Source organism: Gambusia affinis, linkage group LG21, assembly GCF_019740435.1.
Source record: "Gambusia affinis linkage group LG21, SWU_Gaff_1.0, whole genome shotgun sequence".
In the NCBI taxonomy this organism is placed as follows: Eukaryota; Metazoa; Chordata; class Actinopteri; order Cyprinodontiformes; family Poeciliidae; genus Gambusia; species Gambusia affinis.
The window spans coordinates 23,135,348-23,257,243 of record NC_057888.1 but is presented as its reverse complement, the minus strand read 5'-3'; the positions used below and the strand labels follow the sequence as shown (position 1 = coordinate 23,257,243).

General features: G+C 39.9%; 4 protein-coding genes across 12 annotated transcripts; 2 read left to right on the top strand and 2 right to left on the bottom strand.

The window, feature by feature from the left end:
* Positions 1–304: 304 nt before the first annotated feature.
* On the bottom strand, positions 305–8,250 carry c1ql3a (complement component 1, q subcomponent-like 3a). The gene is made up of 2 exons (XM_044105252.1): positions 6,931–8,250; positions 305–484 (listed from the first exon to the last, which is right to left on the bottom strand). The coding sequence occupies exons 1-2, from the start codon at positions 7,522–7,524 to the stop codon at positions 305–307; spliced, it is 774 nt and encodes a 257-aa protein (XP_043961187.1). The 5' UTR covers positions 7,525–8,250.
* A 2,396-nt stretch (positions 8,251–10,646) lies between these two features.
* rsu1 (Ras suppressor protein 1) lies at positions 10,647–36,461 on the bottom strand. Of its 2 annotated transcripts, XR_006369528.1 has the most exons (10): positions 36,324–36,461; positions 36,105–36,217; positions 34,083–34,133; positions 29,472–29,592; positions 27,843–27,967; positions 25,270–25,352; positions 23,680–23,794; positions 20,643–20,775; positions 11,891–12,056; positions 10,647–10,946 (listed from the first exon to the last, which is right to left on the bottom strand). XR_006369528.1 is itself a non-coding variant. In XM_044105251.1 (9 exons), the coding sequence occupies exons 2-9, from the start codon at positions 36,211–36,213 to the stop codon at positions 11,954–11,956; spliced, it is 840 nt and encodes a 279-aa protein (XP_043961186.1). In that variant the 5' UTR covers positions 36,214–36,217; positions 36,324–36,461; the 3' UTR covers positions 11,032–11,953. The 2 variants fall into 2 exon arrangements, 1 of the variants encoding a protein (XP_043961186.1); XM_044105251.1 differs by lacking the exon at positions 10,647–10,946 and having other exon boundaries at positions 11,032–12,056.
* A 1,802-nt stretch (positions 36,462–38,263) lies between these two features.
* trdmt1 (tRNA aspartic acid methyltransferase 1) lies at positions 38,264–66,344 on the top strand. 7 transcript variants are annotated; one of them, XR_006369526.1, is made up of 13 exons: positions 38,264–38,388; positions 42,372–42,481; positions 44,389–44,465; positions 47,046–47,117; positions 48,143–48,208; positions 50,526–50,595; positions 53,768–53,851; positions 56,312–56,389; positions 57,251–57,573; positions 58,912–58,985; positions 59,525–59,582; positions 60,482–60,611; positions 65,291–65,508. XR_006369526.1 is itself a non-coding variant. In XM_044105248.1 (13 exons), the coding sequence occupies exons 1-12, from the start codon at positions 38,325–38,327 to the stop codon at positions 63,448–63,450; spliced, it is 1,182 nt and encodes a 393-aa protein (XP_043961183.1). In that variant the 5' UTR covers positions 38,264–38,324; the 3' UTR covers positions 63,451–63,475; positions 65,291–65,419. The 7 variants fall into 7 exon arrangements, 5 of the variants coding, with proteins under 5 accessions (XP_043961183.1, XP_043961181.1, XP_043961182.1 ...); XR_006369527.1 differs by lacking the exon at positions 65,291–65,508 and adding an exon at positions 63,401–63,475; XM_044105248.1 differs by lacking the exon at positions 58,912–58,985 and adding an exon at positions 63,401–63,475 and having other exon boundaries at positions 65,291–65,419.
* Positions 66,345–70,310: 3,966 nt separating this feature from the next.
* On the top strand, positions 70,311–85,957 carry LOC122823999 (holocytochrome c-type synthase). 2 transcript variants are annotated; one of them, XM_044104140.1, is made up of 8 exons: positions 70,311–70,433; positions 75,336–75,451; positions 75,533–75,580; positions 75,716–75,834; positions 79,731–79,879; positions 84,460–84,579; positions 84,966–85,052; positions 85,267–85,957. In XM_044104140.1, exons 2-8 carry the CDS (start codon positions 75,346–75,348, stop codon positions 85,463–85,465), a joined length of 828 nt encoding a protein of 275 aa, XP_043960075.1. In that variant the 5' UTR covers positions 70,311–70,433; positions 75,336–75,345; the 3' UTR covers positions 85,466–85,957. The 2 variants fall into 2 exon arrangements, with proteins under 2 accessions (XP_043960075.1, XP_043960074.1); XM_044104139.1 differs by having other exon boundaries at positions 70,316–70,433; positions 75,340–75,451.
* The last annotated feature ends 35,939 nt before the right edge of the window (positions 85,958–121,896 follow it).

Below are 121,896 nucleotides of genomic sequence, written 5' to 3'. Positions count from 1 at the left end.
TGAATTACTGTTACCAACTGATTTCTTTTACATATTTGTTAAAAAAGCATGTCAGATCATGCGGCTGACAGTAATGTCATCTCAGTGTTTTCCAGTCCTGGACTTGAGTGTCCTCTGTCCTGCATGTTTCAGACTTTTTCTACCTCAACACAACTATCTTTTAAAGCATAAAAGCAACTAAAATTGAGAGTTTTAACAATTTATCTTCACAAATTCAGAAGATTTAGTTTACAGAGAGAGAATTATATTTTCAGTTTCACCAGCAAAAGAAAGTTATGACAACTGTTGTGTGTAAAGCCAGCATCTAATCAACATACATGATAAACCCAGAGAAGGTGCTGTACTTGTTGTTGTTGCCTCCATGAGCTTTGCCTCCATCTAGTTTGATGTAGATCTCGTCTCCTGGCTCCAGATGCAACACGGCGCTGTTACTGGCATAGTCATAATTTTGGTCAGCGTCCTGGGCTATGGCACTGGCACGTACCTGCAGGAATATGAAAATAAACAAACACAACAGAGTTTTGTATTCATCATCATAGCTGACCTGTCCTGAACATATGCATAACAATAGAATTAAATGGAATATAATAATTCTTCATTCCAAACGAGCTCCTCTCTTTCAGGACTTATCTACCAGCGTTTAATGACTGTATTTATTAGGATTTCCATCTGTTGTTTATTCTTTTGGCCACTGCATGAGCTATTTATACATTAATAGCTTCTTTTTTGGAACTACTTGTTTTTTATCTTCATCTACCGTGCACCAGGACACCAATGACTGCGCTGAAGGAGTTACAAGTGTCAGCAGCTGAGACTCTGCTAACAACAACTGTTGCCTGAGTTCTTCACCAGTCAGTTTTGTGAGAGAGTAGTAATGACAAAGCTCCTATTGGAAAAAGCTCATATCAAGGCTTGACTAGAGTTTTCCAAAAGGCCAGTGAGACTGTGTGGTTAAGAGGAAGAACGGTCTTTGGTCAGATAAGACCAAAATGGAGCTTCTCTGTCATCAGACAAGACAATATGTTTGACACCACAAACACACCATCCCTACTGTGAAACCTGGCGTTGGTGGGCAGCAGGCCCTGGACAAAATGAATGAAGCAAAACGTTGGGAAATCCTAAAGGACAAATTGGATAAATCTGCAAAAGAACTACGCCTTCAGAGAACCATCAAGAGAACAACCTGAAGAATCCAGCTAAACCTTAACAGAGAACGTTTGGAGACTACAAGGTGGATGTTCTAGAGTGGAGCAGTCAAAGCCCGGACTGCAGTCCCACAAGGAATTTGAAAAGGGCTGTTCACAGTTAGTCCTCATGCAAACAGACAGAGGTTGATTAGTTTATAGTTACAACATAACTGAGACATATTGGCCTAGACCCCAAACTACGACTGCAGCCAAAGGTGCATCTATTGACTTTAAAGGAGTTCATTCAGTTAGTCATTTTGTCAAATATTTTTTAATTGTTATTATTTTGTAGAAACTAGTTTTTACTCTGACAAGTGTTTTTTTTTCTTTTTGTAATTTCCTGTCACCCAACCACAGTTGAAAAAAACAACAACAAAAAAAAAACAGTCTGGACAAGTTTTTATTGGAGAAATATAGATCAATTTCCAATCTGTCATTCATCAGCAAAATTGTTGAAAATACTGTATTTCAAAAGTTAAATAGCTTCTTAATAATGACCAACTGCTTTGACATTTTTCAGTCCGGTTTCCGTTCTCACCGCAGTACTGCCCTAGTCAAAGTGTTCAGTGACATTCTTATAAGAACCACAGAGCTGCTTCTGTTGGACCTCAGTGCAGATTTTGACACTGTTGATCGTGACATATGACTGAGAGTTGGGTAGGACTCTGGTACAGGACTTGACTGGTCTGAATCTTACCCACAGAACAGGGACGTCTTTGTGTTAATGACGTTTCATCAGAGCTGACACAGATCACATGCAGGGTACCCCAAGGTTCCATCTTGGGGACGCTCTTGTTTAATATATACAAGCTTCCTCTAGCTCAGATTATGATAAGAAATAATGTTAATTAGCATTACTGTGCAGATGATATACAGCTTTACATTTCAATGTCATTAGGGCCTCATGTATAAAAAGTGTGCAGATTTAACACAAAAAATTGGCATAAGGACAAATATTGAAATGTGCAGCACACAAAAAAATTCTGATGTATGAAACCACTTTTCCTTTATACATCTCAATTTGCATGAAATAGAGCAGCTGCTGGTCCACCCTGTTACCACCCATAAATACATAGATCAGTATAAATACCCAGAAGGCTGCCACCATGTCCCAATAGTCATGGCAACAGACCTTGCTTGTAGTATAAATAGTTCTGTTGATAATAATTATAATGATGGTTTCAGGGCTGCACAGTGGCGCAGCTGGTAGAGCTGTTGCCTTGCAGCAAGAAGGTCCTGGGTTCGATTCCCGGCCTGGGGTCTTTCTGCATGGAGTTTGCATGTTCTCCCTGTGCATGGTGGGTTCTCTCCGGGTTCTCCGGCTTCCTCCCACAGTCCAAAAACATGACTGTCAGGTTAATTGGTTTCTCTAAATTCTCCCTAGATGTGAGTGTGAATGGTTGTGTGTCCTGTATGTCTTTGTGTTGCCCTGCAACAGACTGGTGACCTGTCCAGGGTGACCCCGCCTCTCGCCCGGAAGGTAGCTGGAGATTGGAACCAGCAACCCTCCTGACCCCATTAGGGACGAAGAGTGAACAGAAGATGGATGGATGATGGTTTCATTAATAACAGAGATTATTAAGAATAATGATGAGCCAATATTTTGGAGGCTACAGCTCAGGTTCTAACAGTCCAACACACTAAAATCCCAATTGTCAAATAAGCAGCATCGCAGCATGTAAACTCTGTAAGAGTCAATTCATCAACAGTGAGTGTAAAATTTATCATGTTGTGCATATGGTGCAAGAACGCTGTAAAAATTACAAGTAAAAAGTTACATAAGTACTTGTTACAATGAAACTTGCCAAGTGTTAGAAGAAATGCACTCTTTGGAGTTACAGTAATATAACAGCATAAGCTAGCGTTACTGAAAATTCTCTAAACCAGGGGTTTTCAAAGTATGAAAGGGTGAGCCCCCCTTCAAGGAGCTTAATGCCTGTTCCGCTCCCCCGTGGAGGGGGGCGGAGTTGTAAAAACTCCACCTTCAGTCCCGCTCTGGCCAAAACCAGTGATGGCATAGTTACTTTGAAAAAGTAACTTTAATCGGACTACTGATTACTCCTTGAAAAAGTAACTTAGTTATATTACTGACTACTTGACTTGGAAAGTAACTAAGTTACATTAAAAGTAACTTTTTAGTTACTTTCAGCAGCTGCTAACAACAACGCTCTGCGTCCTATGAAAATCACATTGATCTTTGCCAATTCTTAATTGTAAGCTATTTTATAATGGTAACATCAACAATGTGTCTCCACTGATAAGGTTGAACTGAAGAGGAGATTGTACAAAAAAAATAAATAAAAATCATGAGTAATTTCTGTGGTCCACTGTTGTCTGGAAAACTCTAAGAAGGATTTTAAAGCCCCCCTCCCCCCAGCCTCCAGATTCTGCGTTACGCCCCTGAGTTTGATGTCGCAGCACAGAGCTCCTCCTGCAGCTCCACAGCTCCGATGGCTGCGACACTTACCGTAATATTAATAATTATAACGGTGCTAACTTGCCATTATAACTATTGCCAACTACGGACACGTTCATTCGTGGCTGTTTTCACGTTTATTGCGCTGTTCATATTGGTCTCGATGTTTGCAGTTTTCTGGAGCGCAACGCGAAGCTCGATGTCATTGAGAGGTAATAAATTAAGTTGACATTAACAAAAAAACAGCGGGACGGATCATCCGAGAAATGATGAACAGGGAGAGACTGAGTAAAACTAGCTTAATGACGGACAAATTCTGGGATTTATTATGAGTCTCTGCTTATTTCCAAGCCCAAATGAGCAACTTCATGTTCAAAAACGAGCCCAAAAATGCGCAACCGGTCGCTCATTAAATCTGCAAGCGACTTTAAAAAAATGAAGCCCAAAGCCGCTTATAATAATCGGACTTGGCGACAGAAACTCAAAATCACATATGTCAGAGTCAAGGCCCGCGGGCCACATCCGGCCCGCGAGAAGATTTTCTACGGCCCCTGGGATGATCTTGATTTATTATTAGAACCGGCCCGCAGCAAGCCGGCACCCCGTCTGAAAAACGCCATCCTTTTTCTCGGCCCTGGGATGATCTTGATTTATTATTAGAACCGCCCGCAGCAAGCCGGCACCCCGTCTGAAAAAAACGCGATCCTCAGCACACTTCGCTCGATCCTCACAACGCCGCACTTCGATCCGCAGCAAATTCTCACAAGCGCTTGGGCGCACGACCAACATTTGACTTTGACACCCCTGCTCAAAATAGTTCCAGTTTTTCCACCAACAAAATGCTCATCTCCCTCCATTGTTTACATTTCTGTCGCATAGAGACGTCGGTCACTCGACAAGACACGTAGAGGAAATACGATTAAATAACAAAAGAAGATAGTAACGCACAGTGATTTTGATAAGTAACTGTAGTCTGACTACTGGATTTGAAATAGCAACGCGTTAGATTACTCGTTACTGAAAAAAGTGGTCCGACGTCAGTAACGTTACTGACATCACTGGCCAAAACATCCTCTAAGGTGGGAAACATTTCCACTGATCCCCGCTCCACACGCGCACCCCACAGTACCAACTTTTTCCTAAATCCACAGAGTTGATTGTGTGCGTAAAAGACGTTTCTCTCACATCAGTAGACAGCAAGCAGATAGCTTTTCTGGTTTACTTTTTCCCTCGCACCGCGCCTCCCCTAAAGTGCTCTGGCGCCCCCCCGGGGAGGCGCCAGAGCACTTTGAAAACCGCCGCTCTAAACCAAGTTTAAAAAGTATAATGCAATCATATACTATTTTACTATAAACCTATTGTACATTTATTGAAATCAACAATAACTTCAAAATATTTACTCAATATTTTTCAGATATACAGCTAAAACTGAACATAAAATAAATATTTGTAGGAAAAAAGACATATTCCATGTATGGAGTTTATAGATGACATGTTATTAAGGGTGGTGATGGTGGTGGTCGGTTTGATTCCCATCCTGTTTGTTTGTGTCACCCACCTTGCCTGCCTCATGAAGTCAGTTTTCAGTATATTTAGGCAATTTGTAGTTTGTTATTGTCCACAAAAAAGGCAGATTTTCAAAACAGACATGTTTGCATATATCTGCGTAAACTTTCACACCACGTTCATTTTTATACATGCCGTCTTTTGCATAGCGCACATTTTTAAAACAAAATGAAAACAGCAATTTTACAACAGCAATGATGGAATGTCAGTAATGGACAATATCAAAATCCAGAGTGTGTGTGTGAGAGAGAGTGTGTGTGTGTGGGAGTTGGGGGGATGAGAAAGAAAAATATTTCTTGAAACTAGCTAAGCTACTTTGGTCAGAACTATGTAATAACTACTTATGTAAGCTAAGCTAGCTAACATTAGTGTCTGTGTTCTATTATGCTATGTGTATCATGCATGTGAGTGTATGTGTGGCATTTATTTATCCATCCATCCATCTTCTTTCATTTATCTGGGGTCAGGTGGCATGGGTAACAGCCTAAGAAGGGAGGCCCAGACTTCTCTCTCTTTCAGCTCCTCCGGGGAATCCCAAGGTGTTCCCAGGCCAGCCGAGAAACAGGCGCAGAACACCTCACCAGATAGGCATCCTAACCAGATGCTCCTCTCGATGTGAAGGAGCAGTGGCTCTACTCTGAGTCCCTCTTGGATATCTGAGCTTCTCATCCTATCTCTAAGGGAGAGCCCAGACACCCTTCGGGGATCACTAATTTCGGCCGCTTGTATACGTGACCTCGTTCTTTCAGATGTAACCCAAAGCTCATCACCTGCATAAGGGTAGGAACATAGATCGACCAGTAAATCAAGAGCTTTGCTTTTTGGCTCAGCTCTCTCTTTACAGACAGGTGCAGCTCCCACTTCAGACGCTGCACCAATCTGTCTGTCGATCTCCTGCTCCATTTTTCCCTCATTGGTGAACAAGATCCTGAGATACTTTAATCCTCCACCTAGAGCAGGACATTCTCCCCAATCCGAAGAAGGCACTCTATTCTTTTCTTGCTCATTTACATTTATTCATTTTTATGTAGCTATGAATTTTTATTTTATTTATTATCCTTATTTAACCTTGAACACATTAATCAACAGGTTTGCATGTCATTCAACATATTCTCTTGGTTTTCTTATCCAGGGTGTCAGACACACACACACACCCACACACGCATGCACAAGCACACACACCCATTTGTGAGGTAAAAATAAAGATAATACTTATATGTAAGAGTTCTTGCTGTGTAAAATATTATTCGAGGGTAACACTCAGTGTGTATGGTTCACAGCATTCTGGTCATTTTTGACCCACTCACGGAAGAATGAGATAGTAATATAAAACATGTTATTTCTTAAAATGTAAAGGTGAATTAAAACTTTTAATTGCATGATATCAATAACATGTTTCTGGAGGAATACCTGGAATATGAAGTGATGAAAACTTTTCATTACAGAGATATTGCAAAAAGATGACCTCACAGGTCCAAAGGACCCACTTACACATCAGAGGGTCAAGACAGAAGTAATCATTTTGTCAGCGTTGGAGTTAGTGATTTGGATTTACCTCAGAATGTTCTGGACAGGCGGGCTATTGATGCTTAAACCGTGTGTATTATGTAAATATTGCTTATTGTATTGTGTGAACTGAAAACGTTGTGACCTGTAACTGTGGCTAACATCATTTCTTGTGGGCATGTCTTGCAGAAAAGAAAAGAACGGAAAAGAAAAGAGACTTTCAATGTCTTTTATTTTCCAAGTTCAAAGTTTTACCTGATTGTTTTTGCAAAGATCCGCCCACATACTGGTCCCATCTCCTCCACGCATCAGAACGTGATAAGTGAAGAAATAAATCCCAGGGATGGAACACGTGAACTTTCCAGAAGTTGGGTCGTAGTGATTTCCCAAATTGGTCACTACGTCGTCAAATTTGAGCACTTCGTATCCTTCGTGCTGCTTTTTCAGTCCTGCGTAAAAGGCGATCTTTGGCACAGTGCTGTAGGTGGCGGCGCTGATTGCGCCAGCAACTGCGCTGGGTCCCGGAGGTCCCGGTAAACCAGGTTTTCCCGGTTCACCTCTATTTCCTGGTGGCCCAGCTGGACCGGGGTGTCCTGGTTCACCTGCAGCTCCTCTTGGTCCCACCTTACCCGGACGACCCGGTTCTCCTCTGGGACCCTGGATAAAAGTGGGCAACGACTGCAGGAGGCTGTTGTCCGGGACCGCTTCTGGAGCACCGGTGCTGCTTGGAGTAGTTGTGCTGTATGGGTCGCACACCATCCTACAAGCGCCGAGCATCTCGTAGTGCGTTAATGTTCCAGCTGAGCTCACCAGAACTGGAATAAGGACAACCAAAACCAGAACCATCATGATCCCCAGGACCCCCGCTGCCACCAGTCCCTTCCTGCTAGCGAGCCGCGAAAGCGCAGGACGGTCCTGCTGTCTGCGTTTGGGGGGAATTTTGGCTGGCTGGAGAGGTAAACCTCAAAAGACAAAATGTGATGATGTGATGATGAGTGACTTTGTCAAAGAAGTCCTTCAGGCTTTGTTCTCCTGCTTTGCTGGAAAATCCTCGAAACGAGTTTACAATCTTAATTCCAGTAGTGGATCTGAAGAGAGATCTAAAAGTAGATCAGGGGCAAACACAGAAACAGAACAAATGGAGGCAGCAAGGTGTAAGAGTGAGGTGGGGAGAGAGAGAGAGAGAGAGACAGACAGACAGACAGAAAGAGAGAAAGAAAGAAAGAAAGAGCTACCTCATCGAAAAAAGTGAAATCAGATATAGTAATAGTAAATATGTGAGATTGAAATAAATAAAAGTAACATAATGTAATAAGAGTGCTGACATTTATACAATGGCATAAAAGAGCAGGAGATGAATCCATGATGCTTGGAGCCAAACCTACGACTTCTCACGATCAAATTTGTCCTCTTCAACTTCAAACATAAACTCCGTTTTTTACCAAAAGCCAAAACCAAATCTGTCCTCAGCTCCACAAAATCCTTGAATAACAATCCACAGCAGTCTTTCAAAGGGACACTACACATATACTGTAGTATCATTGCACTTCTAGCTCCCATAGTAACAGCCCTAAAATGACAGATAAAATATGTATAAAACACACAAAAAAATGTGAACCAAAAATGTAATTTGAGATATTTGTACAATATGTATTTCTTTGTATTGCTGGCAATTGATCCAGTATAACAACATTTTCATGGTTAAATAAACATTTGAGAAGGACTTTCTTCTCAAACCTGCATCACAGTGTTCATTAAAGGCTAAACTTTCAAGTCTTCCTTCCACAGTTGGGGCTGTTCTGACACTGTCCACCCATAAATCACCATGTGAAAATCAATGGCATTTATTTAGCCTGGGACTCATTGTGTCCTTGGAAAAGTGTGAGATGAATTCAGAAGAAAACGAGAACTCTATAAACGGAATGAAATGAGGAGAAACCAAAAGTATTAACCAATGATTATAGTTAGCTTAGACCTGAATAAGAAAGTTTGTGAAATTATTTTGCAAGTCATTTTTCAGCCTATCTTGAATCATCCTTTCATTAAGTTGAAAGCATGATTTTAATGATTCAGCTTTGGCTGAGTCCATTACCACAACTAGACATGGTGATCCTGTGGAGAGAGTATGGAGTGCAAGTATCTGGGTAGAGTGTTTGACAACCCAAACCATGAAGATTGTTAAAAAGTGTGGTAACAGCGACAATATAGCCTGCAAAAGTTGAACCATTTTAATGTCAGTAAGCAAATTCTGTCCACATTCTACAGCTCACTTATAAGCAACATTTTAACATTCTCCATCATTAACTGTTTTCATTCCATCTCTGTAAAATAAAAGTCTGCAGATTTTTTTTGTAAAAAACCCTGGTCTCCTAGCAACAATTTGTGAACAACAAATATTAAGAAAAGCTGTCCATATCTTTCTGGACCCTGATGACCATCTGGACCCTGGGTCAGTACTGTCTGAACTAGGAGGAGCTCCAGAGGAGCAACATCATGTGTTGAGAGATGGCTCTTCTCAACAGGGTCCAGCTGACCCTCCCAACACAACTCTGAACTTTGGCTACATAATCGCTACACACTGCAGTCACAAATCACATTACGCATTTTACTACTTGCTTACAGTATATTAGCAGCATCAATTTTAAGAATTCTATTGTTTGAATTATCACTTTTGAATCTATTTGTTCTACACTTGTGAACCTGCCCCCCAGTGACAAATAAAATTATTTGAATTGAATTGAAAGCCCTGTTCAAAGCATGTGCACAACTTTGCAGTATAATTTTCAATGTTAGCCCAGAAACCTTGCTGCGTGTTGCAATTATGACTGATTAGCTTTGCTTGGAGTGTTACAGGAAGAACCTGCAGCTTGACCTATTATGTGTGTTCTTCACATCGGACACCCTGATGTGAATGGTATATTTTTGTTTACTGTGTTTATGTTATGGCAACCATAGAATAATGTCATTGTTAAATGTCAAATAAATTGTGGATTGAGACAGAAAGCACTAACCCAGGTGTACCAAGGTTAGGCACCAACACAGCAATTTTTAAACTGTTGGCATCTGCAAGTCCACATGTAACTGAAAATCCTTTCTACAAAACAAATGTCAGTTTTTATCTTATGGAAGCATTCAGCTGGCACAACTAGGAATTCATTTCAAGAACACAATCTTTTTACATCTAATAATATAACAAACTAAATAAGCAGGAATAAGAAGAAACTGATCATTTGACTGTTTCTTCTGAAAGACACTCAAACATGCTGCAAGATGTTGCTGTTTTACTGTTACCTCCAAACGACAAACTGTTTTGGTTTTAATGAGAGATAAACCTCAGAAGAGGAAACATTCTCATTTTTTGATGCTCCTCTATTCATTTCCTTGCTCTGGTTGTCAAATGTTTCCACAGCATCTATTGGAAAACAGTGCAGAAAATATGTCTGACTGACCTGTGACAAATGAAGGTCTCAGGAGTTCTGAGCTAACCTTAGGCTTGCTGAAGCGATTCAACTAATTGGATTGTGATTTTTTTTTTCTAGGACTTCTTTAAATCTCCGTTTATGGAATGAGTGAGCAGGAGAGATCGCCCAGGGCTCACCATCTGAGGATCACTGCTGTAAGCCTTATTTGCTTTATCTGAAGTATCTCAAAGATATGAGGCAAAACTAATGATTTTACTGATCATAGATCTTATCACTTATGGTGACAAAAATAAACATAAAAATAAGATATTCAACCCCAACAGCAATGATCAGTCTCCTGCTTCTCTCTAGAGAAACAGCAGCACAACAAATCAGTCGGATAATGTGGAGGTAGCGTGCTCTAAATGGACTGGTTGTTAAGAAATGAAACAGTAAACCATAAACAAACTGAGCTCCTTGTAATGTTCTTTTATGACACAATAAATGAACTGACCTGTTCATAAAATTACAGAAAATAAGTTACAACTTAAAACAAAACAATGAACAATGGTCAGTTTCTCAAAATGTTTATTGACAAAAGCAAAATAAAGCAAAAAGCTTTTTTTCTTTCTTTTTTATTTGTGGCAAAAAGAAAAAATGTTCTAACAACTGATTAAGCATTAAATATAAAATGAAATATATCTGAAGGCACAGAGGTAAAAATGAGAAGAATCAAGTAGAGTGGAATGGATGCAGAGAGAGTTGATCAGGTTCATTAGTTTCCAGTCATGAAAGTCTGAAACTCTTCAGAAAATGGAGACGTCACTGGAGTCTCAGGTTCACGGCCCCACATCTCATTTAGGACAACATCTGAAAAAAAGCTTTATGGTATTATTATGAATTCATGTGTTTATATATGTATAGAAAAAACAAGTAGGTTAATATTTGTGTTTTCTTCTGTGGTTGCTCTACAAAACCTGCCACTACTGGTTGCCAAAGACACACAAATATGCAAACAAGGCCAGTGATTATTTTCTCAGAATATATTACCAGCAGGCAACATAATATTTGTAATAAAAGTAAAAAGTAAAAGAAATTTCAAATTTGAGAAGCAAATAAAATCTAAGACCAAAATAACAGGTAAATATTTTAAACACTACAACAGGTTAGATGTCTAGTAAAGACTTTGTAAAAGTAAAGACTTTCAGACTTTACTTTACGAGGACATGATCATGTACTTGGACATGATCATGTACTTGGACATGATCATGCAGCATATTGTGAAGCATGTGCTGAAGAAAACCAAGCAAAGCAGATGTTCTACCACACCTGATTAAACTGGACAAAGGGACCAGGAGAAGCATCATCTCTCATCTCTAATTTGGATTCTAAAGCTCACCACTCTGACTGCTAATAAGAAGTAACAGGATTGTAATGAACTGGAAAAACCAGCAAAGACAGAAGACACAGATTAAAATAACCAGTTAAATCAGTGAGGATTCACAGCTGTTAACTGGGATCTTTCAGAGTTTAATACTGTAGAGTCTTCATTTTCATTTATGGCAAAGTGCAGAAGTAATGATAGTGTGTAGAGTCTTTTAGTAGCTGCCTTCCACAAGTATTTTTAAGCAACGTGTCTTTTTCATTTGGCATAGAGCTCTTTAAAAGCAAGATATTTTTTTCCACAAAGTGTTAAAAATGTAAAATTCCCTTTATGTATATAAGCTTACATCATTAGCACATAAAGCAAAATGAAACCAAAATGCACAAAGACCATTGAAGATTGAAAACAGGACATGCAAAAATATCCTAACTTGTTAAGGAACAGGAAGATGACAAGCAGACAGTTTGGCTCGTCTCCATGCTCATTTTCCTCTTCATTTGTTCTTGGCAGCGAGTGGTTTGCGGCTGATCTTCCTGCTCTTATCACTGCTCTTCTTCGGAGGCTCTGGGTTGGCCTGCATGTGTCTGCCATAGAGACTGGAAACAAAGCAGGAAGAATTATGAGCAGACAGATTTAAAATCCTCATGCTTATGATCTGAGAAAAATGTTTTGATTCTGTAAAAGTGTTAAGAATTTGTTCATCAATTTGGCAAATAAAATGATAAGTCAAATCTTTTAGTCCACAGAATAATGCCCATAAATGTGCGTCATTAGAAAAAATACTTGAATATTGCCGATATTCCAGTAACTAGAATATTGGCACACAGAGGTGTGATCATCATCAGCTGGCAGTATCTGATAAAGAAAATAACATTAGTAAAAATGTTTATTAGAAGCAATAAAAATACTTAGGTGTGGAGTTTTTCTCAGTGATTGCAAATGTTTAATGTGATTCAATCATTAGTGCCAGTTCCATATTTACAGGCCAACGTCCTCCAATGCCACTGCTCTCTGTCACACTTTCTTCCCCCTGGGTGTCTAGCATACACAAGGCTGGAGGTTCAGTGAGGTGGAAAAGCCCAGACTCTCTTACTCCTCCCTACAGCCTTGTTAGTCCACTTCCTACTGTACATCAAGCTCAGGTGGGGTCTTTAGCAAACCTACTTCAGCTCTCTGTCTCTCTAGGGTTTGACTCAGTTAAAACCAAAACATTTCTTTTTAGTTCATATCAGTAAGTCAATCAAAGAGTTTGTTTGTTTTTAACAAAGCCCAACTAAACAGGAAACAGTGCAGTAAACAGGAGTAACTACAATTTGAGAACAAGAAAAATAAAGGACTGTAATGATCATCAAGAAACATTACAAGTCAACATAAGCACAGAATCTAACTTTCTGTTAAGAAAATTAAAATAATCAAAACGGATTTAAAAATCACACCGAAAATGCTATAAAATACTTTTATAAAATGTTTATTTTTATTTGAGGCTTTGCTTACACAAGACCTCTGTCTATAAACTGCTGACTCTGATATATTCAGGTGTTCATTGAGAAAAACGTCTATGTTTAGATGAGACTGTCATGAGACCTTTGATGTAGTTGTCATGCCAGGACACAAAGTCATTTTGACGTCTCTAATTGTGAAACAAGCAATAAACATTACATTATGTTAATGGCATCGTTGAAATCATCATGTTGCTCAGTGCCACAGTTATTTCTAATCAAAAGAAACAGTTGGGATTTTTAGCCTTGATTTAAAGGAAGTCAGTGTTTCAGCTGTTTTATAGTTTTCTGGAAGTTTGTTCCAGATTTGTGGTGCATAGATGCTGAATGCTGCTTCTCCTCATTTGGTTCTGGTTCTGGGGATGCAGAGCAGAACCAGAACCAGAACCTGAGAGGTTTGGAAGGTTGATACAACAGCAGCAGATCTTTAATGTATTGTGGTGCTAAACCATTCAGTGATTTATAAACTAGCAACAGTAATTTAAAGTCTATTCTCTGAGCTACAGGGAGCCAGTATAGTGACTCACCTCAACGCATGGTTCTGGTTCTGGAACCAGTCTCCTTGAGAGAGGCTGGACATACTTCCACTCTGGAGTTGCCCATGGCGATAGGCGCCAGGCAGGAGTGGGTATACTTGTTGCCCCCCATCTCGGTGCCTGTACGGTGGGGTTCACTCTGATGAATGAGAGGGGAGCGTGCCTCCAAATAAGAGTGGGGGGACGGGTTCTGACAGTTTGGATTACCCACCCTTTTTGGAGTCTTTGGAGGGGGTACTGGAGAAAGCCCCTCCTGTGGACTCCCTTGTTCTGTTGGGTGACTTCAGTGCTTATGTGGGCAATGACAGTGAGACCTGGGTTAGGGTACCTAGGCTACCCTATTTTTCCATGAGTCAATAATTACCAGGCGCATGTGGCAAGGCATCAGGACAATCACAGATTACAAAGCTGCTCCTTTGTCTTGTGAGGACAGAACAGACTTTCTGAATGCACTTAACTATTTTGGTCGTTTTGAAGTCCACAACAACACTCCTGTGAGAAAATCCACTCCTCATCCAGATGAACAGATACTTAGACTGTAGACAGCTGATGTTCAGATCACTTTGAGAAGACTCTACATGTATAAAGCAGTAGGTCCTGGTAACATACCAGGTCTGGTTCCCAAGAACTGGGCTGACCAGTTGGCTCACGTCCTCACTGTCATATTTAACACCTCGCTGAGCTATGCTGTTGTTCCATCCTGTTTTAAGATGGCCATCATCATTCCAGTGCCCAAAAACCCACAATTTCATCACTGAATGACTATTGCCCTGTTGCACTCAATCCCATAATAATGACGTGTTTCAAGAGGCTGATGAAGGATCCCTTCATCTCCAAAGCCCCCCTTGAGGTCAGCCAATCACAAAAGACCCTTTCTGCCCTCAGCATGATCTGTTCTCCCTGCTGCCCTCTGGGAAAAAGTTCAGCAGCTTCAAGAGCAGAACAACCAGATTCCATAAGGATGCTAAGCTCCCATTAGTTTAATATTTTAATTATATATATTTACATTGATACTTTTATTACTTCTTATTTATTTATTATTATTGGAGCTGTTACAAAGAACATAAGATAGCCATTGTTTGTGTTGTTGTTAATTTTATTGCCGAGTGCTTTTACATGGACATGCCGGTTAATTCAGCCTTAACCTTTCACCTTACCCTGTCAGTTTTCTTCCTCTTCATGTCCACTCACGTACCAATGCAAAGCAACTGTAGAGCCCTCTAGTGGAATGGGAGGAGTGAATCCAACAGGAACCTTGCAACAACATTTCTTTCAATTTGAACATTTTTGAACATTTTCCAATAATTGCTCCAATATTTGATCTTTTTCAGCTGCTTTTTTTTTTTTTTTAACCAAGCAGCTCCAACAGTGAGCTGCTTGGTAAAAGCCCTTTCCAGCCTTGTGGAGGTCTACAATTTTGTCTCTGCTGTCTTTGGATAGCTCTTTGGTCTTAGCCATATTAGTAATTGGAGTCTTGCTGGTTGTGTCGGGTGGACAGGAGTCTTTATGCAGCTAATGAAGAATAATAAGTGGAGTGGAGGTGAACCTTATAGAGGAGGCCTCACAGGTCTTTGAGGGCCAGAATCTTTGCTGATTGGCAGGTGTTCAAATACTTATTAGCAGCAGTATTACACAAATAAATTATTTTTAAAAATCATAGATTGTGATTTCTGGATTTTTTTTTAAATGATGTCTTTTACACCCCTCTATGATTTCTAAGTGGCAGAACTTGTAAAGTCACATGGTGTTCAAATACGATTTTCCTCACTGACATGGTTGTGTGAAAGAATGCTTGTCAATGTAGGCACCAAATTTCATTATAGTCCACATATTGTTGACATGGTTTTGTTTTTAATGAAAATTAAATTTGCGGTTGAAAATTATTACTAATAAAAATGGTACATTAACATTTGACTTTTTTGTATACATAGAAAGTGTCTCACAGTGGGGGGTTCCAGTTCTGCTGGAGGTTTCTTTCATTTCCACTGTCACTAAATGCATGTTCAGGATGAGGGATTGCTGAAAAGTCAACGGCACAATGTAAGTGACTGGCAACTGGCTCTACAGCAGTAATAAATGTTGCAAGACAGTGACTCAAATCATTCTGCTGGGTTTGCTTAGAAAGGAAACTTTTTATGTTATTTGAATAAACTCAACTTGATTATATTGTTTAATAAACAAGTTCAAATTTGGAATGCATGTAATTGACTTGGAATATGTCTGAATGAATTTACTTAGATATGTAAAGTGGCATGAGATGAATTGTGAAGTGGTGCTGTGTATAAAGAATTGGCAACTGAATTAACTTGTTGCAAAATGCCTGAAGGTCCTCTGAGTGACACATCTTTACCTCTGATGTAATATAAGCAGGAATAAATTCCCTTTATTATATTTAAAATATACTCTTAAAAATATATATTTTCTTTGTTTGTACTGTTTTGTTGTATAATCTCATTTTCTCGTTAAGGTTAAAAGTAGTATTACATATCTATTACATATCTATGTGTCACATAGCTAACCTTAGTGCTCACTCACTAATCCATGCACTGAAGAACCTGGAGAGATAGTGACCTGCACTGCAAATATTCAATTCTTTAAATATCAAAAAGCTGAGTTACATAGGATAATTTACCACTTTTGTATTTGCATTTGTGTGTGTGTGTGTGTGTGTGTGTGTGTGTGTGTGTGTGTCCATGCCTATTTTTCTACTCAAATGGTGACTTGCAAGAACCAATTAGCAGCAGAGGAAAAGAGGGGAATAGATTCCGATTCCTCTGGCTGATTTTATGGAGTTCTTCTATTCCATGTTGGCTTAATTAAGTCCAGTCAGTTCTTTTTGCACACAGCTGCGTTTGTGTCAGCAAGCAGAAGAAACATTTGGTTTTCTATTATTACTCTGGTGTGTGTCTTTTTAAGAAGTTAGAAACTAAACATGTGTGAATGTGTTTGTGAGTGAAGTGTATGAGGCCAAAGGTCAATGACTTGATGGCCTCTCTTTGAAGCCCACTTACTGTATCTTCAGCAATAGTGCCAAGAGATTTAACAGTATTCATCATAGACAGAAAGATTACAAAGGAAGAGTTGTAGAAATAAGGAAAGACCATCTTAAAAAAAGCCCACATGAATTTTTTGCAAGTAGAAAATTATTCTTGAAAATCTTTAGATCCTGATATACCACTACTATTCTCAAGAATGTGTACAATATAAAAACTACTCTACACTTTTTGCTGCCTTTTCACCTTATTACCATCAAGGTTTATAACAGTGTAGTGTGCACCCCAAAGTAGCATATGTCTGGATTTAAAAGCCTATATTGGCAGCGCCACACATTTTTGCAATTTTGCTCGACAAAACTCCTCCACCGCCCCATTCCAACACACACACACACACACACACACACACACGCACGCACGCACCCACGTCCACACACACACACACTAAGTGTCCTGCCATGAGTGCCTCACTCAGCATGAATGCACTGCAAAGCAGGCTGAACACAGAGGCCACCATGCTTGTGCTGGGGCAGCTTGTGAGTGAATGAGTTCTCTTCTGTCATCAGATACATGTCTGGGTGACGGGTGGCTAAACTCCAGGTAACAAACAACCTGAGTGTGTTTCCCTTCTAAACCTCTGAGGCAAAAGTTAAAACTGTCTAAACGCTGCAGTTAGCTGCAGTTACCCAGAATGTTTATAATGTAGATTACAGACAGGATAAGACAGATATTAGTACTTCAATCATTAAACATGTAATCAGATTAATCACACTCTAGCATTAATATTAATCATTGAGCTTAACTTTGTAAGCTTGGAGTAGAAATATGCAGGCCGTTGTGGTTCTTGCAGGAATATTACCTTGTGCAAGCCCCTCCTGCCAACAACCAATTAAAATGTGAGAAATTATCTGACTTTTTTGCAGCAGAAAGCAGGTAATGTAGTCTCCCAGTACTCAACAGCAACTGGAACCAGTCTCCATGAGACTAAACACTAAACTGGTTCCAGTTTAATGCATCTAAAAAAGTGCATATAACCTTTTTAGAGGACAACTGACAGATTGTTAAAAAATTGTTTAAAAAAATTAAGTGAATTAATGAGTTCTAAATGTTTTTATCACGATTGTCAATTTATTAAAATTCAAATATTATGGAACCGGCACGAGATGATTTCTCATGTCTTTGATGCTTTTGTTTTTTATTTGTTCATAGCAGTTTAATGTTGCTTCAGTTGAGCATCATGTAAAATGATGTTTGCTACGTTGTTTTGTGAACAGTAAAATCATTTCACAGAGATGAGAGAGAGGAGTTGTTTTCAGAGATTACATTTGTGAGAAGAGTTATTGGCCCCAAACACAAACAGCTGAAAAAGAGAAAGAAATTACATTCAAGCTGCACTTAAAATGCATCCTTGTTTTGAGTTATTTCTTCTTTTCTGGTGGTCATCATGTCCCTGGACTCCACAGGGCAGCCAGTTTTATAGGTTTACAATAATACACATATGATTCCTTCATCATTACCATCAGATGTTGGCAGGTATGATGGAGGTTTCTGACATTCTGTTTAAAATGTATCAAATTGGTCTCATCTAATTTAATTGGACAATAATTTACTAATGAAAGATAACAATACAGAAAAAGGTATTTATTATCTCGTGTGACTTTATGTGAATTAATAGTGAGATTTAGAAAGTTTAGAAAATTGAGCAGAAGGCGCAATCTAAAATCTACTGGTAGATCCAGTTGTCATGTAAGGTGTGTTTGTAAATTTCTTTCAAGTTATATTTGATATTCACAGCATTTTTATGCACTGTAAAAAATGAATTTAGGGGGTTATCAGATTAACAAAAGAATATCATGTACTTTTAACTAAATAATTTAATGTTTCAAACAAAAATGTGATACAATCATGTTGGATAAACTAGAAATTCAACAACTTCATGTTTATGAAATTTAATCATGTTGAGATAACATGATTCATTCTAGTCAGACTGATATAGTGCTGAAGACGAGTGAGATCACAGGATATCACACAAAACAGTTTTTGTCTCAACTTGAATAACATATTCATGTTGAGATAATGTGATTCAATTTAGTCAGATTCATTTCCCTCTGAAGAGGATCTATCGAGATCAGGGGATCACGAGAGATTATGGAAGATCACAAGACATAACTGTTTTACGCCTGGGAAAACTTCAAAGCAGTTTTAGTTACACATTAAACTATAGATATTTGTTTTTCTCTGCAGGGAACTATTGGTATTTAAGAACTGCACTGTTACATTTCTTAAATTTCTTTCAGCATTTAAGAACTGTAAAAAAAGTCTTTTTTTAAAAAAACACTTTTTTTAAGAAAAGTCTTTGAATTAACGTAATTAAATCATGGAAAGGATTTCCACACAATTAAATAGCTTTCTTTCAGCATGAAGCATGTTTGTTGAGCTAACTTAATGTTCATGAGTTGGATCAACTTAATAATTATTGTGAAGGTATCACTGTAACATAAGTTGTTTTCTCCAGTGTGCTGTGGTGGCGCAGGGGTTTAGCACACTGCACGTTTGGAGGCCTTAGTCCTTGACGCAGATGTTGCTGGTTCAACTCCTGGTCCTGGTGACCTTTGCCGCATGTCCTCACCCTGTCTGCCTACTGTCTCAAAAAAATATGAGCACAATAGCGCTGCAAAAACTTTTCGGAGGGAAAAAAGTTGGTTTCAACTAAATTGCCATTAATCTTAGTCAAGTAAATTATTTGGTCCAAAGTGTTGCAAATTATTTGGGCTGGCTCTTTTAAATTACATTGAGTCCAACTATAGTAAATGAGTTGAATCAACCTTAATAAATTATATTGAGCCAAAACATTTGCTTTAAATTGGAATAACAATAATATATTAAGTAGAGCCAACACGTTTGATTTAGAATCAACCATAGAATAACCATAATAACATAAGTTGATCCAACACAATTGCTCTGCATTGGAATAACCTTAATAAATTAAGTTGACCTAACACATTTACTTTAAATATGAGTAACAGAATTACATGGTGCTGAAATAAATCAAAGTAATCAGGTGGAAAACCTTTCCATGATTTTTTATGTTCATCCAAAAAGGTATTTTTTTCAGTGTGACTGAAGGTAACAGCTACATAGTAGTGATATAAAAATTACTTGAACACAATATTAAACTATCTTTTTATAAATGCTATATTCCCTCTCTCTCTCTTGTGTGAAGCCAGAATCACATAGTTAAATATGTCATGAATCATTAAACAGGAAAGGAGGCAGTTATGAATGGAGAAAATCAATCAGTCTAATCACTTTGTGCTGATCTTTCAAATATGCTGAGATCCAATGCTTGGATGTGCTCCATACATTTAAAGGTCCTGTGTTATATCAAATTCACTTTTTACATGTTTCTTAGATGTAGTTTTGAATTAATAAAGACATTGTGTTTTGTAAAGCACAATAGCCTTGACACAGGAAGGCAATCAGATTCATCCACTTCATTTAGGCTGCATAGATGTGTTAGAAACAAAATAAAATAACTCATGCCTCTGATAAAGAATATTACAATCCAAGTTATGATTGCTATGCTACTTTCATATGACCTACTTTCAATGAAACATAGGACTGCTGCATGCTCTTCATTATGTAAAGGGAGAAAGGTTCAGAAAAATATACAAGCATAAAGTGGCAACAAACAGCTGAAACAAGGTCTGGTCTTACACAGTCACACAATGAAGGGATCAGTTCCACACAATGCCTCAGGGCAACAAAGTGAAATCTTCTCAGTTCTGTAGCTTTTTGTGCTGCTTGGAACAAGGAATTAATAGCATCCTTCTGAGCTGCTCTGCCTTTCAACACATACATGTCTAGAATAAAATATTCACACCTGGAAACATTTTGCCTTCAGTATATTTTCAAAGAAATGTGTTAACAAGGGTCTACAACCTTGTTATCTGTTTTTTTTATACATCATTTAGATTTTTTGTTCATCTGTAGAATTTAATGAAAATGAGAAAATTCTGCAGAGGTATTTATGTTGTCTAACCTAAAGCCCAGACAGTGTGTCAAGACCAAGTTAGGACAATAAAAATCTAGATATAGTTCAGGTGAGAGCAAGAAACCAAAAAGCAGAAATACATGTGTATTTTTGTACTTACTACTTGTAGGTCTCTGAACGAACATATTCAAAAACATGGGAGACACCAAGTTGGAACTGGTCTGCGATGGGAGTGACCCATGGATTGTTCTCTGCTTTGAACACCTGCTTAGGCCCAGTTAAATCCAGGTTACCTGAAGACATAAAGACACAAACAGAACAATACAATAACACTTTGATTATAATATCCCTTATCTTGAGTGAAAGTTGTTTTTTTTTTACAACTGCATGTACCTCATAACATCAGAACCCAATCAACTTTTTTTCTTTTTCCCCCGCCAGGGGGTCTTATGTGGGCTCTAGTGTCCCTTATTCGAAAGTAGGCTGACAGGAAAGGGGGAAGGAGAGGGGGGAAGACATGCGGAAAACATAGGCCGGGTCCGGGAATCGAACCCGCGACCGCCGGTTCGAGGACTCAAGGCCTCCAAACGTGGGTCGCGCTATCCCCTACGCCACCACAGCACGCCCGGAACCCAATCAACTTTAAGCTGTAGCAGAAAATGTAAAACAGGTTGATGTAAAATAGTTCTGCAAACTCCAGGTTTTCACTGGAGAGCATGGTTTCACAGCTAGTTACCAAATCATCTGATCTCCTTTTGTTAGAAACAAATTCTGACATACATCTGATCTGCACCAATTGAACATCACCAATATCCCTCTAGTCAATACTCAAATTTATATTGAGTATTGACACATTGTGGCATTTTCAAACTGAATACATTGAACTTTTTATCTGCAATTTTTCCTATTTTATCAGAAATTATACAAAGCAATTAAGGTTGAAACCGTCTGCGTGTTTGTACCGAGTGCTCAAGTGTGTGCAATGTTAAAATGATGGATGGCTGTCAGATTTTTCCATCACCTTTTTAAAAAAACCAAAGACAGAAAATATCTGGCTGATGCAACTGATGGTCTGAAGATATTGAAAGGATTTTCTTATTAGCATTCCAGCTCACCTTTGCTTGTTTGTGGTACAAAATTTGGACTCAGGTGTGTAAATATTAAAATTTAAAAAGTAACTTGAAGCTGTGTTAGGTGCATCTTGAGTTCAGGAGTCTGACAGCTGAGGGGTAGAAACCGTTTCTCTTGCTCTGGATGCTCCTCAACCTTCTGCCTGAAGGAAAGGGCTGGAACAGACTGTGTGTGGGATGGGTGGAGTCCTTCATGATTTGGAGCGCCCTCCTCCTGCTGATGCGTAGAGGTCTGAGGTGGAGGAAAGGCTGCTCCCTACAATCCTTTGTAGAGTTTTAACCACCCACTGCAAAGCCGTCCTCTCAGCAGCAGTGCAGCTGCTGCGCCACGCGGTGATGCAGGTGCAGAGAACGCTCTCCACCACACAGTGATAGAAGCTCCTCAGGACTGAGTTCACAAGTTCATACAATACAAGGCTCAACCTCATGGACACTGATCTTCCATGGAAAATAGACTGTTGTTCTGACAGTCAAAAAGGAGTGAAATATGTTCAGAAATCTATGACTGTTTTCATAAATAAAATGTAATATTAATGCCATTTTTTAAGTTTGTGAGGACACATTTTTGGAAATATGACAATGTAAGATCATTTTGAACAACATAATACCCATCATCTGCCAACAAAATTGCATGTTTAACACCAGTGAAGAAACTTGTAAAGGCATGTTATGACGTAGAACAATATTGAATCCTTAACTTTGATTCAAAATAAAATTAACACAAATATGCATGTAGATCCAAATTTAGAAGATGGTTGAAACAACATTGACATAGTGTCAGATATAGTATGGTTGAAACCCTGATGTTGATTCAACATGTAAGTCACCGACCATTTTCAATGTCGTTTCAATGTCAGGTAGAAACACTGAATCCACATTGAAGCCTAACGTTATTTCAACGCTGATTCACTCATATTTTGCTATCTGGGCTGACAGATCTTTGCATCCTTCATCCAGTGGAGCACTCTTTCCCTATTGCCATTCACATTCTTTGTAATAGAGATTAAAAAAAGTTTGCTTTGGCTTTTCTTATGGTCTCTGTAAGCTTATATCATGTTTGAGTAAATCTTAATCAATAGATTTTAAGTATTTCTTGAACGAGTCTCGAGATTTTAACAAGTGTTAATTTTTATCTAACCATGGTAGTTTGTTCCTCTTTATAAGTCTATGCCTCCCCCTACAGGGAAAAGAGGACATCACCTCTAAGTTTATTGATAACTCACAATTGACATCTACATTTGTGAAGGTTAGCATTTTGTCCCAGTCTGCTATTTTCAGGACTTTACTATGGCTCTTAGATATAAAGTTTGGTTTGACATCATACAAAGTGGCGTCACTGTACAGTTTAGTGTAGCTCTGTTCTACTAGCTTTCTTGAGAACAGAATACTATTATGACTTGACAAATCAGTCAAAAAAAATTAAATGCCTTGGCAGTTATTTCAGTCTTACTTGAGAACAGAAGATCTATTGCATTCTGAGAAGTTTTGGTTAATCTAGTCAGTTTTTCAACAAGTTGTTCAAAGTTACAATAATTTGTAATTCTGTATGTTTGTGAATGTTTCTGTAGTGTAGAGTTCTTTAAATGCAACACTCTACTAGCATAGTTCTTTTCTGATAATAAATCTAGAATCTAGTGTACAGAGTGTAGTTAGCTTGAATTTGTCTGTGTAACAGAGGCAAAAAAAGAAAAAAAAAACAGGTTTATCTGTTCAAACCATGTAAGTATGAAGGTATGCGGTAAACAAAGAAATATCTTGACAGTGAGTGGTCAATGTATGCGGCCAGTACAACAAACACATTGCAATATTTACTAGAAACCAGTGTGTCTTTAAAAGATTTTGGCACTTAATATCAAAAATGCTAATAAAGTTGAATTACAGTAAATTATGCATAGAGGTGAAGTAAAGGCTTTCTGCAAAGTTTGCCATGTTATGATGAATAACTGAAAAATCAACAAAGAAAATCCCCAGTTGCTAAGATACTTTTTTATGTAGTCTTGCTAACATTAGGGTGAGGTATTGATGAAAGAAGAGAAGATGTGCATGTTGGCATGTTTTTGTGAGTACCAAGTTCAGGAGGCAGAACAGTCAGTCTGTTGCCCTGGATGTGAAGCTCTTTGAGTTGAGCCAAGTCACCAATCTCCCTAGGTAACGAGACCAGATCGTTATCTCGAAGACTCAGCTGGGCACACAAAGAAAAGATAAGGATAAAAATACGTTAGCATCACACAATTTCTCAAATGTTTTAGCACCCATAAATTTCAATCAGACATTCACAGACGGACATTCATATATTTCTCAACTTCTGTCTCAATGTAATGAGATTTATTTGTACAAATTACCTTTTTTAAAGTCAACCCTATAAAGTCAGTGTGTCCCCATTGTTAAATTTGGTAGGTGCCCCACCCTCCTAAATGACATTCATTGCACCTTGCCTCCTCACTAAATAAACTAAATTGAACTGAACTAGGGAGGAATTCCTAAAAATCAGACTGTCCCCATTAAGCATTTTTTCAACTTTCAATTAGTCAATTTTACTGACATCCCGGCTGGTGGTGCAGCTGTTCTTCATGGGACTCAGCAAAGTCACAGACAAGGTGAACAAGAAGGCGTGAATGTGAAGCTTCAAACATGGACTCAGCACACTTTTCCCCTCAGTTGTCCACTTTGTGACTGTTAGGTTCTCCTTTAATTTGTGCAGTTTGTCAACTTGATAAAGGATTGAAACATCTCCACAGTTTGTTTTAGCAACTACATTCCACTCAAAGGACCAAGCAGTTTTCTTTATCCATCGGTGTGTCAAAGTATTTCACTTACGGTATTTAAGTTTACATAAATTAATTTTACTCCAAAAGCAAAAACAATACAAAGCAAACCTCAAAAATAATACTAAGTAAACCACTGTGAATCAACCCACAAAGTGCTTAAAGCCAAAAGAACATAATAACTAACATTTAAAATGAATACTTACACTTCAAATGTTTGCTTGTTGATGTTTACCATGTTATGAAAGTTTATTTTAAAAAGCTAATCCAAGTTGAAGGCAACCTAGCAGTGCAATCTTGCAACAATACATTCTCAGGCTTCCTGTCTGTTGTTTATAAGTGTATCTGTTGTAAATTCACTGAATTCAATCAAGTTCCTGCTGTTGCGACGTGCTGCTTCAGGAGGAGCGACTGCTGCAAGCCAATGACTCAATTCAACCTGCTGGGTTTCCTTAGACAGAAACAGTTCAGACTAAATGTAATGAACTTGACTAACTAGGATCACCTGCAATTCTTTTCAATTCAACCTTACAGGTTGAATTGAAAAGATTTTTTGTAAAGTGCCTCGATCTAAATTTGTTATAAATTGGCACAATAAAAATAAACTGAATTGAATAAAAGGAATCCTTAAGATTATGAGAAGTTCCTCCAAGCAATGCAAGGTCTATCACTGTAATGAACATGTTCAGATAAAGATCTGCCACCAAATCAACCCATCCCTAGCATCTTGCTCTGTCACAGTGTTTCAGCCTCACAATCTTCACAAATATAAACACTTTCTGTGGTTAATGAATGATTATTCCACACATTTGTGTATTTACATTTGTTTTGTTCCTGATAGTAGAAAACCTTATCAGTCCAAATTGTGTTAGTACTACTGGGGTGAACTTACGATTTGCAGCTTTGTCAGCTTCCCAATGTCAGGAGGAAGTAATTCAAAGTCGTTGTCGCTCAAATACAGCGCTCTAAGAGTGGCTAGAAAACAGAAATAAGATGGTTGTGTCTTAGCATTAATTTTCCCACTTATTTCAAATGAACATGATGCACCACTCCAACATCTGGAATGCTCCATGTAATTTTAAATGAAATGTTGAACATTTTCTCCGCAGTTTAAAATAAACTTTCTGAATGAAAATCCCCCTTTAGCCAGTTTTTTTTAAAGAAAAGATGCATCAGCACAGCAACAAATTACATTGATTTTCATGTAAAGGAAAAGTATAAATGAATTATTATATATTATATGCTGCCATCTAGTGTATATAAAACAATACTACAACTAGACATGACAAAATACTGAATTATTGCCATATCACATTGTTCACTGGTGTCTGCTCTCCTAACTGACTCGTTTTTTGCAAGTGCAAAATGCATCTGACACAACTAAGAGAAGGAAGCATAGATACAATGACAGAAAACATGGCTGGTCAAATATTTGAATGATTAAAAATAGAAAAATGATGATAATGGTAAAATAATTGACAAATATCATCCAGCATGCCAATTTTGAGCAGATAGAAAAGCTAATAATAAGTGCATAATCATGGCATCACCGTTACAGCTGGATGCTCTGGGACTAACACCCAGAAAAAGTTCCCAGATTATTTTGTCTGCTGCATGTTCCACATATTGTGAGGACAAAAGATGTCTGAGTGGAACAGATTAGCGCAGCCTGATAGCTAAGAATATCCATGCAATAAAAACAGAAAGAAAAACACCATATTTCATAACATAGCATAGCTTGTGAACTAGTTTACTGGCAATGGCAATAAACATGATTCTGATTCTGATAAACATATAGCCTTTTTGTAACAACTGAAGGTAATAGTCACTTGATCATGTTATGAACTGACACTGTGGTGGCTGGAAAACATTAAATATTATTCTTATAAGTAACCCTGGTTTCTCAACATTTACAATTTGTACTGAACTGTGATGTATGCCTTCATACATTATTTTAAAACCAAGCCTCATCAGGCAGGTATATATAAACATTAACAGAGTCTGAGCTTTTATCTATTTATTATATTCCTGATAATCAGGTGGTACCCAGACTTGGTAATTCAGATCCAAAGTAGGGCTGGAAATAATTGATAAATGAATTAATCTAAAGTTGATTGATCTTATTGATCGACTAGCGATTAATTGATAACAGCTGGAGATAAGCACCAATACCTCACAGCCCCACTAGGGATAAGATAATGTATGGATGGATGAATCGGTGGAATCTCTTAAGTTGCTAAATCGGAAGATAAAAAATAAAGAGTCAAATTTGTGAAACATGTAATCCCCCAGAACAGGATGTTAATACAGAACTACAGTCTGTGAAGAGAACTGCAGACTCTATGTCTCTGCCGTCTACAATCTGTGATGATAGCAACACTTTGTGATTCCAATTCAGCTACCTTCCTGTTGTACTGCCCCTTTAAGGATGTGGCTATCGTTTCTGAAGAATGTTAAAACTTGGCTCCATGAAGAGTAAAAACTCACAATCAGCTGTGCTGAAGGGCAGAATGTTTTTCCCCATCATGCCCTGCACTTTTCTGTTATCACCTCACAGGAGTCATTTTTGGCTGAGAAGTTGATGCTGTTCAGTCGGCAGAATGATGCTGATTGGTTCTATTTCAAAACAGAATCACATTTTTACGCTCCCTTCCTGGTATAACTCCACCATAATTATTTCTCCTACAATCTAAATTGATAAAGAAGTGCAAGAATGAATGATCTATTTAGACCAATTATGTCATACTGGATCATACGCTTTATATCAGCGAGGTATCTATGTATACCCTGACTGAACCTCTAAGGTACAGACATCACTCACAGTCATGTGGAAGCAGGCAAAAGCTATGTCAATAAAGCAGCTCTTGATGCTTAATTCCGATTTTATTTGCTGAAATCTGATTGTTTTTTCATTTGTTTTGTAGTTGTTGTTCATACGTCAGACATCTATGCAAATGATTTATGACCCCAAAGCAACCTACTTGAAAAATGATGCTTTCAAATCTATCTGATACTTTTCTGATTTAGTATGACTTAAGCAACAAAGCACATTTTGGGGCTGAAAAGATCAGAATTTGCTCATTCAAACTTCCATAAGAAAGTGGGATATGGGTTGCATGTAGGCAAAAAGTAAGTCAATAAAAAATGGATTTGGGTTGCATTTGCCTCCTGTGTGAACATAGCCTAAGACCCAGTCCACACATAGATGACATTAGGTGCATCCAAAAAAGTTTTTTGGCTAGGCTGTGTGTCCACACAGGTCTGGCATTTTGGGAGACCAGAAACAATCAGTTTTGAAAACAAACCCCAGAGTGGAAAAATGTCAAAATGCCGGTTTCATGTTCATGTGTACATGTGAGCCATGTCTTTACTGAAATAATGGCATGTCCCTCTGTAACCTGTAACCTGCATGCACCTTACTCACAAATAAACATGGTGTGTTCAGTGTCGTTTGGAAATGCTCACTAAGATAGAAGAAGTTTCCAGGCAGAGAACCAGAGTTCTGGTTCAGGTTGTTGTAGGTTAAGTCCAAAACCTCGAGAGCAGGAAGAGATCCAAATCCTCTGGGCAAGCCACTTAGACGATTCATCCTGTGTACACAGAAACAGAGCCAGTTTACCACCTGTCTAGAATTTCAATTTAAAGCAAAACATTCACTCATTCATTTATTAACATGTCAGAAGACTAGCATATTGTGAAGTTCAAAATCATAAACTCTAAAGTCCTGTTTCAGAAAGTGGGATAGACAAATTCTGAGTAGAAGGCAGTTATTCTGAGTACACCTACCCAGCTCTGTGATACTCAGGGTTTTTGGTTTGAGAACAGGAAATGTCAACTAGGTATGGTATATATTCAGTATATTGAATTTTATGACTAACTGCATATTACTTAATATTCACATTTCTTTGCTGGAATTACTTGAAAGTGTTGTATTTTAATATCCCACTTGAAGGCCAGGCCTATATGCAAATACTTCATGTAATGGAAATACTCAGATAAGGGAAAACAGGTTTGTAAAATACAGAGTATTATTAAAGAGATTTAATTTTATTGTAAGTACAAACAGTATAACAAAATGAACAGTGAATATACAATATTCATCATAATAGTTACTCAGATGTCAGGCTTGTTTGCCTTTACTAGTGATGAAAACACATCACTCAGGAGGAGAGGGGAAGACCGGCTCAGTCCAGGATGACTGCTGCAATATTAAAGTCTGCAGGTAGATTTTTGCTTATCTGGTCTTCCGGTTTCCAGATCCTAATCTAACAGAGTACTGTAAATAAAAAGTTAGTCCATGCTGTGATGATCCGGCTGACTGTGGACTGATGGACACCACACCGGTCAGCAAGGTCAGGTGCTTGGATGCAAGGGAGAGATAGTTTAATAAAAGGAGATTTCATTAAATATTATTTACTGCTTTCCAGTGAAAATACAGTAGTTGTAGATATTTTGTTCAATCAAATAAAATCACACACCTTTCTTTCTTTGTGGGTGGGAAAAGTAAAAAACTGTAGTAGAGACAATAAAACTTTAATTCTCTATCAAATCACACTCACCCTAACCCCCCCTCTGCCACAATAACTCACAATTTTACAGCAGCAATAGTATTGCTCTGTTTGATAGTTGTATTTTACTATCCTCCTTATGATGTCATTAATATTTAGAATTCCATCAGTAAGAAATATTTTGTTATGTGGAATGAGACTTCATATTATATGACATAAGGACTGTTTTTAGAGAAAAAAAAAAAAAACATTGACAGATTGTCGACATATCATTGCTTTGGTGTTTGTTTAAATTTGTCAACTAAATAAGGAACTTTTTTTAAATGCTCACATTTTTACTAATCTACCACACCATATAAACCCAGGTTGCTGTTTTTTTATAAATCAGATGTTGTACATTTTATACATATTAGTACACATGAAATTGTCCTAGTTTTAAGCAAAATTGCATCATTTGGAATACCGGGATACCCTAAAGGAAATGCAGTCCGGATTCACCCCAGTGTTCAATGTACCTCAGTCTGTTTCATTGGTTTCTGTGAATGATGAAAGGCCTCAAACATGAGAAACTCAAAATGTCACATACCCAAGATTGAGGTGTTTCAGCTTCTGAAGACTACTGATCTGAGTCGGGAGCTCTTCAATCTGGTTGTTGAACAAGTTCAGAACTTCCAGATTCTTCAGTTCTGAGATGTTAGGAGGCACAGCTGGAAGAGAAATTTTATGGACCCCAGTTAAAGTACTTTCAGAACTTTATATCTCTGCAACAGGATACATGTGGATCAGTGAAATTAATATTTAAAAACATTTGTGTACAATAACACACATCTAGAGGTAGCCTTATGAGTGCTAACCTAAAGAATTTCAATAGAGGTTTTCCACCAAAGAGGCTCCAGGCAGGGCTGCTGCTGGACCCAGTTCAGGAAAAGAACCGGAATGTCATACCAAATGTTTTATCTAGTTATTATTTGACTCTGCTTTGGTTTCATGCATACATGTTTGAGAAACCTTTTTTGTAAATATTTACTTGTATTCATGTTCACAGTGCATGGTAAGCATCTACATTTTGTTACACTGTAAAGAAAAAAGGAAAACATACGCTGTGTTCACAATTATTACTCAATTTGTAGTTTTGATGATTAATGTTATTGTTGAACATCTACAGCGCTCTGTCAATCCAAAATATTAATAACCTCTCAAACCTGAATATTTAAGAAAATAAAAGTGAGATTTTGGCTTTTTTAAGACAATATCTATGTGTACAGGATTATTGGGCAACTGAATTCAAACTGAAACTTTTCCCATCTCACTTGTTTATTGTCATCTGTTAAAGTGAGAATAATAAATATACAATTCAAAATTGACAAACATTTCTGGCATTTGAAAAATAAATCAGTGACCAATGTAGCCACCCTTCTTTTCAATAACAGTTATGGAGTCTGTCAGTTTCTTGATCAGTTGACCATCACCTTTTTGTGCAGCAGCAGCCACAGCCTCCCAGACACTGATCAGAGATGTGAACTGTTTAAGAAGGGCCCACAAGTTCTCTATGGGGTTTAGTTCTGGTGAGGAAGGGGGCCACTTCATGGTTCTTTCATCTTTAAGACCTTTACTGGCCAGACACATAGTGGAGTAGTTTGATGCATGTTATGGAGCATTGTCCTGCATACAAATCCTGGTCTTCTTGAAAGATGCAGACATTTTCCTGCATCACTGCTTGAAGAAAGTGTCTTCTAAAAACTGGCAGCAGGTTTGGGAGTTGATTTTGAATCCATCTTCAACCTGAAAAGGTCCAACTCTTTCATCTTTAATGATACCAGCCCTTCCCAGTACCCCGCCTTCACCTTGCTGGCATCTGATGAAGAATGTTTATTGTACAAGTTAATGTTTTAATTTGCAATAAAAAGAGATAGCTTGGGGAAGAATATGGGAGATTTCAATTTCAAGAATTCTTGGTTGTGTTCTTTCACTGATTGTAACTGTGGTAAAACAATAAACATAGGTGGAAAAATAACACTTGGCTCAACTCAGAATCTTTTAAATAAAAACCTTATAACAAAACATTAGGTAGGTAACCCTCCTAAACAACAATGGTGGCTCCTGCAACTGCTTGGATTGAAATAGCCACTCGTAACATTTTGTGCATATTTCAAAGTTTCAAAATGTAGGACCTGAAAGTTGAGGGAAATGTATATATACAAATGATGGAGAAGTTAGTTAAGTAACTGTGAAGCCATCCTCACAATTTGGCAGTGAGGATCACAACCCTTTTCATCAGTGTCCTGGTAAATTACACACCGTAGTCATTTCAGCTAGTCTGAAGTTACTCATTTGGCTTCAGGAGAACTTCAGGAGCGGAGAACTGCTTGGCGGATCCCATGTATGGCAGCATTATCATGCCGAAAGTCGTGAGCCCAATTGATCAAATGTCTATTGCGATATATATTAATAATTTATAGATGTAGGGCAGGCGTGCTCAATACGAAGGTTTTGAGTAGATCTCGACATTTTTGATAAGACTGAACGCTGCCAGAATGCTGTGACCAGCACTTCCTCTTCTGACAGGCTTATCAAAATAATCACTAAGATCCTGAACGTTTGTATCTTCATTAAAGAATAGCATTTTTTCAAAAATCAACAAAGCATGTTAAAAATTAATAATCTCAGTTATTGCTTCAACAAGGTGCTGCATAATTCAGTGTGTTTCAGTTCCATAAACAAAAAAAAGGCGACTCAATGACCAACTGACCAGCAGAGCAGGAGTTTACATTAGCTACTCAACCATCACTGTGTTCATGAGAGGCTTATTAATAATCGAGAAATAAATATCAAGCCTGGAAACCTGATATCGTAACGGACTGAATGTTATTGCTTGCGGGGCGCAGGCAGTTGCCACGGCAACGGGTGTGCTTAAACAACAGAGAGAGTAAAAAGGTAGGAGTGGTTTTGAGTTGATCACCTGTTCGGGTTATTTTACCTTTGTTTATCTTTGCTGTGGCTCATTACAGCCGCTGTAGTTTCTAAACTGACTAATTACCTCATTCATCTCTGAGTTTATGTCATTCACAACTAACATCACATAGAACAAATAGATTTCAGAAAATTTTAACAAACAAATGGCTTCTACCGCGATAGCTTCTCACATTGAGGTCAAAGTTCAGATCTACCATAACTGACCGACACCAGCTGGCCTCGGGTTTGCAACCAGCTTGTAACCTAGAGTTTAATTTACAATTTTATGTCTTTGTGTCATGAGGTAGATCTCAGCCGGCTGGTGAGAGAAAAAGTAGATCTTGGTCTCAAAAGGTTTGGGCTCCTCTGATCTAGGGTATCCAGGCTGCACCATAATGTGATGATGTGATGAATTTATTGCTCAAAATTTATATTGCTGAAGGATATTTATAATCTCATCTACTATTATTATTATTATTAATTCCAAATATTTAACCAGCCATACCAGTCCAGTAATAACTTAATTGTTGTAATTAAGCTCTGAAAACCTAAAGTATGTTTTGAATGGGGGAATTTTACTGGACAGAATCATCAGGAAAGCTGGCTCTGTACTGGGACTAAGGCTGGAGTCCCTGGAAACTGTGGTGGAGAGGAGGACACTGAGGAAGGTTCTGTCTATCATGGACAATAAACAGAACCCTCTCCACCACATAGTGGACAGACAGCGGAGCACCTTCTCACATAAACTGCTGCAGCTCCGCTGTCGTAGGGACAGATACAGGAAATCCTTCCTGCAACATGAACTCTCACTGTACAATAAAAGCTAAATCATTGTTCTGCACTAATCAGCCCAATTTTGCACAACTGCACTGTGGCACACTTGCTGTACATATATTTACATATACATGTCTGCATTTTTTTGAATCTCCGTAAGGACTGCTCTTAAGTTGCATTTTATATTTTACAGCACTTTATAATTTTACAATTTGTAGCATTTTATATTTTATATTTTTATTTGATTTTATCTACAACTAGTTGTTACTGTGTCTTGTCTTTATGCTGCAACTGCAAAGTAATTTCCCTGCTGGGATGAATAAAGTACTTCTATTCTATAAGTCGAGATTTCACAAGTTGTGATATAAAGACATGAAGTCCTGTTGTCAGACTAAAGATGTGGGCTCTCGACTTATGGCAGTAAAATTCCACTTTAGTTTTGATCACGAATGTCAGGTTGTGCATGAGTATTTGTACCTTACTTAGTGAAAAGTTACTGCTTCACACAAAAACTATGTGTACCACCAGTCACCAGTATGTAATCCAAATATTGTGAATCGTCATCACCCAGAGTAGGGCAACAACAATTTAAACTTTTTTTCTGCTGATTCTGGGCAATACCAATATTTGGTTTGAATTGATGCCAAATGTAGCAACAAAATCAACTAGCTTGGCCTTAGTGGAGAGAATACAGTTAACACATATGAGCTGAAGGGCGAGTCAGTCAATCCGCTCTCAGGGCAAGCAAAAAGAAACATTGGCTGATTTTCAGAGTTGGATAAGATCGGTGGATAAGATTGTTTTTTTTATGCATTTATCGCCCAATTACCAATCTCCCAAAATGAAGAACATTTTGGTGAGTTTATCAGTGCAAACCCATACCTTCCTGAATGTTGACAGGCATAGCTGAATCTATGTAAACTTCTACATTTTAAGCAGTACCAAAGAAAACAAAAGAAATCTCTTTACATTTCCTTTCATTATGACATTTAGCAAGAAACAATATTTTTGGTGATCCAAACTGACCTAAAACAGGTAATGCCTAATGTGATATGATCACAAAATTCTAAAAATCTTTCTGTTTAGGGTATGTAAACAAAATACAGAGCTCTGTGGTGTCAAAGCTATTTTTAGCCATAGTGGGTGTTGAGCTGGCTGTGTTTCGCTGGTTGCTCTGACTGTTAGTGAATGTGTGAAAAAAAATGTATTTACTGGGTATTTTTTAGTGAAGTTGATAAATTTACTGTGCAATAACCCAGAATTGCAATAGTGTGTAATCTGGTCAAGTTAACTGATGTAAAAATGAGACCAAAAAATGTGCACAAAGTAAGCAGCATGTCTTTACTTTGTTACTGTTGTAATGACAGCAATTCTTTCAAGCTGTTTACATCTTTTCTTCATTCTGCCAACAACTGCTTTTTTAAATTCTGCTGTTTAATGTATCAATTGTAAAGTGAAGGGACCATCTTACCTGTGAGCTTGTTGTGACTGAGGACCAACTGAGTGATGTGAGATAGAGTGACTGAAATGACAGATATAAAAAAAAAGTCAAAAATGCACAAATAGTTTTATAGGATAGTTTTAGAATTCATCATAGCTCTGAATCAGCACTGCTCAAACTTACCAAGAGTATTCTCTTGGCCTCAAACAATGGACTTGTGTCTGTTCTGGTTTTACTAGACCTCAGTGCTGATTTTGACACAGCCGATCACAATATTTTCTAAGAACTGTTTGAACATGTAGGTATCAAGAGAACAGCACTAGGCTGGTTTACATCCTATCTGTCCAACAGATTCAAGTTTGCTTTCACACTCCAGGATTACATGTGGAGCATCACAGGATGCTCTTTATCCATCTGTCTGGAGGCCCAGACTTCTCTCCCCCCCAGCCATTTGTTCCAGCTCCTCCAGGGGAATCCCCTGGTGTTCCCAGGCCATTCTGGAAACATAGGAAGAGCCAGTGTTTCCTGGCTCTTCCTTTGGCTCTCCTCCTGGTGGGACGTGCCTGGAACACCTCATCAGAGAGGCGTCCAGGAGGCATCCTGACTAGATACCTGAGCCACCTCTAATGGTTCCTCTCGACATGAAGGAGCAGCACCTCTATATGAGAAGAGCCGCTGCTCTTCCTCAGAGTAATCCTCTTACTCTGAATGCTTGGTAAAAAGGATTGCGGTAAGTCAACGACACAACACAAGCAATTGTTGCCATGTCCTCATCCAGGAGGAGTGAATGCTGCCGGTCAGTGGCTAAATGCAATCTTGTTAGATAGAAACTGTTTAAACTATTTTCAGTATGCATGACTGAACTAAAATTTATTTTTTCTTGAGTGCCTTAAGACAACATTTGTTGTGAACTTACAACTTAATTGGAAAAGGAATTAAAAAATGCTAGTGGCATAACAGTTATTCCAACTTGCTGCTACCATGAGATTGAGATAGTTTAGCAATGCAAAACACAGAACACAAAGCCCGACTTCAAACATATCAAGAATTTCTTTTCTAAGAATGCAGCTTAGAAAAAAATGGTTTTAAGAGAGCAGAGCGAAATCATTAGTCAGTGAGATGAATCTTTCTGGAAATGTGCTAGCAGATAGTTCAGAGTCCTTAACTGCAATGTAAACTCCTTCAAAATATATTTGGTGTTAACCATTATCATGGGGCTGAACCTTCCACTTGAGGTAATTAGATGAGTTCCAGCATCTGACAGTTCATGTGCAACATGCATCATTTTCCCACATAGTATATGTAATAAAGAAAACAGAAAGTTTTTTTTTTTTTTTTCTTTTTCTGTCCAATTGCTCAGTGCTACATTTTCAGGTTCAAAACTCCCAAGGTTCAGTCTCAGATTTGTTGACTATTTGTGACCTTGGAAAGAAAGTGAGGGTCATAAAGTTGCCCTGCTCTGCATTCAACTGATACTGTTTTTATTTATTCATTTTTTATTTGGAGGGGGTGGGGGTGTTCACCTGTATCAGTGATAGTTTGAAAGCACACAGTTCTTGCCACAGCATGACAGAGTTCAATCTCATCTAGTCTTTTTTTTTTTTACTCAGATGGTATCCTAGACATACCGAAGAAGTTACCGAAGTTAATTTTCATAAATAAAGCAGTAACAATGATAACTACTGAAACTATCTTAATCATAAAGTCTGGAATCATTTGTTCTTTTAGTCCAATCTCAATTTTTTTCTAGAAGACTATCGAAGGCCTACTCTAGGAACTACTCTGGAAAACTCTGGAATGTTGTGATCAAATCTTACCTAAAAACAAAAGCTGAAAAAGAAGGTTCAACATTTTTACAGAGGACTTTACACACCACAGAGTTCAGCATTTATGACAGCATGACTTTTATGGGAAGAAATCTGTGGTCCTGCACCAGAGCAGAGAATGAAATAACCCCCATCCCACCCCACCCCCGCTGTTCTACAGACACGGATCTCCGCTTTTCAGCCTTCTTGCTCCAGTTTTACAAATGAAGAAGAGCTTTTAGCTTACACAGGCCTGGGATGTCCAGCATGTTCGAGATGCCTCTGTCGCACATTTCTACCTCAGGAAGGCTCCTGTCCCGACTTTCCTCCACGATCTTCTTCAAAGATTTTGACATAGTTCTGAAAAGATGGAGGCGAAACGCATGCAGAGATTATCGAACAGGATGAAAAAAAGGAGAAGAAGCCAGGGAAAGCAGTGGTAAATAACAGGATCAATGAGGCTCACCGTTTAAAAAATGTTTAGAAGTATTTCCAAAACAAGACTTTTCATCAAACTCTCCGCCTACCCGGAAGTGTATCAGAAAGCACACCCTTTCCTTATTAGGAAATGTCTCTTCCTCACTGCGCCCGACCAAACGGAGAGGGGTCCAAGTGCATACGTTACGTCAGAACTCCGGACGTGCACACACACCGAGGTGGTATCTGTCGTGTACGTCAATGAGGCCCGCCATATTGAAGAGGTAGATTTTTCTTCAGTTTATAACAGAACCTTCCATGCAACAATTTGGCATAACTGCCATCTATTGTATTTTACAAACATAGAAAAAAATAAATATTGAAATATCGTTCCTTTCATCATTATTCAACTGAGCAACCACATGTTCAAAATTCAGTTTCCTATTATTACCCATTCCCAAAATCAATATTTGTCTTGGACATTGGAGTCACATATTTCCTGCTTCTAATAAAAGCACATTCTATCATTTCTATAGTATTACATCAAATACATAAACTAGTGACATTCAAAAACCTATGACCAGTTCTTATTCTTCTTATTATGATCTCCTTTTTATCCTTTTATGTCTTGTAACCTCAACGGTATTTTGTAATGTCTCCTTTTAATATGATTATTCCTCCTCAATTTCTTACTTTCTTTCCAAACAGCAAGTTTGGTAAGAAACCTATTGCATATTTGATAGGCCTTTGATAGTCTTCTAGAAAAAAAATGAGATTGGAATATATTTTTAGCAGTTTCCTTAGCCAATCTATCTGCTCTTTCATTACCCAAAACATCTACATGAGCAGAAGTCCACATCTACTAGATTTTTTGTTTTGCTCACACAATCTATAAGGAACAAAAAGAGTCACATGATGTATGTTTTATGGAAGAGGATTAGGGCCACCAAAAAAAAAAAAAAAAGAATTCTGACTTTAATCTCAGAATTCTGACTTTAAAGTCAGAATTTTTTATTTTTATTTTTTTTCGGTGGATGGATAGATGGATGGATTTACTTTGCCAAGTTTTAGCCTTTGAGCCATGTAACACTCACTCATAATCTAGTTTTTAATGAATTAATGATCTAAACATTTTCAATAGACTCAAAGTTAGCATCCCACGTCAACCCTGCTAAACCCTTCATAGCTTGTTACTTTTGTCCATAATTTGCTTCATGTAATTTCCAAGGTAGTTTCTTATCAAATACTATTCCCCAAAACAAAAACAATCAACCCTTTTTGACCCTTTCCCATAAAAGGATAACTTTTTAACTTTAAGTTACTTCCCTTTGTAGGTTATATTTGCAGCCATCTATTCTTCTCTGTACTCCCTCCTCCCGTATTTTATTGATATCTTAAATAATAACTTCAACCTAGGTTTCATTTTGGGACCTTAAATTTAATTTAATTTCTCTGGACTGATTCTTTGTCTGGCGCATCTACCTTATCCATTACTGCCATATATGCTAGAACTCATATCAATTAAACGTTTATTTTTTGTTATTGCTGTATCTCTAGTGATTTATTTCATCTAAAAAGTGTTGTTGACTCATTAACTTTCCAATATGAATGTTGGTTAGGCAAGATATTGAAGCAAACTTCACTATGGAATGTTTTGATTTTGATTGCTATGTAAATATTTGCCCAATATTGGGAATATTTTTATTATTAATTAACATTCACATTCTTTCTTATTCAATGGAATTTGAAGTTCTATTTTTTAGATTGCACTGACTGTTTTTTTTATTTTTGTTTTAACAACTTTGTTTCTCTTCACTCCCACATCTAAACACATTCTATGTTGGTATGAAATTTGTACAAGTTATGTAAGGGTATGTATCAATGACAGCTTTCCTTGGTTCGTTTTTTAAAATAATCTTTAAAGAACATAGATATACGGAAATGAATCTAGTCGAAACTGGTGACCAGTAGATGGCGGTAATGCGCCTTTATTCTGGTTGCTAACTGCCACAATACATCAACAGAAGAAGACCCATCTCGAAAAGAAGCCATGGAAAGTCTGCGGGTGCTGGAGCTTTACAGTGGAATCGGTGGCATGCACTACGCGTTAAAGGGTAAGTGAAAATTATTTGAGATGTTCATCCAACATGGCTGAGCTGGGCTTCAAAATAGTCTGTTCAATCACCCGTAAAAAGACAGAAAATGGGATAAAAGGCAGAGCCTATTTTCATTTCCTTGTCTGCTTTCTCCCACATAACACGTGGGTAAAGACGGAGAAGGGACTCCTCTCTCTGGGAAGCTGTCATCCATTTCTGTACAGTGCACCTGATATGTGCGGGATCATTTTTCCCCATGTCTCCTCTTCGGAGTAGACTCTACTTCGGTGCTGATGTTAACATTTCTGTAAGTCTAGAAAATCTGTTAGTGTCCATTTGTACAAAACAGATATTCCCAGCATAGCACTGCATCAGTGATGACAGACAGCAAATCAGTAACAATGAATGGTGTGCGTGTGTGTATTTGCTAATGGCATTTTGCTACAAAGATGAATGCAGTACAGTGTTACATTAATCTTTACTGTAGCATTAATGTAGCAGTGTCTTACAGTAACAAGCTGGCAGACACTTTCCCAGTTTATAACATTTCACAAACAGCTGCTGAAACTCTTCTAGCTCCCTTGTGCTTAATGAAATTGTCAGAGTGTAAAATGTGAACAACAAAATTTTTCTGCACAAAACAGATAAAAAAGCCACAACATATGTATATGTTGGCCCATTGACCTTCCTCAGTCATTGTCTGAGTATTTGTTTGCTTGGGTCGAAGAAAACCCCTAACATGTTAAGCATCCTTCCACCACAAAGCTCTACCTTTAAGTTAGGGACAATCCACACACTCCCACCTCTCTTACTGGGTTGTTTTCAGAGTACCTTCTTTTGAGTTATTTGACATTGATATCTGCAGTGGAAATTAAAGAGGGATGTTCTCAGACATCAACCTATGTTCCTGAAAAACATACTGCTGTGAAAATACCTCTATCTTCTGCTTCCTATAACCAACCTCCCTTTACCCACAGCTTTTCTCACATCTCAGATGTTTTGTCTTCCACTTCAGTCATGAACTTTTCTGCTTCTACAAATTTGTAGATTGTGTGACACCAAAGTCACAAGAATGTTTGACTTTGGTGGAAGGCATCATGCCTTTTTCTGGTACCATTAGATGTTTTGTCTTCAGAGTTTTCTCACTCACTGTTTAGTGAGTGAGAAACTCTCTAATCGGTCATCAGTGTCTATAGACCTGTTGCCCTAACATCCCACGTCATGAAAGTCCTGGAGAAACTCAACTTGGCTCAACTGAATAAGCAGACAAGGACATATTAGGACCCCATGCAGTTTGGCCATTATCATACTATCAAATAAGGCAACACTTTCCCACTGTGAGGATCATGTGCTTTGATTTCTCCAGTGCATTTAGCAATTCAGCCTGATCTGCTCTGACAGAAACTCCACAAGACTCGACAATCACCCGGAACTATGACTACCTCACAAACAGTGGGACTGAAGGACTGTGTGTCTGACCAGGTGATCAGCAGCAGAGGAGGACCACAGGACGTTTCACTCTCCCCTTCAGACTTCCAGCACAAGTCTGACTTTTGTCATCTCCAGAAATACTCAGATGACTCTGCAGTTGTTGGGTGTATCAGAGATGGAGAAGAAGCTGAGTACAAGGAGCTGGTGAACCACTTTGGGTCATGGTGTGGAACAATCATATCATCTAGAATCTGAACAAAATAAAGGAGTTGACTGTAGATTTGTGAAAAAAAAAAAAGAAAAAAAAAACAACTTTGGGTTTAACTGAATGTAGCAGAAGTCTAAAACTGGATGAAGAAGTTCTGTTCCATTCCAGAATTCCATTCCATTGACGAAATGGAACTCTGCAAGACTGCAGTACGAATCAGGGGACATTTGCAGAAAGATCTAATGATTCTTTTACCCCAGTTTTTTTATTGCTTTATTTCAGTTTTTTAGTACCTGCTTGTTAAATGTTTGATATTGGATATTGTTGTTATAGTGTAAGCCTTGTTATTTAAAATCATGTTGACTAAGACCTGAAACACCATAAATGCTCTTGGGAACAGAGCCTCTTTTATGTATATTGTTTGGACAGTTCTCAAAGAAGACATCCCCAAAAAGAATTTAATATATCTCATAAAATGCAAGGTGTATTGACTGGTTCAGGTATCAAAATAAAAGTAATATTCCAGAGAATACTCTAGAGGTCTAAAAATCAACATTTGTATTACTGAGAAAGAACAAATACATATGGCACACAGTGAAAAAAAAAAAAAAATTAAAATAATAAATTCTAATAAAATACATTATGTAATGTATTTTCCTTTAAACCATGCAGTGGAAACCCAGAACGTCTAGCAATTCACAATACAGGTTCTGACCACTTACTGGACCACATTTTATTCCAAAGAATTAAGGATAAACATTTTAGAAAGGTAGGTATTGGTTGATAAAATTCTAGGCGAACATTCCAAATGTGTCATTTTTGGACATTTTGGCACCATGTGTGCAATTACAAATTTATTTATTTATTTATTTATTTATTTATTTATTTATCCCCCAACCTATATCTTGCTATAAATATGATTTGCAATCACTAACAGTATTTTTTTAAAACCAATATAAGAGTGAATTACTACTAAAAAGAACAGTCCTGGGCACTCTGGTTATAAAAGCGTTGAGTCAGAAAACCAGACCTACAGGGCAGATTTTCTGCAGCTCATTGGTTGATTTGGGTGATTGATACATCTAACATGGATTATGACCTCGAAACAACAAAAGTAGGACTGAATTTATGTTTTTAGCTTTGTGAAATTAGCTATGAAATTAGCTGGGGGTTTTTTGTCTTCGTTGGCTGCTGGTTCAGTGAGTTTTGCACATAGCATGGTGATTCTGATTCTGGTATTGTTGGAAATAGCAGAGTCTGGATTTTAATCTGATTGGTAGGTTGTTGACCTTATTGCACTGTCGTTGCTGTGTGTTTACCACATGTGAGTCTAGCATCTAATTAGCATCTAATTATGTTTTAAAACAATGCTTAGTGTTTGAGCTGGGTCTTGTTGATGTAGAAAATATTGCTGTTATCATTTAGATGAGCTTTTGCCCATTACATAGACATGCAATATGCCTATATTTCATTATTGTGCTTAAATTGATCTTGTTAGAAGTTCTGCAGGACCCAGTATTAGGTCTGTTTTGCAACATAGTGTTAAGAACATTCTTGGAAAATATTTGAAATAATAATTTTTTTTCACAAAAGAAAATGTCCTCGTCTAAGCAGTCAAAACCTTGTTCTAAATATTTTGTAATGTAATAATTGACTCCCACAACTGTAGTTAAGATGATGTTTATAAAAATTTTAAACCTGTCTTTTATTTCCACAAAATGTGGTTGTTCTTGGGTATTATTACGCCGTCAGCGTACAGACAGTTACGCTGTCTGTACAGTGTAACTGTTATATATATTTTATTATTTCATTATATATATTTCATCCATCCATCCATTTTCTTACACCCTTCTTCCCTAATGGGGTCAGGAGGGTTGCTGGTTCCAATCTCCAGGTGCGTTCCGGGCGAGAGGCGGAGTCACCCTGGACAGGTCACCAGTCTGTCGCAGGGCAACACAAAGACACACAGGACACACAACCATTCACACTCACACTCACACCTAGGGAGAATTTAGAGAGACCAATTAACCTGACAGTCATGTTTTTGGACTGTGGGAGGAAGCCGGAGAACCCGGAGAGAACCCACCATGCACAGGGAGAACATGCAAACTCCATGCAGAAAGATCCCCGGGCCGGGAATCGAACCCAGGACCTTCTTACTGCAAGGCAACAGCTCTACCAACTGCACCACTGTGCAGCCCATATATATTTCATGTTATATATATTTCATTCAACTGCTACTTTTATTAAAGTAGTTGGGGTTCAGTGGTATTTGAAACTAAATTATGTGGATACAGAATAGAACAATCTGGATGTTTACATGATCTGTGTTTTTCTGTTTGTTTGTTTTTTTCTTTACCAGAAAGTGGAATATCTGCTCAGGTGGTGGCTGCTGTTGACATCAACACCACAGCCAATAAAATCTACAGGCACAATTTTCCAGACACCCCCGTCTGGAACAAGACCATTGAGGTAGGTGGGAATTGAGAACTGAGCTTGTCCACTGTAATGTCTCTTCAGTGATTTTGTCATTTTTGATCTAATGGAGTGGTTCAGTATTTTTTTTGTTGGTGTTTTGTTTTCCCTTTCAGTGGATTCATCCTTGTTTCTCATTTGTATTAGAAAATTTAACGTTAGTCTTCAAAGCTAATAAATGCCACCATTAGCCGTTTTCAAGTTCTTTTAAAATTGGTGTAGTAATTGAAGAAATCTCACCAAAATTCAAGATTAAACCTAATTTTGAAAATGTTAGATAAGCACAACATCAACAAACTTTACTGCAACCTAAACATGCAGGGCGGGGGGCCTGATAAATTGAGAAACACTACTTTACTCTGTTCTTCCCCAGTCTTCCCTGGCCTGACTCTTTTCCATGTGCAGATCATGCCCAGTTCCCTTACATTTTTTTGGAACCACCTGAGGGTGATACAAATAGACAGCAGGCTGCATTCATTGATAGATCAATGAATTTATGTTATTGGATGAGCAAAGAAGGTACTTTCAAAAAAGAGCAAACAGCCGCAACCTTCATTTCACCATTGTACTGAGAGTAGAGTTGAAGTGGGTCGGGCTTCTGGTCAGGATGCCTCCTGATCGCCACCTGGTGAGGTGCTCCGGGCTCGTCCCACTGGGAGGAGGCCCTGACGAAGACCCAGGATACGTTGGAGGGACGATGTCTCTCAGCTGGCCTGGGAACGCCTTGGGATTCCTCTGGAGGAGCTGGAACAAGTGGCTGGGGAGAGGGAAGTCTGGACCTCCCTGCTTTGACAGCTAACCCCTGTGACCCGAACCCAGATAACCGTAAAAGATGGATGGAGGAGAGTTTGAGAATTCTGTTGTAGATGGTCGTGGTTGTGAATAGGAAAGAGCTCCTGTAGCAGTCTGTATTACAGAAAATTTGAAGAAACCTCTAACTGAAGACACTCTTTTTTTGTCCATAATTTTCTTGATTTTATGTAAAATCCATCTCTAGAGGTTCCACAGTCCCCAGAACAGATCCAGAACAGAACCAGCCTTCTTTATCAGGTTGTTGAACCCTTTTATGTCCCTGGCTCTGATACTGCTGCCCCAACACATGACAGCAGAAAAGATGAAGCCCTCAACAGCAGACTTATAGAAGATCTACATCACAGGTGTCAAACTCCAGTCCTCAAGGGTCACTGTCCTGCAGGTTTTAGATGAGCCGCAGGTACAAAACACTGGAATGAAATGGCTTAATGACCTCCTCCTTGTGTAGATCAGTTCTCCAGAACCTTAATGACCTGATTATTCTATTCAGGTGCTGCAGCAGAGGCACATCTAAAAGTTGCAGGACAACTTGATTACTGGAGTTAGAGACCCCTGATCTACATCATCTTACTTCAAACCCTGAAGGACCTTAGATTCCTCAAGAAGAACAGTCTGCTCTGTCATTTCCCTGTGGACTGCTTACCTTTTTGTTTTGGCACTAACTAATGTCAAGAACAAGATGATAAAATGTTTCTGTGGTCAAAATATTGTAACTTTTACCTGCAATGATCAAATTCTAAACCCGCTGTAGATGAGGTTCTCTTCCCCTGTAAGTGATTGTTTTATTTACCTACCTTATTTCTTTATTTTGCCTAACTTGTTTAATTTGACCATTTATATGTGTATGTTTGTTGTGGCTTTATGTCGAGACTTGCCTCTGTCAAGCACTTTATGAAACAGTTGGCTGGATGAAGAGTGATTCAAATTTGATTGATATATGGAGTATGCTTATTATATCAGTGCAGTGCAATTAGATTTTTAACCTGACCAAACATATTTATTTTGAGACGTGTCAATAGATCTTTGATTTAAATTGTGCATATTATGTTATAATTGAGCTCAATTGAAATAATTTGCTTGTTTGATTTAAGGGTATACCACTTGATGACTTCAATAAATTATCTTTTGATATGATAATGATGAGCCCTCCTTGCCAGCCGTTTACCAGGTATGATATTTTATTTAATATTTTTGCAAACAATTTCATAAAATCTCAAGAAGAAATAAGGGGCAGTAGATTTGAGGCACTTGTCCACCAGAGCACCTCTCAACGGTTGAGCCTCTGTCCACTCCAGCCAGATTCATGTCCATTAGCAGATCCAGCGCAGTGCCGCGTGACTCTTCTCTGTTTTCTGCACCTACTTCAGGGGTTGTACCAGCTGGACTGAGCCATGTAGTGCCCAGAAGCAATTTGGTTGACAGCTGAAATAAAAGAGGCAAAATTGAATTACAAGGAAAAGCTGGAGAAAGACCTTCCCTACAACAGACTGGGCCCAGTTTGGAATGGGCTGAAAACAATTGTTGGCTCAGAGATCAAGTACAACAGGAAGGTGGTTCTTCCTGGTTTTAATTCTGATAACCAACTGGCAAATGAGTTTAATATGTTTTATCTTAGGTTTGATTCTTCTGATTTTAGTAATGAGATTTTAAATGTGAAAAACAAACGTCTTTGCTGTGGTCATGTCCCTTTTGATGTTACTTCTGTAGCTGAATCTTTTAAACGCTGTAAGGTTAGAAAAAGTCCAGGACCAGATAATATCAGTGGTCGACTGCTCTGTGCGAAACAGTTGGCTCCTATTTTTTTATTTCATCTTCCAGATGTCACTTAACCAACAGAGGGTGCGAAGGTGCTGGAAGTAGTCCATAGTGATTCCTGTGGCTGAGACGAGCCACCCAAAAGTCCTGAAGGATTTTAGACCTGTTGCACTGACTTCCCTTGTCATGAAATCTTTGGAAAAATTGATTAAGGGATATCTTCTTATCAAGACTGAACGTTTATTGGGTCCTTTACAGTTTGCCAACAGGGCCGGTCGGAGAGGTGAGGATGGCACTGCCACTTTACTAAACTGTGTTTTAAACATCTTGAAGGTAACAAAAACCGTGTTAAATTGTTATTTGTAGACTTCTCATCGGCTTTTAACACCATCCAGCCTCATATTTTGATTGATAAACTTCTTAACTTTCATCTGGATTTGAATGTGGTGGGCTGGATTCCTGATTTTTTTAACATCCAGAAAGCAGAAAGTGAGACTGAATGGATGCATGTCCAGAGAGATGTCCCGGTCTACCTGGTCCCCTCGAGGTGGCGTCCTTTCCCCTCTTCTTTACATTTTGTACACAGACGACTGTCGCAGCCGGCATGATAATAGGTTAATAATAAAATTTCCAGTTGATAAGTCATTGATGATCCTATTTTATAGATCATATACTGAATCTGTGTTGACCTTTTCCCTCCTTTGTTGGTTTGGAAATCTTGGTATTAGATCAAAAAATGCTCTTAGAGTAATACGTACCATCAATAAGACCTTAGGGGTTGATCAACGTTCACTTACAGAACTGTGTAAAAAACAAATCATTAGGAAAATTAAAGCTATTATTGCTGATACTTCTCATCCTTTACATGTTGAGTTCCAGTTTCTGCCTTCTGGCATCAGACCTCCTGGTATAAAAAGTAACAGGTACAAGTTCAATATGTCTTCTTAATGAAGGACAAGGTAGCAGGACTTGAACCTGATCTAGTGTAGTAACTGTTGGTCAATAATGAAATATGCTGCTGTATTCTTCCCATTATATGTTGATTTGTATTTCATGTCCTTTTTGTTGTTTTTTTATTTATTTATATATATTTTTTTCATACTTTGTCTTTTAGTTTTTATACTTGCTGCAACATTAATTGCCCAATTTGGGATACAAATAAATCTGAAATCTGACCACATTTGTTGGTTGGCCTGTGATTTATGTCATTGAAAACTCCAAACACTTGTCATAGCACAGCTGTGGAGTGACAGACAGACAGTCTGTCTGCTATCAGAGAGCTGCTCAGTCTGGAGGAGTGTAATTATGGGTTTAATTAGGAGCAGCGGCAGGAACACATGCAGTAACTTTAGCAGAGGAATGACATTGAATTCGCAGAGCTGCTAGCAACTCATCTTTCTGAAGAATGGACAACAATAAAAAGAAGAGAAATGGAGAAGCTGTGGTCAGCTTTCTGACAGAGCCACACTTTTGCCCTACATAATATTAACGTGGTGTGATGTGCCTTTTATGTTTTTTTTTGGAATTTTTTAAACATATGTTTAGCGTGAAATTGGTTTACACGTTTTGACTTCATTTCCCAAAAGGTTACATATCTAAAAATTAAAGTGTAAGAATAGATTTATATGTACAGAGAAATAATCAGCTGATTTGAATAGTTATTTGTGTCAGCAATACATTTCTAGAAGACAAATTGAAATATCTGGCTTCGAGTCCATCAGAATCTGAACCTCGAGGTTCTCCATGGGCACAGAAAGAGTCTTTGGACCATAATGGTCTGAAAAACGTAATGGAGACGCTCCTCACCACTGGAGTAAAACTAACTCACACATCAAGTGGTTAGTGAGTCTTGCCAGTGGAGAAGTGCCTTTAATCTGATCCTTATTCTCTGTTACATTTACATTTGTGTCTCACACTTATTTTTTACTGATGAAGATAAGAAGGACATTTTGTCAACTTAACTGGTATGGTACTTTGTTTGCTTCCTTTCTAGGTTAGGACTTCAGGGTGATGTTGCAGACCCCAGATGTAAGAGCTTCCTCTTCATCCTTGATCTTCTTCCAAGGTATGAAGATGTCAAATACGCAGGATTTAGTCATAAGTCAGCCTGACTGAATTACAAAATAATTTTAAAAAGTTAGTAGAATGTTTTTACTTCAAGCTGCAGTATGTGAAAGTATAACATGAGACAAGATAATCTGTAGAAAACTTCAATTCCTCTGCCTCCTTTCTGTGGTCTGCGTTCCTCACCCTGCCGCTTGCTCTCTGCTGCGCCACAGATTTTTAACCACAGTAGAGCCTGCCATGAATGCCCAGGCTAGAAGGATTAGCCACCAACTACGACCTTTTTCCTGACTCTGATTGGTTGTTTCTGACTGGGAACAGTGCTTTTCTGCAGATGGCAATAATAGCATTGGGACGAGGTGGAGGAGCTTAATTCTTTCACAGATTATTTGTTTCATACCATACTATCACAACATAGTGACAGTTCTAACAAATATGTAAAAAAACATTTTTATTAAATCGGAGGTAGCTTAAAGCTAATATTTTTATATCTAAACATTATTAGTGCTACAAATATTTAAATGTTATTAAAAAGTTCAGTATTTCCTATCACTCATTTCAGAAAGTGAAACTTGTATGATGTTAATCAGATTCATTGCACTTGGAGGGATTTGAGGGACTTGATTTTCTTATCCATTCGTTACCTGCCCAAACTGTCAAAGGCACCAAAAGCCGGTCCAAAAACCATGGTGTTCCTGTGTTTGATTGGCAATCAAACTGACCTGACCTTTAACCCCATAGATAATATATGGAGTATTCTTAAGAGGAAGATGAGAGACACCAGACCCAGCAAAATTCCTCATTCATGCAAAAGAAGCTTCAACCAAGTATTGCGTGAACTGAAATTTCTTTTGGAATATAAAATTTTTATGAGACCAGACCCAATAAAATTTGTTTTGTCATTTGTTTCTAAACAATACCTATAAAAATTATAAGCATTGTTCCCACATGACTATCCAGGAAGTTGCAAGCAGGACTTGTCCATTTAGCGGAATTCTTTCAATTCTTTTGCCAATATGATTTCAGGCTTTGCAAGCTGCCAACATATATCCTGCTGGAAAATGTCAAAGGTTTTGAGAGCTCCTCAGCCAGGTAAGGATGAAGAATATCCGTCCATCCCATCCTCTCTCCTTCCATGTCTCACTTATTCTCTCTCTCGATTTGAACTGCACTTTTTACAGTGGTGATTCACTTGTTTCGCACTTTAACACATTCTTTTTTCGCTGGTGTTTCAATAGTGTCTTTTATGAAAGACCTTGATGGGCGGAAAAAGTTAGGGTGCTGCAGGCTTTAGGAGCTTTTCACGTCAACATGATCAAATCAAATCAAATTTTATTTGTATAGCACATTTGAGCATCAAGGCATTTCAAAGTGCTTTACATCAAATCAAACACAAAAACACAATGCAACATAGAATCAACAATCAAAACACAACATCAAGTCAGATTCTGTCAATAAATTTGCAATTGATTACATTTCAAAACCAACTCTAAACTAGTGGGTTTTTAGTTGTGATTTAAAGGAAGTCAGTGTTTCAGCTGTTTTACAGTTTTCTGGAAGTTTGTTCCAGATTTGTGGTGCATAGATGCTGAATGCTGCTTCTCCTCGTTTGGTTCTGCTCTGCATCCCCAGAACCAGACCTGAGAGTTCTGGAAGGTTGATACAACAGCAGCAGATCTTTAATGTATTGTGGTGTTAAACCATTCAGTGATTTATAAACTAACAACAGTATTGTGGCTCTGGAGGTTCAGGTCAGAGTTCATCACTACTCCCAGGTTTCGGGCTGATCGCTGGTTTTTAGTTGTAATAACTGAAGCTGTGCACTGTCTCTAGATCTATAACTCTAGATCTATAACTCTAGATCTATAACTAGATCGTTCTTCTTTAGGTCCAAAAATAATAACTTCAGTTTTGTTTTTGTTCAGCTGGATAAAGTTTTGGCACATCCACACATTTATCTGTTCTATGCATTTGTTCAGTGATTGGATGGGGTCAAAGGTCACCTGGTGACATCATAATGTAGAGCTGTGTGTCATCTACATAGTTATGGTAGCTGATATTATTTCCTGTTATAACCTGAGCCAGTGGGAGCATATAAATACTGAATAAGAGTCTAGGATTGAACCTTGGGGTACCCCACATGTGACCTTTGACCTCTTTGATGAGAAGTTTCCAATTGAAACAAAGAAATCCCTGTTCTTTATGTTAAGTACTTAAACTAGTTAAGTACTGGACTGGAGAGTGTGACCCAACTCTCCAGTCCATTCAGTAATATGTCCTGGTCAACAGTGTCAAAAGCTGCACTGAGCTATATCAAAATGCCAGTTAGTGTAGATTATTTGGTTGAGGAATGTGGTTTTGCTGTTAGGGAACTTGTTGGGTGTGAAAGTGTGAAGGCAGCGTTCAGGATGAATTATGCAGTGGTTATGCTTTTGGACTCGATTGACAAGGTGAACAGCATAGTTGAGAGGGGAATTGTTATGAGAAGTACACAAACTGCTGTTTTCCCCTAGATCATCCTGTCTACTTTGCCACCTTTCATCAACGGTGATATGTTGCTGAAGGAATTGTCAATTCATGGTCAATTTGAGTCAGCAATGAAAATGCTCCTGTCGGGTTGCAAATCAGCAAAGTTGAGACACGTTGTATCTTTTAGAAGACAAGTGTTTATCATTCTCAAAAATGATACTGAGGAACTGAGCATAGAGATGAAATTTAAGGTTGATGACTTTGATTACACTATTTTTGCGACAACGGAAACTATGAGGTGTTCTGGATGTTACCAGGAGGGCCATTCAGTTTGGGATTACCCAGAAATGGTTCAAAAAGAGACTGTTCAGGTCGACGAAAATCCAGAGACATCAGCAGATACTGTGAATGGAGCTACAGTGGGTGCAGCTGGGGAAGGAGGTCCGGCGGCTGCCAGTGGGCAAAAAGTGGAAATTGTTAAATGGCTGATGAATCAAAGGACTTCTGATGGGTTAAGGGATACTGAAGGACTTCGAAAACTTGTTCAAAAAATCAGAGCTCAAATTAAGTGAGCTACATGAAAGTTAAAAAAACAGCTGATAAGATGCTGTATTTTCTTTTTTCTATGGATCTTTTTTGTGAGATTATGAGCACGGTAGTTTTAAAATCTAATCTTTAAGCCTTGATGGTGGAAGGGATGTGAACTGCTAAGTGCTGGCTGAGTTTTGAACTCCAGCTAAGAAACCAGTTCAGAACTGGAGAATGTTTCAATGGAAAAACACTGAGACTTGACCTGTGCTAGGACTGAGCCACTACATGAGAGATGAGTTCTTTTAGTTTGACTTTTTATTTCTGTTGCAGTGAGCAATGAAACAAAAATCAATTCTTAAACACTGTGTGTGCATTGAATGTGTGTTAACTCTGTGCTTTTGTTCTTTAGGGACTATTTGACAAAAACCCTGAGTGGCTGTGGCTACACTTACCAGGAAATCATGATCTCCCCGACAAATGTAAGAACTACAGATGACTATTTTATGTAAAAATGACAATATAATAATCAAGTATTCTTAAGAGGACGATGAGAGACATCAGACCCAACAAAACTCCTCATTCATGCAAAAGAAGCTTCAACCAAGTATGATCTGAAATTAGTGCACCTTTTAGAATCCTCACATTTCTGTTGAAATATCCCTTTTAATTAATTTATTTTGGAGTATTCAAATTTTATGAGACCAGACCCAACAAAATGTAGTTTTTTCATTTGTTTCTAAAGCATAGCTATCAAAATTAACATATTTGAGCAAATATGTTAATGATTTAGACGTTTTAAAATCTTTCCAGATGTCTAACCAATACATCTGAATTTTAGGGCAGGACCAAACACAATGAATACGTTTATCCAGCGCTGACTTGCAATTAAAACAGTTAGGAGAAGTTTGAGGGTTCGTTTTATGTCTCCATCTAGGAGGAATTTGCAGTCTGTGAATGATTTTGAGCTGTAAAAGCCTGGCTTGATTACAAATAGATGTTTGTTTGCATGATTCCAAATGATATTCCACTTCTCCTCCATATTAGGAACATCCAGTTTAGTTTGCCATGTTTGTGCAACACCTGGAGGTGACAGTGTAACACAGGTGTGCACATCATAAAAGCAGCTGATCATCTTCATACCTGGACACTGAAACAGTAACTTCTCTTTTGGAGAAAAGGTGGCATCAGAAGCAAATGTAGTTTTTTAAGGATATAAATTCTTAACCTTAAAGGTATTTAAAACAGTGGCTACTGCGTAGGCCATATTTAATCTGGATTAACTAATTAAGATGAACATAAGGAGGATCCCACAAATAAATAGTTCATCGTGGCATGTCCAAATATTATAATTGTTCTGGCTACTCTTGCATCCTAATAAAGTCCAAAAATCAAAAATGCCAGAGTAGTTTTTTAGGAAGAGGTTTTTGACTCACTCAAAATAAAAATCACCCGCGGAGAGTTTTCTGCTAAAACTCTCCGCGGGAACTCTCACTTGCTAAACTGAGGTGGTTGGGGCACAGAAGCAATCCACCGTGTTTTTGTATTAAAAGATGTTAACACAGGAAAAGTAAAAATATTACTGGGTAATTATATGTTACAGCGCCAGTGAAACAATATTTAAAACCCCAGCTAGTCTTAAAAACAACAATTAAAAAAATAAAATTAAAATGAATATCAATTATTTGCACTTCTGTTTAATCCAAATTAAGTCAGCGGCTCCATCAGGCCCCCAGGGCTTCAGGGGCCATAAATGCTAATATTTTAACACAGATACATAAATGTAACATTTGTTTACTGCGATGATCAATGCTGCTGAATTTGATTTAATGGTTTCAGCATAACTTAAAATATTTAAATTGTTTAACATTTAAATGTAAGATTTTTAAGGAGCTGGTAAGTTTATTTAGTAAAAGTTCAAATAATATTTACAATTAGATTGCTTTGTTAAAATTAGCTACAATCTGATGCTGTGAGTTTAATCTTTGAGTTTGATCTCTGTTTGCCCACAAATACAAATTAGTAAACTGCAATTGTAACTGATTTCTTTTTATGTTGGCCAGTTAAACTACTCTCTCTACCAGATTAAGTCTAACACAGAAGCTGTTAGAGGTGCTGAGGTTTTCAGCAGCAAGAGGGGCCCGTAAGTCAGATTCTGCTCAAGGCCCCATACAGCCTTAGACCGGCCCTGCATGAGTTAAACCCGCTGCACTGCCCAGAGACGCGCAACAAACGGGAGATTTAATTTAATGCTGCTAATGTGACTTTAGTAGCTCTTCCATTTAGTGTCTGTTGAGTTTTTAACAAGGGGACACAGAAACTATTTTGGTTGGTCCAGTTTCTCAGATCTCTGTCACATTAACTCTGTCTGACTAAGTGGACAAAGTATTTCATATGGCTTGATGCATCATAACTGGAAAAATAATACTAAAATAATATCAAACCAGCGTGATGCCTGACAATGATCCGAGCGCGAAAACTCCTCACCAGGCTGAACCTACATGATGAGGTTAGCCCTGATTCGTGAACTACAGGGTCACAGGGGGTTGATGTAAATATCCATACAGGTCAGCCTGTCTCCAGTTTGAGTGAAAGGAGGCGCGTTGAGGTAAACTTTACACATCCAGCTGCTGCAGCATGAGCAGTGAGGGGCTTTCTAGCCTCTTCTAGCTGTAGCACCCTGCTTTCAGCTTCGTAAGCCCTCTTGAGCTCAGTTGTATGCGATGTGACTGTCTTTGCCAGGGGTTCCAGCTTCTCCTTGATTTTCGACATAACCCTGTCATTACCTCGAGTGCTTTAACAAGCTCTGGTTCCAGCTCAAGTTCAGACAGGCTACTACTGTTCTCATGGTTTTGTTCACTGTGTTGAGTGAAGCCTGTTACTGAAGCACTGACCTGTTGGTCCAGCTTGATGATTTTGCGTTTAGAGTTGGACGTTGTTTCATGTTGTCTAGTCCAGAAGTGTTCTAAAGTCATAATGTGATGTCAGCATTTGCTAAAATGAGAAAAATTCCTGAGCAAATGTTGCAAAATGGTGGTCAAGAAGTTCATAGTCCATGAACAGAGTGAAGTGAATAGTCTGGTAGTCTCACTTTTCCAGTTGGTCATGGCAGATGTGCTCTTGTACTGGGCCAGGTTTAGGTCCTATTGGAGGTTTCTTCCTGTTCAAGGGGAGTTTTTCCTCTCCACTGTCACTACACACTACATGTATGTTTGGTATGAGGGGTTGCTGTAAAGTCAATGGCACAATGCCATTGATTGTCACTTCATGCTCATGCAGGAGGAGCGGATGCTGGAAGTCGATGACTCGATTCAATCTGCTGGGGGTTTTTTTAGATAGAAACTTCTTAAGATACTTTGAATAATTATTTGAGCATATTGTGCTGCTTGATGAGTTGGATCAGTTTGAATTGATCCAAGTTATCAAGTTATGTTTGTATGATTGAATTAAAATTATTATTATTTTTTTATAAAGTGCCCTGAGATGACTCTTGTGAATCGATCCAATACAGTATAAATAAACTGAATTGAACAGAATGTGTTTAAATGTGTCTTGCGGTTGTGGATCTGATTACTACTAACTTTGTTGATGGAATGACTTACAACAAAGTCATTCCGACAAATCTTTATTATTGTTATTGTATTCCTTTTGTAGGTGGGGGTTCCAAATTCACGACTGCGTTATTTCCTGGTTGCTAAAATGTCTGCAGAAAATTCGAGCATCCAGACAAGTGCCAAGGTAATACTTGTTGATGTGTTCAAACAGATAAAGGCAACTTTAGTGTGAGTTGACTGGTCTCTAACCAAAGGTAGAGGCAACATGGTGATTTATATTCCTTAACATTGGCCAAAATCTTCAACTCAAAAGTACTTGCGGACCGAAAACATAAAAAATTTTAACCTAACATCACAAAAGATTTTGTTGAGATTTTTTCTTCCTGCTTAGCAATAGACTAAGTGTGAACTATTTATGAAATAGATTTGCATAGAGCAGTTTGGCCATGCCTGCTTTTGATTCCATTGAAATACAAACATTTCTCTTGGCGAACAATTTTCGATTAAAATGTTAAGCCCTCCAAAAAGCCGCTTAAAGTAACAGTATAACAAGAAAAAACATTGTATTTAATGTTAAATGGTAAATGGACTGAACTTATATAGCACTTTTCCAGTCATTTTGACCACTCACAGCGCTTTACACTAGAGTCACATTCACCCATTCATACACCGATACTCAGATCGGTAGGCAATTTGGGGTTAAGTGCCTTGCCCAGAGGCACATCAACATGTGGCAGGAGGAAGCTGGAATCGAACCTTCAACCTTCCCATTGCAAGACGACTACAGAGCCACAGTCGCCCACAGAGTCGCCCATGTTCTAGGCAGCATTGGCAGCTCGTAGCTCAGTGCCGTTCCAGCCTTGCACAGATCATGGAAGCTCCGGCACACTGCTGCTGCTGTTAGGCCTGTCACGATAACAAATTTTGTTGAACGATTAATTGTCTCAAAAATGATTGCGATAAACGATAATATTGTTTGAAGACCTTTTTACACTGATTTAATGGAAATGACATAATAATGCATGTGATTTCCTACCAAAGATAGATGCACTTGATTTTCAAAGGAACATTTAACACTGGAACTGATCATATAAACAAAACAACCAAAAACAAAAATAAAATGGATTCTAAGTCTTCATTAACAAAAATGTACTTAAATAAAAACACTAAAGTGTAAATAAATACTGCATTCAACCAAAAGAGTGCAGATTATGAAGTCTGTAAACCATATTGCCCTCAGTAATTATTAGATTTAAATAGAGAAGATGGAACATCGACTACCTGATGCAATAGTTCACACTTCACAATTTTTTTTTATCCCTATCCTTCCCCTTATGACAGTCGTAGAACGTTGGGTGTTCTAGGATTGTCTCTTGCAATCGATTTCGTAACCGATCATCGTGTAGTGTAGGGGTGGGCACTCCTGGTCCTGGAGGGCCGGTTCCCTGCAACTTTTAGACATGTCTGTACTTCAACACACCTGAGTCAAATAATGAGGTCATTAGCAGGACTCTGGAGAACATGACTGCACTTTGGAGGTGATTCAGCTGATGGATTCAGGTGTGTTGGATCAGGGAGACTTCTAAGAGTTGCAGGACACCGACCCTCCAGGACCAGGAGTGCCCACCCCTGCTGTAGTATGTGGTGTTTTATGGTAGATCGTTGTGGCGCTCTGATCTAAATCAGGGGTTTTCCCCACTGGGAGCTTAACGCAGCCTGTTGAATGTAACAGGCAGCCAATCAGAAAGCGCAGATTCTCCTCCTTGCTTTCTGTGGGGAAATTACAGAGGGGAATCCAAACAGGTGACACGGAGCAACCTGAAGTCCAGCAAACATCGGAGATGATATATAAAACATTTGGTGCAAAGAATATAGAAATGAGGAGGGGAGGAGTTGGAGTGAAATTGCTACACAGTTGATGAACCCGGTAACGTTTCAGCTGTTCTTTGTTAACATGACATAAATAGGTTCTAATGATTTTCATTCAGTCAGAACGTTACGCTGACACTAGAGCCACATGCACTGCAGGTAGATTGTAGTAAAGCATTGATTAATGCCTGGTTTTAAAATGAGTTATCTGGACTTGTAGCCATTATTTTGTGCCCATTGTTGGACACCACACTGCACGATGGAACCCGATGGAACCTGATAGAACCGTTATATCTAGGATTTCTGTCGGCTAATGTGTGATCTCTCGGGTATTGAAAATGGGCCGACAATCGGCCGACAGCTCTAAGATGGTGTAGTTTGTGCTGGGCATTGAGAGCACGGAGTTGAGCCTTTTTTCATTCAGTGTCATTAACTGAAAGAGAAAAAGGGCGGAAGAGACGATAATTAAATAATAATTAAAATGAGGTTGATTTTTTATTTTTTTTCAAATTTATTGTGCAATTAATTGATTTATTGTTTATTGCGACAGGCCTAGTTGTCATTGCTCTCATGCCATTCATGTACTTGTCCACTGGGCGGCACATTTACCAAATGGCCTTCAGTTCAGTTCAATATGAGTCAAAGGCATTATATTCACTTCCTGTTTGGTGGCGAATGATTGGCAAGGACTTCCTCTAGGCTTTTTAATATGTCATGTGTGATTATTAAGCGTTAGTGGATACAGTTCTAATCTTCTAATCTATATCATACACAGGGAGAAGCTGGAGGTGTCACTCAATGGTCCTCAGTTTCTTCTCCAAGTGAGATGATGTCATCAAACTACCATACCAATGTGTGTAACTAAGTTCCCTATTGATGCACAATAAATCAGGTGCAGATTGGATGATGTATCAGGGAGATATAGCTGTTGGAATAATCTAGAGAGCGCAGTGGAGTCAAATTCCAGCGTTGATCTCTAAATACTGGTCTATTTAGAGATCAACAAAAGTCACTTATATCGAGTACAATGTAAATTGGACGATGCATATGTGATTTAGAGCCAATTGTATGCAAACTGGGCTAAAGCCACTTAAACAGGGCTGTATGATGCAGCTGGAAGCGTGCATCTTCAAAAGTGAAGATCAAAATATAATATATAATAAATTCATTATTATATTAAATAAAATTATTACTCACAAATTTAGAGACCTGATTGCTATGTGTACACAAGAGTCTGTTGCTTTTAATCCTAGGAATCCTAAATCTGTAGCTAAATGTTCTATGTTTTTGTGGTATTACACCAAGTGGGAACAAAAGCAACTTGGTTAACAAGTCCTGCCACTCTGTCTGACAATCCAGTGAATGAGTCTTCCTTTGGGACTTGCAAGGAGAGCAGCACCTGCCTGACTGCACTGTATTGAGTGAATTTCGGTGAAAGGAGGGTTCAGCCTTTCACCCAATTGAAATAAACTTTTTAATATTTCACCATACCAACACATTTTTGGACAATTTCATTTTCCCAATTTTGGAAACATATTTCAGCTGTTACTTAGAATTTGGTTTGATGGTTATTTGTGTTGACTATAGTGATGTCATGTTTCACAGTAATTAAACTTTTTGTTTGATAAGGTATAATATTTTCTTCATAAAAGCCATGGGTTTTGTAATTTTATGGATTCATACATGGAATATTTGACAAAATTTCTCATTCTAGGGTTGTTCCTTTTCCCATGTGATGGACAGTGAGTTTCCTGAACGGTCCTCTGTCTTGAGATCTAAATGTCAGAATACTGACCGGCCATCGGAAGACAACCCCAATGTTCATGTCTTGTATAAACGCGAGACTCAAATGGATTCCCAAAAGAAGACTGATCAGAACAAAAACCTATCTGTTCAACAAATACAAGACTACTTGGAACCTCAGATGAATATAGACATGGGACTTTATCTCCTTAAACCTAAAACCTTGTTGCGGTATGGCTCAATTTTGGATATTGTTCAGCCCCACAGCCGGAGGTCTGTCTGCTTCACTAAAGGGTAAGTTTAATAACTGTTTAAACATAGTTTGATACATTTCCATATTTTAAAGTTTCAATCACTATTTATTATCTTTTTCCAATAAAAACCTGCTTACAAGATGCAAAAAAATTTATATATTTAGATAGTAAACATGTTAAAAATATAGTTTGTGTAGAAGAATATGTTTTTTTTAACATATATGCTAAAAATGTTACCATGTTATAATAGTATGCTATGAAACAGATAATCTGTGAATAGATCGAGCTCCATTTCCTCTCAGAGCTGCTACTGCCATCTGAACATATGGACCGGTTCCGTTCAAAAACAACCAATCAGAACCAGGGACAGGGTCTTAGCGCTGTCAATTAAGCTCATGTACTCACTGCTAAATGGTGGAGAAACAATTTTCCATCACAGGAAACCCTTTTATTTGCTGTTGTCGGTGGCCATAATAACTAGGCAGAGCATTCACAACAGGCTCTGCTATCTGCAGCATTGCACAGAGCAGGATGATGTGTGGTGCCACTCGAGATTGTAACTGACCCGAGTCCTGGCTCTGACTGGTTGTTTCTAGTTAGCACTGGGAGCACTGGGAGGTGCTCAAGTTTTTCACAGATGATCTGTCCCGTACTGTCATTTGTTGGACATGGTGACAATAAATCTGAAAAATAAAAAAATTGTAAAACTTACAAACTGCAGTTTTAATTTTAGTGACACTGCCATCTACAAAATGGTAATTGAATACAAATAGTTAACAAAATAAATGATTGCATTAGTACTACTGCTGTCAAATGGCTGAAAAAAAGTAATCAGACTGATCACACTCACTATACCTAACTTTGCAAGCTTAAAATATAAATATGCATACAGTTGTGTTCCTAGCAGATTATTTCATTGGGTAAGCCCCTCCTTCTGCCGTTCTCCTACCATTTAGCAGAAAGCAGGTAATGTAAGCTCCCAGTAGCAACTAAGGGAAACTTACTCCACTAAGCATGCATACAGGTAATAGCAATCTTGTTCAGGGGACAACTGACAGTTAAGATATATTTTATTTTCTAGTTCTCGGGTGGATCATTGCTTACTGATGCCACCCCTGGGCAAGTACTCGGGTATCCCATATCAAAAACCACCACTGCATACACATTTTCTAAAAAATTTTTATTTTCTTAGACCAAACGTGCCTGAAGATTCTCAGTTTTCATCCACCTTATTGTCTTCAAACCTTCCCTGTGTAGATTTAACTGGATGCTTTGGGAGAAAATAGATGTTCTCCGAAGCCGTAGTTCTCTTGGAGATGGGAACTGATTGTTTTGCAGAATCTCCCAATGTTTTATTATTTACCTGCTTTCTTCACAGTCCTTCCAGGGCCTGGTGCCAGAAAGCATCCCCACAACATGATGCTGCCACCACCATACTTCACAGTGGGGATGGTATGTTTGTGGTGATATGCAGTGTTTCATATCCATCAAACATAGCGTTTTGTCTGATGGTCAAAAAGCTCCATTTTGGTCTCTTTAGATCAAATACTTTTTTCCTGTATTTATGCAATCACTTATTTCACGTTAATATTTTTATTTAATTGTCATAGTTTTGTAGAAATCACCTCATGAAGGAAATTTCATGACTGAACTCAGCAGCGTGTACTCTGGAATTCACTGAGCTCCATTTTTTTCAAATGCTAGTAGCAGCATGGCAGTGACCGATGATTTGAAGAGGAGTCCCAATTTAGCATATATGCAAACTCAGACGTGCAATTAAAAAGAAATTAAAGACTGTGTCAAAGACATGAAAGCAAAACAAATAATTTGTTCCTCCTCTTTCATAAAGATGTGGTAAAACCATAGTTTTCATTTAGCTAAATTTCTGTATTTGATTTGACTTTATTTTTTTTGCTCATAAAAATGGCTATTAATAAGTATAGGTTTTTTTTAAATTAAGATTAATTATTTTGTCATACTTTTTTGCGTAGTTATGGAAGGTATGTGGAAGGAACTGGATCAGTTCTACAGTGCTGCATGGAAAATGAGGTATGTAGTTTTTTACTTTCAGCCACAGTGTAAACATTTTTGACATAGATAAATCTTAAAAGCTCACAGTGTTTGTTGAAGCAGCTTTACTAGAAGCTCTTTCCACTATTACCTCCTTAGACTTCTTTATTCTTGGGTTCGGTGATGAAGTAAGGGTTAATCACACGACCGACATACGGAGATGTCATTCATCGACACGGCCCGACGGACGCATGTTTTTTCTCTCACAACCTGCTTTGAGATAAAGTGCCAAATAAATGCCACTGTAGCCAACAAAACTTTAAAAAAAATTAACAAACTGTCTTAGTTGTCTTAATGACTTTACAATTAACTAGTCATTTGATGTAATAGCAAACTATAGAGATGAACTACAAGCTAAGGTGTTTCAAATGTATAAGTGTAAAACTTTTTCCACTGCTTAAGATCAGACCAAGATGCTGAGCAGACATCGAGCCAAAATGGCGGTGCTTTCTGCATCAGCCCACATTGTTGCAAAGCAGTTATTGTTAGGGAATAACTGCTTAGGCTGCGTTCACACTACAGCGTGAAGTGATCCAATTCTGATTTAGTTTTTAGGCAATACAACTTGTGTCTGCTCTTTTCATGACAGTCTGAACAACACCAGTCAAATTCTTTTTGAATGCGACCCAGGCCACCTGGGTATCTGATATGTGTCCTATTGAAATGTGACCTAATGTCCAGGTCGCATTCATCTGACCTGAACATCACTGGTATTCGACAAATGTCATTATTGTGCATCCTTGGCTTCTAACATTTGCCTTCTGGATTAGTTCCTGTTAATTGAGCTGATTTCTAATGTAATTGGAGCCATCACTTGGACAATCACACAACATATACGTATGTCATCAAAGTGAAATTTCTCTTTGTGTTCTTTGCAGATTAGTAGTGTGTTTACCAATCTGGACCAGTTGACTGAAGAGGAGAAGCTCCAGAAAATGTTAAAATTAAGTCTACGTTATTTTACTCCGAGAGAAGTAGCCAACCTGATGGGCTTCCCTCAGAGTTTCTGTAAGTCAAAAAAGTCAGGATTTTGTTCTTCACATGATCTGCCTGTGTTAAAATTTTGATATTTTTCATTTCACACAACTCTGCTTATCTCAGTTCATTCAGTTTTAAATTATTTCTAACCCATTATTTTCATATAGAAATGGTGTGGCAACTCTATGCCTCAGGCATCATCATGATAACCCTGAAAAGCCTCCTACATAAACAGTTGCTAAAGTTTCAATCTGAATTTGTATTTGCTGTGTATACACCTCAAAGGTTGAGTGTTGGATACATACATGCATCAATTGGCTCCTCTCAACGTGATAAAGCTTCTCACCCTATCTCTGAGGGAGAACCCAGATACGCTACAGAGAAAACACATTTTGGCTGCTTGATCGACTGGTTTATTGAGAACTTCACCTTTTCACTCAGTTCTCTCTTCACCTTGACAAACCAGTACGACGCCCGCTTCACTGCAGAGGCTGCACCAGTCTGCCTATCTGCCAATCTGCTCACTTTTTTCCCTCATTCATGAACAAGATCCCAAGAAAAAGGACTTCTTCCCCAATCCAGAGAAGACACTCCTTTTAATGCTCAGAATTGTGGCTTTGGATTTGGAGGCACCGATCCTTATCCTGGCTGCTTCACACTATTCTGCAAACTACCTCAAGAGTGTCACACTGTGGCTATGCCGTGACATCTGACTTTGCCCCACACAGCCACAATCAGGGGTGCAACTACATATTTTTGAGGCAGATGCGAACATCTCACCCCATCCCAGGACATAAACTTGTAGAAGTGAGCCAAAGAGCTGCTTCTGTTAGCCTGTCTAGAACCTCCTATGAGCTGCTGGTCTGAGGCTTTTTGTTAGCATGTTTTCTATCATTCTAGCTTCATAGGAAGCCTGATCCAAACTGGCAACCCACATTAATAAAATGGTGAAATAATATTGACCACAAAACACTATTTATAAAAGATATCAACATTTTTCCTACATAATCCTAACAAACGTTTTTAATGTTCTCTTCACAATATTTATTTATTTACTATTATTTATATGATTTATTCTTTAAATTGCCATATTATTAAAATATTATTTTTTGGTCTCAGGAAATGAGTGAGTGATGAAGAGTCTGATGTCTGGTTCTTTAGGTTCTTTAGGTTCTGCGGTTCCTGTCCTGATCCATTCTGTCTGATATCAAACCCACTGGGTGCCACTGAATGTCACCAACACATTTATTTTAATGCCCCTATTAAATTTCACTGTGAATGTGTCGAGGCATTACTACAAATAAAAAATTAAAAAAAAAGCGCGAGTCAGCGCGTCCTCGAAGGGCCGCTGCCCAAGTTACCTGTATGGGAGGAGAGGGGCGCCTAATCAGTGCTGTTCCTCTGTTATTGATCATTTCATGCACAAACAGCTGTTAAGTAGGCTACATAAAATGCTGACTAGAAAAAAAAATTCTCCACATCATTTTTGCGCCCCCTCTAGTGCAGCGCGCCTATGTGTTGCATACGCTGCAGAGCCACCTTTTGCACAACTGGCCACAATAATGCTTTAAAGCAAGTGAGATCACCTTGTTGCCTACCATATGACACAACATCATGCTGATTAGATTAAGAATGTCAGAGATGAAGCTTTCCAAATCAACAACAGTGACTTCCTGTGCTGAGGGTGCAGAGCTTTGTTGGTGACAGCATATGACCACATACTGTAGTATCATTGGGTATCCAACATTGAAGACTTATGCAAAGTTTGGTCCATTTCAGTCTCTGTATAAAAGTTATAGTGTTTTGTTTGCTTTGGTGAGTACATCAAGTTTGCTGCTTGGCCACTCTCAAAACTCATGATTTTGATAACTTTTAATTCCCTGCCCCCTAACTGCAAACTGAGTGAAGATGAAACGGATAGTTCAAAATCCCTAGGAGGAGTTTGTTAAAGTTTGAGATGTACGAATGTCAAAAATGCTGCTGCTCATCTGCTTTTGTTGGTTTCACATAAAATTCCAAACAAATATATTTGTTTGTGGTTGTAAGGTGACAAACTATGGAAAGTTTCAGGAGGAATGAATACTTTTGCAAACCACTGTAGATTACCGTATTTTTCGGACTATAAGCCGCTACTGTTTTCCCCCACGCTTTGAACCATGCAGCTTATGGCCCGGTGCAGCTTTTCTGTGGATTTTTTTTCGACCACCATGGGGCTCTTTAGCAGGAAGTGAATTATTGGAAGTCAAAATTGGAAATCAAAATCAAAAGCCCTAATTTTCATTTAGAACAAGCACATGCTAGCAGCAGGCACTACAGAGAAATTTCTTCAAACTCATACCCCCTCATCATGAAAACAACATGAAGAAGTTCATATGATGCAGCTTTTAAATTGAGGGCTAAAGTTCTGGTAGAGCAGGACAGAAATAGAGCTGCTACTTGTAAGCTCAGCATGAATGAATCTATGGTTCGGCATTGGAGACGCAAGGCTGCATCCTTAAGAGCAAATTTATTAAAGATGCAGTGTGGTGCGCTCTACAGTCTGGAAAAATTTGTAATATCACAGTTCGGTATGAATAAACCTTGACCAAGTGAAAGTTGCAGATTAATAGTTTTCATTCTAGTTTTTGTCTTCTTATGTAGTTCAGTCCTTTATGGCTGGGATGCAACAAGAGAGAATGATAAGTTCAACCCATTTGTTCATCAATGAAAAAGAGCAATGTGTGATTTCTGGCCAACAGAATAAATGAAGTTGAAGTCATTTCCCAGTCTATTGAGAATGCTGTATTATGTTTTCCACTGAGGCATCTGTCTCGTTCCAGATTTCTTATATTCAACTGAAATAAGGCAAAACCAACAGATGTGGATTTGACTTTTCCAAATGGATTCAGCAAAGGGTATTGTAATCTGAGACATGCTACTGTGAAACATTGTCTCTGTAGTCCAGATATTGAATTCTTAACGAGAGTTCACTAAGGTTTCTGTGCATTCCACCATCAGCTGCATATGATACTATTGACTCAGTTGTTAACATTTAGACACAACTTCCCAATGCACCTTTGGCAATATTTTGTTAACTTAAAAATACCTTTCTCTCTGCAAAACTTTGAATATTTGAAACGTTTGTCAGCTGTTGCCCCAGAAAAAAAACAAGAGAATTCAGAAGGGAACTCTGTACTCTCATAGGACTCAGCTCCGAATAGCCAGTATGCACACAGTGCTTCAATGCCTAGGAGTAGACCAGACAAACCCCGGCAGTCAGCTGTGGAGATCTTACTTCAGTAAAAAATAAGGGAGATGGTACTGAAGACGAAGAAAAAAGTTATGTATCAGGACAAACAGCTTTTCTTTTGTCATGTCTATGCTATAAATGTGAATTAGAAGAGGAAGGACTACACCTTAATTTAAAGAATTTAGGAAGAGAGAGGAATTTGCTTCTGTAACTCCCCTGAACAAAGTTAGAGTTTACTGACTTTGTTCAGGGGCAGAACAGCTGAGGAGAGAATTCAGGTAGGCTGTTTCAGCAGAAAGTGAGAATGAGCAGCAGCTGCAAAATGCATCAGAATTCCAGCGAACAAGCACAAGAATTTCTAAGACATGTAGCCAGCAGCTGAAGCAAGTAGAAATTGATGCTGACAGAAAAAAATCAGACCAAATGTTTAGAGATCTATCATGCCATTGTAGGCAAAATAAAGTGTGGTGCCTGAAAAGCTGGTTATTAAAAACCTGGGTTGGATCTCACCAGGACGTCTATTTGGAAAGTGACGTATCCCTCAAATCATAGAAATCCTCTGGCAAACATCTATATTCAGCTACTTAAAGATTTGCGTTTTCTTCTTTGAAGTTCTCAGCATTATTGTGGGTTGCTATGGTTGTGATAACCAAGCATAGAACAAAACTCTACATTAAATAGCTTCATATAAGTGTATATATCAAGGGAATGAATGTATAACGAACGAATAACCCAATTAAGAGAAATAAGGTGATACATAAAATGAGGGAGCTTAATGCCAATATATTTAGAGGAAACATGTCTGTCACCTCAAGAACATTAGCAATTTTGGAAATTTGGTTTTAGAAGCTTATTATACTACATGTAAAAGTAATAAAAGGGGAGGGCATAAAAAAGTGGGTAATTTTTAACAGTGATGTCAATGCAAGATCTAAACTAGAATTAGAGGTGATTACACAAAATAATCTGTATATAGCTACCTCCTAAACATGATCAGAAAAATGTGAAGGCCCTACACACTAACACCATGTCAGAATCTGAAGGGATTGTAGTGTTTGGAAGACTTTAATATGGAACTTGATTCCATGGTTGATAGACAAAGCAGAAGAATAACAAACACCATTGTGAAAGATCAGGGAATGGTAGCTGTATGGAGGCAAACAGTGCACACAACGCTCAATATGTCCAACACTCACCATGACAATGGATGATATGATGGGATCCATACAGAGTAGTTACATGAAAAATAGAAGTAGCACATATTTCCGATCGCTTTGCTATCAATTTAAAACAAAGTCTAAACACCAGTCAGAGGCTAAATGTGAGCTTGCGAAGTAAAAAATGATTTATATTTTAGTTGTGTAAAGTGAACTTTGCAACTGCTTAAAATTGCAATGGTTTCTTTATCAAGCTAACATGTTTATTTTCCGTTGTTTACATGTTATACTTTTTGACAAAATAATTTTTAATTTCCTTGCAGCTTTTCCAGAGGATATCTCAATCATCCAGCAGTACAGAGTTTTGGGAAACAGTCTCAATGTTGTGGTTGTGTCCAGACTTCTACAGCTGATGACATCTGAGCATTTTGGACATTCTGAAGGAGAAGAGCAGTTCTCTGTCTTGGAAAATGAGTATCTGTGCTCTTAATTCTGTCGCTGTGGATGAAGAGTTGTGGATATAAATGTTGATCAAACATCATGAAATAGAATTTATTTACAGAGCGCACGCAACCCTTTTATGGCATCAGCGAAGTACCATTGACAAAACCCCTACTTATTATATTCTTATGTACTGTAGTCACACAGCTTTCTCTCATTCTGTTTGCAATACATTTAGTTTTTTAACTGATGCAAGCAAAGAAAATCTCTCCGTCCAGATAAGCAGAAGACACTGAAATTGTCATCACATTGTTATACCATAAATATTAGCTGCATTGCAAGGCAGCGAAACTTAGCTAGCTTTTCTTTGCTACCCTTTCTATTTATAATGAATCATTAAGCTCTTCATTTCATGCTAATAAGTATAGGGTCAGGTTAATCTTGCCTGATATAAAATAAATGGGTAGATGCTGCTGCATTGTTGCAGTTTATTCAACTACACAAAGCAGTAGAGGATATGTGGCTGTTATGTCAGTGTGTCTTAAAATCTGCTTTCAAAGTTGGCTGTTATTTTACTTTTTTAAAATTTTTCTCTTATGTACAAATCCATATTTTGTCATTTTCAACCAAAAGTGTCAGTGTATTGTTTTCTGGGTTTTGTGACATATTTGCATAGCCATTTAACATCTGTGACAGCTGCATATGTATTCTTCACCTTTCATTCTGACTTCTTTAAGTAAAACCCAGTGAAACATATTTCAGTTTTTCTAATAAGAATTAGCCCTCTTGCTAATCAGAATCAGTTTCATTGGTTAAGTTTGTGTGCACAATGAATTTGATGTTTTCACATGCTCAGACATTAAGTATAGATATGCAAACATTTGTGTAGCTAAAATAAAGATAGAAGATGTACATATATAAAGATCAAAATAATGATATTGTGTAAAAATGCAATTTTCATTGCCAATCTTCGTGGAAAGCTAAACTCATTCAGTAACTCAGAAAATTAGAATATTGTGAAAAATTACATTAACTGAAACTCATGGTATCACACCGTAATGAGCCAATTAACTCAGAACACTTTGCAAAGGTTTCCTGAACCTTTGGATTTTCTCCTTCTGCCTCAGTCGCCTACACAAAGACTGCTGACTTTAAAGAAGACCGTCACCAACACACTTCACTTGTGATGGCAATGAAGCTTCATGAAGCAATGAACCTTTCAAATTACTACAAATTGGTCATTTGTATTAGTGATTAGTAATTATTATTACAAATAATAGTGGAAATTTCAGGAGGCTGAGTATTTGGCGGGGATTATTTTAATTTCTAATCAATGGCTTATGACTTTGTGAGTGCAATGCCAGCTCAACAGGACTAATCATTTGCTAAACATCAAGGTGGTGTTTTGGGTTTATCTAGATTATTCCATTTTAGATATTGATAAGTTTTGTTTTTTCTACTGTGTGTAGATGGTTTGCCCAAATCGCTAAGCAAGTCGGCCTCAGGGGTCTTTGGGTCAGATCAGTTCTGCAAGTTAAGCTGAGTATGCTTTGGTTGCTGAGTTAATACACTGAACAAAAATATAAACACAACACTTTTGTTTTTGCTCCTATTTCTGTTAGCTGAACTCAATGATCAAAACCATTTTCTATATACAAAAATAATTTCTCTCAAATGTGGTTCACAAATCTAAGTCTGATAGCACTTCTCCTTTGCATACATAATCCATCCACCTCACAGATGTGGCATGTCCAGATCCTCATTTCACTTCATGATTATTACACAGGTAGGCTGGTAAAGTAAAGTAACGTAAAAGCCACTGTTACGACTGGCTCAAGGTCATAACAAAAACGGGAGACCATGCAGTGGTTAAAGTGCTTAACAAAGAATATTTATTAACAAAAACAACAATGGATTGTGAATGTCGGTATCAGTGGTGTAATGCAAATGCTTGGATGTGGTGTATGAGTGCATATGGAAGTGTTGAAGTGCAAAAACAAAGACGAACTCAAATGTGCAGAAGGAGGGGAGCTGAGGCCTGGCACCAAAACACAACGAGTGTCAAGTGGCAGAGTGGACGCCGAAGACGACCCAGAAGGTGAAGACGACCAGGTTTAAATGATCTGTGCTCCAAATGAACTAATCAGCAGCACCTGTAAAGGGGAGGAGCACAAAGACCGACAACAAGGCACCTGCAACTCAGCCCATAAGGCCCAGGGCCGTAACAGCCACTATGATATGTGCTGTTTTATCACAGTCAGGTTTTGAGAGAGCGTGTGTTGACTGCAGAGATGTCGATCAGAGCTAGGGGAGAGAGTTGTCATTGGCTTGTTACTCCACGTCACTATTGACAAAATTACATTGTTTATTACTTAAAAAATAGAAACTTTAACTGTGCTGGAGTTTAGGTGGTTATTCTGTTGTAAGATGATTCCATCTACTATGGAAAATACCCATTCTCACAGAGCATGGATGAAGCAAGAAAAGCATCAACACGTGCTAATGCTTTATAGCATTTTGTGCTAAAACATTTAGTCACTTTCCCAATATTCCATTGGATGTATGCTGTCTCATCTATGTATCCTAAAATGACTTGGCTGAGCTCAGGCAGTCTTTCTTCAGAACTCAATAGGTTCTGAAGAAAGACAAAAAGCACACCTCAGCAAGGCTGTGCTTTTAAAACATTAGAAATTAGAACACAGGATCTACAGTGTTTTTTTTGTTGTTTTTTTTTAGATGTTTATATATATAGGGCTGCACAGTGGTGCAGTTGGTAGAGCTGTTGCCTTGCAGCAAGAAGGTCCTGTGTTCGATTCCCGGCCCGGGGTCTTTCTGCATGGAGTTTGCATGTTCTCCCTGTGCATGGTGGGTTCTCTCCAGGTTCTCCGGGCTTCCTCCCACAGTCCAAAAACATGACGGTCAGGTTAATTGGTCTTTCTAAATTCTCCCTAGGTGTGAGTGTGTGTGTGAATGGTTGTGTGTCTCTGTGTTGCCCTGTGACAGACTGGTGACCTGTCCAGGGTGACCCCGCCTCTCGCCCGGAACGCACCTGGAGAGGAACCAGCAACCCTCCTGACCCCATTAGGGACGAAGGGTGAACAGAAAATGGATGGATGGATATATATATATATATATATATATATATATATATATATATATATATATATATATATATATGTTTAGAAGCAATGGTTTATTACTGTGAGAAACCATTTGGAGAAATCAAAATGTTGCCAGACAAGGAAAAATTGGGTTCATGCAATGACTTGCACATGCAATAAAATCCTAAAACAAGAAAATGTGGCGGATGAAACATTTATTTTGATCTGCAGGCAAACTGGGACACTTCCTAAATCAGTTACGTGGTACGCCCCGCTTGCCAGGCTTCAAACGTCACAACCTGTTCCATCAACACAAGCCTCAATATGCCCTTCATAAAAATCCTCCGGGAGACTAGACACGTTCTCCAAAACCTCTGCAGAGAAGACACATCATTACCATAAACCTTCTCCTAAAGCGTTTCAAAGACTTTGACAGTCACCCAGCCTCACAATTGCAGGCCATGTGTATGCACAGGAGAAGTGCTATGTGTAACCAGCCCAGGACAGACAGCAGACAGTGTGTGTGGTTGGGGGTGGATCAAGCGCTTGCTGATGTCAACTTTGTGGATTGAGTGGCCCATGGATGAAGTGGCTCGTGGTGGCGGGGTCATGGTACGGGACGGTGTATGTCATGGACATCAAACACAAGTACAGCTCACCTGTGTAATTGATGGCATTTGAAGGTACAGAGATACCATGAAGAGTTCCTGAGGCCCGTTGTTGTGCCATTCATCCACGATTATCTCCTCATGTTGCCCCATCTTGTAAGAATCTGCACAAAATTTCTGGAAGCTGAGAATGTCCCAGTTCTTGCATGGCCAGCTTTCTCACTGGACATGTGAGCCATGAAAGAGGAGTGGACCTAGATTCCACAATCAACAACCTGATCAACTCTATCCGACGGATGTTGCACTGTGTCAGGCAAGTTGTCATCATACTGGCCACTCTGAAAGCACATTTCAGAGGCTTTTGTTGTAGCCGGCCGACCTGTGGAATAATTATGCTACCTAATTAGTATCTGTATATGCCAGACTTGTGAGGTGGGATGGACTATCTAAAGAAGTGCTCACTATCAGATTTAGACAGATTTGTAAACAATATTTGAGAGAAATTATTTGTTTATATAGAAAAATATTTTAGATTGTTGAGTTCAGCTAATAAAAATGGGAGCAAAAACAAAAGGGTTCCATTTATAATCTTGTTAGACCCTTCCAAATAAAGCAAACAGCACATTTCAGTGTCTTATTGTGGCCAGCCAGCCTACAGCTCACCTGTGTAATAACCATGCTGTCTAATCAGCATCTTGATATGCTACACCTGTGAGGTGGGATTAATTATTTATGCAAAGGATAAGTGCTAACTATCACAGATATTTGGGAGAAATAATTTTGAAATGTTATAGATCTAGAGCTCATTAAAAATGAGTAGAAAAAAATGTTTATATTTTGTTTGGTCTCATTTGTAATTAATTCAGATATCTGAAAAAATAATTTTGACTAGTTATAATTACGTTCGAGAGGGTTAGGGTTATGATGATGATTTTAAATCGTAATTGCAGTTATGTATTACGTCAAATGACAGATCAGGCAACGTCGTTAGATGTGGAAAGGAATTTAGGCTCGTCCAAATGCAATTGAATATATCTTGAATTATCATTCTTACTAGTCAGAATGTAAAAGCAGATATCTTAAATTTCCATTGTGGATAGGTATAATGTAGTTTTGCCAAGTCAAAAGGAATTTTAGATATTAGAATGTAATGTGGACAGTTAGATAAAACCGAATTTATATTAAAACTGCCTGCCATACCCTTCCACACTTCGTCAGCTTTTTGCGTGATGATGCAAAGAACTTACGTTCGTAGTTGCACAAGTCGACCACTGTCCCACGGTGACATTGGAGGGAAGAAGTAATCATTTGCACAGGTTAGTCTTTACTTTAACTGTTTGTTATTAATATCTCTCAACATTATCTGGTCAGAGTCAAACCGCAGGAAGGGATTTTACTGAAAACTTTCCCACTGCGATCTGTTTATTATTTTGTAAGTTTATTTTCACTTTACCTAACGTTAACATAGCTGCTAGCAGCTTAGCTAGCGTTAAATGGACGTGCTTGTAGTCATGCTTCAGTAACTCGTTAGACGGCGAAAACGAGTCTGGGGTCATGACGTTTATGCTGTTCGTTCTGACTAAAGGCTTTTAAAAAAGAATCAACAGAGATTTAGAGCTCGGAAGTAGTGCTATGCTATTTTACCCAGATGGATGTAGTAAAGTCGCTCAATTTGCCCTTCCTCTCTCAATATGTCTCAAACGAACTGGTGTTTAAACAAAGAAAGGGCATCTCTGTAACCGCGGCACGTTGAACAGTATGATTTCTTTAATAAAGCCACATTATCCTCCTTCAAATAAGGATGATCTCTATGTGCAGACCAGTTCTTAGGGACCGTCTACAATGTCCAACAACCTGCTACAAAACTTTTCTGCGTCTCAATTTTAAATGATTCTACAGTGGCTGTTGGCGTTTAGAACTTGTGCATATAAATGGTGGGCTACAATTTTGAAATTCTTTATGTACTATTAAGTAATATACTTAATTTTACTGTGTATTTGTGACCGTTATAATGTTATGACAACGCTCGCACAGGTGTCATAAAATAATTTCATTTTAACTGTCAAACTCAGTGGGACTTGTATGTGGCTGGTCCACAGACCCTGACGTCTGATTGGCTGCTCCACACAGCAAGTCATGACAAATCAACTACAGATGATGGATTGAGCACAGCCAGAATACACATTCCAGAACATTACAATTGTAGTTTGTCGTTATGTGGACTTGGAAGAGACTGCAAGGAAACAAACACCATTATACTTCATACTCTCTTTCTCTCTCTCTGTCTATATATATATATATATGTATATATGTATATGTATAGAGCAGTTATTTGTTTGAAATAACTAGAACTCATTATTTTATTTTTTTTTCTGGGCAATATTTGGTCCACCTTCCTGGGTGGTGGTAATGCATCATTAGTTGCTTGCCAATGTCCAATAAACAAGAAGAAGAAGAAGAATGAAGGGGTTTATGAGTCTTTGAAGGGACCCAAATCCTCAAAGGCTGCTGTACTCCAAATCTTCAGAATTCACTTTATGGAGCAGGGCAAGTGGAAGTACTTGAAGACAAATATTCAAATGTATTGACCGCAATGTAATTTACTACATCTGAACCAGATTGGTGGATGCTGTTTTTGCGTCTATATTTCACACTTTTAAAAAGTAGGTGTAAGCTGGCATGCAAAAAATGTGAAGTCATTGTGGCAACAGGAGGCATAGATACAATGACAAAAGTCATTGCTTGTCAGATATTTGAAACATTTAAAGTATACTAAATAAAAACTGGATTACAGGTTTCCTCTTCTAATGCCGATTTTGAGCTGCAGGATACAAATAATTCCAGTGTACATTCACTTTATTGTATCATACTGTCTTCATGCTCTGCATGAGCATGTCGATTTTGCCCAGAAATTTTGATGCAGAGTATATCAGTTGTATTTTCCACAAATTGTGCGGGAAAAGATGCCTGCTTCGAACAGATGAATGCCACCAAACTACCAGCAATATTTACACAATTAAATCAAAAAGAAAAACATCATGACTAAACATAAATATTGGGCCACATTACGTGAACAAAACAAGGGCTGTTCACAACATCCCTTAAAAAAAACTAAGCCTTTAAGTTAAAGGCATATTGAATCATCTCTTTTGCTATGAGCATTTCACTGGCGGAGCAAAATTATTCCTAAAAGATATGTTTATAGTTTATGCATTTAAAGCCAGGGGAGCGGGCCAATCACACAGCTGGTGGCTCTGCGCGTTGAAACCTGCGCTGCTGCTGCTTGATCTCAGCACAGATCGTGCGCCTCCTGTCATTCAAAGTGGACACAGGCTGACTTGTATGGATATTTGCATGAAGCCAAGAGAGGAATTATGTTTCTTTAGAAAACTCCACATCAAGGTAGGAGTTTAAATCCCACTGCTTTTGCTCTGGTTGCGCAGCTCTATGTGAACTGCAGGAATAACTTATAGTGGCGCTTTCAGAGGTGCGTTGAGCAAGTGGTGAGAATGATTTATGTCTGTGAACAAAGGATGATGTGCGGCTTTTCCATGTCAACACGCTGCCCAGAGCCCGGCTCTGTCTTCCCTGTAAAGTTTATGTCTGTGGTCCTGGTTGGCCGGAGCGTCTGTGGTTAGCTAACCAGCGCTGCATGACCAGGTTCACCGGGCTGAACCTGGTCATGCAGGTTCAGCCCGGTGAGGAGTAGTCACACATCACGCTGGTTTTGTATTATTTTATTATTATTTCTATCATTATTTTTTCCGGTTACATGTAGCATCAAATCATATCAAATGCTTTGTCTACTTAGTCAGCCAGAGTTAAGGCGCCTGGTGGCGCGGCGATCTGAAAAACTCGTCCCTTAAAGTTGAGCAACCAAAACAGTTTCTGTGACACTTATTAAAAACTCAACTGACACAAAATGGAAGAGCTACTGAAGCCACACTAGCAGCATTTTGTTGCACATCTCTGCGCAGTGCAGCGAATTTAAATCACCATGCAGGGCCGGTCTAAGGCTGTATGGGGCCTTGAGCAGAATCTGACTTACGGGCCCCTCTTGCTGCTGAAAACCTCAGCACCTCTAACAGCTTCTGTGTTAGACTTAATCTGGTAGAGAGAGTAGTTTAACTGGCCAACATAAAAAGAAATCAGTTACAATTGCAGTTTACTAATTTGTATTTGTGGGCAAACAGAGATCAAACTCAAAGATTAAACTCACAGCATCAGATTGTAGCTAATTTTAACAAAGTAATCTAATTGTAAATATTATTTGAACTTTTACTAAATAAACTTACCAGCTCCTTAAAAATCTTACATTTAAATGTTAAACAATTTAAAATCAGATTTTATGCATGCTGAAACCAGTGAATCAAATTCAGCAGCATTGATAATCCCAGTAAACCAATGATACATTTATGTATATGTGTTTAAATATTAGCATTTATGCAGCCCTGGAGCTGCTGACTTAATTTGGATAAAACAGAAGTGCAAATAATTGATATTCATTTTAATTGTATTTTTTGATTTGTTGTTTTTAAGACTAGTTGTGAGTTTGAATAGCTTTTCACTGGTGATATTTTCATGGAACATATAATTACCCTGTAATATTTTTACATTTTCTGTCAACTTAACATCTTTTAATACAAAAATATGGTGGACCACCAGTGCACCGCCTCAGTTCCCTGACCACTGGGCTTAGCAAGTTTTCTAGGGGAAAACCTCATTCTTACTAGAGGTGTGCTGATTGACTGGCCACCGATCATTATTGGCCAAATTCCACAAAAAAGTGTCTGATTGGTGATCGTCGATCACTCTCGTGTTGCCAATAATCAAAATCAAAGCCTGCCTGTGCAGCTCATCACACGGCAATAAATGCTAAGCAATGTGGTGAGGAACCTCAACGCTCAGAGTGAACGGGGAAGGTTGTGTGTAGTGACGGATAATTTCCTCGGGGGTGAAGCACGTCAAAATGCATCAACACAATGAATTTAATATGACATTTAAAAAAACAATATATGGCTATATCGAGGCTCCCTGCAGAAAAAAGAAATCCACTGCGGTCAGACAACAAGTAAAGCAGAGCATCATTTTCAACATCCATCCGAATGAGCATGACTGTCAGAAAGCTAAGCAAATAACCCAGAAAATAATTTGTCATCAAGCCAGTGGTGTGAGATCCTGGTTCTGCTCTGGCTGAACACTGTAATATTTTGTAATATTTTGCAGATGTAGCACCGTTTGAGATCCATTAATCAAACGACTCCTTAAGGCTGCATGTAATTTAAAAACCGGTTTTTACATATGTTTTAAAACTTTAGCTGTCCTAAGATGAGACATATAATCTGTGAAAAAAAAATCAACCTCTTCTGCCTCCTCTCTGTGTTCTGCAGAATTACTCAGCTCGGTCCAAACCAACCCATCAGAACTATCACAAAACAATTGCGCAGTTTTGATTTAGTAACTGTAACCTGCATTTGACTTGGAAGGAATGTTTCACTTTTTACTTGACATTATTTAGGCAGAGTTGCGAGACCAGACTATATATATATATATATATATATATATATATATATATATATATATATAAATGTCAAAACCTGTGGGAACTAGAATAGGCTGAACCATGATGTCGCTTGTTAAATGTATGCAGTACCAGTCAGCATACAGTGCTGGTAACGTATGTGGTACCAGTCTTCACATTGATATTCTGCAGAAGCTGCAAAATATCTCAGGAAAATGACACAAAGATGGTAGATTCAGGAGCTCAGACATTTGTTTGCTTTGACAAAATGTGAATTAAAGAGGTTTAGGTAATTTAAATACGCAGCATCAATTTTATTTGATTATCTTCCTTTGAAATGTTCTTCAGTAGTTCAGAATACCTGTGCTGTTCCTTTATTTGTGCATGTTGTCTTCATTGTTATTTGCAGCCTTTAAAATTACAACAAGCAGCACTCAGATGATTGTGAATGTACATTCTTATACACCATATCTGCTCTGTGTAAGCATGTTTCTATGTATTAAAATAAATGTTTACTTTTAGTTTTAGAAATTGGTTATTTATAAATTAGCTAAGCATGAGAAGCTCTTTATTTTATCTGAGCTACCTTTACATGAGAAAGTAGTTCAGATCAGATAAGATTGGAGACCCTTGTTTATGGTGGTTTTGTGGTGGTTTTGTGGTGGTTTTATGGTGGTTTTGTGTTTTTCATCATGAGATAGGTCAAGATGGGATCGGGTGTGTCTTCTGATGGTGCGCTGACTGTTCGAGCAGACGCCATAGAGGCAATTCCTCCTCAAGGCTGTCCTATGCACCAAGTCCAGTCTACCAAAGGTTCCACATATTTTAATATAGCTTGCCACATCTAATCAATGACATTTTGTTTATAATGTTAATTGAATTTTACTTTCTTAGCATCACCACCTTCAGGATGTCCCATGCATCAAGCTCAGCCTATCAAAGGTACCGTAACTAGTTTAATTGTAAGGTCTGAACACATTGCTTTAGTTATTTTGGTTACTGCATTTAGCTAAAATGTGTGTGCAATGGTCCTTATCTTTCAAACTTTCTCATCTTTGACAACATCTTCTCTTTCAGAGGTCCCGATAAAAGGTGCAGAGGCAGGTCCAGCCCATCAGGACCGAGCCTATGAGTTTGTGGAGTGTCCCATGAGAGCTGCAGAACCCAAGAATAGTGACATTGACCCAGCGAATATGGTACCTATATGAACAGTGTACAGGCAGCAGGATGTTTGAAAAGTATTTTGTGAAAAAATCTAAGTGAAGGTTTTGGCCTTTTGATTTAAATTTGCTCCTTTGCTAAACTGGAAATCAAGTGAACAAAAATGGGTTCTAGGATTCAAACTGGGATTCCTGTTGGCACATTTCACTATGTGGTAAACCCACTCTGACATGGCTACTGTGATGAACATCCTCTTCACTGAAGCAAAGCACAATAGATAGAAATTATTTGGAATGAATGAGTTGCTCTTAATCTCTCGTGTCCACATATATACATACATGAACAAAGTTGTTCATGTCAATGACCAAAGGTCCATGATGATCACTAAAATAATTTGAAACAGACAAAAGCTATGATAAATAGAAATTGGATGAAAATTAAGTAATAAAAATCATCTTCGTCAAAGATGGTACCTACACTGTATAGGACAAAGAATGAGTCGCTCTCAGGATCTCAGTGAATTCCAGTGTGGAACTGTGATAGGACGAACTGTGCAACAAATCCAGTTGTGGAATTTCCTCCCTTCTAAATATTCCAGTCAGCTGTATTATAAGAACATGGAAGTGTTTGGGAACGATAGCAACTCAGCCAAGAAGTGGTAGGAAACTGACGATCAGCTGATGCTGAAGCGCATAGTGCAAAGAGGTCACCAACTTTCTGCAGTCAATCACTACAGACCTTCAAACATCATGTGGCCTTCAAATTAGCTCAACATTGCACAGAGAGCTTCATGGAATGGTTTTCCATGATGGAGCAGCTGCATCCAAGCCATACATCACCAAGTGCATTGCAGTGCATCAGATGCATCAGAGGTGTAAACCTGCTGTTACTGGACTCTAGAGCAGAAGAGGCTCATTCTCTGGAGTGACGATTTACGCTTGTCCATCTGGCAATCTGATAATTGCCAGATGGACAAGTGGGATAATAGTGTGGGAACACCCTGTCTATCACATGATCTGCACTAAAATGAACATAATCTATTAACAGCTACTCAAGCAAAACTTGAAGGGAAAAACTGCACAAAAACAATCAGTGAGGCTGTGGAAGGTGAACCGCGTTACAGTGAGGTTTCACTGTACTTTGGAATATTGTTGGGCTGCACAGTTTTTTCTTTCGAAAATTTTTATTGTTACTTTGTACATTTTAAAAACATGGGATTATACAGTTATACAGAAATTTTACTTTTCGTTTACTAAATACAATTCATCGATTACTTTAAACTAAAAGAAGTTAAGAACAAGGATATAAAACACAAAAGTCTCTGGATGTTAAAAGTTGAGCAGGACCGGGTGACTCCTTACAAAGTCTGAAGCCATCCCGTTCTTCCAAACCTCCCCGAAGCTCCTTCCCTCCTGCCTCACCCGGAGAGCCGGGCCGCCGCTGCTTGGACCTCTGTTGGGGGAGCACCGGCTCCTGTGTCCACAGAGCCGCAGGCAATTCTTCTTGGTGGCTGTGTCCTGGGCGCGCCTCCTGAAGCCCTCGATGTTTCCCTTCTTGCTGCAGACATCTGGATCACAGCCACAGGGGGCATCTGCCTGCGCCTGCTCACCAGCAAGTTTCTGGAGGTCCATATGGCGTCTTTGATGGTGGGTAGGGTGAGCCACATCTCCGCAAAATCCTTTTTCGGAATTGCCCGGTGGCTCACCCCGTACAGCACTACCTGCGCGTCGACGACCTCCCTTGCTGGCAAGTGTGGCAATTCCAAGGAGCCGGCCTTCGCCCACAGATCCACAGCAGCGCTGCACCCCCACAGCAGGTGCCTCACCGACTCCAGAGTGCCACAACCGAGTCGGGGGCAGATGGACGTCGTCAACATGCCGTGGGAGTGCATTACGGCTCTGACCCAGAGGATCCCAAGAGCCACCATCCATGACCGGTCCAGGACTCTGTTTGGAAGGATTTTGTTGGGCTGCACAGAGGCCTTGCAGCAAGATACTGATATACATAGTTGTCAGTGAACCACTAGCTTGCAACCAAAAGACACATGAAAGGAAAGTCAAAGTGACCATAATGTGGTAACAGACAGAAACAGATGAATCAGAACATTAGAACTGTGTCTAAATCTAAGTATGTATATCTCTCCCTCTGCCCACACACAAACAAATACACACATGACAACAACAAGGACAAACAAAAAGAAGAAGTAATAAAAAGGCAAGGTGCCAGAGGATACATCCTGTGAATATATCAGATTTATCAAATTCAACAGAAAAGAAAAAGGATTAATAATAAACATAACAATCACCAGCGTTGTTTGTAACACATTTTCAGTTGGGAATATCAGGAAAGTTGATCTTTCTGAGAGTTGTTAACAAAGGGTTTTACCATCCTAAAGTAAAATAAACTTTTTCAAGTTAAATTAATTACAGTGTATCTTAATGCCAATGGAGGTTGGGGAGATTTCCATTTTTTCATAATAACTCTGTGCCAAAAAAGTCAAGAAATGTAAGGAAGACAGGGCTGCACAGTGGTGCAGTTGATAGAGCTGTTGCCTTGCAGCAAGAAGGTCCTGGGTTCGATTCCCGGCCCGGGGTCTTTCTGCATTGAGTTTGCATGTTCTCCCTGTGCATGGTGGGTTCTCTCCGGGTTCTCCGGCTTCCTCCCACAATCCAAAAACATGACTGTCAGGTTAATTGGTCTCTCTAAATTCTCCCTAGGTGTGAGTGTGTGTGTGAATGGTTGTGTGTCTTGTACGTCTTTGTGTTGCCCTGCGACAGACTGGTGACCTGTCCAGGGTGACCCCGCCTCTCACCCGGAACGTAGCTGGAGATTGGAACCAGCAACCCTCCTGACCCCATTAGGGACAAGGGAGTTAGAAAATGGATGGATGGAATATTGTTGAAAAAGCCATTTATTTTAGCAAACCAACTCAAACACATTTTATAGAGTAATTACATGACTGATGTTTTCAAACATTTATTTCTGTTTGCTTTTCCCCTTGCAGCAAATAAAAAGCGACAGCTGGGATTAGAATATTACATCAGGCCAATAAAATATTTTTAATAGAGAAGCATAAGTAAAACTGTTCAATACCCATTTAAAGGTTATTTTTAAAAGATACTTTTAATCTGACAAAGAAGCCTCAGCAGCCTATTTTAATTTTGTTGAATATGATAATAAATGTAACTTAAACCTACAATGAAGTCTGTAGGACCCGTAGTCCAGACCCCAGAGAAAGCTGGCCATTTTGAAACAAACATTGGATCTTCTTTTACTCGCTCGCTCATAAACTTGAAGCCGTATATGAGCATGATTATGTTGAATCCCACTGTGAACTGTCCAATTTTTGTTCAATCCTACATATGTGGTGAGTTTCAGAATCTCACCATTTGCAAATAGTGCCTCTAAAGCCCTTTTGAACATGAGTGATTTCAATATTGCACCAAAATTACATATATTTGTAACTAACTTCCACCAGGAAAGTCATTTCAGCCAAATTGTTGTGACTTTACACCAGAGCTGAATTGAACATGACTAATTAATTTTCAAGACTTGCCTTCTAGTGCCTACATGTGTGAAATGTGTGGCAGGCCCACTAACGGTCTGTGGTCTCCACACAGCAGTTCAGATCTCCAGCAGGTGCTTGATGCTGCTTGTAGCTTTGATTATTGTACATTTCTAAACTGTCTCTGATTCTGTTACTATTCAGATCCAGATTATGTTCATCATTCAACATAACATCAGAGATACTCTGCCAATCCCAAAAAATGTCAATGTCTACTTTTGTAGGGTTTTTTTTTTGTTTTTGTCTTTTTTACCTTCCATTGTTGGGTTATTCTGCAAGCATTCTGTTTTAATGTTTCTCAGTTGGCCACTGAGTTTTGACTGTAAATATGTTATGAAGTGGTTCAACGTGTTCATCTCTGTACAGATGCCTCCTCCAAACCAAACGCCAGCTCCAGATCAGCCTTTTAAACTGTCCGTCTCCAGAGAGGAGTCAAAGATTCCACGCCACGGCGCAGAAAAGAACTGGGTCTACCCATCAGAGCAGATGTTCTGGAACGCCATGCTGCGGAAGGGGTTAGTCCCAGCTGTACATGACGCTTTTCATTAAGATCTTGTTTTCTACATTGTTTTGGCAAAGTTGTTTTTTTCCAGAGACTCATCTATGGATGGAGTTAATTAGTTGACTATGATCAATAATATGAGTATATTATTTGTACTAGGATCTTACTCAGCTTTTTGCAGAGTGGATGGTGGAACCAGATGTGATTGTGTGTAAGTAGCTGCAGAGCCAGAAGTAAATGTGTGGTGTAGTGACATTTTCTCTCAAGATCAAACATTGATTTCATATACTGCCGGAGGCATACAAAGATAATTATTCCTTAGTAGGCATCATCAGTTTCTTTCCATTCAGGACACCTTCCAGTTATGAGCTACATGAATCTGGCCTCAATAGAAGAGTGCTAAGCAGAAAAGTGTTGCTGAAAATAAACTATTGTTCAAATAAAGGTAACAAAAACTTGTGGGAGACGCAGCAAATGTTGAAGATGGTGCTCTGGTCAGACGATTGTCTGGAAAACACTACAGGCCTGATCTATTAAAGGTTTGTGTAAAGAAACAAATCAATATACAAAAAGACAAAAAATATACAACTCATAGCAAAATGAAAATCACAGGCGCAATAACCTGTCTCCCTTCATGAATATGCAAAATGTATACTGATCATCAGAAAGTAACAAATCATGGGAGGAGAACATGCAAATGTAATGACTTACCTCCCCCAGTACAATGTCCTAAACCTGAACCAGACTGCTGGACCTGTTGTTGCTTTTATATTTAACACTTTTGAAAAGTAGGTGTAAACTGTAGCACAGTAGGAGGTATATTTACAATAAATGACATGTCACAGCTTGTAAAATGTTTTAGAAATGTCTTCCTGCATTGCTGATTTTGAGCTGCAGAACTACAGAATGATTACATCACTGTGTCCAGGACACTCACAGTTTGATGCTCTGCAGGAGCACAGAAAAGGTATATTAATACAATAATACAATTATTAAAAAACACCATGACTGAACCAAGTGTGCCAATAATAATAATACAATTCATTTAAATTAGTATTACTATGTTGTAATGCCAAACATGACCTTTTTTTTTCTTTCATTGATGATAGAAATTAATTTTACATCAAAGTACAAAATACATGGTGTAGTCTATTAAATTAATAAAAGTTACTTGTGTCCAAAGTTATTCAACAGGTTTGCATGACCAGAAAGCATGAAAATATGTATCAGGGATATTTTATAAACAATTTCTGCACAAGATGTAATATTAAATAGTCCAGTAATTTGTGAATTAGGTTCTATAATGAGTGGTGCCAGGTCATATTCACTTTGTATAAGAGATTTTATGAGAAGATATTCTACGAATTGAGTATCATCAAGTTTATATTGTTTAATTAATTATGAAAATGAAGGAGTTTATTGTAGCCAATTATGTGTTCAAAATGTGTAATGCCTTTAAAGACCCATAAGCTACAAAATAGGAGTTTTTATTTATTGTGAGGTTGTTCCAAAGTGGTGTGTATATTAGTAATTTTATTAAATTTCCACCAATCTGGTAGTTGTCCCATAAAATGATTGTTCAGTTTCATTTAAGCCATTTACTGCTGATTTTGGTTCCACATAATTATGTACTTCAGCTGATTGGCTGCATAATAATTTGATGCATTTAACCTTCCACATTGTTTAGATTTTTGTGAAGTTTATTCTTGGTGGCTTATTTTTCCAATAAAATTAGGTGATTCTAATATCTAAAGATGTAAACTACTAGGCCTGTCACAATGAACAATAAATCAATCAATCGTACGATAAATTAAAACTATCAACATCATTTTAATTATCAGCATTATCATCTCTTTTTCGCTTTCTGTTGATGACACTAAATGAAAAAAGGCTCAACTCCGCTGCTCTCCACTGACCCTCCCTTCCTCATTTCCTCAGTGTAATGTCCAGTTCACACTACACCATCTTAGAGCTGTCGGCCGATTGTCGGCTCATTTTCAAACCCTGAGAGATCACACATTAGCCGACAGAAATCCTAGATATAACGGTTCCATCGGGTTCCATCGTGCAGTGTGGTGTCCAACAATGGGCACAAAATAATGGTTACAAGTCCAGATAACTCATTTTAAAACCAGGCATTAATCAATGCTTTACTACAATCTACCTGCAGTGCATGTGGCTCTAGTGTCAGTGTAACGTCCTGACTGAATGAAAATCATTAGAACCTATTTATGTCACGTTAACAAAGAACAGCTGAAACGTTACCGGGTTCATCAACTGTGTAGCAATTTCACTCCAACTCCTCCCCTCGTCATTTCTGTATTCTTTGCACAAAATGTTTTATAAACATTAATGTTGTTTCCACATATCATCTCCAATGTTTGCTGGACTTCGGGTTGCTGTTTGGGATTCCCCTCTGTAATTTCCCCTCAGAAAGCACGGAGGAGAATCTGCGCTTTCTGATTGGCTGCCTGTTACATTCAACAGGCTGCGTTAAGCTCCCAGTGGGGAAAACCCCTGATTTAGATCGGGGCCACAACGATCTACCATAAAACACCACACACTACAGGATGATCGGTTACAAAATCACAAGCGACAATCCTAGAACATCAACGTTCTACGATTGTCATAAGGGTAAAATGTAGGTGTGAACTAAGTGTAGTGTGAACTATTGCATCAGGTAGTCGATGTTCCATCTTCTCTATTTACGTCTAATAATTACTGAAGGGCAATATGGGATACAGACTTCATAATCTGCACTCTTTTGGTTGAATCCAGTATTTATTTACACTTCAGTTCCAGTATTAAGTGTTCTTTTGAAAATAAAGTGTATCTATCTTTGGTAGGAAATCACATGCATTATTATGTCATTTCCATTAAATCAGTGTAAAAAGGTCTTCAAACAATATTATTGTTTATCGCAATAGTTTTTGAGACAATTAATCGCTCAACAAAATTTGCTATCGTGACAGGCCTATAAACCATTCTTTACTGGGTTGGATGGGTAACAGAAAATAATTAATTTGAGGAAGTATTTTCATTTTAATAGTTGCTATTCTGCCAGCAGGTCAAGTGGTCAGTTTAACCATTGTTTCAAATTGTGTTGTATTGATTGTTGAAGAGGTATGAAATTAAGATTAAACAGTTCTGACAACCTAGGAGGTTATTTAATCTCAGAATATGTAATATGACTTCAGCTCAGAGGGATGGGGATGGTTTGGATTGTCTCCCATTTTAAATGATTTAAAGGGAGAACTGCAAATTTATTCCAGTTTATTGAGGAATTAGATGCTTTTGAAAATTCTTCCGATTGTTTGTCATTGAAGAATATGGATCCTGTAGTACCAGGATATTGTCAGTATGTGAACAAGTGTTATGTTCTGTTGAATTAATTGGAATACATTTTATAAGAGAGTTTTGACGAGTTTCTGCTGAGTGGAGTGGAGATCTTTGTAAGATGAAGTCCTTTGAAGTTGCTCTTGAATAACTTAGAAGAACTCAGAATAACTTAATCTGGTTAATCAAAGAATCTCCAAATCCAAACCCTTTTAATATTGATCAGAAAAATGACCAGTTCACTTTGTCGAAGCTTTTTTTAGCATGTAAAGTTACAATGGCTGAATCTTGTTTATGTTTTAAATACATTAAGTTCAACAATCTCTGTATGTTGTGTGAGGAGTTTTTGTTTTGAATGAAACCAGGATAATGTCTTTCTGTTCATTTTTCTGGCCTCTCTCCTCTCCAACATTCTCTGTGTAGAGAGCCAGTGGCTCACGCTACTCCTCCTTTAAATAGGCCAGTCTGTACCACTGCTGTTCCTCTAATCAATTGCACATTCAATCTTTGTAGAATCGTTGTCAAAAGTGCACAAAATGTGCATATTTTGTGCACTTTTTTTCTTTCCACAATTTACCAGTCTTTATTTGGAATCTATGTAGATCAGGGCCTTGGTTGGTTACAAAAACCTTTCAGTGTGAAACATGGAGGTCTCAGAATTTGCGATGTTAGTTTCTTTTTTGCTCCTCTCTCCCTTTTTAACACAAGTCTCTACTTTGTTGTTGCTGTTTTGTCCAAGCTTGTCCATTCATTTCCTTTTACTTTGGATGTCTGCCTAACAAGAACATTTTTAAAAGTGAAATGTAATGTTCCACAAATGAAGTTGCTGGATGCCTGCTTAAAGCAAGAATAGAAAGCCAAAGTCCAGCTGTCTTCAAAGTGTTTCGACAAGGGAGGAGATTCCACATGGTGGGAGAAGTCATACATAAACATGTATGACTTCTCAGATTTAACACAACAGATTTTGTTGTGACTAAAACATTGACGCATTCCTTAAAAATCTCTTGGAGTTTAAAAATAATATTATTTACAATTGCAGAACTTCCACATTTCCTGGGATTTGGGTTTTCATTCCTGGGCAAAAACCATGCATGCATCTTTTTTGCTTTCTAGAATAAGCACTTGCGGTATTTTTTCACTTTTCATCTTACTTTTATTCAAATGCATTTCATTTTCAGCTGCTGTCTTTTGTTTGAATTTTGTGTTGTATTTGGTAACCTAATGACTTGGGACTTTTGATTTGATATTACTTTGTAGATGGCGCTGGCGGGATGATGACCTCGCTCCCCAGGATATGACCAACATTATTAAAATCCACAATCAGAACAATGAGCAGGCCTGGCAGGAGATCCTTAAGTGGGAAGCCCTGCATGCAGGGTAAGTGACTGTCATTCAGTACCAAAGAGTTCTGAAGTAGAAGGCTGGTTCTGTTTGGGGTGACTGTGGAACCTCTGGAGATGATGATGCAAGGGAGGATTTTAAATAAAATCAAGAAAATTATGGACAACCCTACTCATCCTCTTCATGAGGTTTTCTTGGAAAAACAGTGTCTTTAGTCAGAGGCTTCCGCAAATGTGCTGTATTACAGACTGCTGTTGGCAGGAAAGATTTCCTGCAGCAATTACCATCTACAATAATGCTAAGAATTTTGAATTATTGAGTTTCATTTAATTTCCCTTTGGAATCAATAAGGTATTATTGAGTGTGAATTGTATCTTCAGATTGAAACGATGAGCAGAGTGTTTCTGGTCTTGTGTTCTCAGTGAGTGTCCATGTGGGCCCAAACTGAAGAGGTTTGGTGGGAAGGCCAAAGAGTTCTCTCCCAGAGCCCGGGTCCGCCACTGGATGGGGTAAGAGCCACGTTGCTCTGATTCAACTTCATTTTTGTTAGTTTTTTTAGGTTTGCCTACATTCAGTACAACTTATTTATGACTGTTTGATGAAAACCTCCTGTCGTGATAAATGACACCATAATGATTAATAATCCCCCTTAATTCATTGTACAGATCCTAAGTGTTTCAGTCTGCTGCATTTACATGATTTTAACTGAATGTGTTCTCATAGCTATGAACTGCCGTTTGACCGCCATGACTGGATCATTGACCGCTGTGGGAAGGAGGTGCGCTACGTCATCGACTACTATGATGGAGAACTGAATCGGGAAAACTATCAGTTCTCCATCCTAGATGTGCGTCCCGCCTTTGACTCTTTAGACGCTGTGTGGGATCGCATGAAGGTGGCCTGGTGGCGTTGGACCTCCTAAGATTCATGTGAATATTATAGTCACATCTAAACATGCAAAGACTGTTAAGGAATGTTTCTAGAGAATTGTGAGCCCTGAAAAGAACATGGTGTAGTGAGAAAAAGTAAGATTACTAAGTATTTTCAGATGTAATGTACAACACTGTTTGACTTTCATTCTCTGGAATTGATGTAATTAATGCAGTGTGTCTGTTCATCCAATCTTAGTTGAGTGTTTGTCCCGCAGGTCAGGATTAAAGCACAGGACTGGGGTTATGACTTTGAGTAGAAATCATCATATCTATAACCTGATGTCCTACAGAACATTCTGAAATGATATGGAACAGTTTCAAATCCCTGTAGTTCTTCACCATTCAGTTTTATTTATCTTCTTTAATTGGTTTTGATGTGAGGAACTGTTCAGTTTTCTAGCTCGTTGACACTGTGCTCCATTTCTGTACTGATTGTTTGTTGTACTGGTTTAGTCAAATCAATAAAGCTGGTTCTGATCTGCTCCTGAATGCCGTCTGTCTCAGAACAACATCCATGAACAAAGGGAGTTTTTAGAGAGACAGAGACCCAATTTCAAGATGTTAAATTGCAAATTTACATTTCTTTCAACTTGTATTTGATCTAAAACCTTCAGTTTTTTAATAACTGAAGGTTTGTGCTATAAAACAACTCTGCCTGGAAAATACATGATACTGGCTCTATAAACCAAAAACACCTTTCTGCTGTTGATTAATCAAGCTGTGAGAGGGGCTCTGTTTGCCTCCTCTGCAGGGTATTGGTCAGCTTTAGTGTCTCCAGCCAGGATCCTCACACAGATCCTGATCCTGATGGGATCCGCTGCTGGATTTTCCTTGAGGAAACAGGGCAGCAGCAAAGGGCATCTGGACCAGGAGTCTGATAATCAAACTTGATGGTGCTCTCTCCAGCCTGTTGGTTTATTAGTCAGGCTGTCTGCCTGCTGTCTTGACTTGTTCAGCTTGTTTTAGGTGAGAACTTCTGTGTAAATGTGATGAAGACATGTAGATGTAGTAAGCCATTGTGTCAATCAAGATTTACATGTTAAACATTAAATATTCCTGATTTGCTAAAATACTCAGAGGGAACATTTAGGGAAACGACTGTGATAGGTGTGGATATAAGGACGAGCTGAAAGTGCTCAGCCTATGGTCAATCATGTAACAAGTGCAAAAAAGAAAAATCACTTTGCAAACGTGCCGGACATGCAGCAAAAAGAAACGCACAAGATACACGTGGATAAATAAAAGACATTTATTGGGACTATGAATGTAAAGGAAGTTGGTGCAGCTTGAAAAGCAAGAAGTAACAGTGAGTGAAGAAGAACAATAATGAATAAGAAGAAAGCTACGTTTCCAATAGACACAGACGCAAACTGTAATATATCCGTTAAAACATTGCAGACTGGAAGTTGACAAAAAGCTTTAAAGCAGGGCTCCTCAAAGTGGGTCCCTGAGGGCCGGCATCCTGCATGTTTTAGTCTCTCCCTGGTTTATCGCACCAGGATCAAATGATGGATTATTAGAAGGCCTAAGAAGAACACTGACATGCTGAAAAGGTTGTTGGTGCCACCAGGGAGAGAATAAAACATACAGGATGCCGGCCCTCCAGGACCCACTTTGAGGACCCCTGCTTTAAAGCCTCACACTGCAAGTTAGTGGCTTATTGAGGCCACAAGATGGAGCCAGTGGACAAAGAATCACTAACTTCCCAGTACAAGGTAGAAAAACACAAGATTGATTTTGAAATAATAAGGGAGCATCCTCCAGCCATACCTGGAAGAGAAATATGCACAAAATTAAAACTGTTGAACAGGTTATGCAGTGTGGACCAAAACAATATGAAAATCTATTTATAGGACTTGTATGTTAGCCAGGCGAACAAACCCTAGAGTTACAACCAAAAGTGAAGCTTGTGATTCATATGTAAAAACTGACCAGATAAAGTCACAGCAAAAGCTTCTTTTTAAGCTAGTGAATGTTCAAATTCAACATTCAGTCCTGAACATTAAACATTTGCTTGTTAGCTGGAGCTACCTGACGTAATAACAGACATGAGGGAAAAACACATAGACCCCCTCGTTATTATACAGAAATTTTAAAGGAAAACCCTGAAGCAGAGAGATCCTGCTGGTCATCTTCTCAAAGGTGTTTATGAAGGCTGCCGTGTGTTTGTCTGACACTGTGTGGTTTGGCTCAGAGGGCCCCGTGGGGCCGGTGAGTAGCAGGGCAGGGCAGCTGTGGCTACTATACAGTAGCTCACCACCATCAGTGCATGAATGTGTGTGGGTGTGACTGGGTAAATGACTAAATATAGTGTGATATATTTTGGGGTTCTCTGGACTTAGTAAAGTGCTAGACAAGTACAAGCCATTCACCATTTCTAGAAACTCATAAATGATTCACTGGACAGAAAACAAATCAATCTTCTCCCTGGATTCTTAATCCCATAGAAAAGCTACAGGCTGAGCATCACAGAATCCTTTACAAAGTGTTTTAGCTTTTCCAGACTTTGCTCTCTTTGCTCTATCCTTGCAAAATCTTGTAGAGAAAACATACTAGCCTACAGACACGATCAGTCTTATTGTTTACATTGGGCCTTTGCTGGTTAGCAGACAACATACACGTTATGTACTTTATTTCTGAATCAAACCAATTATTTTAGTGAAAACATGAGTGTATATTGTCCATATTGCGTTAGCACTTCAACCTGGGAACTTGCAGTGGTATAACAATGAGCTTGTGTATGATGGACCCATATTTTGACCAGCTGTACAGAGAAGGAGACAAACACCTGTCCCTTTTGATGAAGAGTTACTGGAAGCCTACAAGTCTATTGAAGCTTTCAGTTATTTTGCTTGTGTGCTTTATTAAAGCCAAGCCAGAGAATCACCGACCCGCTGAGTGATGGTGGATAGTGACAACATGGCACCTGCATAGCAAGTAAGTCTAATATTAGGTATATTCTGTCCAGTCTGATTATAATATATAATTCAAGTAAAGTGTTTTATTCATGTTTATCTACCTGCAGGCTATGTTAGCAATGTATAGTCTAGAGAATTTTCTAACTTTTTTTATTGATTTTTGTGTTTATGTAAGAAGGTGCAGGTCTACATAAAACCAGAAACATAGGACAATGAGCAATACATCATCAATCATACTATTTTTTAATTGTTGTTGTACAATTTCTGTAGAATAGAATAGAAATTTGATGATTGTCTAATGTTATTAAAATTATTACACTATCATTTATCAAAAAGAAGCAGGAAAACCTGTTCTATGGAGAACAGCAGGAGTAAATAAGATAGTAAAAAAGAGCAAGAAGATCTTTCAAGTCAAGAAGCCTCACACTCTAACACTGATGAACCTAATAATAATGATCATAACAATAATGGTGAGTAATTTAATGTAATAGTACAAGTAATAATTCAATTGTTAGTTAACACACTTCTGCCCCACTGCTGGGGCAAAACCTGACAGTGACTCAGATATAACCTCATAAGACAAGGACTCAGAATGATCAACAAAATCAAAGATGACAATCCTTTTCAACAACAGACAGAGCTCATGAACACTCCTGCTAGGTATACCTGCAGTCAACCTCTCAACAGGTGCATAACTTAGCTGGAGGTAGTTCTGATCAGGCCAAGTTGTCTTTACTGCAGAGCAGCGTGTTGGGGGTGAGACCTTCAGCATCATATGCACCATGTGGGACATGTCAGGAACCCAGCCGTCACCCTGCAAAGTGCTTCTCTTGTGAGTGTGTCAGTATTTGCTGAAAACCAGAGTGAAGTGGTTCTTTAAAAAATGTTGTGGTATGTTTATGTTCAAGATTGATTTTGTACAAAAAGCTTACTTCTGAAAAGTATCTTTTATTTCAAAATGAATGACATTCATTTTTCTGTCAAGGTTTGTTGTTGACAAGCAGCAAAACGTCCATGTTCCGTTTCTACAATGTCTGTTTTGGGGGTGAGGATTAAGGGAACAACCAGTAAGTTAGCAGGACAAAATATTATTATAGCCATTCAACAATAAATTAAATGTTTGTAGGCCTGACAGATGTGATAAAGCAGACACAAGTAATGTTTAATCTCTGCTAAGTGTGTCACTTTAATAAATAAAATGAAATTAAATTAAAAAGGTAAAGCTTAACTCCAAATCCATTAGGATAAATAGATAAATATCAAAATATTATTAAATAAATATATAAATCAATATTCAAATAATTAACCTAAACCTTGTTTAAATATAAAAACAGCCAACAATTTATAATTAGTAACTATTTTAGTCTTAAAAAACAGAGAAAGATTATAAAGTAACTCCAGTATAATGTGAGGTGAAGCATGTGCCTGAGATGTCAGAAATTGTGCACTGCAAAAACTCATTTCAGCCGCTTGTATCCGTGACCTGGTTCTTTTGGTCATGACCCAAAACCTCACTTACACCACGTTACTGCATACAACCCTGCAGACCTTACAGACCTATAGACTCAAATTGTGCAATTTTATGGAGCACCTCACAAATCTGAATGTTTTGGTGAGGAGTAAAAAAATGTTTTAACTAAATGGAAAATCAGGGGCCTGGCCAAATGAAAATAAGAGACAATGACAGTAAAATTCTGTTAAGCTGCTCCAAACAGATGCTGCAATCTGCTGTAATGTTTTCACAGCTGAGCAGATGATGCCTCACCTCATGATGTCAGAGAGAAAAAGAGCAGGAGAGAGAGCTGGGCTTCAAGTGCAATCACAGAGAAGAAATGTCATATTTGCATATCTCAAAAATACATCACAGGACAGCCATAAAGGGCCTTGTGAACAGAGTTTTGCATATTGAGAGAAAATTTCTTCAGTTTTTCCAGTGTGCTGTTTAAATGCAATTTTAAGAGGAATATAAAGATGACTGGAAGCGAGGAAAATGTATCACTCCCAGTGTGAAAAGTACACATACACACATATCTCTGCCATACCATATGAGTTATGTCAGCTGTCAGCCTTCAGTTGGTGTTGTCCTCTGTTGGATCTTAGTCAGACTGAAAGCTTTCCAAGTCAATTCATTGAATGAACCTATAATATGAAAATGAAAGTGTGAAAAGCCTCCAGTGCTGTGTGTGGAGACTGTAGACTCGCATTAGGGTATGCAAGTGAAGTATCTGCACTACTCAGATCTAACTGCCGACATTTACAAAAGTATTACCACAGAAGCCAGTAGGCCTGCTCTTTGTGGTAATGGTCGTCTCCATCTGGTTCACTCAGGCAGCGCTAATATCTCAATCACAGCATCCACGACAGGACTCACACGAAAGGCTTGTAATTTCTCCCATCGTCAACAGTAGCACTTCTTTCAAACAATAACTACATCCTGTTTTGATTAAAATAGATTAACTAATTACCGTGAGCCAAAGCAATTGTTGAGGATTAATGAAGCGGCAACCCTTAATCAGCGGTCACAGGAAGGAGGCTGATTGGATGTCCTCCTTGTCTTATCTGACTCTGTTGCCAGATGAACTGAAATCTCATTGCACCAATCAGAGATGGTGACAATAGACTCCTAAGACTACGACACTTTTACAGTTACATTTTAAAATTAGATTTAACTTGCCATCTGAGCTAACCTCAAACATCAGTCATTTAATTTGGCTTCTTGTTCACCCATTCATCAGCTTATTGCTTGTAACTAGTGTCGTCATCATCATCATCATTTGTCACCTTGCTGTCATGGTTTGGGTAGTTTCTTTGCTCACATGCAGAACATACACAGGAGGCAGGTGATAAAAGATAAGTTTATTGTACAAACATGATTATGAATGTGAGTCTTCAGTCTGGGAGATCGGGGAGGCAGGAGTTGGGGATGGTACTGGAACAGAGTGGGCAGCGGTGAGTGGCAGGAGATGACAGAGTGAAAAATGTGTAGAAGCAAAAATGTGATTCTTACTGGTGGCACAGAGAAAGAATCTGTGGGGGGAGATGGCAGACTGAGGCTGGAGCGGCCCATGTGGGGAAGCGTCTTGGCATCAAGGAGATCTTGAGACCTGCCGGGTGGTGGAGGACGGACAAGTTTGCAGGTATGAGGAAGAGGAGTTGGATGTTGCCAGCCATGGTATGTGATCTGGAGGTAAAGACCAGAAGGATTTGAAGGGAAGAATCCAGGAACTTCTTCAGAAGAAACCTTTAAAGAAGGACACGTAGAGGTGAGTCACAGAGCTAATCAAACGTTTACATAAAGAGTATCAACGGGTAAACACTGGAGTGCTCAGAGTACCATAAAGGCTAACACTCGGGCGTCAAGGGACTGGCAACAACTCCTCTTATCTTCTGGCTGATGAGCCCAGATGAATTGCAGGTGTGCCAGATGTACAGCAGGTCCATCCTCCACACTGAGGAAGGCAAACACCACTCAGAACCCAAAATCCAGCCTCCTGACAATTGTTTTCATTTCTAGCCTCTGCCCTGGCGTTCCCAAGCCAACAGAGAAACATTGTCCCTCCAGCATGTCCTGGGTCTTCCCCTGGTGGGACGTGCCCAGAACACCTCACCAAGCAGGTGTCCAGGAGGCATTCTGACTAGAAGCCTGAACCATCTCAATTAGCTTCTTTCAACAGGAAATGCAGGAGGGACCCAGACACCCTACTTGTCATGTTTCATGTTCTATTTCATCCCTACTGACCGCCAGAGGGCGGTGCTGAAAGCACTGAATGTTCCCTTCGCGCATGCGCTGTTCGAGCAATAATATCAACAGAGTCACACCTGTGACATATCGGATGATCAATCAGAGGCTATATAGCATGACATCATCCGAGGCTCTGTTCCTCTTTTCTTCTCGCGTGTGGTTCGCTTTGTATGGCATCGGCCTTTTGGATTTCTGGATATTTTTACCGTCGTTGGACGCCCGACTGCCTGTTGGCCGGAGTTGCGGTGTGTCGCCCTCCTAGGGCTGTGACGGATCCTCGTTACAGGTGCTGTTGGAGCTTTGCTAACGGTGTTAGCCTTTTTAAGTTCTTTCGTCCTGTGTTGTGGACATCAGCCCCTTTGTTGCTATTTTGCTTTGATTGGTGACGGCAGCGTTTTCGCCCCCTCTCCCAGTTCAGCCGACTCTGTCTTGAGCTCGCCTGACTTTTGTTTGCTGCTTTCATTGGTGACAGCGGCGTTTTTTTATTTATTTTTTTTCAACCGATCCTGTCTGGGGCTTACCTGATTCTTGTTTGCTGGTTTAATTGGAGACGGCAGCGTTTTCGCCCCCTCTCCCAATTTCACCCGGTTCTCTCTTGGGCTCACCTCACTCTGTTGCTGCTTTAATTGGTGACGGCAGCGTTTTCGCCCCCTCTGTTGCTGCTTTAATTGGTGACGGCAGCGCCTCTCTCCCTATTTTAGTAAGCCTCCTGTTCGGAGTTCTGCACGGCTAACGGAGTTAGCGGTTGGGCTACGTGTTGCCCCTCTGGGGTTATTCGCCCTCTCTCCCAGTTGTGATTGGTGACGGTAGCGTTCTCCGCCCCCTCTCCCGATCGTAGGCAGCTCTGTCTGCCAGTGGTGGGGCTCCTTCTGCTTGGCCATGGATAGCTCCCACTGTTGTGCGGGTTGCGGGGCTGCGCTTCAGGCGGATGATGGCCACGACCTGTGCCCTGCCTGCCTCGGGCATGATCACCTGGCTGAGGCCCTGTCAGACAATCCCTGCATGAACTGCAGCTACATGCCCCATGCTGTAAAAGTGGCTCGACTGGCCCAGTTACGCCCCGTGTGTGGGACTGACCTTCCACCTTCTGGGCAGGTGGCCACTCCCAGGCGCTCTAAACGCAGGACTGAGACCGCATCCTCTGTGGCTCCTCCTAAGAAGAGGCGAGCGAGATCTGACCAGGGTCTTTCCACGAGGGTTGAACGACTGTCTGCAGAGTTGGCGGAGATGAAATCCCTTTTTCAGGCACCTCAGGCGGGTGCTCCGATGACTGGATCCTCTTCCCCACCTATGCCAGAATTAGCTGTGGAGGAGGATGTGCTGTCTTTGGCTGCCTCTGCCTCTCATTTTGGGAATGAGGAGGAGGAGGAGGAGGCACGGTCGCCTCGCACTTCGGAGACTGGCTCACGCTCTTCCTCTCAGAGTGCGGCTAGTGGTTCGGGTGACGGTTCCATGCAGGACATTATGCTTATGGCCTTGAGACAGCTGCAGCTGGATGTCCCTCAAGTGGTGGAATCCGCTCCTGGCAGTGCTTTTTTCAGGCGCGGACGAGCTTCTGCTCCCTTTTCTGTCCCTCCATCAGGAGAGTACCTCAGGGAGTTGCATGCTTGTTGGCGGGACCCTAGAGCCTTCTCACGTCTCTCTGCAGATGGTCGGGTGTTGGCAGCTATGCATGATTCTGTCCAGTCAGGCTTGGATCGCATGCCTGCGGTCGAACCTGCTGTTGCCTCGCTCATTGTGTCCCCTGATGAAGCCCTGCGTGAGGATGTTCGGTGCCCGCGGGCTCAATGTCGCATTACAGATGGTTTCCTCTGTAAAGCTTATAATGCTGGAGCTCGTGCCGGCCGCCTTAGCAATTCCTTGGCACACCTCATGTTTGCCCTTTCTGCATCCCTTCAGGATACCGGTGGGGCTGATGCTGCTGTTGGCTTTAGCGATGCAGCACTTCAGGCCTTTGCCTTGATGACCAGAGAGCTTGGGCGTCTGATGTCTTTTCTGGTCCAGGCTCGCCGACAGGTCTGGCTGGCTCAGTCTACATTGACTGAGACATGCCGCAGGACCCTCCGCAGTGTCCCTGTGGTGCCAGGGGAGTTATTCGGGTCTGCTGCTTTGGAAGCGCTGCAGCGAACGGTTCAGGCGCGGCAGTCTAGACAACAGCTCTCAGGCCTCAGCAGAGGTATGCCCCCTCCTCCTCATGATCCGAGGCGCCCATCGGTTAGCCCCGGCATTCGGCCGCCTCGGGGTTGTGATCGGCCTGGTGGGTTTCACCCTCGTGTGGTACAGCAGAGACCCAGCAGGGACTTTCGTGTGCCAGGCCGTCACCCAACCAGGCCCACCCGGGCTGCAGACTCTGGCCGCCGCCCCCCCAGGACCCCTACGGGTCGTGGGGAGAGAAGGTGATGCTGCCAGGCCAGCCGTCGGATGTTTTTCCCATCAGCAGCTCGGTTGCTGGGCTGCTCTCGCTGTGGATCCGTGGGTGGTTGCCACTCTGACCCATGGTTACCGGCTACAGTTCCGACGGCGGCCTCACATCTCCCACCGGGTCAGGGTGACTGTCATCACCGACCCGGTGAGAGCTCAAGCCCTGGACCAGGAGCTTTCCGCCCTCCTGGCCAAGGGTGCTATCGAGGCAGTAGATCCTCTGCGGCATCCCGGAGGCTACTATTCGACTTATTTCCTCGTGCCAAAAAAGACAGGTGGATTTCGTCCCATTTTGGATCTCAGGGGACTCAATCAGTATTTAAAGGTCCTGCCTTTTCACATGCTCACGACTGCAGAGGTTCTTCGGGCTGTGGCAAGGGGAGAATGGTTTACATCGATCGACCTTATGGATGCGTACTTTCACGTACCTATTGCGGCGGAACATCGCCGCTTTCTCAGGTTTGCCTATCAGGGTCGCCACTGGCAGTTCTGTGTGCTCCCGTTCGGCCTCTCCCTTTCCCCGAGGGTGTTCACTTGGTGCGTGAGGGCGGCCCTCTCTCCTCTGCAGGCCCGCGGCATGAAGGTTCTTCCGTACCTCGATGATTGGCTTCTCTGTGCCCCGTCTCGAGAGGATGCGTGTCGCGATACGAGTCGCCTGCTCGCTCATGTGTCTCGGTTGGGCCTCAAGGTGAACTTGGAGAAGAGCTGTCTGATTCCGCCATGAGCGACCACTTTTCTTGGGGTGCTCTTGGATTCTCCCTCCATGACAGCCTACCCATCTGTCCAGAGGGTGGACGACATCCTCCAGCTGGTGAGTCAATTCAGGCTGGGCAGGCAGCTTCCTTACGTTGCCTTCCTGCGGCTGCTGGGCAAACTAACATCGGTTACTCGGGTTGTGCCCTTAGGTCTGTTGTCACTGCGCCCTTTGCAGAGGTGGATCAACAGCTGGCACCTGGATGCCAAGCTACACCGGAATCAAAAACTTGTGGTAACATGGCCTTGTCTTCATGCCCTGACCCCATGGAGAGACAGGGCCTATTTGTCCAGGGGTGTGTCCATGGGGGTAGTAGTGTGTCGCAGAGAAGTGATCACGACGGATGCCAGCTCCATGGGATGGGGCGCCGTATGGCAACACAGGGCGGTTCAGGGCCGCTGGCGTCCACTGGATCGCTCCAAGCATATAAATGTGCTGGAGCTGCGGGCTGTGTATTTGGCCCTCAGGCACTTTTTGCCCCACTTGGAGGGAAGACATGTCCTGATTCGATCGGACAACACCTCTGTTGTCTACCACATCAACCACCAGGGCGGCACCAGGTCGGCTCAGCTTCTGCAGGAGTCCCGGGACCTCCTGAACTGGGCGTCTGTTCACCTATGCACCCTGCGGGCGGTGTACTTGCCGGGTCTGTGCAACGGGGTGGCAGACTCCCTTTCCCGGCGAGCACCGGCTCCGGGAGAGTGGTCCCTCCACAGCGACGTGGTCAGCCTGATCTGGGACCTTTTCAGTCAGGCGGAGGTGGACCTGTTCGCCACAGAGGAGTCGACTCACTGTCCTCTATGGTTTTCCCTTACAGGGGCCGCAGGTGCACTGGGCCAGGATGCTTTGGCCCATCCTTGGCCCAGGGTCCTTCTATATGCCTTTCCACCCCTTTCCCTGATTTGGCCAACTCTTCAGAGAGTTCTCGAGGAGGGCCACAGGATGTTGCTGGTAGCTCCGTATTGGCCAGCACGGCCATGGTTTCCGCTTCTATGGAATCTGTGTCACGGGGTCCCATGGTGTCTTCCGACCCGGAGGGACTTACTATCTCAGTTGGGGGGCCAGATATGGCATCCAGATCCTCGTCGCCTCCGACTGTGGGTGTGGCCACTGGGAGGCTCGAACAGCAGTTGACTGGCTATTCAGGTCCCATCAGGCACACTATTTTGAGTGCCAGAGCACTCTCCACTCGTCAGCAATATGAAAACAGATGGCGTCTGTTTTCCCAGTGGTGTTTTGCCCGTAATGATGATCCGGTCACCTGTGCGGTGCCCACGATTCTGGAGTTTCTTCAGTCTCTTTTTGATAAGGGCCGCTCTCCTTCGACGCTTAAGGTATATGTAGCGGCTATCTCATCTAGTCATGTTGAAATTGATGGCTGTACAGTCGGGAGCCATAATCTGGTTTCTCTTTTTCTGCGTGGTGCTCGTGGGGCCTGCCAATGGTTCCACGAGCACCAGTCTGGGACCTGTCTTTGGTCCTCAGTTCCCTGTGCCGCCCTCCATTTGAGCCTTTGGTTCAGGCGGACCTCAAGTGGTTGTCATGTAAGACCGCCTTTTTGTTGGCTATTGTCTCAGCTAAGAGGGTCAGTGAGCTACATGCCCTTTCTGTCAGCCCATCTTGTCTCAGATGGAGTTCAGATGGCTCTGGTGTTACCTTGTGGCCAAACCCGGCGTTTGTTCCTAAAGTGTTTTCTCATTTTCATTGTAACCAACCATTGAGTTTGGCGCGTTTTCAGCCTACATCAGGAGACGTCGGTGATAGTTCTGAGTTACTGTGCCCTGTGCGGGCTCTGGAGGCCTATATTGCAGCCACTGCTGGTATACGACGCTCAGACCAGCTGTTCTTGTGTTATGGGGGCTCCAGGTTAGGCTGTCCTCTGTCCAAACAGCGTCTCTCCCATTGGATTGTGGGTGTAATCTGCCATGCCTACGCTGCAGGGCGCCGACCCCTGCCAGTCGGTGTGAGGGCACACTCTACCAGGAGCGTTTCCACTTCCTGGGCAGCCTTAAGAGGGGTTCCCCTGGAAGCTATATGTGCTGCTGCATCATGGGCTTCTCCAAGCACATTCACCAGATTTTACAATGTGAATGTGGCCTCCTCTCATCCTCTGGGCGAGGTTCTATTACAAGGGTCTTCTGGGCCTTCTCCGTGAGGTATGTGCTCGGGATTCCTTGTGACATCGTTGGTACTAGTCATTCAGTGCTTTCAGCACCGCCCTCTGGCGGTCAGTAGGGATGAAATAGAACGAAAGTTACGTATGTAACTACGGTTCTATGAATCCCGGATGACCGCCAGAGATTCTCTGTCACTCAGAATCCTTGCATTTCGCGAGAAGATTCTGTAGGAACAGAGCCTCGGATGACGTCATGCTATATAGCCTCTGATTGATCATCCGATATGTCACAGGTGTGACTCTGTTGATATTATTGCTCGAACAGCGCCTGCGCGAAGGGAACATTCAGTGCTTTCAGCACCGCCCTCTGGCGGTCATCGGGGATTCATAGAACCGTAGTTACATACGTAACTTTCGTTTTTCTGTGTATTTATTTTGAGTTTCTGTGTCTCTGAGTCTCCGTGATGTCCTGTCTCCCCTTGATTGTTTCTCAGGTGTGTCTCGTTTCCATGATTACCCTCTGTGCATTTAACCCCTACTTGTGGCCTTGGTTCCTCGTCTGATGTTCCTCAGTCTGTCGTCTAAGTCCATTCATGTGCCTAGTTTGCTACCTGCATTGAGCCCTGGATTCCGCTCAGCAGTACTGCCTTGGTTTTTGGACTTTTCAGATTATTTTGTGTTTAGTTTTTTGTTCATTAAAATTTCATTTCATTTCGTACCTGGGTCCACAGTGTCTGCCTCACCGCCACACCCCGCACTTCAAAACACTACTGAGAAAACTCATTTCAGCCGCTTGTATCCATGACCTGGTTCTTTTGGTCATGACCCAAAGCTCATGACCATAGATGAGGGTAGGAACGTCTAGTACAGACCAAAGGTTTGGACACACTTTTTCAAGGTGTGTCCAAACCTTTGGTCTGTAATTTGGATCAATTGGTAAATCGAGAACTTTGCTTTTTGACTCAGCTCTCTCTTCACCACGACGGACCGGGACAGTGCCCACTTCACTGCAGACGCTGCGCCGATCTGCCTGTCAATCTTCTTCTCCATTTTTACCTAATTTGTGAACAAGATCACAAGATACTTAAACTCCTCCACTTGGGGCAGGACACCCCCTGACCCAGAGAAGGGGGGATGTCTACCATTCTCTAGGTCGAAGGCACTCTATCCTTTTTCTGTCTCAAGACCATGGCCTCGGATTTGGAGGCACTGATCCTCATCCCGGGTGCTTCACATTCGACTGCGAACCGCTCCAGTCAAAGCTGTAGATCATGACCTGATGAAGCCAGTTAGAAAATTAATTTAGTGATTTGGGATGCAAAAAAAAAATTGAGAACCAAGCATGACAAATTTCCATGGAATGTAATTATGTGATTCACTAATTCTATATAACCTTGCAAACTGAATTCCCACAAACGTTTTGCCTATATCATTAATTCATTTCTGTGGGTATCTATGATTAAAGACATGCATTTGAAGAAAAGGTAAGCAAGGAGTGTTTTTGGTCCTTTCATAACTCTGGCACACCTTGAAATGAAAAAGTAAATACAATTTCCTCAGATGACGCTCTGTCTTTTTGACCCGTCTGTTACTGGAAAAAACAATAAAGCATTAAGATTGTTTAAACTGTAGGATGACATGTAAAAAGTGCAGCAGTAATCACAGACACTGTTTTCATTGCAGTGTCTGTTTGGCACAATACCAAACATTCAGTCCTTCTCCATTTTACTGTGCTGCTGTTTGTGGTGATAAATCATGTCTCCATCTTCTCATAGAAGCCCTGGACACATTAATCACCCCATACTCTTGTGTGTTTAGCCATAATAATTTGGCTCTATCATGCAAGGACAGCCGTGTCTGTGATTTATATGTGAGTATGAGAAACAAAGAGGAAGCTGAGCTGGAGCAGAGCCAGTTGGGTGGTGCTGCTGCTGCTGTTCGTTTTTCATGTCCTCCTCGCTCTCATGCTGCTGTCTGTGTCATATCAGTTCATTTGCTCATTTTGACCCTCTTGCCTAATCAATGTCTCCTAAAGCATAGACCATGTATTGCTCTGTATTGACATTAAAATAAAGCTCATTTACAAATAAATGCATCTTTACTTCCAGCAGCATAATATCACAAAATATATTTGAAAAATTCACTTTAATAAAAACATTAATTTATTCAGAAAAATCTCCTACAAGATAAGTTTTCTGAAGCAGGTCCCAGTTCACAAAAAGCCCAGCTAGCCTTATTGTACTGTGGCCTTGGTTGCTTTGTATTGATCAGAGTGTTGCCTCAAAGGTTGACCATTATGCAAACTACATTTGGGAGCAGATTTTCCGAGTTCCAAAAGGAAAAAAGTGACCCTTTCCCTGTCAGTCTTCATAATAAAAATAACATCAAAATTCAGATTTCTTTATTGCATTTCTTTAATTTTATCAATGCAACAAAACTCAATACATTAATATTGTAACTGAAGGTAAACTTAAAGCACCATTGTACAACACAGTCACGTGGTGCGTCATTCTGATCAGGATGCACTGCAGGGAAAATAAACATTTAATCATGAATACTAATTATGTATATCTTGAGATGTGGAAATCTTCTCATCCATCCATCCATCCATCCATCCATCTTTTTCTTCTTATCCGGGTTCGGGTAGAGGGGATAAAAGCTTCAGAAGGGAGGCCCAGACTTCCCTCTCCCCAGCCACTTTTAGTAAGCTCCTCCGGAGGAATCCCAAGGCGTTCCCAGGCCAGTCAAGAGACATAGTCCCTCCAGCGTGTCCTGGGTCTTCCCCAGGACACGCTGGGGACATATGGCCGCAGATCTGGCCTCCTCCCAGTGGGTCGTGCCCGGAACACCTCACCAGGGAGGCGTCCAGGAGGCATCCTGACCAAATGCCCAAGCCACCTCAACTGGCTCCTCTCGACGTGAAGGAGCAGTGGCTCTACTGTGAGTCCCTCCCAGATGACTGAGCTTCTCACCCTATCTCTAAGGGAGAGCCCAGACACCCTATGGAGAAAACCCATTTCGGCCGCTTGTATCCGTGATCTCGTTCTTTCGGTCATGACCCAAAGCTCATGACCGTAGATGAGGGTGGGAACGTAGATCAACCGGTAAATCGAGAGTTTTGCTTTTTGGCTCAGCTCTCTCTTCACCACAACGGACCGGTACAGCGTCCGCTTGATGGCAGACGCTGCGCCAATCTGCCTGTCGATCTCTCGCTCCCTTCTTCCCCATTTGTGAACAAGATCCCGAGATACTTGAACTCTTCCACTTGGGGTAGGACACCCCCCCCCCACCCCCTCTCCCGGAGAAGGCACTCTACCCTTTTCCGGCTCAAGACCATGGCCTCGGACTTGGAGGCACTGACCGCCATCCCATCCACTTCGCACTCGGCTGCGAACCTCTCCAGCGAGAACTGCAGATCACATCCTGATGAAGCCAAAAGGACCACATCATCCGCAAAAAGCACAGATGCAATCCTAAAGCCACCAAAACGGATCCCCTCAACACCTTGGCTGCGCCTAGAAATTCTGTCCATAAAAGTAATGAACAGAATCGGTGGGAGGCCAGCAGCCCTGGTGGAGTCCAACTCTCACCGGAAACGAGCCCGACTTACTGCCGGCAATGCGGACCAGACTCTGACACCGGTCATACTCCTGTATGACCGGTGTCATACAGGGGTATACGCGCTGACAGCCCGTATCAAGGAGCCCGGTACCCCATACTCCTGGAGAACCCCCCCACAGGGCTCCCCGAGGGACAAGGTCGAATGCCTTCTCCAGGACAAAAACCACACTGCTCTTTCTGAATCTGAGGTTCGACAATCCGATGGACCCTCCTCTCCAGGACCTCTGAATAGACCTTGCCAGGGAGTCTTAAGAGTGTGACCCCCCCGGTAATTGGAGCACACCCTCCGGTCCCCCTTTTTAAACAGGGGGACCACCACCCCAGTCTCCCAATCCAGGGGAACTGCCCCCGATGTCCATGTGATATTGCAGAGTCGTGTTAGCCAACACAACCCTACAAAATCCAGAGCCTTAAGGAACTCCGGGCGGATCTCATCCACCCCCGGGGCCCTGCCACCGAGGAGCTTTTTAACCACCTCGGCAACCTCGACCCCAAAGATTGGAGAACCCAACCCAGAGTCCCCAGGCTCAGCTTCCAAAATAGAAGGCATGTTGGTGGGATTGAGGAGGTCTTCAAAGTATTCTGCCCACCGGCCCACAACATCCCGAGTTGAGGTCAGCAGCACATCATCCCCACTATAGACAGTGTTGGTGCTGTACTGCTCCCCCCACGAGACGCCGGATGGTGGACCAGAATCCCCTCGAAGCCGTATGGAAGTCTTTCTCCATGGCCTCTCCAAACTCCTCCCACGCCCGAGTTTTTGCCTCAGCAAAGTTTTGACCCGAGTTTTTACCCGAGCCGCATGCCGCTTCGCCCACCGGTACCCATCAGCTGCTTCCAGAGTCTCACAGGCCAAAAAGGTCCAATAGGACTCCTTCTTCAGCCTGACAGCTTCCTTCAGTGAAGGTGTCCACCAATGGGTTCGAGGGTTGCCGCCGCGACAGGCACCGACAACCTTTTGGCCACAGCTCAAATGAGCTGCCTCAACAATGCAGGCATGGAACACGGTTCACTCAGACTCAGTGTTCCCCTTCTCCCCCGGAATGTGTTCAATGTTCTGCCAGCAATGGGAGTTAAAGCTCCGTCTCACAGGGGATTTCACCAGACCTTCCCAGCAGACCCTCACAATACGTTTGGGCCTGCCAGGTCTGACCGGCATCCTCCCCCACTAGCGGAGCCAACTCACCACCAGGTAGTGGTCAGTAGACAGCTCTGCACCTCTCTTCACCCGAGTGTCCAAGACATATGGCCGCAGATCTGATGAAACGATGACAAAGTTGATCATCGAACTGCGGCCTAGGGTGTCCTGGTGCCAAGTGCACATATGGACACCCTTATGCTTGAACATGGTGTTCGTTATGGACAATCCATGACGAGCACAGAAGTCCAACAACAGAACACCACTCGAGTTCAGATCGGGGGGGGGGCGTTCCTCCCAACCACGCCCCTCCAGGCCTCACTGTCATTGCCCACGTGAGCGTTGAAGTCCCCCAGCAGAACAAGGGAGTCCCCTGGAGGGGGACTCTCCAGTACCCCCTCTAGGGACTCCAAAAAGGGTGGGTAATCTGAACTATTGTTCGCCCCGTAAGCACAAACGACAGTCAGGACCCGTCTCCCCACCCTTAGGCGGAGGCTAGACCAGTGGATATGAGATAAGATAAGATAAGATTTATTTGTCATTGTCATCAACAGATTACAACGTGCTTGACTTGAGTTAAAGTGCAGGTTATATACACATACACAACACACAATATAAATATACATACATAAAAAGATGAAGAAACTAACAGCACAAAACGAGAAATAAATAGACATCAGAAGATGGTTGCAGAGCCTGGAGGTGTCACAGAGTAAACAGAGTTTACATTTTTAACAGAGTGGCGTCAAGAGCAGAAGTTCTTATGCCTTTGAATTTAGTGCCATGATTGCCATCGGGTAGAAACTGTTTTTAGGACATTTGTCCTGGTTTTTATTGCTCTGTATCTCTTGCCTGATGGCAGCAGCTGGAAGAGACCATGGCCAGGGTGTGAAGAGTCATTTAAAATGTCCAGAACTTTCTTGCGGAGCCTGGAAGTGTAAATCTGTTCCATGGTCATGGTCCATGGGCAGCCTATGGTTCTCTCTGCTGCCCTGACAACCCTCTGGAGCGCCTTCTTGTCCGAGGATGTGCTGCTGCCGTACCAGACACCTTTTGACACCTGTGAAAAATTATAATCGTGACATCAATTGACATCATTGAACAGAGCCTGTCCTGTGCAGCACGAGGGGCTAGGTGGCTGTGCTTCCTATAGTTGTTTGTCAACTGCCATTACAACAAATGTGGCAGCACTAAGTGGGTCTCATGAATATTATGCTACTTAAGTTTTTGGACCCCAAAAATAAGCAGCTCGTAACACGCCCTGGGAATTTCACCCAGAGAATACTACTCCTTTATAAGGCCCATATGTTTGTATATAAAAAAATATTCATGATGTCTGAGGCAGGATTTGCAAAATAATTTAATCAATTTTAGATTAAAAAAACTTATTTTAAAAATTCTAATCTAAAAAGAAAAAATAGAAATAGAACAAATTTTAAAAAAGTCCTTGGTCAGTGGAGAAGGAAAAAAAACCCTTTAAGGCGTCAGACATGTAGTGAGAAACCCAAACTCAGGAATCACAGCCCAAGAAGAGGAAGACCGCCACAAAACCAGCAACTGAAAAATAAAACACACTTTAATGGAGGTTACAAACCCTAAACTAAATACAACAAAAGGAAAAAATTGAGTAGATTACATAATAATTCACCAATTCGGCTTTGGGCACCACATAACTGCCCCAAAAAAAACACGTCAGCTCAAGTAAAACTATTCAAAGAACACAACAAATAAAGAATGCAATTTAAAGGAAATGTCAACCCACGTGTGTGGCTAATTGACAGAAACCAGACGCTCAGACGCCAAACCCTGAGGACAAAATGGAGACCACCTATATTTTACTGTCATTTTTTGTCAATATCATTTGCTCCTATTAATAGCACATAATTTATTAAAGTTCTAAATATCTCCGCTTACAACATGGACACCTGCGACTTCTAGACAAGTGTGGAATATATGTGTACACGTTTTTCTTTTCAAAGTTGGTGGCTGTGGCTTATACTGAGGTGTGCTCATGATATATTTCAAGTATTCACTTCACTTCACTCACCATAGTGCTTCATATGAAGTTCAAATGTAGTTTCTGTGTGATTATAGCTGCACAATGTATTTCAAATATATATTGTTTTCACAATATCGCTGAGTATCTTCTGGACTAGGGAATCCAACATAGATAAGGGAATCAGCTTATCTATGTTGGAAATAGAGTTGTTATTTTATTTTTTTTAGAGTATTTTCAAACTGCACATAGGACATAATATACATGCTACCGTCTGTTCAGTTACATGAAGTCTCTAATAGAAAAACAAAAAGGGTTTCATACTCAGTTGGCCCCCAGTTGGTGAGGGGGCCAACTGAGTGAAGTTGGCCCCCTCACCTTCTACAAATCAGACAAAATTGGTGTCAAATGTTTGTGCTACGTTTGTGCAGCAAAATTTTTTGTTTGTGCCGCTATCATTTTAAAGATATAAAGAAATGATTCTAGAGGTCATCAAAGGTCAACCAGCCCCCCCACCTTCTTCAAATCAGACAAAATGGGTTTCAATTAACTCGACTACGTTTGTGCAGGTTTATGCAGCAAAAATTGTCTTTTGGGCTGTTTCGGCTTTGAAAGTGGCCTTTTATAGAATGCTCAGTGCCCTTATTATTATTATTATTATTATTATTATTATTATTATTATTATTATTATTATTATTATTATTATTAATATTATTTTGTATAATTTCTCCAGTTTCCTGAAATGTTAGCTCTTGTATGAATGCTGTTTACCTAACCATCTAACTCATGCCACAGAATGAGAAGGTCTAAAATGCCATGCAGCTTACTTTGGTTTTTATAGAGCAGTTAAGGGGTTGCCCTTTTTGAGGAGTTTGAACAATGTTCTGGAGCACTCTGTAACTATGAGGAGCTTGTAATGGATGGTTTGCTGCTTCCGCTTCTCCCACATTATTCTGAAAATGGTATTACTGAAAATAGGACCGTAATGCACAAATATCCAACTTCCAGTTAAGAATAAATGCTTAGTTGTGGCAGCGGGATGTGGCAGACCTTTGGATGAACCCTTTTGCTTTTCTATTTAGCCAATGCCTGTGATTAACCTTATCTATCTATCTATCTATCTATCTATCTATCTATCTATCTATCTATCTATCTATCTATCTATCTATCTATCTATCTATCTATCTATCTATCTATCTATCTATCTATCTATCTATCTATCTATGGTTCACCCATTTGCAGGTTCACTATTGTTGAAAATGGACTAATTAATATAACTATGTGTGTAGCACTTTAAGAGTTCAGGAAGCCGCCTTAGTAATGTTTGCTGTGATTGGTTCTGAGTAATGTTTGCTGTGATTGGTTCTGAGTAATCTCAAGATAATAATGAGAGCACATGTTCAGTGTTTGACAGCAGAAAGTTGAAGTTGGAGGTCGTTCGGAGCTGTTGTTCGGGAGACTGAGAGCGTGTAAATAAATGAAAGTAAGTCTTATCAATATCTGAGCAACATTTGTATACCTGTGCAGTTTACATTTATCTATGGCAATGTATAGAGTTAAGATTGTGATGATGTGCTTTGTGATTTATTTTTGGTCTCTTGCTGCCATCTGGTGGACAAATTGGAAATAACCGTTTATAGTGAGCGGACATAATAGCTTTCATTTTGTTGTCTTCTGTATATTTCTTGTAGAACCACTCTCAGCTCAATTAAAACCCCAAGACCGGAAAACTCTCCTCATTCTTTACCGGATGCTCATGGTGGCTGTACTATTAAAGGAACTAACACACAAATTAAAGGGAGCACAACAACGTTAATGGTCCTTCGAGCCGGATTTACAGTTGCCACGAGGAGAGCATGTCTTGGACCTTTCCTCAGAATGTGATGGAGCGGGACAAACAGGCTAGATCCAGATGACAAATACATTGGCCACCTTATCTAGACGAATTTTACATGGAGGATGCTGGTCAGCAGAGTAGAGCATCTTCTTATGATGGATGTTACAAAGCTGTTGGACAGGGAGCGTATACAGCAAGAACATTCGTCAACACTCACCCTTACATCAGTGGCCATCAGCAACATCCTGAGGGATCTGCCAGGATGACGCCCCTCCCCATACAAAACTTTGAAGGTGAAAATAAGACACCAGCCTTCACTACACAAACAAGAGATGAGATGGTCTTGACAGCAAATAGGGAAATTCGACAAGAAAACCATCAGATACAGGAGAACATGTTACGGCTCACAGAAGCAGTAAGCAAGCTGCAGATAATCCAGCCCCCTTCACCCAAAGTCCAGCAGGAAAGGCAACATTCTATTGCAGCTAAATCAGTTGAAGATTTAGAACTTCAGGATTCCCCGTGTACATCTGGATCAGAGTCAGAAGCTATTTCCCAATTGGAAAGTTTAAAGAAATGTGAGACCAACAAAAGAGGAGACTTCTTCACACAGTGAAGTTCTGTATGTGGACCGACCAACAGCTTCCAGCCATGTACCACTTTAGATAAGTAAGGTCATCTTGCGAAATGGCAACCATAATATGGAGACATTTGCCATTTTGGATGATGGTTCTAAAAGAACTATTCTTCTATCTGCTGCAGCACAGCAACTTAAACTCCATGGTGACTATGAGGATTTAGCCTTAAAAACCATCAGGAAAGACATTCGAGTTGTCCAAGATGAAACAGTTCCCTTCACAGTCTCACCAGCTTCGAATCCTAACAAAAGGTATGAAAAAACCAGAGACTTTACAGCAGAGCACTTAGGCTTAGCGGAACATTCACACCCAGTTACCACTTTACAAAGTAAATATGCTCACCTAAAGAACTTCCCCCTCACTTCGTTCCATCAAATGAAGCCGCTCCTCTTGATAGGTTCAGACTATCCGCATTTAATCACACCAATCGAGCCAGTAAGACTTGGACCCTCTGGTGGTCCTGCCGCTACTAAAAGCAGACTGGGGTGGACTCTACAGGGTCCTACAAGCTTGTTAAAAGAGTTGCATCCCACACAGGTTCAGTGCTTTTCACATTTGTACACTCTGCAGACTCTGACCTGAAGAAGAATGTGCAACAACACTGGCAAATGGATGTGCTGCCCATCAGAATTGAAAAGCTGATTATACAATCACACCAAGATCATCAAGCAGTTATGCTTCTAGAGGAGAAAACTGCAAAAGTGACTGTCAACAGTGTTAACAGGTATGTAACCCTGCTTCTTCACAACATTAATATGCCTACATTGCATGCTGGTAAAGAAGGCCTTTTGTCACTGTTAAGAAGCACAGAAAGGAAATTGCTGAAGGATGTTAACAGACTAGACATCTACAATAAAGAAATAGCCAAGTTAGAAGATGCAGGCTATATCACCAAGTTAAAACTAGATGATGTTGCACAAACAAAGGAAGTGTGGTATATACCAAACCATATGGTGGAACATAATGGAAAGCAGATAATTGTGTTTAGCTGCTCATTTAAACACCAAGGACAGTCTGAATGACTATCTGTTGTCATGATCCACCCTCTGCCTTACACTTTTGGGAGTGCTTTTGTGCTTCAGACAGCACATCATTGCCATTTCAAGTGACATTAAAGGAATGTTCCATCAGGTCTGCCTGTCATCTGAGGACAAACGTCTGTTATGATTTCTATGGTGGGATGTAAAAATAATGCAACCTCCTGATGTGTTTGACTGGTAAGTACTTCCATTTGGCACTGTCTGTAGCCCATGCATTGCAGAGACACACAAAGGAGAATACAACACCTGTTGAAGAAGCAAGGAGGGTTGTGGAGAACAACTTCTACTTTGACAACTGCTTGTATAATCTGAGTTCTACGGAAAAAGCAAAGGGGTTAGTTGACAGGCTTCAGTCACTTCTTCTCTCAGGAGGGTTTAAACTGAGGCAATGGGCAAGTAATTTCTCTGAAGTTACATCTAATCTGCCAGATGAAGACAGAAGTGGCAGCAATGAGCAATGGTTGGCCCAGATCAATCTAAAAGAAATGGCACTCGGCCTGTGCTAGGATTGTGAGAAAGATGAGCTGGGTTACAGATATAGTTCAGTGCCAGAGAAAAAGCCAACAATGCGCTACATTTACAAAGTTCTGGCAAAACAGTACAATCCAATTGGTTTCATTACACCTTTTACCACAAGAGTGAAGATTAATGTTCAGCACTTATGGGACAAGCATAGAGAGTGGGACGACCCTCATTTGCCTGAAGACCTCTTAAGGCATGGTACAAATGGGAAGGAGAGCTGGAACATCTCCCCCAAATAACCATCCCACAGTAGCTCTGAAACAGATATGCAGAACTGCAACAAGGCTCTCCACATATTCTGTGATGCATCTGAAAAAGCTTACAGCGCCGTCGTATACCTTCATACAAAGGAAGCAGACAGATCTTGCCTTTTGTGATGGCAAGATCCAGAGTAGCCCCCAAGCGGCAGCAGAGCATTCCATGACTGGAACTGTGCACTCTTCTGACTGGTGTGCAACTGGCAAAACTACTAATCACAGAGTTGACCGTATCATTACAACAGGTTGTACTTTGGTGTGACTCCACAACTGTATTAAAATGGATCCAGTCAGACTCATGCAGATTTAAAGTTTTTGTCGGAACCAGAGTTGCTGAGGTCCAAGAACTCACCGGTTCTATGACCTGGTGATATGTAGATACACTTAATAACCCGGCTGATGAGATCACTCGAGGAAAATCTCTGGAGTCCCTTATCAACTCGAATAAGTGGAGTCAGGGTTCAGCTTTCCTCTTGCTTTCACCAGACCATTGGCCTAATCCTCCTGAATTGAGAGATGTGGATGAGTGTGAATTGAAGGTTGCAGCCTTCTGTGGAGCCACAAAGCAGATTTCGAATTCTATATCTGATGGGGATAACGTATGTTCCTTTCAAGAACTAATTGAATGCATCGTAATATCTGCTCACGGGCCGGCTTCTTCTCAATATCACCTCTCAGTGGATGACTACAAGGACGCAGAGTTGTCAATTTTACATCAGACTCAAATGGACTATTTTCCAGATTCCAGAGTGTTTACTGAACTATGCAGACATTACTGGGTCATTAAAGGAAGGGAAGCTGTTAAACGACTTCAATGAGAATGTCCACTCTGTCAAAAATGGCGTGCAACACCAGTGCTCCCTCAGATGGCTGATCTGGCAGCCGGGTTGTGCCTATTCAAACCACCCTTTTACTCATATGGAGTTGATTGCTATGGACCATTCCATGCGAAGATTGGCAAGAGAAAAGAAAAGAGATGGGGTATTCTTTTTAAGTGTCTCACAACACAAACAGTTCACATTAACGTCCTCACAAACATGATCTCTGATTCATTCTAATGGCTCTCAGGCATTTTGTATCAAGGTGAGGAAAACCATCAGAATTGCTCTCTGAATTTGGGACAAATTTCAAAGGGCGTGAGCGAGAGCAAAATGAAGCCTTTCAGAAGATGTGTCCCACAATTCAAGACCACCTCCCCAAACAACAGATAAGGTTCAGCTTCAACTCACCTGGTGTGCCCCATTTTGGGGGAATTTGGGAGCGTAAAGTACAATCAATCAAGTCAGCACTCCCTTGGAGCTCAGACTGTCACCAAAGAAGTTCTCAGAACATTGCTCATTAAGGTCAAAGGGGTACTACACTGGGTTATGTGTACACTCGGCTGACTCTGTGAGGATATCAGACCATGTGACACAGAGGGTTCAGACCCAGTTTAGGGAGGATGACATTATCCAGATAACAGATTTCAATGTCCCTGTTGTGCTGGATATGGGATCTGGTTTGATGAAAGTAGGATTTGGGAAACGAGTATGATATCGCAGACTTGGATCCCGTAACTCCACCTACTGATGGGGCGGTGAGATGCTTCATTACCACAGGTAATTTATCTTTAAATGGCTCTGTTAACACTGCTAGGAAACTTTGGAAGCGCAGTCAGATGATTGCAAAACTGTCAGATGACAGTTTTGGCATAATTGTATAAGAAGTTACTTACCCACCTTGCGTCTGAAATGGTCAACTAAAACAGAAAACCTTCAACTCAGAACAGTGGTAATGATACTTGACAAAGAACTGTCCAGAGCACCATGGCCTGCTGGAAAGGTGGTAAAATTTCTACTAGCACCAGATGCAACTGTTCGAACAGTTACATCAGACTAGTGGCATGACTTGTGCTTTTTCCAGCTATTCCAGAGGCTGATGATAAGAAGGAGAAGACATAACTTGAATTTCCATTTTCTGTTATTCAAATTTGTAAGACAAATTTGGGGCGGCTGTTGAAAATGGACTAATTAATATAACTGTGTGTGTAGCACTTTAAGTAGGGTGACCAAACGTCCGTATTTCCCAGGACGTCCGTATTTCACGTCCTGTCCCGGGCATCCCGGGATATTTTTAGAAAGTGAGGAAATGTCCTGTTTTTTGCAGGACCCGGTCCAACGTGTCGTGGATTCCCTCCTGGTCCAACATGTCATGGTTTCTCTCTCTCTTTGTCTCTTTTTTTTCTTCACCTTTTGTGAAGTCATTCCCAAGAGCCACAATAGACAACAATTCAATGCATAACACATGTTAAGATACAGCTGGCTGTGATTATACACCTGGCCAGTAGGTGGTTTCGTGTGCACATGAAGCTTCAAGAAATGAACCCTTTCTCGAACCAGTTGGCTCAAGTGGTTCAATGCCTCATGAGGCTTCATCTCACCATCACTACTTATCAGTATTTGAGCAACATTTGTATACCTGTGCAGTTTAAATTTATCTATGGCAATGTATAGAGTTAAGATTGTGATAATGTGCTTTGTGATTTATTTTTGGTCTCTTGCTGCCATCTGGTGGACAAATTGGAAATAACCGTTTATAGTGAGCGGACATAATAGCTTTCATTTTGTTGTCTTCTGTATATTTCTTGTAGAACCACTCTCAGCTCAATTAAAACCCCAAGACCGGAAAACTCTCCTCATTCTTTACCGGATTCTCATGGTGGCTGTACTATTAAAGGAACTAACACACAAATTAAAGGGAGCACAACAACTATGATATAAGGTTCACTATAATTCGCTTTCCAGAAACAGAATGAAAGACAAAAAAAAAAGACAGAAAAACCTGCATATGCTAGGCTATTCGTATGTTAAGTAGAGTCATTAATACCTCCCTCCAGCTTCCCCACACTTCCACCTCCTGCTTATGTCGCTCCTCAATGGACAACATTTGACTCCCGCTAGTGACAATGTGCTGTCCTGCTAGCTGTCGATTACTGTCGATAGCTGTCGCTCCTGATACAGGGTCAAAAACACCACTCTTCTTGCAGTGTCTGGATTCAGAGGCAGTCTCTGGTTATTTATCTTGACAATTAGGAGATATTAGCATTAGCACATACAGATCACCACTCCAGTGTTCACTTAAAATTCCAATGACCTATATGGAGGTATGTGGTTAAAATGTGACAAACTATAGAAAGGTTTGAGGGGTATGAATACTTTTGCAAGCCACTGCATAACAGCCAATGATAATTATTAACTATTAGACTAGTTCAGTTAAAGTGCAGGCCTAAGCTCTATTACAGTCCATGACAACATAAAAAACTGATGTTTATTGATTGACATCCAATCAGAATGAGTATAAGCTAATTTGCTAAAATCAATTAGCTGAATTGTTAGTATATGTAAAAAGCTGGTAAAAACTGAAAGATTTCAGTACTGTAACTGCAACAAATTCAACATTAGTTGCTCATCATAACTGGCTTTTATTACACTCACACTGTAAAATATTTCATACCTTAACAAATAAACAAACAAGTAACATTTAAATTAAGATTGAAGAAGACTGTCTGGAAATAAATAGTATCTATGTTCAGCTCCTTTGTGCTTCAGTGGAGCAGCAGGCTGGAAGCCAGAGAGGGAGCCCTATGTCTACTCATTGTGTCCCCATCTCATCTTTCTCCACCCACACATTCTCCCTAAAGCATCCCTGTTGGACAGTGGAGCCAATATTTTTTGACAGATTCTCTCAGACTATTAGGCACCCACAGGCACCCCGGGGAGCCTCCTCTCGCTCTTTCCATCTCTCCTGTGTGACTCTTCTTTGGTTGCTGTCTGGCTCACCTCCATTCCTGGCAACAAGGCTGTTGTCTGATGGCGACACACATTTTCTCATACACACTGACCATTATGCACCCCCTGCACACATGCTGCCGCATTCCAAACCACTCAACTCACCCTCGAAACACACAAGTTTAATTATAATTAAATTTCTTTGTTGGAAATATTTAAAATTTTGATAAAACAAGTACACCATCTTCTAGCTCAAATGTTTGTAAATTTCAGGACATAATGAAAATATGAACCAGGTTTTAAATCTAAACGTGTGTTATAAAACACACACTACAAGTTCCATATTATTAACATTTATTGTACAAAGATGAAAGAAAATATAAACCTTGTGCATAAAAAAGCGGGGAGCCATCGATGATTTTGTAGATCGTAGAAGAACAACCTGTAGCCATGTTTCTTTTTTTGACTTAATCAACCTCACTGTGGCTGAATTATGTCCTACTCTCTTTCCCAAAATGTTTTTCATCCTCTGAAGATTTCATATTTATCTCAGCATTAAGCAACTAGGAACATTTCAATTGGTTTTTTAAATGTTCTGTTGGATTAGTGGTTTTTTATGACAGAGTTTGAGCCAAGCTTCAGCTCTAGGAGAGTTGGTCTGAAGTTTGATTCTGTGTCTATAGAATACTTTCGGATAAAGAGCAGATCAGGTTCATTATTCACTAGTGACATCTGCTGCTGACACTGCCAGCCTTGTCACTCAAACAAATCATACTATATGCATAAAATTACTACACAATATAGTGATATTTTTGTTACATCCATATAAGTATCCATATTTAACCGTATCTTTTTGTTATTAAAAAAGTGCATTGTGTGCAGGAGGCTCTGTGTAAGGATGGAAATGAAATGAAATGAAATGAAATGAAATTTATTCGAACATGATACAAATATAAAAATAAAATAGTGCACAGTAACAAGAAGTGCATAAGAAAGAAGAGAAAATACAGATTTTTAGTTTCAGTTAACATATCATGCTCAAAATGGGGTAGGAAGAAGTGAGAACTTATAAACTCCTACCCCTAAACACTTGAGACTTTAGAGTCCTACTGTCATTAAAAAAAAGAAATGAAGACTATGGAAGACTATAAATGGCCAACCTGCTCAAAGAGGCTAGTCCCTTTAGCAACATGGGGGTTGGATTCTTCAGACAACTTGAAATTAAACATGGAAGGAGTCTTGTTAAACAATACAGTGTGATATTCTCTTCTCACACTAAGAGCGGTGCACACTGAGATTGCTTGTGGAGTAGATTGAGGATCCTCAACATCATATTCAATTTTATGTTATCACCGTTCCTGAAAGAGAGGTTTAAGTCATTTTTTGCCAAAAGTGCTTTTTTCCCCCATCATCAAAAAAATAATTTTTGGCAAAAAAAAAAAAAAATACTTAAGGCATTATTTCAGGAAGGTGACAATATGCAGAAGCTCTATTACAGTCCATTTAAACTGCAGGACGGTCTGCAGCACTTTTCAGCTGTTATCATTTGCACACACAATCTCTGTAGAATCCATTCAACACACCCACTTACTGTGGGTGTAATTTATGTTTTCTCCTACATTTAGCACTCCTTATTAGGAATTTTTCAGATCAGGCCTAGAAGTACATATACAATGTTACCTGGCATTTGTCATGAAACACCTAGCTGAGACTTTTTTGGATACAGAAGTTATAAACTTTTCAGTCTTACAAAAAATTATTGCGTAATTTCTTTTCATTTTAGAAGAAACCTTTTTTATTTTTGGAGAGTGTGAAAGGGTAGACCTGCTACAGAAGAGAATGCTGGTGGAGAAGCCCAGGGGCAAGACGGACAACGCCACGCCAGCCAGGTAAGGTGGTCATGTTGCTTAGAAGGACAATTCATGCAGAGGGAATAGAAATGTGACAAAAGGTTGGTGGAGCACAAACGTGTTGAAACTCTCCTAGACAGTATGTGAGACAAGCTTTCATTGTTTATGTAGCTGTGGCATTCAGTTTCATTGATCATAAAAAAAGGACATTTCTTATGGTCTTTGATTTTGTTTATTTTTTACATTGTGTCCCAATGGGGCACAAAAACTCCTATTTCAATGGATTATTATTTTTAGTATTTTAAAACCTTGTAAACTTAATGTTATGTGATTATTCTGATAATTACAATTTTAAACAATTTTTTCTTCATAGAATACGTTCTAAATTAAAATAGTAAAAATGCTGAACAGAAAGATTTGCAGCAGAGGACAGAAATGACCATCACTAAAGACCATCAGCAAGGCAGAGCAGGAAAACTGAATCAGGCCCAAAATGAAAAACTACAGGGTTTGTTTCTTTTGAATTCACCTCTCAACACCAAATAGTGACTCCAAAATCTCCCAGCCTAATATCACATCAGTTCTCCATTGAGAAGAGATCAGCAACATTAGATGACTATATATTAATCAACCCTTTGAATCAATAAAGTAGTTTTCAATTAAGACCTAGCAGAAACGGGGGGAGATGTTGATGGTATCAGGAGCAGCAGATTTATCATCAACCAGCTGAGAAGAAACTGTTGTCATGTGCTGCTGTTCAGAAGCTATTATATCTGGGGACTCCTGCCACTCACTTATTTGTTTCATATCTTTAGTCTTGAAATACAAGTGAATTTATTGTCCTTTTATGTATATCAAAAAAATATAATGTAAAAATCAATTTCTCTTGTTTGTAGGACTTTCATAAAGCAGAGTCTTTCTGTAGATGTAGGAAATAAAACTTCCCCAGCAGCAGGGGGATTGAGGTAAGATGTCAGTGTGACTCCTGGGTCAACAATAAGAACCATGCACCTGCATTTGTTCAGTTTCCATAGTAACAAACTTGTAGTGGCCAACAGGTGGCATCAGTCAACACTGCTATGGGTTTAATTCAGACATTGACCACAGCATTTCTGTCTCTTGCTGCCTACTCAGCAATAGACAGCTGCATGGGATAATGAAATACATTTTGTTATTCTTTTGACTGTCAAATCTAGAAACAACATCAAACAAAACAACCAAATTGTGCTAAACTCCTTTTTTTTAGCTGCACAACCGAAACTCCACTCTTGCTAACAAATCAGCAGCATCTGGAGCAGTGAATATATCCAAAGGCTTCATCGAGTCCTACTGACAGTCATCATTTCACCAGAGAACCAAGCAACAGGTTGTGGATTATAACTTTAATGAAGCATTAATATGACTCCACCACCTCTGGCTCCTTCTCCTAAGTGAGAAACAGAGAGGCAGGTAAGAAAGATGGAAGGAGATGGAGGACAGAAAGGCAAAGAGGAGGAGATGAATGGAGCAGACTCTGGAGGTTTAAATGACTGTCGTGGGGCCGGCATCTGCTGTAGTCTTATTAAACAACAGCTTGTCTACAGAATTAAGCTGCAGGGCTATTGCTTTTCTCTCAGTCTCATTCCCTCACTTTGTATTCTACCCCCATTTGTTATGTGTGGGGTTCTTTTTCTGCATGAATATCTGTGGATGTTTTAGTTGCATATCTGTGAATTCATTTTTTCCTTTGCGTGCGTCTTGTGCTGTGTGTACTTCACATAAAGTAAGCATTAGGAGGTGCTTTTGAAGACATGCACATGTGCATGCTATAGTGTAGATATTAAAAGCCTTTTCCAAATACACACAGTGTCTCCCATGGGCCTCACTATTGACTGAGAAATGACCAACCTGTTGACTGACAGCCAGAGGCGGTCCTAGCTTGTTTGGCACCCTGAGCGAATTGCCGTTCCGGCACCCCCTGGGGTGGAGGTTATGGGTGTTTTACATTAGGCATTATTGATATTCAGATCCTCTGGTTGAGAGAGTTAAAAAAGGGGGCTGGTGAGGTGGGGGTTGGACTCGCTCATGCCATCCCACCACAAGATGTTGAGGCAATGGTCTTGAGCTGGAGAAAGGTACAGTACCTTCTCTGGGTTGGGGAAGATGTCCTTCCCCAAGTGGAGGAGTATCTCAGGATCTTATTCACGATTGAGAGAAAAATGGAACGGGAGATCATCAGGCAGATTGCCGCAGTGAAGTGGGCACTGTACCAGTCATCAACCTTTTTTTGAGACTTTTAAGACTAAATAACAGATATAAATAAAAGTGTTTATTTTTTTTTAAGAAGTTGTGCGTGTTGGAGTGACAGGTAAGCTAAGACTAACTGGATTTGGAGGATCACACCCTGGTTCCTCAGGTGGCTGATTTTCACTCTGAACCTGTGGCAGTACATAGTGAATGGACAGAATGTCAGGTCTTAACTGTTGTGGAATAGCAATTCTGTCATTAAACAGGAACAGGCCTTAAGACATGGTAAGAGAATGTCTGTTGATGTAACATTGCCTCTCCCTTTCTGGCACCTTATTTGTATTTTTAGGCTAACCTGCCAGCAAAAAGGTTTGAAGGGTCGCATCCAGCTGTGTTTTGTTTGACTAAATCCAGTTTGGTGGGAGAAATAAACCAAGAGCATTGTGTTGCATTTTTATATGCTTCCATTTTCCTCCAGCTGCTTTTCTCTCAGTCTCATTCTTTGAGACTGAGATTTTATTTATTGGCTATTTATAGGTATTTTTTATTATCCTTTTTTGGTGCAGTAACTTCATTGCCCACATGGGAGCGACAGATGACCACAAATTGACCTAGCTTTTACAGCTCCTACACTCAGCGTTCCTGGCTGGATATTTATTGTTCTTTGCTTGTACTTGACCACACCTTATGCATTTGCAACATTTATTAACATTTTGGTGGTGTTTCCGTTTTACTCCTGTGTTCTGGCTGCATGGCTTTCACTATGTGTCAGCTTGGCTCGCTGTTGCTGGCGCTTGTAAACCACTTCACTGGTTATCACAAGCATTAGCTCCTTGTTCGCTTTCGTGCCGTTGGACTTGCTCTGACTGTCTCAAAAGCTACACCACTTTACACCACTTTAAGTCAGGCATCATTTCAGCTTCTCTCTTTGTCAGCTATTCCTAAGACCAATCTGCCACAAATATTTTCTTCTTTAACATGGCCAAAATAAAGGATGTCGCTGATATTGCGTTTTATCTTTTTTAATGTCGAACATAACACTTACACATTGCAGCTCATAGAACAGTGTGTTCTAGGCTCTGAAATCTATGGTGTGTGCTTCACTTCTGGTTTCGACTTCAGTGTAACCTTCCGTATAAAATAGTTCCTTTATATGACAGTCATTATCAAAGGAACAAAGTAACGGATACAAGCAGCCGAGATGAGTAGGGTGTCTGGGGTCTCCCATAGAGATAGGGTGGGAAGGGAAGCTCAGTCATCTGGGAGGAACTGAGAGTAGAGCTTCTGTTCCTCCATGTTGAGAGGAGCCAGTAGAGGTGGCTCAGGCATCTAACAAGGATGCCTCCTGGACAGTGTTGGCATAGTTACTTTAAAAAAGTAACTTTAATCGGACTACTGATTACTCCTTGAAAAAGTAACTTAGTTAGATTACTGACTACTTGATTTGGAAAGTAACTAAGTTACATTAAAAGTAACTTTTTAGTTACTTTCAGCAGCTGCTAACAACAACGCTCCGCCTCCTGTGAAAATCACATTGATCTTTGCCAATACTTAATTGTCAGCTATTTTATAATGGTAACATCAACAATGTGTCTCCACTGATAAGGTTGAACTGAAGATGAGATTGTACAAAAAAAATAAAAAACGTGAGTAATTTGTGTGGTCCACTGTTGTCTGGAAAACTCTAAGAAGGGTTTTAAAGCCCCCCTCCCCCCAGCCTCCAGGTTCTGCGTTACGGCCCTGAGTTTGATGTCGCAGCGCACAGAGCTCCTCCTGCAGCTCCACAACTCAGATGGCTGCACAGATTTAAGACACTTATCCTAATATTAATAATTATAATGGCGTTAAGTTTCCATTATAATTATTGGCAACTACGGACACGTTCATTCGTGGCTGTTTTCACGTTTATTGCGCTGTTCATATTGGTCTCGATGTTTGCAGTTTTCTGGAGCGCAACGCGAAGCTCGACGTCATTCAGAGGTAATACATTAACTTGACATTAACAAAGACACAGCGGGACGGATCATCGGGGAAATGATGGACAGGAAGAGACTGAGTAAAACTAGCTTAATGACGGACAAATGCTGGGATTTATTATGAGTCTCTGCTTATTTCCAAGCCCAAATGAGCAACTTCACGTTCAAAAACGAGCCCAAAAAGGCGCAACCCGCCACTCATTAAATTTGCAAGCGACTTAAAAAAAATGAAGCCCAAAGCCGCTTATAATAATCGGACTTGGAGACAGAAACTGAAAAAAGTTCCAGTTTTTCCACCAACAAAATCTTCCTCCATTGTTTACATTTCTGTTGCATAGAGACGTCGGTCACTCGACAAGACGAGTAGAGGAAATACGATTAAATAACAAAAGAAGATAGTAACGCACAGTGATTTTGATAAGTAACTGTAGTCTGACTACTCGATTTGAAATAGCAACGCGTTAGATTACTGGTTACTGAAAAAAATGGTCCGACGTCAGTAACGCGTTACAAATTAACGCGTTACTGACATCACTGCTCCTAGACACTTCCCTGGTTAGGTGTTCTGGCCACGTCCCACCCACAGGAGACTCAGAGGAAGACCATGACATGCTGGAGGAGCTGGCCCAAGTGGCTGAGGAGAGGAAAGTCTGGGCCTCCTACCTGCTGCCCAGTGAACTGAGTCCAGATAAGTGGAAGAAAATAGTTGGATGAGCAATACATGTATGCCTTTATTTTAGACAAAAAAGTAGTCCATACCATATATAAAAGAATAAAATGATACAAATATATTAAATGACTCAAGTATAAAGGACATACAAATTACAAAACCGATAAACAATTATTCCAATATTTAAAAAAAACTAGAAGTATATCTAAAATCACTGTGTGTTGCAGTTGTTAGAGCTGCTATTATTGAGTTGATTGACACATGCAAGTATCAATCAACTTGGATGATTGATATTGATACTTCATCAACTTGGATGAAGTATCCAATTTATGAACTTTAGTTTCATGTCTTAAAGTTATACATGAAATTCCTCAACAAGACATGAAAAGTTTGTTACGATGCAGTTTGCACATCTGGGGTTGGGATTACTGAAGTGGTAATTGCAGAATGTGTACTGATTACAGGCCTTGACCTCAAAAACAAGGCCCGGTGATGATTTTGGTTCTGTAATAGGCAGATTCAGAAAACCACTTTCACAGGCAGGTTTAGACGCATTGATGTGGCATATGTATGAAGGTGTGTGTGTGTGTGTGTGTGTGTGGTCCTACAAAAAAAGATGATACAAATTACAATCCACCATGAACACCAATAATCATTTTGTAGCTAACAAGCATATTTTAATCACATTGCTTGTCTTTTACTTAAAGTTAAATAAAATAAAAAAGAGCAACTAAACATGATTTTTAGCTTAGCCAAATTTATTAAACAGAAAATGTCCAAGGTAATAAAATATACATGTTATCCTACTTAACCATACAAAGACTATAACTTACCAGTCTTGTGGATGCACACTCTCATAAGACCATAAAACTACCTGCGTACACAACAGAAGTTGTGTTCGCACGACTTCCTGAACAATATTTTTGCATGTGAACAAAGTATTACTCACAAAATGACCACGCCACCTAGTGGTACTAATATCTTTCTTCAGTAGTATTATTATTCTGTTTAATTATGAGAGAAGATAAAGATCGCCTTTATTTTAGCTTTGTATCTTTTTTTTATTAATAATGTTGAGGACTCACTCTCTTAGCATCTCTTTTGGAATAAAGAGAAAGTTCCAGCCAGGAAGTGTTTCTTTATTAGATGCACAATGCTTATGTGGTGGCTTAAGAGCTCATTCCAGCAAGTTATTTCTGTACTTAGACCATGAACATTGTTTGTCTCCATATCACATTTAGCAGGCGTGTACCCACCCCACCAGCCCACCTCTTGTTAAGAACAATATGACTGGTATCAATGGTGCACTGGGTGCCATGCAGCATTCAAGGCCACTGTTTTCCTGAGCAGTGAGCAGGACTGATAAACGGCAGTGATTTGCTCAGCATTTGACAGTTTGCTTATTTTCTTTCCCATGAGAGGGCCCCTCATCAGCTAATTTCAACATGGCAGATTCAGAAGCATAGGTCTTTGGGGAAATGTCATTTTTAATTAAATCCCAGGTTCTTTTAGATAAGCAGCTAGGCGTTAATTTCGCCCGGGGCGTGACGTTGTCAGGAGCCTGGGAGCATGACGTCTGTCTGTCAAGAATAATCACAATGCATAAACCTGACCCCCCTCTTTTTATTTCTGCCTTTCACCACATGCTGAAGGAATCCCTCACCGTCTCTCAAGAGACCAAAAGTGAATTTTCAGGAAAGAAAATTTTGTGATGTGGGTATTACCTCCCGCAATTAAAACTGGGTTTTGTTTTGTTTTTTTAGAAACTGAATGTTTAAATTAAATATTACATTGCTAACAAATGAGTAGTTTACAAAGAGAACATAGTTTATAACATAATGGCATAACTAGATGGCTATAGAAACTAAATGTTCCTAAGATGACATTTCTCCATTTAAGAAGTCCTGATGTGTTGGATTTATTTTGAAAACTGTAGAAGTCAACATGCACAAACAGTTAATTTACATTTCACAGCTGTGGATAAATCAAATTACTAAGAAAGTCCTGAAAATACATTTCCTAATTTATATAAAGCACTGGAAACAAATTGCATCAGTTTGTGAAAACATTTGTTGTGAACATTCACAGGAAATCCAAACATGTATCAAAAATAAAAACTTTGCAAGACAAATGTTAAATATTACTTCATTTTAAAGAATAGCTTAATAAAACATTTTGGCCCCTCCAATAAAGCAACAACAACAACAAAAACAAAACAATAAACAACAAACCAAACAAAAAAAAAAACAGAAAGGTCACCAGAAAATCGAAGTTGACAGATGTTCCAAACCCTCTGACTTTTGTTGTATTTTAAGTTTTGTTCTGTTTATTTCATTGCATTATTCAACCATCTAAATAAACTTTCTGCTGAATTTCTAAACCTATTTGGATAAAGACAAAAATACAGCAACTGTACTGCTCAAATATTAGCAGGAACTATTAGATAAAATTGTCAAAATTACAAGAAAACTACAACTTGTTTGCTCTTTAGTTTGTTAATTCCTAAACACAGCCTTTAACATTGGATCGCTTTAGAACATCTTTCTAAAGCATCTTTAACCAACTTTTTAACCAGCGTTAACATCTTATGTTGTCAACATTGTGCATACTAATAGAAAAGAAACTGTAAAGACTAATGTATTTTGATGAATTAGTCAAACTTTGAATTTGGTTGTATTGCAACCATTTTTCTGTAAACACCTGGACTATTAACATTTAACATTTTAAGCTGAGTGTCAGAACTTGATTAAAACAAATGTGAAAACTAACTACTGGTCTAATCACAATAGATGGTTATTACAATTCTGGAAATTCTACAAAATTGGAAATTGTTTACCCTTTGGTTTTCCATGCCAACACAAACCTTTTGACATTGCACAGCTTTTAAGCATTGGAAATAGAATACCACTAACAATCACACAGGATCATGAAC

Excerpts from the sequence above, each read along its gene's own strand:
- c1ql3a (XM_044105252.1), bottom strand. The coding sequence starts at position 7,524 with ATGATGGTTCTGGTTTTGGTTGTCCTTATTCCAGTTCTGGTGAGCTCA. Across the intron at positions 485-6,930 it reads ATCTTTGCAAAAACAATCAG|GTACGTGCCAGTGCCATAGC; the intron begins GTAAAACTTTGA and ends ATATTCCTGCAG.
- rsu1 (XM_044105251.1), bottom strand. The coding sequence starts at position 36,213 with ATGTCAAAATCTTTGAAGAAGATCGTGGAGGAAAGTCGGGACAGGAGC. Across the intron at positions 29,593-34,082 it reads CAGTCACAACAAGCTCACAG|CTGTGCCTCCTAACATCTCA; the intron begins GTAAGATGGTCC and ends TTTCTCTTCCAG. Across the intron at positions 23,795-25,269 it reads AGCTGACAAAGCTGCAAATC|CTGAGTCTTCGAGATAACGA; the intron begins GTAAGTTCACCC and ends TTGTGTGCCCAG.
- trdmt1 (XM_044105246.1), top strand. The coding sequence starts at position 38,325 with ATGGAAAGTCTGCGGGTGCTGGAGCTTTACAGTGGAATCGGTGGCATG. Across the intron at positions 53,852-56,311 it reads GCATCCAGACAAGTGCCAAG|GGAGAAGCTGGAGGTGTCAC; the intron begins GTAATACTTGTT and ends TATCATACACAG. Across the intron at positions 60,612-65,290 it reads GGGCTTCCCTCAGAGTTTCT|CTTTTCCAGAGGATATCTCA; the intron begins GTAAGTCAAAAA and ends ATTTCCTTGCAG.
- LOC122823999 (XM_044104140.1), top strand. The coding sequence starts at position 75,346 with ATGGGATCGGGTGTGTCTTCTGATGGTGCGCTGACTGTTCGAGCAGAC. Across the intron at positions 79,880-84,459 it reads AACGCCATGCTGCGGAAGGG|ATGGCGCTGGCGGGATGATG; the intron begins GTTAGTCCCAGC and ends ATTACTTTGTAG. Across the intron at positions 85,053-85,266 it reads CGGGTCCGCCACTGGATGGG|CTATGAACTGCCGTTTGACC; the intron begins GTAAGAGCCACG and ends GTGTTCTCATAG.